Genomic DNA, 144,179 nt, shown 5'->3' on the forward strand with positions numbered 1-144,179 from the left:
CAAGTCGGCTCTGAGCTTTGGCAAATTGCTCTACCCAAACAATCCCCTCTTTCCTGACTGCTTTGCCCCCCTTTCTTTGGTTCATTCTCAGTTGTCTTTTTTTTTTTTTTTTTAAGTTTTCTCCCCCCTTAGTTATCTTTTAAGACACGGATCACATGTCATCTTCCACAGTCCCCTTCTCCCAGTGAATTAAGTATTTCCCTTCTGTGTCTAAATCTTCCCACAGCAGTGGTCCCTGCATTTTAGTTATACGTATTTGTGTTTGGAATAATAACTCCTTCAAGGCCTGGTTTGTTACTATAACCTAATGCCATGTTATTCAAAGTATAGTCCTTTCTGGCAACATCAGCATCCCCTGAGAGCTTGTTAGAAATCGAAATCCTGGGCTTGGTGTTAACCTCAGACTAGTCAATCAGAATCTCTGGGAGTGGGACCCAAGAATCTGTCTTACAGGAGTCTGTAATTCTTGTGCCTCCTGAAGTTTGAGAACCATTGCTCTTAGAGAGACTACAGTGCTTAGGTGCAAAAAAAAAAAAAAAAATCTCACTGGGCGCCTGGGTGGCTCAGATGGTTAAGCGTCTGCCTTCAGCTCAGGTCATGATCCCGGAGTCCTGGAATCGGGTCCCGCATCGGGCTCCCTTCTCCTTGGGAGCCTGCTTCTCCCTCTGCCTCTCTCTCTCTCTCTCTCTCTCTGTCTCTCATGAAGAAATAAATAAAATCTTTAAGGGGCAGCAGGGTGGTTCAGATGGTTAAGCATCTGCCTTCAGCTCAGGTCATGATCCCAGGGTCCTGGGATCGAGCCCCACATCGGGCTCCTGACTCAGCGGGGAGTCTGCTTCTCCCTCTCCCAATGCCTCTCCCACTGCTCATGCTCTCTCTCTCTCTCTCTGTATCTGTGTCTCAAATGAATAAATAAAATCTTTAAAAAAAATCTTTAAAAAAATCTCATACATATTTATTGAATTAATGAATTTGCTCTTATGTTTAAAACACTGATATTCAGGAAATTGGGGAATTACAAGAATTCTCAAAAAGAAAAAAATCCCCAAAGAACAACTTCCCTGTGATTCTGTGTTGTATTTGTCAAAGTTTAACTAAAGGCTTTTAGTATTTAAGAACTAAATTATTATGTGTAGCAAATTCTAAGGTCTCCCTGTGGAGACCTCCAAGGGTAAACTGAATTGTCAAAGAGCCCTTGACCCTGAGAAACACTACTGATATTAAGGCGTTACTGCCTCTTTCCCACCCTACCCTCAAGGGATCTTTGACCCAATGTAAAAAGGGATTCCTTTTCACCCCTATTTGGACAAGCCTCCAGGGAGGGGAGGAACACCTAGGAATGTCTACCAAAATTTAGCAAAGTATAAAATTGCCCTGGAACAGTGTGATATAATTGGCCCCGAAGAGAACGGGCTCCCTGGTTTCTCAGTAGGTGTGAGAGCAGGAGAAAGAACTTGGAAAAAGTAGGTGGTGGGAGGGGCTAAGGCAAGTGGAGGTGGTGGTTGGGGGGTTGGAAAAGGGAAAAATCTAGCACTTTAGTTGTTGCTCTAATTAGCTGGTAGTGGGATGAAATAAAGCTGTTAACCCTCAAAATACCACACCTAAATACTTTACTTCACATCAGAGTATTCTTTTTTTTTTTAAGATTTTATTTATTTATTTGACGGAGACACCGAAAGAGCACAAGCAGGGGGAGCAGCAGAAGGCGAGGAAGAAGTAGGCCCCTTTCTGAGCAAGGAGCCTGCTGCGGGACTCGATCCCAGGACCCTGGGATCATGACCTGAGCCGAAGGCAGATACTTAACCATCTGAGCCCCCCAGACGTCCAACATCAGAGTATTCTAATATTATAAAAGGAATAGAAGAGAGAACAAGAGGGTCCTGTGTTCCAGGACTAAATAATTTTTTTTTTTTAAGATTTTACTTATTTGTCAGAGAGATAGAGAGAGAGAGAGTGAGCCCAAGCAGAGGAGAATGGCAGGCAGAGGGAGAAGCAGACTCCCTGCTGAGCAAGGAGCCCGATGAGGGACTTGATCCCAGGGCCCTGGGACCATGACTTGAGCTGAAGGCAGATGCTTAACCGACTGAGCCACCCAGGCGCCCCCAGGAATAAATAAATTTAATTGTGTAAGAGTTCCATGCTGAGGTAAATAGTGTGATCTTGAAAAAGGAATTCTTTTTTTTTAAGATTTTTTTTTTTTTTAAGTAATGTCTATGCCCAACATGGGGCTCGAACTCACAACCCCAAGAGTTGCATGCCCTTCCGACTGAGCCAGTCAGGCGCCATAGGAATTCAAATTTAAGGAAGCATTTGTCGAATGTACTATTTTTTTTTTTTTAAAGATTTTATTTATTTATTTGACACACAAAGAGAGATAGCGAGAGCGAGAGAGAGAGAGAGAGAGAACAAGCAGGGGGAGCGGCAGGCAGAGGGAGGAGGCGGCTTCCTGCATGAGCAGGGAGGCCGATGTGGGGCTCGATCCCAGGACCCTGGGATCATGACCTGAGCTGAAGGCAGTGGTTTAACCAACTGAGCCACCCAGGCACCCCTGTCGAATGTACTATTGAGGGTTACAGCCAGAAGATGAGGCAAAGCTATATAATGAACAAATCTCAAGTTGTACAGCTTGACGAATTGTTTACTTATGTATACAAATCAACTGACAGCCACCCAAATGAAGAGATCAGCCACTTCCAGCACCCGAGGAGGCCAGCTTGCATTTTTGTTAAATGCTCAGAATCTCAAAATCCAATGTCCCTTAGTCCATTGTCAATTTCTTTTATGTTTCAGACATGAAGTTAAGATAGCCTGAATTTTTATTAAAAAAAATTTTTTTTTTAAAGCAGCTGGATGCCCAACATTGGGCTTGAACTCAGGACCCGGACAACAAGAGTTGCATGCTCTAGGGACTGAGCCAGCCAAGTGCTCCTGCCAGCCTGATTCTACCCAGTCGCTATGTGACAAGAGGTTTCCCATTTCTATGCCTCTGTTTCCTTCATATGAGTAACAAGAAGTGAGAATTATCATACATACAAACTGATCAGATGTGGACATGGCATATTGGAAACACTCCATAAATGTTTGCCACTTTATTTTCTCTATGCAAGTTATATTTTAGGGAATCCATTAATTCATTCACTCAACACATATCTCTTAAGCATGTCTGAAATGTCAAGTGCTAGGAGAAAGAAACGAATTATGCATGCTTCCTGTACCAAAGCATTTTATAATGTAGTATAGAAAAGAAGCCACGTGAACGGATGAGCTCCTTAAGATATTACCGAACTGTGGTGAGAGTGTGTGCAAGATACAGCAGGAGTAGAAAGGAGGGACTTCTATCTTGGAGGGAAATCAGTTAAGAGTATCAAATATCATCATACCCTGCAGCTGTCAGCTCCCTCAGGGTCTGGCCCAGAAGCGCTGAAGCTGAACCGCTATGGCTGCAGGCTGCCGCATGCCCTGGGCCCCATCCCCTTGCCGCCCCGGGCGCTCCTCCTCTGTCCTCACCGCCTCTGAAACCGCTGGTGGTGTTCGCGCTCCGCGGTCCCCATGCCGGCGTGGGGACCCAGTGTGCCCGCATCAGCGAGAAATATGGCCACACACACCCTTCTGCAGGAGAACTTTATGATGAAAAGGAAGAACCCAGATTCACAGGGCGGTGAACTCATTGAAAAGTACATTAAAGGGGCGCCTGGGTGGCTCAGAAGTTCAGCGTCTGCCTTTGGCTCAGGTCGTAATCCCGGGGTAATCTCTACACGCAGCATGGGGCTCAAGCTCCAGAACAAGAGTCCCATGATCTTCCCACTGAGCCAGCCAGGTGCCCCATAGGCGCGTCTTTTTTCTATTGTTTTCTTTGTTTTTTTAAGATTTTTATTTATTTGAGAGAGAGCACAAGCAGAGGGAGCAGCAGAGAGAGCGGGAGAAGCTGACTCCATGCTGAGCAGGGAGCCCGATGTGGGGCTCGATCCCAGAACCCTGGGATCAGGACCTGAACCGAAGGCAGATGCTCAACTGACAGAGCCACCCAGGCACCCCTTTATTCTATTTTCTTGTTTTTAAGATTTTATTTTTTAAGTAATCTCTACAAACAAGGTGGGACTCGAACTTACAGCTCTGAGATCAAGAGTTGCAGGCTCTGGGACACGTGGGTGGCTCAGTCCGTTCAACCTCTGCCTTCTGCTCAGGCCACAATCCCAGAGCCCTGGGATCGAGCCCCACACTGGGCTCCCTGCTTAGCATGGAGTCTGCCTCTTCCTCTGCTTGACTCTCTCAACTCTGACAAATAGATCAAATCTTAAAAAAAAAAAAAGTTGCGTGCTCTTCGTACTGAGTCAGGCGGACACTCCTTCTGATGAGGTTTTTGATGAAGTTGTGAAGATTTTTGTTTGACAAAAAAGGCTAGCTGTAAAGCTGAAAGCATCCTTGAAATCATGCTTGAATATTGCTTTGATGGCTGCTATTTCAACCCCCCCTTTGTAAAAAAATTTTTTTTAAGATTTTATTTGTATATTTGACAGAGAGCATGCGAGCACAAGCAGGGCGAGCAGCAGAGAGAGAGGGAGAAGTGGACTCCATGCTGAGCGGGGAGCCCAATGCGGGTCGCCCAATGCGGGGCTCGATCCCAGGACCTTGGGATCATGACCTGAGCCGAGGAAGTCGCTTCACCGACACAGCCACCCAGGCACCCCTTTTAACTCCCTTTCAAGGCACTTTTAATCTTTCATAATTACATCTCCATTAATGGCTGGAAAAATATGTAATAAGACAAATTAAGTTTTTTTTTATCTTCAATTTTTTTTGGTCACAAGAGTAGACAGCCAATTCAGGTCTTGCTTCATCTGAGCTATGGTGCTCACAAAACAAAGGATATCAGCTAGTTCTTTGTTTTTACTCAAACATATCCCTTTTATAGTTTGTACCTTGTGTAAGCAAAACTTGTTGGTATATTTGTATATCCCTTTAGTAATTACATGTTTGGATTAGGGATTCTCCACATCCTCCTTTACTTTAAGGTTTTAAATTTCCAACCTGTTAAGTGAAGTTGTGGACCAAATTCCAAAGGGACTTTTTGTGTAGTCAGTTCTTACAAAATGTGTTTGATAAACAAACTCGTAAAAATTCCTAGAAGTCCCAAGACTGGCCGTTTTCTATAAAAAGGTAAGAAAAGTTGGGCTTTGTTTTATTGCAACTTATAGAAAGTTGTGTGACAAGGCATCTCTTTTACTTCCAGGGATTCGGATGGGGTCACTTGGGTTTCAGAGCCCAGAGGAATTGTAAGATTTATTCTGACATATGTTGGAGGATAAGGGGCAAGGATCACATCTAAGGACATGTGTTCCTATGCTCTATTATAGTGTGCTATTTATGATTAAACTGATCTGAACAAAATTCCCGGCAGTGGAAACTTGAAATGCACGTACTAATTTTATGGTAGAATGATTCGGTTAGTGTTTTAGTAACACTTCATTCAAATTTTTTTGTTTGTTTCTAGATTAAATGGAGGGTTGGTATGAAGTAAAAAAAAAAATCTGATGGTTAAAAAAATATATGTCATCATAAAAAGATAGTACTTGAATTCAGCTTTGAAAAATGGCCAGGCAGTAAGGAAAAAAAGCAGCAAGCATGAAGAAGCCTGATGTCTGCTGGGGACTATGCATAGATTGGTGCAGGCATAGATAGAGATGATGCTACAAGGTAGGTTGGAGCAGGATTATACAGGTCTCCGTCCTGCTAAAGAGTTTGGGTTTTATACTAAAGGCAGTGGAGCCGCTCAGGAGTTTCAAAGTGGGGAATGACAGGCAGCAACCTCTGCGACCTGGGCCACAGCAACTTCTTGCTAGACGTGTCTCCAGAGGCAAGGGAGACAAGGGCAGAAGTGAACTAGTGGGACGTCATCAAAACAAAAAGCTTTTGCACAGCAAAGGAAACAGTGGACAAAACCAAAAGACGACCGACAGAATGGGAGAAGATATTTGCAAATGACATGTCAGATAAAGGGCTAGTATCCAAAATCTATAAAGAATTATCAAACTCAACACCCTAAAATAAATAATCCAGTGAAGAAATGGGCAGAAGAGGGGCACCTGGCTGGCTCAGTGGTTAAGCGTCTGCCTTCGGCTCGGGTCGTGATCCCAGGGTCCTGGGATCGAGCCCCGCGTGGGTCTCCCTGCTTGGCGGGAGGCCTGCTTCTCCCTCTCCCGCTCCTCCTGCTTGTGTTCCCTCTCTCGCTGTGTGTCTCTCTGTCAAACAAATAAATAAAATCTTAAAAAAAAAACAAAACTAACTCCCTTTCCCCTTAATTTTTATATAAGTGTGAAATAAACATTTCAATAGGAAAGATATTTGGCAGATAGAGTGCGGCAGGGAGTCCAGGAGACAAAGGGGCACAGTGAGGACTGAAAGGATGACAGGGATGGAGGTTAGGTATAGACTCAGCAACAGGAACTTTCACTCACTGGCCAATGATGAGTGCCTCGTCTGCCAGCATCCCCAACATGGCACCATTCCCCAGGGTGGGTCATCAGCTGTCTCCCTCGTGACAGGTGGATTACACTGGATCATTTCCATCTTGGAAGAGGGAACACTTTGTTCTTATTGAAATCGACACTTCCATGTATATGAATTTGCCTTTCCTGAATGCAGCGCTTCTGCCAAAACTACCATGTGTGGACCTACAGAGCACAGTATCCACACAGCGTTGCCTCGGATTGAGGAGCTCACTCCGCTGCAAAGGGAGTGTGGCAATGAGCTCACGCTTATGGAATTCACTAGTCTCACAATGTTTTCCATCATTCTAGAGTAGCTGGGTTGGGAGCGCCTGGGTGGCTCATTCGGTTAAGCATTTGCCTTTGGCTCAGGTCATGACCCTGGACTCCTGAGATCGAGCCCGGAGGTGGGCTCCCTGCCCAGTGGGGAATCAGCTTTTCTCCCTCTCCCTCTGATGCTCCTCCTACTTGTGCTCTCGCTCTTTCCCTCTCAAATAAATAAATAAAATCTTAAAAAATTAAAGTATTTGGGTTGACAAAATGAAGGAACAGACTTTGGAAGACTCAGGTGTAGTGCCAGCTAGGTAGCATACGTTTTGGGTCTAGGGCAGTGTCCTCCAGTAGGCTGTGTGTGCTCTAAGTCATCATCCAATCCATGACATTGTCTTCCCATAGCCAGAATTTACAAGTCGAGGAATCTGAAGTGTAGAAATAGGAGTGGTATCCCTACTATTATGTGTAGTGATCCACTAGCAAAATTTTTGCTTCCAGTCCCAATGATGTTATGCTCTGCTGGTCTAGAGATCATACTCTATCATTAAGGTCAATAGAAAAGTACAATAACCGGGACACCTGGGTGGCTCAGTCGGTTAAGCGTCTGCCTTTGGCTCAGGTCGTGATCCCGGGGTTCTGGGATCGAGTGCCACATTGGGCTCCTTGCTCAGCGGGGAGCCTGCTTCTCCCCCCTCTCTCTCTCTCTGACAAAGGAATAAATGAAAAATCTTAAAAAAAAAAATTACAATAACCCAATCTAGGAAGGACCACTAATGGCCTAAACCCCTGAAGAATATAGGTTTAAGTCACTACCAGGAAAAAAAATACTATCAGCTGAAGTGCTTGTTGAGGACAAAGGGAATATGTGCTAGTCTCTTAACAAGTTTGATGATTATAATACAACAGTGTTGTCCATGTTCACTATACTTGCATTAGATCTCCAGCGCTTACTTGCTACTCACTGGATTCAAAGGGAATATGGAATGAGTAGTGAAAGAAAGTAGATCCAGATACCACCTGTGACCAGTGACCAGTCGCAGAAACAAAGACTGATTGTTCTAAGTGTTTCTGCCCTTTTTTGTTACTGTGTAAGTCTACTCAGGCTGCCCTAACAGAATACCACAGACTTAGTCTGTTAAACAACAGAAGTTCATTTTCTTACACTTTTGGAGGCTGGAAGTCCTAGAGTACGGTGCTTGTATGGTTATGAAAGGGAGGAAGAAATGACCTTTGTCCACATTTCATTTAGCTGGACGAAGAATTAAAATTTACATAAGACAGACTAATAGGAGAAAAACCCCAAGTTTTATCATGTGCACAGAGTGTTGCTTCGGCAGCACATATACTAAACCTGGAGCAATATTACAGGCACAGAGAGGCCCGATGATAGGATTGAGACCTAAAGAAATAAATAAGACAGGCAGTTTTTATACTGTTTAGACAGACAATAAATCTGTGAGGAAATCATAGGACAAAGAAAACGTAACTTTGGGGGGCCCCTGGGTGCCTCAGATGGTTAAGCGCCTGCCTTCAGCTCAGGTCACGGTCCCAGGTTCTGGGATCGAGCCCCATGTCTGCCTCCCAGCCCAGTGGGAATCTGCTTCTCCCTCTGCCTCTCCCCTTCCTTGTGCTCTGTCTGTCTCTCCCGCAAATGAATAAATAAAATAAAATAAAAAAGAAAACTTAACTTTGGGAGCTTCAATCAGTAAGGAATTTTTTTTCTTTTAAAGATTTATATATTTATTTGACAGAGACCCAGCGAGAGAGGGAACACAAGCAGGGGGAGCGAGAGAGGGAGAAACAGGCTTCCCGCTGAGCAGGGAGCCCGATGTGGGGCTGGATCCCAGGACCCTGGGATCATGACCTGAGTCGAAGGTGGATGCCCAACGACTGAGCCACCCAGGTGTCCCTCTTAAGTAACTTTTGTTCAAAATAATCAATACGCCAAAGTGGCACTTTTTTTTAAAGATTTTTTATTTATTTATTTGACAGACAGATAGACAGAGGAGCACAAGCAGAGGGAATGACAGAGGGGGAGGGAGAAGCAGGCTCTGCACCGAGCAGGGAGCCCGATGCGGGACTCGATCCCAGGACCCTGGGATCATGACCTGAGCCGAAAGCAGACGCTCAACCATCTGAGCCACCCAGGCGCCCCAAAGTGGCACATTTTGAGGCAGCCTGCCTTTGGCCCCCGCAGTGGGGTTCTGGTGAGAATTCTTTTCTGGAATTGCAGATGGTGGCCTTCTTGTGTCCTCACAAGGCCGTTCCTCTGTGTGTGTGTGTGTGTGTGTGTGTGTGTGTGTGTGTGTGTGTGTGTGTGTATACTCCCGGTTTCTCTTCCTCCTCCTCTTCTTTTTTTAATAAGATTTTACTCATTTAATTATTTAGAGCATGAACAAGGGGAGGGGCAGAGGAGGAGGGAGAGAGAGAATCCCAAGCGGACTGCACTGAGCAGAGCCCAAGGTGGGGCTCGATCCCATGACCCTGAGATCATGATCTGAGCCAAAATCAAGTCCGTCGCTTAACTGACTCAGTCACCCAGGTGCCCCCTGTCTCTTACTCTTCTTACAAGGACATCAGTCCTGTTGGATTAGGGCTCTACCCTTATAATCTCATTTAACCTTACTTACCTCTTGAAAGGTCTTTTCTGCAAATATAGTACATTGGGAGTTAGGGCTTCAACATATTAATTTGAGGATGACACAGTTCAGTCCACACGAGTTATAAATGTGTGTGTGTATGGCAAATATTTCTATTTATTTCTCTTTTTTTAAAGATTTATTTATTTATTTGAGAGAGAGAGGGAGAAGCCGACTGCCTGCCGAGCGGAGAGCCGGAGGTGGGACTCAGTCCCAAGACCCTGAGATCATGACCTGAGCCGAAGGCAGATGCTTAACCAACTGAGCCACCCAGGCATCCAATAATCATTAACTTTCTAGCAGAGTATTTAAGTTACAGGGTATCAAGGAGAAGGGTGAACATCACCCAAAGACTTTGCATCATCTTATCAGGAAACAGCATGTTTTCGGTTGTATGCAGGATAGTTGTATTATGTTAGGCAGAAGTGTGACTTTGCCATTTTGCCTTATTTGGAGATTAAATGTGGTTTAAGATGTATTTGGGTGCCAAGGTGACAAGGGTTGTTTCCAGTTTAGGGCTATAGCTGACAGTGTTGTGACATTCGTGTATATTTTTCCTGGTGTAGATAAGTATATATAAGTATATACACACATGTATTTATAAGCATTTCTGGGTAGTGGAATTGATGATTTATAGCGTATGAATACTTTTAGCTTCAAAATATACTGTAAAACATTTTGTTTCAAAATGGTTTTTCAAATTTATATTCCTATTAACAGTTGATATGAAGTAGTTATTACATCCTTATCTATACTTGGCACCATCGCGGTTTTAAATTTAGCTATTCTTGGGAGTATATAAGTATATTTCATAGTGTTTGCAACTGGCATTTCTTTGTTGGTGTCAATAAAATTGGGCATTTGCATTTCTTTTGTGAAATGTCTGCTTAGCTCTTTTGCCCATTTTTCGTTTGACTTATTGATTTATATTAGTTCTTTATGTCTTCATGAACAGAAGATCTTAATGCAGTCCAATTTATCAATCTTTTCCTTTTCTTTCTTCTTTTTTTTTTCAGATTTTATTTATTTATTTGACAGAGAGAGACACAGTGAGAGAAGGAACACAAGCAGGGGGAGAGGGAGACGGAGAAGCAGGCTTCCCACCGAGCAGGGAGCCCGACGCCGGGCTCCATCCCAGGACCCTGGGATCATGACCTGAGCCGAAGGCAGACGCTTAATGACTGAGCCACCCAGGCACCCCACAATCCCATTTTTTAATTAAAAAAATTAATTGAAGTATAGTTAACACACAATGTTAATCCTTTGCCTATATTTTTAAAGATTTTTTTTCAGTAATCTCTACACCCAACATGGGGCTCGAACTTACGACCCTGTGATCAAAGGTCGTGCTCCACTGACTGAGCCAGCCAGACGCCCCTCCTTTGTCTGTTTTTGAATTGTTTATTTCCTTGTAGTTGAATTTTAGGAGTTCCCTATATTCTGAATCCCTTAGCTATGATTTGTAAGTATTTTCTCCCATTCTGTGGGTTGCCTTTTTACTCTGCTGATATTGTCTTCTGGTGTACAAATTTTTAAATTTTTACAATTTTAGAATTTTATTTTTTAAAGATTTTCTTTATTTGAGAGAGAGAGCGAGAGAGAGAGAGAGAGAGAGAGAGAGAGAGAGAGAGCATGCATGAGCAGGGGCGAGGGGTAGAGGAAGAGGGAGAAGCGGACTTCCCTCTGAGCAGGGAGCCGCATGTGAAACTTGATCCCAGGATCATGACCTAAACTGAAGGCGGACACTTAACTGACTGAGCCAACCAAGCTCCCCTCAATTTGAGAATTTTGAACTGAAGTCCAATTTGTTTATATATATATATTTACATTTTTTAATTTTAATTTTAATTTTAAATTTAATTTGAGAGAGAGAGTGCAGGGATACAGAGAGAGATCACAAGCAGGGAAGAGAGGAAGAAGCAGGCTCCCACCGAGCAGGGAGCCCGATGCGGGGCTCGGTCCCAGGACTCTGGTATCATGACCTGAGCTGAAGGCAGACGCTGAAACTACTGAGCCAACCAGATGCCCCTCAATTTGTTTATATTTTGTTGCTGTCGTCTGTGACTTTGGTGTCATAGCCAAGAAATCACTACCCAATTGCAATGTCATGAAAAATGTTTTCTTCTAGGAGTTTTATGTTTTTAGGTCTTGCATTTAGGTCTTTGATTCATTTTCAGTTAATTTTCATATGTGGCATTAGGTACGCTTCCAACTTCATGCAATTATATTGTTTTTTAAAAATTTTATAGTGTTGCTTTCTCCATTTAGATCTATGAAATACCTGGAATTGATTTTTGTGTATGGTGTGAGGTAGAAGTCTAATTTTATTATTTTTCATATGGGGATAAACAAATGTCCTATACTGGCTAATGAGATTATTTTCCCATTTTTCTTCAGTGCTACCTTTATTGAGTCTCCATATGCATGTAGTTTATTCAGTTTCACTGGTCTACTTACCTACTTGTGTGCAGGGCTACACTATATTAATTGTTATAACTATAATAAATATTGATATTTAATAGAGTAAGTTCACATATTTTATTCTTTTAAACCAGTATCTAGGCTAGTTTTTGGCTCGTGTTATTGACTCAAAGTCCATCACATAAATATGGAGTCAATTTGTCAAACTTTAAAAAATATTTTAAGTATATATTTGGAATTACAGAGAATGCGTAGAAATTTGGAGGATATTTACATATTTCAAATATTGAATTTTGTAATACAGCAAAGATTTACCTCTCTCGTCTTCTTAAATTTTTTAAATTAAAATATAGTTTTCTCTGTAGACATGTTATTTTTCTTTGTTACATCTACTTCTAGGTCCTTGAGATTCTTTTGATGCTATTGTACATCATATTCTTTTGCCACACTTTATTTTCTTCTCTTCTAAGTTGAAATATGATAGAATTTTATATATTGATTTTTGATCTAGCAACCTTGCTAATTTTTTAAAACTCTAGTAATTTCTCTGTAGACTTTTTTTATATATATTTTTTAAAGATTTTATTTATTTATTTGAGAGAGAGAATGAGAGAGAGAGAGAGAAAGCATGAGAGGGGGGAGGGTCAGAGGGAGAAGCAGACTCCCTGCGGAGCAGGGAGCCCGATGCGGGACTCGATCCCGGGATTCCAGGATCATGACCTGAGCCGAAGGCAGTCGCTTAACCAACTGAGCCACCCAGGCGCCCTATATTTTTATTTTTTAATGTTATGTTAATCACCATACATCATTAGTTTTTGATGTAGTGTTCCATGATTCATTGTTTGTGCATAACACCCAGTGCTCCACGCAGAACGTGCCCTCTTTAATACCCATCACCAGGCTAACCCATCCCCCCAACCCCCTCCCCTCTAGAAACCTGTTTGTTTTTCGGAATCCACCGTCTCTCATGGTTCGTCTCCCCCTCCAACTTACTCCCCTTCATTCTTCCCCTCCTGCTATCTTCTTTTTTTTTTCTTAACATATACTGCATTATATCTGTAGACTTTTTTAGGTACATAATTATCATGCAAATAATCATAGTTTTTTCCTTTTTCAAATTCGTATGCCTTGTAATTTTGTGTGCGTGTGTCATTATTGTACTTGCTAGGATTTCCAATACAATACTAAACAGGAGTGGGAATCATGGGCAGCTACAAATTATTCTCAGTCTAAAAGGGAAAGCTTTTAATGTTTTACCATTAAGTATTATATTTGCCATGGCTCAGACTTACACTTTGATTAAGAGGCATGCCTATTTGTAGCAGAAGAACGCCCTGTTCTCGGCCCACTCGGTCTAGAAATGCAGTGCAAGTAGGCCATGGAAATTCATGAAAATCCTTCAAATGCCCCACCCCTATTCTTGCGGTGGCCCCTGTGGCCTGTAGAGAGGGAGGGGAAGGGGGAGGGGAGGAATTCCCGCTAATGCTTTGTTTACAGATGGGTCTCATGGGGCAATCGGCCTTTGGGGACCGCAGTGGCTCTTCAGCCTCACACTGACACCATCTGGATGGAACAGGAATGAACCGTCGCAGCCAGTGGCTTGGACTTCGAGCAGTTGGGTTGGTGATTACGCAAAAGCCCTGGCCATTAACCCTTTGTGCGGACAACTGGACTGCTCTAAAGTGCTCTACCCTATGGCTCGGACAATGAGAACCCAAGGGGGTGGATATTTAGCAATAAGCCCTAGTGGGGTCGGAATATGTGGAAAGAGGGGTGCCTGGCTGACTCATTTGGTGGATCATGAGACTCTTGTCCTCAGGGTGGGGAGTTTGAGACCCATGTTGGGTGTAGTGGAGATTACTTAAAACGTATTTAAAAAAATTAAAAAATATATATGTGGAAAGACTTTTGGGTTCACTTGCAAGAGCCTGAAGCAGTCGTCACTGTCTTCCCATGTGTAAGGCACTGACACCCCCTGGCAATCAGGAAGCTACTGCCCCAGTTCTGGTACAAGTCCTAGCAGCTGACCCTGCAGTAGATATACCATATCGGGTGCACAGAAAGAGCGCCCCTGAGGTGTTTGAGTGGGATGGCATTTTGCCAAGGATGCTGGCTTGCTCTTGAAATACAGTCACTTGGTTCATGAAGTAACAGTATGCTCTGTGAGTTCGGAACAACACCCAAGGCAATTGCCAAAGGAGTGTGGGTCCATCCGCCACAGTTTCCAACCAGTGAGTGGTTGGCAAATTGATCATAGGGGCCCCCTCCCTCTGAGATTTCATTTATTTCTTTGACAGAGAGTGGAAGAAAGAGCAAAAGAAAGCACAAAGGGGAGAGCAGCAGAGGGAGCGGCAGAAGCATGCTCCCCACTGAGCAGGGAGCCTGAGGCAGGGCTAGATCCCAGGACCCCAGGATGGAGACCCAAACTGAAGGCAGACGCTCAATCAACTGAGCCACCCAGGCACTCCCTGAATGAAGGTTCTAAATCTGCCCTGGTTTGTGTAGACACTGCATCTGGTTGAACCCAAGCTTTTCCCGGTCACGGTGCAAACCAGGTTGCCACGATTAAGGAATTAGAGAAGCTGGGTACCGAGATCTCCCACTCAATAGACAGTATTTCGGAGGTCACGTTTCAAAGGTCGTGATAACACAAGACTGGGCAAAAGAACATGGCACTGAATGGAGGTTTCATCTCCCCTATACCCTGCAAGCAGCAGGATTGGTAGAAAGGAAAAATAGAAGATTAAAGCAGCACGTTGCATTATTAACAAGTAAAACCACTTTGGCTGGGTGGACTAAGGTACTGCCCCAGGTTTTAATACTTTTGAATACTTTGGAATGATCAACCAGTAGGGCTTCTTGCTCTATATGCCAGACTGGGGACTCCTGCTGAGACACTCAGTGTCATAAAAGTAAAAAAATCCTGGGAAACAGCCAATGCCCCAACACTTACTGTGGATCAGTGTGCTATGCTGCTGAGAACACCAAGCCCCATTGTCCCTGAAAAAGGAATTATCCACTAGGGTTTGCAATGGGATGTCCCACCAGGGTGGGTGAGTTACTTTTCACCCCTGGGTGAGGGGAACTACTTAATCTCACTGGGATCCTGTTGTATTGCTACAAGCTGCACCTGTTGAAATGCACTCTACCTAGAATGGAATATGCAGGGGATGAAGAGGGGAGGGGTGAGGGTAGGGGGGTCCTCATCTGGCATATCTCACCCCTACTCCATCTCCTCACACCTGACTGTGTTGTCTCCCCCCAGGTAACAAGTATTGTATGAACAACCAGGTCAAGCTCCTAAAGCTGCCAGCCTCCTTCTCCTCAAGGTCAGGCAGGCACATTCTGTTTTCACTGGTACAATTGACTTCCATCTTTGTCCCTCTCCATGGGCCTGGAGAAAAATGTAGCACACATAGAAGTCCTTAATATATTGACCCAACAAGTCTTAAATGGCAAAGCCTGTATTTACTGGATACTGAAATGTCTTGAATGAGATGAACTGTCCCCCAAAATAGGATGTCCTTGGACATTGCTAAGGCCTGGCAAGGATTATCCAAAGAGAATGTTGTGTGGTTGGACCTGATGCGTCTGCTAATGTATTATTTTTTATTAAATCACATGGGGGGGGGCACCTGGGTAGCTCAGTCAGGTAAGCATCTGCCTTTGGCTCAGCTCATGATCCCAGGGTCCTGGGATTGAGCCCCATGTCTGGACTCCCGGCAAGGGGGAGCCTGCTTCTCCCTCTCCCTCTGCCGGCCTCCCCCACTGCTTGTGCTCTCTCTCTCTCTCTCTGTCGAATAACTAAAATCTTTCTAAAAAAAAAAAAAATTAAGAGCCTGTCACACAAGAAGTAGTGTGTTAGAGGAAATCACGTGAGAGGATGTGATCGCTGGTTGACCTGTGACCCAGCCCTGGGCAATTGGAGGCTCCTCATCCCCTCCCATATCCTTGGAATGTAAATTCTGTCCACGGTTCCCACCGTGGGAGCCATTCCGAAGGACGCAGCCTTGAGAGAGCGAGGTTTCGTTGAGACCATCTGGACGGCCTTCAGGCCTCTCTGTAACTTTGGCCTGAATCCACTTAAGGCCTCTCGATTACTTTGAAGATTCTGGCAGGCAGATTCAGAGATCCATTCACCGTGTGGTTGCCCAAAGCCAGGCTCATTAATGAGTTCCCATGCTTATTAAATCTGCCATCTACTAATCTGGGGTTGTGGGCCTCTTCTGTCTTTCATTGGCCTCAGTGTGGGAGCCAATTTCAGATTTCACTGGGGAAAGTCATGAGGTTACAACCAACAGGGTAGAAGGCAAGGGAGGTTTTTTTGTACTTTTCCCCCATGAACGTCAAGTATTTATTTAAAAGGTCCTAGTTCATACCTGGAATATTTTTGGAGCTCTTATTTACTGCTGCTAAATAACAATAATGCCTTATTCAATAAAGTGCACAGCAGGATGCGAGGTACTTTCAGGAATAGTATCACATTTGATTTTTGCCATCACCTTTAACTTAGAATGTGGTAACCATTGCTTTCAGGATCAGAAAGACTTGAACATGTTCATAGTCTGAGAGGAAAGAATGAGTCGAAAGGGTTTAGTGGAGGGGTGCCTGGGTGGCTCAGTTGGTTGAGCGACTGCCTTCGGCTCAGGTCATGATCCTGGAGTCCCGGGATCGAGTCCCGCATCGGGCTCCCTGCTCGGCAGGGAGTCTGCTTCTCCCTCTGACCCTCCTCCCTCTCGTGCTCTCTATCTCTCATTCTCTCTCTCTCAAATAAATAAATAAAATCTTTAAAAAAAAAAAAAAAGAAAGGGTTTAGTGGATTTTGACGGATGAAATCTGAGTTGAAGGGGATGAGCTCCTAAAAGGAGGGAGGATGAGCTTAACAAAACAAGGGATAGAAGCATAATATATTTATAACCTCCATGTATCTTTTTTATGTCAAGTACAAGAAGCCAGACACAAAGAGTCACGTATTTATGTAAAATGTCCAGAATCAGTAAATCCAAGGAGACAGAAAGACTGGGTTGCCAGGGGCTGGCAAGGGGGAAGGGAGAATGTTGCCTAATGGGAACCTGGTATCCTTTAGGGGTGATGGAACTATTTTGGAACTAAATAGAGGTGGTGGTTGCACAGCATAACGAATATACTAAATGCCACTGAAATTTTATTTATCTTACAAATTGTATGATTTTTAATTTTTTTTAGATTTTATTTGTAAGTAATCTCTATACCCAACACGGGGCTTGAACTCACATCCCTGAGATCAAGAGTCACATGCTCTACTGACAGAGCCAGCCTGTGGGCCCCAGGGTAGGCCTGGGCCAGATCACAGGGTGCAGGCAGCTGCGGATCGGAGCCCTTAGGCTCGGTTCCTGAGCACAGAAGTAGGCAGCAGGCCCAGGCCGCATCCCTGGGGCGAAATCGGTCCGGGGCACGGAGGAGTGGTCAGTTCTCCTGAAGCACCCAGAGGCCAAGGGAGGGCTGGAAGGGGTGTTATATTCAATGGATGGATGAAGCTAGGCCATTGGGCTGGGGGGACGGGGCAGGCAAGGGGTGGAGCCATAGCCCACCCTGAAAGAGGCGTGGGGGCCGGGCTGCCTGCAGCCTTCCCCAGCCTGGAGGGGAGCGCCCAGAGCACTGCTGAGTGGCAGGGCCCATGACCTTCACTGTCTTTGGGGAACTACTGATCATGGCAGCGGTCAGTAGTGGAAATGGGTTTGCCGAGTTCTGAACACTGTTCTGAGCTAGTGCTCGTGCCCAGAGCAAGGGTCTGGGGATGAACGCCATCTAGTAGATATAACCTGGATAAAGGTTGTTTTTGTTTTGTTTTGTTTTAAGATTATATTTATTTGACAGAGAGAGACATAGCAAGAGAGGGAACACAAGCAGGGGGAGTGGGAGAGGGAGAAGCAGGCTTCCTGCTGAGCAGGGAGCCCGATGTGGGGCTCGATCCCAGGACCCTGGGATCATGACCTGGGCTGAAGGCGGACGCTTAATGACTGAGCCACCCAGGCGCGCCCCTGGATAAAGCTTTTAATAAAACAAAACTATTCTGAATTATATTATGTTCAAAAGGAGCCCTGTCCTCACCTGTGAACTCGAGCCCGCCCCTGAGGCCTTAATATTGACAACCAAAAAGCCCTATTTCGTGGGTGCCTGGGTGGCTCAGTCCGTTAACCCTCCGACTCTTGATTTCCACTCAGGTCATGATTTTAGGGTTGTGAGATCGAGCCCCACATCAGGCTCTGCCCTGGGCGTCGAACCTGCTTAAGATTTTCTCTGCCCCTCCCTCCCGCTCTCTCTCTCTCTCTCTAAAACAAACGAATAGCCCTATTTTGTTTTACTCTTCTGTGATTTCTTAAAAACCTTTTTTTGCCACTTGTATTCAACTACCGTGGTATAGGGCATTTTAAAACTCATTTTGAGGGCGCCTGGGTGGCTCAGCTGTTTAAGCCACTGCCTTCCGCTCAGGTCGTGATCCTGGAGTCCCGGGATCGAGTCCCGCATCGGGCTCCCTGCTCAGCAGGGAGTCTGCTTCTCCCTCCGACCCTATCCCCTCTCATTTGCTCGGTCTCTCTCTCAAATAAATAAATAAAATTAAAAAAAAAACCTCATTTTGAGATTTTGTCAGGCATGTGGAAAGACAGCACAAGACAACCGAGGTAGAATGGCGACCCGGTTGTTAACTACACAATCCAGACTGTAAAGAACGGAATGAGACCCGCCGAGTACTCCTAGATCAGAAGAAAATTGAGGTATCAAATCACAAGTTCCATATGAGGTTGTATTGAAGCTGGGGGAGGGCCCGTATGAAACAGCTAGAAGAACAGAAAAAGAGTAGAGACAGGGGTTTGCAGTTTGAGATTTCCACTGTGAAATACCCCATATAACAGGGTCAGATCTTGGCCATAGGTGGGTGAAGGCCAGTGAGTTTCAGAAAGTTCAGAATCTCTAAGGTTTAGGTGTTAGATGGTTCATCCACACGAGCGGTGAAAATCACACCAATGTCAAAATCTGATGAGATCTGGGTAGAGATCAGAGCAGGGGTAGATAAGGATCTATACTTTCTTTATTGATGACTTTCCACACTCCCACTCAGGCTCCATCTTCCTGTCTCTGGTCCTTATGTCCACTGGTGTCATCTTCTTCCCTTCCCTTCCTTCCTTACCCAGGGTTCACGTGTCTGTTCCCTCTGGCAAAAAACCTAAATAACCCTGCTTCTCTCAGTCACACCCACCAGACAAAAACCGCCCCTCCAGGAGCATGATCAGGTTTGTAGAGAAAAGTCCAAAGGGGCTGGTTAGAGATAGACTGACAGATTGCAGGATGCACCAAACCCATTAGATTCTACATTCTCTGGACATTTCCACAGAGGTTAGTCATTTCTTCATTGTTTTTTCTTAAAGTCAATGAACGTACATTATATATAAAGACTTCAAATCCATAGTAAGGTAAAAAGAAACTGTTTAGAAACTCCTTTACACTCCCCTCATCCAGTTTACTCCACAGAATTAACAATCGTTCACATTTTCTTGCTTAACCTTCCAAAACTCCTCTATACGTGAGAATGGTGTCATACAAAATATTTCACAAGACAGTCCATGTATTTAACATATATCAAAATATGTTAGGAATGCCTTGGTGGCTCAGTCAGTGAAGCATCTGCCTTCGGCTCAGGTCATGATCTCAGGGTCCTAGGATCTAGCCCCACATCGGGCTCCCTGCTCTGCGGGGAGTCTGCTTCTCCCTCTGTCTGCCGCTCCCCCTGCTTGTGTTCTCTCTCTCTTTCCGACAAACAAATAAAATCTTTAAAAAAATATGTTAAATCTGGAAAACAATTTCCACTGAAGAACAAGGGGAATCTTCCTAAACCACATTTAAAAATTTCGAAATGGTGAAGAGGTAAAGTTTTGGAGACGGAGAAGGCACAAGAAATTTGAAATACTCTCACATTGGAATTTCAATAGAGAGCATTAGGAGTATATAAACACTACATATAAAACACAAACTGATACAGCCTAGAATATTTCCCAGGTTATAACTGAAAAGACAGCATTTGCAGCTGAAGGTGCAAGCACAAATTGAGGCTTAGTGCGGCGCCTGCGTGGCTCAGTTGGTTAAAGGACTGCCTTCAGCTCAGGTCATGATCCTGGGGTCCTGGGACTGAGCCCCATCTCAGGCTCCCTGCTCAGTGATGAGTCTGCTGAGAAGACTCTTCCTCTGCCCCTTTCCCCGGCATATGCTCTCACTCTATCTCTTAAATAAATAAAATCTTTAAAAAAATTTTTTAAAGATTATTTATTTATTTATTTATTTGACAGAGACACAGCGAGAGAGGGAACACAAGCAAGGGGAGCGGGAGTGGGAGATGCAGCCTTCCCACTGAGCAGGGAGCCCGATGCGGGGCTCGATCCTAGGACCCTGGAATCACCACCTGAGCCGAAGGCAGATGCTTAACGATGGAGCCACCCAGGCTCCCCAGTAAGTAAAATCTTCAAAAAAATTAAGGCTTAGACATTTAGGAACTGGTACTTGTTATTAGTATTATTTTTTTTAAAGATTTTATTTATTTGAGAGAAAGAGAGAGAGAGCACATGAGAGGGGGGAGGGTCAGAGGGAGAAGCAGACTCCCTGCTAAGCAGGGAGCCCGATGCAGGACTCGATCCTGGGACTCCAGGATCATGACCTGAGCCAAAGGTAGTGGCTTAACCAACTGAGCCACCCAGGCGCCCTTGTTATTATAATTTTTGCAAAAACTAGGATTTATTGGCTGGCGTGAATAAGGAGGGGGCAGTGCCGAGGTTCGCATGAGGACAGAGCCCGCCATCTGTCCAGGGGGGCAATAATTAGGGACGTTTTTGACCCACAGCCATCTGGGATGAGCAGCTTTTCAGCCACTATGTCTTCAAATTCATCCGCATTAAACTTAGTAAAGCCCCACTTCTTGGAAATGTGGATCTTCTGGCGGCCAGGGAACTTGCCCTTGGCCCTGTGTAGGGCCTCAATCACATGCTCCTTGTTCGACAGCTTTCTACAAATGGAGTTGATGACTTGGCCAATGTGGACCCTGGCCACTGTGCCCTGGGGCTTTCCAAAGGCACCCTGCATACCTGTCTGGAGCCTGTCAGCCCCAGCACAGGACAACATCTTGTTGATATGGATGCCGTGGAAGGGGTAGAGCCACACTCGGATGTGAAAAATATCTTTGCCACAGCTGTTCACCACATACTTGCGGGCACAAACTCGGGCAGTTTCCGTGGCTTCAGAGGAAGGCTGCTTATATTCATCTCGCACCATGTGGCCACATGGTGGGAACTCATTCACTTTTGCCTTCTCCCGCCCCAGGTCAAAGATGTGGATCTTGGCGTCAGGGGCACCTCTGCAGAAGGGAGACTTTGGATACGACTTGTTCCTATTGGTACTATTCTTACAATAGTGGTAACAGCTGGTGGGGACATGGCCCATGGAGACACCAGGATCTTCAGTGGCAGGAAGGAAAAGAGAAGAACTGGTACCATTTGATAAAATCACATTATTTCTATATATGTTATTTATTTATTTGAGAGAGAGAGAGAGAGAGAGCACAAGAGAGCAGGGTGAGGGGAAGAGGGAGCAGATTCCCCGCTAAGCAGGGATCCAGACTTGGGGCTTCATCCAGGACCCTGGGGTCATGACCTGAGCTGAAGGCAGACGCTTAAATGACTGAGCCACCCAGGCACCCCCAAAATCACATTATTTCCCAGCAGTTCAGTTTCCTCACTTATGGTTTAGAGTGATGATCGGGTGAGGTAATACACAAAAAATTGTAAATAAACATACATAAATAATATATAAAAATTCTATATACAGTCTAGTACTTTTCAAAATGTTGATGTTATGCTTCATTTTTTCCATCAACATGAGGTTCTGCCAATAGGTAACACAGAAAAGACAAGCCTCACAAATATTCAGCATCTAAGAAAAAAAAAAACAAAATTATTAATTCCATACTGCAATCAATAAACATCTACGGGCTGTAGTAGTATATTTGGTAATATGAGTACATGGTGAATGGTGTCATATCTGTGTATGCACATGCATTTTTGTATGTCGAGCAGAATAACAAAGAGGGCAGTTAGCGGTTCTTTGTGTCACTGGCTGAAACGTGAAAAGTTGTGTGGTTTTTTGGTTGTTTTAACATGTATTCTCACTTTATTAAATCTTACTATCCGCCCCTAGAGCTACCACAAATGCAGCAAATCCCTATTTGCATCGTTTTAGTAACACATCAAAGGAAACACTGTTCGCAAAACCACCCATGTATCTCCAAGCTTCAAGCTTCATCCAAGTAGCATGGATCCCTTAGGCCTCAGGCAGGCAGCTTCTCCTGGACAGATTCTAATGGTTTTCTTTTTATCTTCCACTGTTCATAATCTGGAAGGTCAGGTTTAATAGGACCATGTTCACGTCCATGTCCATGGGCCATGTCTGAGAGCAATCTGACCTCTCAAGATGCTCCGTATACAACCCTCCAGCCAAAGCCAAATGGAAATGCTGGAATGTGAAGAGTTTATGGGATATCCAAGAACTATGGGACACAATCTGTCTCTAAAAGTCAATATGTTCCTTTTTTACTTCCTTACAACTTTGTGTTCTACATATAAAACATTCTTACAGACGAACCATGAGACGTGATGGACTCTGAAAAACAAACTGAGGGTTCTAGAGGGGAGGGGGGTGGGGAGATGGGTTAGCCTGGTGATGGGTATTAAAGAGGGCACGTTCTGTGTGGAGCACTGGGTATTATGCACAAACAATGAATCATGGAACACTACATCAAAAACTAATGATATAATGCATGATAATTAATATAACAATAAAAAAATTTAAAGATTAAAAAAAACATTCTTACCTCTTGGGTCTTTGCTTAGGTTTCCGCTTGTACATAGCTTTATTGTATTTCTTCCTCCTTTTACAAAACCATTGCTTTATCTGTAAAAAAAAAAACGAGGTGGGGTAGATGATGAATCGAGGAATAAGGTTATGGGGGGCGCCTGGGTGGCTCAGTCGTTAAGCGTCTGTCTTCGGCTCAGGTCATGATCCCAGGGTCCTGGGATCGAGCCCCGCATCGGGCTCCCTGCTTGGCTGGGAGCCTGCTTCTCTCTCTCCCACTCCCCCTGCTTGTGTTCCCTCTCTCGCTGTGTCTATCTCTGTCAAATAAATAAATAAAATCTTAAAAAAATAAGAATAAGGATATTGTTTTATATGGGTAATAGTACTACACAGGTTATTCCCGTTGGTAAAGAAATATGTTTCATACCTGTTTTACTGTCATGTTAAGTTCAAATGCAAGTGATTGGCTATCTTCCTTTGTGGGGCATCTGTTTTACTTAAAGGTTGCCCAGAGAGTGTCCATGAGGGGTTTGCTGACTAATCTTTTCTGGGGATATTGTTCTTCATTTTTCTCTTCCTTTTCCTGTTTCTCTTCCAGTCTCTTTTCTATTTCCAACTCTTTTTCTTCTCCTTCTCTTTCTTTCCATTTTTCCTTTCCTCTTCTTTCATCTTCACTATGGTTCCTCTTTGATTGCTCTGGATTTTGATCACAAAGCATAGCTGCTTCTTTCTGTAGAGCAAAACCTGTGGAATAAAATCAAACTGCAGCTAAATTTGACTTTTACATCATAGCCAACATTCTTCAGTGTGAGAACATATTTGATTTTCAGAAAATAGCAATGTTGTACATTGTTGGAAAAAAGAGAGGAAAGAAAAAGTAAGGTTATCAACATCAATGAAGATTTTCATAAAAAGATCAGTTTATTTATTTTTAAAGTTTTTATTTATTTATTTGAGAGAGTGAGTGAGAGAGAAAGAAAGAACAAGCAGGAGAGGTAGAGGCAGGCTCCCTGTGGAGCAGGGATCCCAACACAGGGCTCGGTCTCAGGACCCCAAGATCATGACCGGAGCTGAAGGCAGACTCCCAACCCACTGAGCCACCCAAGCACCCCAAAAGATCAGTTTAAAAATAATTTACTTCTGGATTTAAATATAGACTGAGTGATGAAAGGGGCTGTGTATTGAAATTAATATGCCTCCTTGTGATGTTAGTCAAAAATAAGTTACATTAGGGTGCCTGGTAGCTCAGTCAGTTAAAGTCCACCTCTTGATTTTGGCTCAGGTCATGATCACAGGGTTGTGAGATCAAGCCCATGTTGAGACCACATCGGGCTCCTCCAGCATAGAGTCTGCTTGAGGTTCTCTCCCTCTCTCTCTGCCCTTCCCCCCTCTTATACACTATAAATAAATTAATTAAATAAATAAAATCTTTTTTTTTGATATTTAATTTATTTGACAGAGAGAGACACAGTGAGAGAGGGAACATAAGCAGGGGGATTTGGAGAGGGAGAAGCAGGCTTCCCGCGGAGCCAGGAACCCGATGTGGGCTCGATCCCAGGACCCCGGGATCGTGACCTGAGCTGAAGGCAGATGCTTAACGACTGAGTCACCCAGGCGCCCCAAATGAAATCTTTAAAAATTAAGTTACCTTGAAAAAATTAAGTTATGAGTGACCTTACTTAAAGGACTATTCAGGCTTTTTATTTCCTCTCGAGAGAGTTTTGGTAAGATATATACTTTTTAGAAATTTGTTCATGTTTCAGTTTTCCCAGGATTGTTCCGGTATATGCCCATAAACTGACATTATTATTATTATTATTATTATTGTTATTCTTTTAAGCAAGCTTTACACTCAATGTGGGTCTTGAACTCATGACCCCAAGATCAAGAGTTGCATATTCTAGTGACTGAGACAGCCAGGCACCCCCATAATTTTTAGTATTAATAAACTACTTTTTACTCTGAAGTACTCTGGTTTAAACTACATATGATCCCTCTACTTATACTACTAAAGAAATCAAATCAGTAATTTAAAAATAACCAAGAGGGCACCTAGGTGGCTCAGTTGGTTAAGCGACTGCCTTCAGCTCAGGTCATGATCCTGGAGTCCCCAGGGAGTCTGCTCCCTCTCACCCTCCCCCCTCTCATGTGCTCTCTCTCTCAAATAAGTAAATAAAATCTTTAAAAAAGAAATAAAAATAACCAAGACAGGGCACTTGGGTGGCTCAGTCGGTGAGGCATCTGACACTTGGCTTCAGCTTAGGCCAAGATCTCAGGGTTGTGAGATCCAGCCCTGTGTGAGGCTGCATGCTCAGCACAGAAGTCTGCTCAAGATTCTCTCTTCCTCTTCCTCCCCCTCTGCCCCTCCCCCCTGTGCACTCTGTCTCTAAATAAATAAAATTTTTAGAAGCTCAAAAACCAAATAATATTATTGAAGAGTGCATAAATATGTGATAAAAACTATAAAACTAAGGCAATAATAAAATTGAGGAAGATGGTTGGAAAAACAGGAAAGGATAGAGGAGGCATACAGATAAGTAGATGAAATGTATGTAGTGCTAACTTATATTGGTAATGTTATATTACTGTTATTTAATGTATAGTGTATATTAATGTAGTTTTATATTTTTTAAAAGAAATACATTGTTTTTTGAGTTGGTTGGTTGGTCCTTGCATGTTCATGTGATTGATTTGCTTATAAATTAATTATGTATCAAATATGTTTTTGCATATCTCAAATATTACATATAATTTTTTTAAAAGTAATCTCTATACCCAACGTGCGGCTCCAACTTATAACCACAAGATCAAGAGTCACATGCTTTAGGGGCGCCTGGGTGGCTCAGTCATTAAGCATCTGCCTTCTGCTCGGGTCATGATCCCAGGGTCCTGGGATCGAGCCCCGCATCGGGCTCCCTGCTCCGCGGGAAGTCTGCTTCTCCCTCTCCCACTCCCCCTGCTTGTGTTCCCTCTCTTGCTGTCTCTCTCTCTGTGTCAAATGAATAAATAAAATCTAAAAAAAAAAGAGTCACATGCTTTACTGACTAAGCTAGCCAGGTGCCCTTTTTTAAAATAAAATTTTGATTTTTATGGCCAATATTTTAAAAAATTGAAAGACTTGGGGCACTTGGTTGGCTCACTTGATAGAGCGCATTGCTCTTGATCCCAGGGTTGTGAATTCGAGCCTCATGTCAGGGGTAGAGATTACCGGGGTGGCTCACTCAGTTAAATGGCTGCCTTCAGCTCAGGTCATGATCCCGGTGTTCTGGGATCGAGCCCAGAGTCGGGCTCCCTGCTCAGCAAAGAGCCTGCTTCTCTCTCTCCCTGCTGCTCCCCACTGCTTGTGCTCTCTCTCTCTGAAATAAATAAATAAAATCTTTTAAAAAATCAAGAGGCTTAACATCAAAATTCAATTTCCAGATTAAAAAAAAATCTGAAATTGGTGGTACTAAATTCTCATGGAATCAAAAATTGGCTGGATCTTGTCCTCTTTGGATGGAGTCAGCTTTCTCTAACTAGCTGGAGTCCACACAGCCAGCTTAATTTCACCTGCCAACCACTGGCAGGAAGAAAAAAATAACACGCATACACCCTCATTCTCCATTTCTGACTCACAAGATTATATATTCTTTATATTCTTTCTATAATAAAAGCTCAATTCCCATTTAATTGTTCAGCTCTGCTGTGGTCAAACTTATACTCTGTTATTATTAAAATCCGTAACTATTGGAAGGGCACCTGGGTGGCTCTGTGGGTTACTCGTCTGCCTTTGGCTCGGGTCATGATCCCAGGGTCCTGGGATCCAGCCCCACATGGGGCTCCCTGCTCAGCGGGGAGCCTGCTTCTCCCTCTCCCTCTGCCTGCCGCTCCCTCTGCTTGTGCTCTCTTTCTCTGTGTCTTTCAAAAAAAAAAAAAAAGAAAATCCATAAGTATTAGACAAAACTTACTTTTCACTGAGGATCCCTGACTACAAATTACTGCAATAGGGAATACTATGTTCAGGCCAATAAAATCATGGAGATTTGTGTTTTGTTTTCACTTGCTTTTCCTCAATAAACTTCTAAAATCAAGGTTTACCTTTGGGGAGACCGAACAGAGAAAACAAAATAAAAACAGAAGACTTGAGAACATGCAGCGGGATGTGGATCAGACAGATGTCGGAGAATAGGGAGCATCACTGAAAGAACACAAGCACATAAATCCCAGCTTTTTTCCAGAGTTCTATCCTAGGCCCTCAGATAGATAAGTAGATGGATGGATGGATAGATAGAGAGATAGCTAGAGAGAGGGAGAGAGATAGAGGAGCAGCCCGAACTTGCACTGTCAGTAAGATCTATACTCAGGATTTAAACTCAGGGGCGCTTGGGTGGCTCAGCCAGTTAAGCATCTGCCTTTGGCTCGGGTCATGATCCCAGGGTCCTGAGATCCAGCCCCACCTGGGGCACCCTGCTCACCGGGGTGCCTGCTTCTCCCTCTTCCTCTGCCATTCTCTCTGCATGTGCTCTCTGGCTCTCTCTGTCAAATAAATAAATAAAATCTTGAAAAAAAATAGTAAGTACATCAATGAATACTAACATGGAAAGATGGATGTCCCAGATTTTTTTGAAATAAAAGAACCACTTCAAATTAGCACATACAGTAGAACAAATTTCTTGGACAGAAAAACAAATCTTATCAATGTTCACATAGTCAGATGGCTTCACTGGGGAAATCTACCAACATTTAAATAATAATTAAACACTTCACAAACTCTTCCCAAAAAATGGAAGAGAAAAGAACACTTCCCAAGTCATTCTCTGAGGCCAGTATTAATTATCCCGTGTTACCAGTCAGGGTTCAACTAGACAAACAGAACCAGGAGGAGATAGGTACTAAGAGATTTATTGCAATTGGCTTACGTGGTTGTGGGAACGGTCCAGGCAAGTCCGAATCCTAGGGCAGCTGGGAGAAAAGGGAGGCTGGCGTTCTTGGGCACCCGGTGAAGCTGCTCTCCACAGGCCGAATTTGTTCTCTTCAGAGAAGCCTCAGCTCTACTCTTCAAGCCTTAATTGATTGAATTAGGCTTCCTGAGGCTATCTACGATAATCTCCCCTACTTCAAGTCAACTGATAAGGATTTTACTTGCATCTAAAAGATACCTTAAAAATATCAGCAATACCTCTATTAGTGGTTGAGTAACTGAGTCTCTAGCCTAGGCAAGCTGCACCTGAGACGGACCATCACACCCCGATGCCAAAACCAGACAGATAGTTCCAGAAAAGAAAACTATATTTTTTTAAGATTTATTTACTTATTTGAGAGAGAGAGAGAGACTGAGGAGCAGAGGCTCAACCGACTGAGCCACCCAGCTGCCCCCTAATAGGCTTCTTTTTAAGGGTGACAAAAATGTTCTGGAATGAAATAGTGGTGATGGTTGTACAACATTGTGAATGTTATCTTTAAAAATTGGGGATTTTACCTATTTTTAAATTTTATATTTTAAAAGAGTGAATTCTATGGTTTCTAGTTTATATCTCAATTTTGTAAAGCACTCACGTGATGTAGGATTTCACACCCCAGTACGGTGAAATTGCATAGATGTATTAAAAAATAATTGAAATTTAATTTCAAGTAGTTAACTCTATTTTAAAATTTTCAATTTCAAATTTGTGGAATTCAATTCATTAGTTACATCATTTACCCTCTATCATTTCTGCACATGATATAAACATACTGTAATTAGGATCAGGTTACAAAAACAAGAACACATCTCTCTTGAATCACACATCCCTCTACTGCTTCCACCCCACGTCTGTATTTTCTTTCACAGCAAAACTCTTTGAAAGATTTCTCTGTATTTGCCATTTGCATGCTGGTGATTTTTCCCTCCTCTTTCTCTCTTGAATACTCCAATCAGACTTTCACATCCAACCTCCACAGATACTCCTCTTGTCAAAGTCACAAGTTAATAATGCTAACATTGCAAAAATCTAATGATCAATTCCCTGTCCCTATCTTTTTTTTTTTTTAAAGATTATTCATTTGAGAGAGAGGGAGTGCATGGTCACGAGCAGGAGGGGCAGAGGGAGAGGGAGAGAATGCCAAGCAGACAACCTACTGAGCTCAGAGCTGGAAGCAAGGTTCCATCTCACAACCCTGAGACCACGACCTGAGCCTAAACCAAGAGTCAGACACCCAACCGACTGTGTCACTCTGGTGCCCCCGCCCCAATCCCTACCTTAACTTGAAGTATCAGGAGCTCTCCATCTTGAAAAGCTTTCTTCTCATTGCTTCCAGGATACCATCCATTCCTGACTTTCCGTCTACATCAATGGCTGCTCCTTCACAGTTTTCTCTGGGGCACCTGGCTGGCTCAGTCGGTAGAACATGCGAATCTTGGTCTCAGGATGGTGAGGTTGAGCTCTGCATTGAGTTAGAGATTGTAAATAAACAAACTTTAAAATAAAGGAACAAGGTTTTCTTTGTTTGTTCCTTCTCTTTCCTCCCACCTTTCCCCAGCCTTGGTCCTGCCCAGTTTCTCAAGGCAAAATCCCAGCATCTCTTCTCTACTATATACACATGGTCCTAGCCTTGGTAATCCAATCTGAAGGATTTAATACCACCCAAAGGGTGACTACTTGCAGATTTTTATCTCTAGGCTCATATATCCAACTCCTGATTCAGTATCTCTGCCTGGATGTCCTCTAGGTAACTTAAGTCAGGCTTAAAACTCCCAGACTCAGGGGTACCTGGGTGATGAAGTCAGTTAAGCATCTGACTCTTGGTTTCGGCTCAGGTTGTGATCTCAGTCATGAGATCAAGCCCCGCTCGGGCTCTGTGCTGAGCATGGAGTCGGCTTGGGTCTCTCTCTCATTCTGCCCCTCCCCTCTCTGGGTTCTTTCTCTGTCTCTCAAATAATTAATTAAATAAAAAAAAAATTCCCAGACTCAGTCATGATCCTTTTCACTGAACCCCCACTCTGTGACCCCACCTGAGCAATGCCAACTGCATTCATCCAGGTGATTGAGTTAAAAACCTTGGTAGCATCTTTGACTCTTCTCTTTTTCTCATAGTCCAAACTCAATCTGTCGGAAAATCTTGCTTTTCTTCCTTCAAAATTCTCAGAATACTACCACTTCTTAACCACCATTATCTCTAAACTAGATATATTTCATGGGGCACCTGGGTGGCTCAGTCAGTTAAGAAGTGGTAGATTCTCGGGGTGCTTGGGTGGCTCAGTCGTTAAGCGTCTGCCTTCCGCTCAGGTCATGGTCCCAAGGTCCTGGGATCGAGCCCCACATCGGGCTCTGTGCTCGGCGGGAAGCCTGCTTCTCTCTCTCCCACTCCCCCTGCTAGTGTTCCCTCTCTCGCTGTGTCTCTCTCTGTCAAATAAGTAAATAAAATCTTTAAAAAAAGAAAAAAGAAGGGGCGCCTGGGTGGCTCAGTCATTAAGCATCTGCCTTCAGCTCAGGTCATGATCCCAGGGTCCTGGGATCGAGCCCTGCATCGGGCTCCCTGCTCAGCGGGAAGCCTGCTTCTCCCTCTTCTACTCCCCCTGCTTGTGTTCCCTCTCTCGCTATGTCTCTGTCAAACAAATAAAATCATTAAAAAAAGAAAAAGAAGGGGTAGATTCTCTCCCTCTGCCCCGCCCCCTTCTCTCTCAGGCTCTCTGTCTCTTTAAAATCAATAAACAAATCTTTTAAAACAATGACTTCCATTCACATCTGCCCGAGAAAAACCTATTTTAACATTTTGGCACATATTTTAGATTGCCCATACATATGTTTGCCATCTACATGGTTGGTGGTCAATAAACATTTATATTAATATAAACTTTTTATAAAAATTGCATCAAACTGCTAATAATATTTTTCATATCTATATACATACATCCCATTATTTAAGATTTAGTTGCTTTGCATCTTGATTAAATTGAACGTTTTTCATAAACCTCCTGGAAATGCATTCAGTTTTTAACTTGTATATATACTTTACCCACTCTATCACTAGCTGCTCATTTTTGTGGCCCATTGACATCCAAGATACAGATGACACCTACCTTAATTCTGGTCACCATTATCACTGTAATCTCTACCACCAGGGAACAGTTAGTCTCTAATTGTCCTTAGTCCAATCTATTCTTTACTCCATAGTTTATCTCATCACTTAACAACCCTTCAGTGGTGTTCAGTTTTAAATATTTAGCACAAAATCCTTAGCCTGAGTTGGAAAAGCCTTCAGCCTCCTGACTGACATCCAGATTAGAACACCTCTAATTCATTTTCCAATTGAAATTTTACCTGATCACAACCCAGATTAAAACTCCCCGTAGTTTCCATTTACCCTTGGACCCTAATCCCAAAACCCTAATCTCATCAAATACTGACTCAAACCTCAGTGCTGGTCACTGCCTCACCAATAAATGTACTTGGAGACGTGGAGAGTAAACTGAAGGTAAGAGAACAAGTCATGCGTTTATCTGGAGAAATAACTTTCTAGACAGAGGAAGTAGCACAGGCAAAGTCCCTGAACTGGGACAGTGCTTGGCTTGTTTACTAAAAAGCCTGGCAACCAGAGGGAATGGAGCAAAGAGAGTGAAGAGAAGTGTTAGCAGAAATCCAAAAGGTAGCCAGAGATCAAATCCTATAGGATTTTGTAAGCCATTGTAAAGTCTTTGGCTTTTACTCTGAAAAGAAGAGATATTGTCCACTTTTGGGTAATGGAATGTTATTATCTAATTTATATTTCAAAGGGCTACTCTGCTATGTTAGAAGCAGACTATGGGGTGGGAAGGGCAAAGCCAAAAGGAGAGAGTTATGAAATATATCTAGCTTTTTTAAAAAAAGATTTTATTTATTTGGGGCGCCTGGGTGACTCAGATGGTTAAGCGACTGCCTTCAGCTCGGGTCATGATCCTGGAGTCCCGGGATCGAGTCTCGCATCGGGCTCCCTGCTCAGCGAGGAGCCTGCTTCTCCCTCTAACCCTCCCCCATCTCATGTACTCTCTCGCTCTCTCAAATAAATAAATGAATAAATCTTTAAAAAAATAAATAAAAGATTTTATTTATTTATTATACAGAGAGAGGGAGAGAGAGAGAGTACAAGCAGGGGGAACAGCAGAGGCAGAGGGAGAAGCAGGCTTCCCGCTGAGCAGAGAGCCCGACACGGGGCTTGATCCCAGGACCCATGAGATCACGACCTGAGCCAAAACCAAGAGTCAGATGCTTAACCAACTGAGCCACACAGGAGCCCCTGGAAGTGATTCTTTTAATTTTTTTTGTATTGCTTGTTTCTAGTTATTAAAATTTCTGTAATGTGCAGGACCACTGGTATAATAAAAATAAATAGAAAGAATATACTACATATGTAGGCTACCCAGTGTACCCACTTATCCAATTCTTGGAGAATTTTAAGGGAAGGAATGTAAATAATATCTAGAATTAGATTTCTTTTTAAGATTTTATTTGGTCATTTGACAGAGAGAGACACAGCGGGAGAGGGAACACAAGCAGGGGGAGTGGGGGAAGGAGAAGCAGGCTTCCCGCGGAGCAGGGAGCCCAATGTGGGGCTCGATCCCAGGATCCCGGGACCGTGACCTCAGCCGAAGGCAGATGCCTAATGACTGTGTCACCCAGGCGCCCCTAGATTTTTCTTTAGCTAAGTTAGGTTCCCAGCAAAGGATATAATTAAGTTGTTTTGTGTGGTATGGAAATCTCAGAAGCTTCTTAAAGTGTATTGATTGGAGATGCAGCCATTGTACAAATTATCCAGTGAACATTAGTGCAAATTATCTAGTGACTTTCTGGGTAATGCAAGCAACAGCCACTCCCTCATATCCACCCTAGACGCCCACCTATAGCAACAAACCATCTTTACACCAGTGGTTCTCAACCCCTGATGCACATTAGAATCACCTGGGAGAGCTTGGCTACACCTTAGAGCAATTTAATCAGAGCAGGGCTCAGGCATTAGTAGTTTATAAAGTACTTCAGGTGATCCCAAGGTGCAATCAAGAATGACCACAGCCTTCCACTCATCTATCCTCTTTCGATTAAATCACAGACAGGTGTTGAGAATGATGATTCTATCAGCACACAATTCTTGGCAGGTATAAATCTGGTTCTCATAAAGGATCTATGCCTGTTTGATATATTTAAAAAATAGTAAGTGTGAACTGTTTGGTACGCTCTGCCCAGGTTAAGTAAACGTTGGGAATTAATGTCATCCTCTCTTTTCTTGAGCAAATGAAAAGAAAAAATAGTGTTGGGAGTATAGTACTTTTGTAAGAACTTTCAGACAAGGAAGGAGAGTGAGTGTCTGATGTATAGATTATTTGACAGTGCAAAGAGAGTTGAAAGTTTTGCACTTTGGACAATGGGAAGATAAAGCTCGTGTGAAATCATGAGACATTTTTTGCTCTTGTTTATGTTATTTGCCGCTACAGAGCATTTAAAAAAAATGGTACATAATCTATGCTGATATATATTCTGGTGAATTCTTTTTTAAAAGTAATCGATCAATTAATTAATTTATTTTTAAGTAATCTCTACACTCAACCTGGGGCTCGAACTCATGATCCTGAGAGGAAGAGTCGCATGCTCTACTGACTGAGTCAGCCAGGCGCCCCTATTCTGGTGAATTCTTAAAATTCAAGAAAATGGGCAGAATTAGGAATACATCTTTGATGGGAAAAAGATATAAATTAAATTTAAATTAATTTTAAAAAGGCACTAAATTCATGATAATTCCAGACTTCTCCACAACATGAATTAATGTCAAAAGAAGAACATAGTGGTGTTGAGTGCCTAAATTTAGAGATCTCTAGATTTAGAGATTCTTACTCAGTAAATCTGGAGAATTGGAATTCTATTTTTAAACCTCCCTACAACAGAGCAAATCCTAAAACATCAAGAGAAAGTACCTGATGCAGATGCTGTGTTTAAATAATTAAGAAGATATTCTTAGGTCTATATTTCTGAGAAAATTTGAAACTCAAGATACAATAAAAGAAAAAAAATGTTTATTCTATGAAGAATAGGCATCGAGAATTGGAACTATCCAGAAGGCATTGGTTATAGGGATAGAATAGAGTTCACACAGGTCATTGGCTTGAAGAAACAATCCTCCAGAAGTCCACCCAATCTCACACTGTAAAGACTGTAGGAATTAAATGACTTTTATTGTTTCTGAGTTCTCTCAGAGAAATATGGAAACTCTAAACTTTCTGATCTCTGGGAAATGATTGAAAGGTAAGTTTGAAATAATTATCATATTAATAATATTATCATATGTAGTCATTAGTAGGCACCAGTATCATAGTTAAGAGTTTGGATTTAATATACCCCTTGGTGACATTATCCCCATTGTGCTGACATTATCCCCAGTGGGCTGACATTATACCCATTTTACACATGAGTAACCTAGGGTTTAGAAAAATTGAGTAACTTAACACAGATCTGTACCCCTGAAACAAATAATACATTATGTAATTAATTGAATTTAAATTAAAAAAAAAGAAAAATTGAGTAACTTGCTCAAATCACATAGAGAGCAAGTGATGGAGTTGGCCTCAGGACAAGCTGTCTACTTTCAGTGCCTATGCTTTTTTTTTTTTTTTAAGATTTTATTTATTTATTTGAGAGGGAGAGAGAATGAGAGATAGAAAGTATGAGAGGGGGGAGGGTCAGAGGGAGAAGTAGACCACCTGCTGAGCAGGGAGCCCGATGTAGGACTCGATCCCAGGACTCCAGGACTATGACCTGAGCCAAAGGCAGTCGCTTAACCAACTGAGCCACCCAGGCGCCCTCAGTGCCTATGCTTTTAAGATTACACTGTATTTTCTCTCACTAAAGGCAACGGTTATTTCCAGCTTTGGAAAAGGGCAGAAGTGGGACATTTGATACCCAGATGAGATTTCCAGGAAAAGGAAATTATTTATTGAGAGGAATAAAAATGTGAAGAGCACGATCACAATTTAGACATTAGAGAAATATTGATAAAAGAATAAAAAATAAAGAAATATATATATTTTAAAGATTTTATTTATTTATTTGACAGAGAGAGACACAGTAAGAGAGGGAACACAAGCAGGGGGAGTGGGAGAGGGAGAAGCAGGCTTCCCGCAGAGCAGGGAGCCCGATGCTGGGCTCGATCCCAGGACCCTGGGACCAAGACCTGAGCTGGAAGCAGACGCTTAACGACTGAGCCACCCAGGCACCCCAAAATAAAGAAATATTGATGTCAAGGGGCCTGGGTGGCTCAATTGGTTGAGAGTCTGCCCCATAGCATAGTTCACCTTAAAAAAACTGGGGGGGGGCACCTGGGTGACACAGTCAGTTGAGTGATCGACTCTTGATTTTGACTCAGATCATGATCTCAAGGTCCTGGGATTGAGCCCCGAGACTGGCTCCCCACTCAGCAGGGTGTCTGCTTGAGGGTTTCTCTCCCTCTCCCTCTGCCCCTCCCCACTATGTGTTCTCTCTCAAATAAATAAAGAAATCTTTAAAAAAGTAAAACTCAACTATGCTCAAATTAATATCATTTTTTAAAATGTATTTATTTGAGAGAGAGAGAGCGTGAGAAAGAGAGCACAAGAAGGGGTAGGGTTAGAGGGAGAAGCAGACTCCCTGCCAAGCAGGGAGCCCAATGTGGGACTCGATCCCGGGACTCCAGGATCATGACCTGAGCCGAAGGCAGTCGCTTACCCAACTGAGCCACCCAGACGCCCTCAAATTAAAACATTGTTAAAATTACTTTCAGCTTGTTATTTTAGATGGTAAGTATTTGGTTCAATTATCAATGACCAATGATTTAATCAATCATGCCTATGTGATGAGGCATCCATAAAAACCCTAAAAGACAGGTTTGGCGAGCTTCCAGGTTGGTGAACCAGAACATACCATGTGCCACTGTATTGGCCCCCAAACCCATTGGACAGAAGCTCCTTTGTCTGGGGCCTTGCCATCTGTATTTCCTCTTCTGGCTGTTGATTTGTATCCTTTAATATCCTTTGTAATAAACCAGTAATCTAATAAATAAAGCGGTTTTCTGAGTTTTATGAGCTACTCCAGCAAATTAATCGAACCCAAAAAGGAGGTCGTGGGAGCCTCTTTTTGTAGCCAGTTCCTCAGAAGCGTAAGTAACAACCTGGATTTGTGACTGACATTAGCAAGAGGGGCAGACTTATGGGACTGAGTCCTTAACTTGTGGAATCAGTTGCTACATCTGGGTAGATGGTGTCAGAATTAAGTTGAATTATAGGACAACCATCTGGTGTTCAGAGAATTGCTTGGTGTGGGGGGAAAATCCCATCCATCAGAACTGGTGTCAGAATTGTAATATGTATACATTTTTAGTGTGTAATGTTAATTCTACATTCTCATTTGCGCACATGAAATCAAAGGGAACCTAAACTCCTCTGGAATGTGTGAACGATTTTGTGAGAACATTTTCAGGTGGCAAGTTTAAGGGTATAATGCTAAATACATTGTAATCAGATGCAAATCTGATTTTTCTTTTCCTTTCTTTCTTTCTTTGGAGTTTTATTAGAGGCCCCAAAACTATGAACAGGATGCTCTGTGTAAAACATGCTAAGAGATTATGAAACATATTTTGCTATTAGTAGCTTATCACTCACTTGAAGTGTATCTGAGGCAAAGAGAATGATCAAGAAAGGTCATCAAATTTCTCTAAAGAGAGTGGGTGCTGGGCTGTGCTAGCCTTCCCCATCCCACACACCAGTCTCTCACTCTGCTGGAAGAAAGGTTTGCCCCTTTGTCAGTCCCAGTCAAGTGAAGAGATTATCTCATATAGTCCCTCATAGAGCTTGACTTGTGTTTGAAAATAGACAGGGACTGGCACCTGACTTAAGCTTGAGAATGTCTGAGAGGCACAATTGGGAGCTGTCCATGGTGGTGAGAAGGTCTTGCTGGTACTGGCTTGACTGACAAGCTGATGAGGAGTAGGGAAGCCATACATATAACCATATGAGAGGGTTTGGATTTGGCCCGTCATGACAGTGTTGCTTTCTAGGCCTCCCCAGGTCATGTATTCTAGCAGTCCCTCTTGAAAGGGACACTGCCTACCAGAAGACTGATGCTAAGGAGGGAGTCCCACAGGACAGGTGTAAGAGGTATAGCCCTCATATAGAAAATTCATGAAAAAGACACCTAGGGCAGAGATACCTTAAAAGACAACAGAAAGTGACTTAGGTATACAGTCCAGAAGCATGATCTCTGCCATGCCTGAAGGGCACACTTAGCAGAGTTACCATCACACCAGTAATGTTGGACTTTGTCCTTTTAATTTAATCTGCCTACCATCTAGCTGAGTCAGACTCTGTTAGGCTAGGGAGGTGCAAGGTCTCTCATAATTTTTTAAGAATTTCCAGGGATATATTTGAAATTGTTTTGGGGGCTGCCTGGATGGTTCAGTCAGTTAAGCGTCTGCCTTCAGCTCAGGTCATGATCTCAGGTTCCTGGGGTCAAACCCCGCATCTGGCTCCCTGCTCAGCGGGGAGTCTTTTTCTTCCTCTCCCTCTGCCCCTTCTCACTGCTCATGCTTTCTCTCTCTCAAATAAATAAATAAAATCTTAAAAAACAAAAAGAAATAGTTTTTAATTAGAAAAGATTAGTTTCAGGGGTGCCTGGGTAGCTCAGTCATTAAGCATTTGCCTTTGGCTTGAGTCATGATCCCAGGGTCCTGGGATTGAGCCCCACATCGGGCTCGAGCCCCACATCGGGCTCCCTGCTCCATGGGAAGCCTGCTTCTCTCTCTCCCACTCCCCTGCTTGTGTGCCCTCTCTCACCATCTCTCTCTCTGTCAAATAAATAAATCAAATCTTAAAAAAAAGAAAAGAAAAGGAGTTTCACCCCATGGCTGACCAGTCTATTATTTGAAGAACATGTGAAATCCTAGACAGAAAACTCTTTTCACAATCTTAAGCCACTGATTTAAATGACAGTTCCTTAAAAGTCCAAAGTTTGAGGTCCAAAATCTTTGGGAACACAGCTGGACAACATATTCAGCAGTGTTTCCCTCTCCGGTGCTGTCCATATGCTTGTGATCTTCCAACAGCCATCTATGCTACGTGGTAAGATTAATGAATCAACTAACTTCACATATTTTACCCTTTGTCAATTACGCTGAAACTTAATTGTGTACTGACAAACCTGTAAAAGCCAATAGAAATTCTGGATTTTCGGGAGTTACTTCATGGGGGGAAAAAGTAATGAATCATCCCCATCTCTACCTCAACTAGCCAATGGCAGTGGCTTCTTCTTCTTCTTCTTCTTCTTTCTTCTTGTTCTTCTTGTTCTTGTTCTTCTTGTTCTTCTTTTTCCTAGCTAGGCAGTTATTTTTTTCAAATTATATTTTCTTTTACTTTTTAACTAATTATTTAAAAAAATTTTTTTTTATTTATTTGTCAGACAGGAAGAGAGAACACAAGCAGGGGTAGCAGCAGGCAGAGGGAGAAGCAGATTCCCCACTGAGCAAGGAGCCCCACGTGGGACTTGATCCCAGGACCCTGGGATCATGACCTTAGCTGAAGGCAGATGCTTAATCAACTGAGGCACCCAGGCACTCCTCTTTATCATGTGTTTAATTTAAAATATCTATTATTACCTTCTAGGGAGCCTGTGGGGACTATCTTAGTGCTCTCAGGTACAGACACTGAATAAACCCAGTTCTACTTAATGGTTTGCCATATCGGAGAACTTACTTAGAACGTGGGACATGGCGTTGTCTCTACTCTCAGATCTCGTAAAAAGGGGTATTCTCTCCTATTACCAAGTCTTGGACTTTGTTTAAGGCAGAGTCTAGATGCAGGGTCTCCTTCACTCACACTATCCTCTCGATGTGGTTCAGGAGATGGTACTCCACAATATGGCACTTTGGTATATTGACTATTCTAAGCTGAAGGTGTTTGAGAAACCTGCAGGAGCAGGAATGTCACTCTGACCCCCCCACTCCCCTTGTTCCCAGAAATAGGCCATAAAACCCTCATGGGAAAGGTGCCCTCCCTATACCCAGAGGAAAAGAAAACATCCTTATCTCTGAAGACAAAGAGATGCCAAGAAGAATCCTAACAAACAGGCCTGGCTGGGTTTCTCCTAGTTTACTATAATTATCTCATACTCTGTGACATATTGTATTTCTTCTCAAAGTATTTCTTCTCAACCCTCTGCTCTTCATCACACCTAGCATAAAAATACTAAAGTTTAACCATTTCTTTGGTTCTTCTTTTCCTACGAAGTCTCCAGGGTCATGTCAAACTTATATTAAATAAATCTGTATCCTTTTTTTTTCCCGTTAATCTGACTTGTTACTTTAATTTTCAGACCGAGCCAGGGATCGTAAACGAGTTAAGGAAAACTTTTTCCTCCCCTATACTCTATAAATTTAGATCGCAAACTCCTTCTGATATGTGAAAGGGTCTTTGATCTACAAGTAGTAAAGAAGGAGAGGGGAGCAAATCTAGTTCCGTTTAATTTTTTTTCTCGAAAATCTTTTGTATCTTAAACCAGACGGTACATTGTAGACTTGAACCCAAGAACCTGGACACTTTTGTCGTCTCATTTTTGCCATGCATGAGTAGAAAGAAGCAAATGAATTGGTGCTGAAGGAATCCACAGAAGGGACCCATCTGTTAATTTTTTGCGGAATTATCCTACCTCAGTGGAGTTAAGGATTATCCTCCTATTTTCCTACCTCAGTGGAGTTAAGGATGGAATTCTTTGGTTTCTAGCTTGATGAGTAATGATAACAACAGCAGAAACAGAACATTTTGGATAGAAATAGGTGGGTGTGTGAGTTAGTTTCAGATGTTACTAGTTTGCAGATTCAGACGAACACATATACCCTTCCCCGCAGTTGAAGATATGACTTTAAAGACCCCAGAAAGGTCAAAGTTAGACAGTGGACTTGGGAGCCATCAGCATAGTGATGAAATGATTAATTTGGGATGAGACGCATCCAGAGATTGCTTAAAATGTCAAATGGTTTTTCAGAAGTTACTTCAGGGTAGAAAAAAGGGATGAATCACCACCGTCTCTGCCTCAACTAGCCAATGACTTCCTTTTTTTGTTTTTTCTTGTCTAGGCAGTTGTTTTCTTCAAATTATATTTTCAAGGCCAAAATTTGTCCCTCCAACCCCGTATGAAACCCTGATTGTTCAGAAGATGAATATTTTGGGAACAACAAAATTAAAGGGGAAAAATCAATCAGCTGTATGATGATAATCACTGACAATCTTTTTTTTTTAATTTATTTAAGTAACCTGTACACCCAACGTGGGGCTCGAACTCACAATCCCAAGATCAAGAGTCGTATGCTCTTCTTACTGAGGCAGCCAGGTGCCCCTCTGACAGTCTTAATGTAAACATTTTCTGTGGCATTGGGGGAAAATGGACAGGGAAATATGGATAACCCTTGTCAGAAGTTTGAATGGAAAAAGGAGAGAGATGCGTGAAGCTGTTGTTAGACCAAGTTTAAAGGACAGAGGAAAAGGCAGAAAATGTTTCTGACCCGGCAAAAGGGAAAGAGTTAAGTGTTCAGTTGAGTGGTTGGCCTGGAACAGAAGGAAGGAAAGGAGTCCCTCAGCGTTTATTCTTAGACCCCAGAAGTGACAGTGACAGATACCAGGTAACTTTGTGAGATGCTGGCGGCGGAGGGTTGGAAGAGCAGGGAGGAGACTGAAGAAAGTCACATTTAATGGCCTTAGATTTGTCAGTGAGTTAGGAGAGCGGATATCTGCCTATAGAAAGGGGGGCAGGGGGCGCCTGGGTGGCTCAGTTGGTTAAGCGACTGCCTTCGGCTCAGGTCATGGTCTTGGAGTCCCAGGATCGAGTCCCGCATCGGGCTCCCTGCTCGGCAGGGAGTCCGCTTCTCCCTCTGACCCTATCCCCTCTCATGTGCTCTCTCTCTCTCTCAATCTCTCTCTAAAATAAATAAATAAAATCTTAAAAAAAAAAAGAAAGGGGGGCAGGGTTCCATGGGTGATACGAAGATTCATAAATAACAACAATACGAACTGTTTAGTGAATGCTTTCTATTTAATAATATGCTATTAAGAATATTAAATAATTTTATTCACACTTAAAACAACCCTATGGGATAGAACCTACTCTAATCCTCATTTTATGAATGAGGAAGTTGCCGCTTAGAGCAGGTCAGTAGCTGGTCTTAAATCACAGTTTAATAAGCGGTGGGGCCTGGAGAGAAAGAAGGGCTGTCTGGCTCCAAATCGCCAAAGTCCGGATGCCAACCAGGAAATCTAAAGGGATCATCCCTAGGGGATCTGAGAATAATGACGTGAGGTATTTCTGTTCTGATCTACCTAGTTGCTTGAAATAATAACCGTCTGTACTTAAAACATGAACAGAAGGCTTGAGTTTCCAGTGTGAAAAAGAACAACAGTGAAGGTAAGTGATAAAAAGAGACATGTCAGAACCTTTGCAGCCAAAGTGCAGATCAGCAAATCTTCTGAAATCTCTGTAGGGCACATTTATCCAAAGGACGTATCTTCTTAACATGGTTAGACGGTGGTGTGGTGCAGAGGTTTTGTACAGAGGTTCTAGTGTATTTTCCTTCTTACAAATGCTCCCTGAAGCTATTCTACTGGAGAAGAACAGGCATATGAAATGAGATTAGCAAAACCCCTTTGGCAACATTCCCTAGCCGCCCTCCCCCTCCACCGCACCTTCCACCTCCACCCAGCCAGTGGTTCTCAAACTTTTGCCTGCGTAATAATCCCCAGGAGGTGTTGCTAAAACAGAGGCTCCTGGGATTCACCCCCAGAGCTCAAAAATGTGCATGTTTGACAAGCTCCCTGGTGATGCCAAGCTGTTCATCAGGGAGCACACTTTGACAATCACCACTCTGGCTTGCTTCACATCACATGCTTATCCAGAGTATTATGAAGGGTAGACCCTTGGGTTAGATTGGAAGTCCTAGCACACAAGCTAATGCCTGAAGGAGAGCGGCCCCTCCCGCTCACCACAAGGGACTACCTATAGTTTGCTTCAGGGGACAAAACGCAAAAAATTATAACTTTCGGAGTAATAGCAGCTAAAACATAATAGGGATTACACAGACAGCAGAGAATTGAGCTCATTTAAATTTTAACCAACTGAAAGCAGCACGTTTTTACTACGGTATTCTCTTGCACCAGGGCAATAATGTCTGTAAGAATCATAAAACCTGCTGTTTAGGTATTCTCTACAAAACAAGTTTTAGGAAAACTTGGTGCTTTATGCCATGAGACGATCAGAGTAAAACACTTCAGCACCACCCGATGCTTCTGATGGAAGTTTTTTTCAAGCATTCTGTCAGCAGCTCTAATTCCGGTAAAAGTATTGTTTTTTAAAAAAATTCAAATAACGGTGATAATATATTTTATCTGGACTTGAAAAAATGTCCTCGTGTTTTAGATGCTGGCAGTTTTAAAATATGAAGTATAAATTCCTAGAGATCCATTCGTAGAGAGGCACTCACAGTATCTTTATATCAGACTTTCAAAATATTTTTAAGAGGGCCTATAGTATTATTTATTTTCAAAGTATGATTAAAAACAAGAATAGGTTAAGACCTGAGACATATTTTTCACCTCTTTTCAGTAAAGTTAAACTTGGTTTGTGTATGAATCAGGTAGGGATCCTGTAACAAAGTATCACAACCTGAGTGTAGACAACATTTACGAATCATAGATCTGGAGGCTAGGAGAAGAAAATCAAGGAGTTGGAAAGGTTGGCTTTTCTGAGCACCATGAGGGAAAGAGCTATAATATTGTTTTTTAATGGAGATGTAAACTTTGCCATAGAGGATAATCTAATATCTGAGATTAATTAAAAAAAAAAAAAAGGAGAGGGGAGTGGATGGGGAAGAATGTTGTCAACTTGTTCCTTGGGAAAAATCCTCTGTTGTTAGGTAAAAGGCACTGGACTATCATCTGAATGCCAAATACACGGTTCTTTTCAAATCCGCAGGAACAAATATAATGCTCTTTTTCCACCTTGGGACCCACCTGCTGCAGAAGCTTCTAACTTCCTGTTTCTGTCTCAGGTACACGTGGATTGTCCAGCCTGGACTCTAGGCCTCTTGCCTGGGGCCAAGCTCATTTCTGACTGCATGCCTCCCTTGAAAGCTCTAAGAAGTATGAGATGCTATAAACATTACATTGTATATTTACGGATAATAAGACTGGGGAGGGCCCCCTTGGAGTCTGTGGAGGCCTGCTGGGAACAGGACTCCTATAATGGCAAATAATGTCTGGAAGGCTGTGGTCCAAGGCCATTTTTGCTGGCTATAAGCGGGGTCTCCGGAACCAGAGGGAGCACACAGGTTTTCTTAAAATCGAAGGTGTTTATGCTCGAGATGAAACGGAATTCTATCTAGGCAAGAGATGTGCTTATGTGTACAAAGCAAAGAACAACACAGTGACTCCTGGTGGCAAACCAGACAGAACCAGTGTAATCTGGGGAAAAGTAACTTGAGCTCATGGAAACAGTGGCATGGTTCGTGCCGAATTCCAAAGCAACCTTCCTGCTAAAGCCATTGGCTGCAGAATCCATGTGATGCTCTACCCCTCAAGGATTTAAATTTAATGAAAAGTAAATAAAGGTGTAGATTTGTTCTCTTGTAAAAAAAAAAAAAAAAAAAAGCCTGGGGAGAAACACAACAAAAATATTCAGGCTGGTTCATTCTGAGTAATTCAATTGCAGGTGATTTTTCTTTTTTCTTTTTACTTTATGTATTATTTAAATTCTCCGTGATGAAAATGTAATACTTTCAAAGTTAAGAGAAAATACTGTTTTGTTTTGTTTTAATTTTAAGGCTATGGCTTATTGATTGATATTAGTGCTACCGCTTCTGATAAATATGTATTGCAGTTTGGAAGGACCGTTTGGACAAAATATAAACATATCTCAGTGCAGTAAAACAGTCCATATAACTGCCACTTGATTGTTAAGTCATCCCCCCCGCACACAGACATGCACATGACCGTGCCCATGGACCGTGTCCTTGTACCGTACCTTATACTACGGCATGACTGCTCTGAACCCATAACCATCCAGATTTCAGTACTAGAAATAGCCTGAGAAATATCAAAACAACAGCAAACAAACAGCAAACTATTGACCACAAATAACAGTTATACAATTCAAGGGGCTTCCATTAAACAGCAGCCAAATGGGGCAGGTACTTTAGAGTAGTTGCTGAGTTTCTTTCTGCCTCCAGAGCGAGCTGTCGTGGAGGCAACCCCCATCCCCAGCAGCAGACGGGGCAACTGAGGCCGGAAGAGCTGCCAGAAGAGAAAGCAAAGCTGCCTCCACCCAGGCCCGTTAGAGATTTTCCAGGACAGATTAAAACTACGGAGAAATCTGACCCGATGTGACTTCTCACTCTGTGTACTTCCTCTGTACTGGTGAACTAGAAGTCTATCAGAAAACAGGGCCCAGGGGTGCCTGGCCGGCTCTGTCAGAAGAGCATGCGACTCTTGATCTTGGGGTTGTAAGTTCAAGCCCCCACATTGGTTGCAGAGATTACTTAAAAATAAAATCTTAAAAAAAAAAAAGTGGGGCCCAGAGAGGAAGGAAGTAATGAAGCCTACTGTTTGCTAACCCGCGTGATTGCAGGCTGCTTTTTATCCATTCACCAAAACAATAGGAACTTTTTTTAAGATTGTATTTTTAAGTAACCTCTACACCCAGTATGGGGCTTGAACCCACAATCCCGAGAGCAGAGATCAAGAGTCACACACTCTAGGGCGCCTGGGTGGCTCAGTTGGTTAAGCAACTGCCTTCGGCTCAGGTCATGATCCTGGAGTCCCGGGATCGAGTCCCACATCAGGCTCCCTGCTCAGCAAGGAGCCTGCTTCTCCCTCTGGCCCTCACCCCTCTCACGTACTCTCTCTCTCATTCTCACTCTCTCAAATAAATAAATAAATCTTTAAAAAAAAAAAAAAGAGTCACACGCTCTACAGACAGAGTCAGTGAGTCATCCTTCCCTTTTTTCTTAGTCTAGCTAAGGTTCTGTCAATTGTATTTATCTTTTTTTTTAAGTAGCTCTTAGTTTTGTTAATCATTTTTGTTTTTCTAATCTCTATTTTATTTATTTCTGCTCTTGCTTTTGTGATTTTTCATAGCCTTTTTATTTAAGAAATTCCGATGGGCTTATGATGTTGAGTTCTAATCTGGAGAAAAAGGAATCAGATGAGCACTCAAGATAAAAAGCTTGTGATGGATCACATTATGATCACTGTTGTACAGATGTAGAAACTGTGTTGCTAAAAGGTCACAGCCGGTGGAAGAGCCGAACCTTGATCTAACCACTACACGGTACTACCACCTCCTGGACCAATCTCCTGCTTCTCCCTCTTCCTGTGCCCCACCCCTACCCCCCTTGTGCTCTATCGCAAATAAATAAATGAAATCTTAAAAAAAAATACAGTATCTATAAATAAATATTTAAAAAATAAAGTATCTATGTCAATTTCATAATCCTGGAAAATGTTTCACACTTACTTACCACCTGGGTTAATCCAGCCATTAAATGAGAGGTAGATCTTCTTCCCAAACCTACCATTTTCCCCTTACCACCCTGAGGCCTTTAAAATTTGCAAGATTTCCCCTTAACCTACATTCCTAGAAAAAATTGAAAAGTTAGAAGGGATTAGTAAAAAAAGATGACCTCTACATCCAATGAATGGAAAATAAGTTGTTTCACCTACAATCTGAGAGTCAAGGGTAGGGAAGAACTTAACTATTTGAGAGTACTGAGAGATAATCAGCTATACCAGAAATTACAGAATCACTTGCTTTCCAGCAAGATTTCACCAATGCTTTAACATGGTCTAAAAACTGCTCTGAAATTGAGGAAACAGTGCAAAAACTTCCCAAAAGTGTTGTAACTATTCCCACTGCAGGACACTGCACGGGCTGTTGGTTAAGATTCAAGTACCTTTTATTCATCCAGAATGATTCCCCCTTTATAATTTTCTAGAATCTTCTAGGCCAGATAGTTTATGAGAGAGTATATCATACTGGCTCTTCAGTATAATTATGAGAATAGTTTGAAATAAGGGGAGGAGCAGGGGGCAGCTCTATTTGCAATAATAAAAGTATCATAGGAAAGTTATTTCTAAGCTACAAATAATTCTGCATAATAAGGTATACATTGCCGGGTGCCTGGGTGGCTCAGTCGGTTAAACGTCTGCCTTCGGCTCAGGTCACGATCCCGGGGTCCTGGGATCGAGCCCCGCATCCGGCTCCCTGCTCCGCGGGAAGCCTGCTTCTCCCTCTCCTACTCCCCCTGCTTGTGTTCCCTCTCTCACTGTGTCTCTCTCCGTCAAATAAATTAAAAAAGCTTAAAAAAAAAGATCAAAATAAACCACACACACACAAAAAAAGACTACTAAACTCACCCACCAGGGGAAGCTGCAGAAAGGGGAGGAAACAAGACTGTTGCTGAAACTGGCGAGTTCAAGAACACAGTGCCTTCCTCAAGATCCAGGTATCAGGAAGCTACTGTTGCTAACACTGCCTCAGCTGCCTTCAGTGGCCACGAAGCTTGTAAATGGTTGCTGGGACAAGGCTGCCGAAAACCCCGACATCCCATGGCCATGCTGGCCAGCAGCAGCTACCAAAGCAGCCAGGAGAGGGCCCCTGCCTCACTTCCATTTCTCAGGTCTCTTGGATGTGCACATTATTGATAAATCAAAACTCACAACTACAATCCTAGCTCCAAAAAAATTTAGGAAATTGAGGTTTTGGTTTTCCAGCCTCTCTAAGGAGAGGAAAGTATATAAAAAGGAGGGAGGGGCACCTGGGTGGCTCAGTGGGTTAGGTGGCTGCCTTTGGCTCAGTTCATGGCCCTGGGTCTTGGGATCGAGCACTGTGTCAGGCTCCCTGATCAGAGGGGAGCCTGCTTCTTCCTCTCCCTCTGCCCTTGCCCACCTCATGCTCTACCCACCCCTCACCCCCCACCTCCCATCCCCCCAGGGATCAGTCAGTGGAGCAGTGACTCTGGATCACAGAGTTGTGAGTTCAAACCCAACACTGGGTGTAGAGATTACTTAAAAATAAAATCTTCATTTTTATTTTTTTTAAGATTTTATTTATTTGAGAGAGAGAGAGCATGAGTGGGGGGAACAGCAGAGGGAGGGGGAGAAGCAGACCCCCCCGTTGGGCAGGGAGCCTGACCGGGGACTCGATCCCAGGACCCTAGGATCACAACCTGAGTGGAAGGCAGACGCTTAACCAACTGAGCCACCCAGGAGCTCCAAAAATAAAATCTTTAAAAATAATAAAAAGGGGCACCTGGGTGGCTCAGTTGGTTAAGCATCTGACTTCCGCTCATGTCATGAACTTGGGGTCCTGGGAGCAAGTCCTGCATTGGGCTCCACACTCATCAAGGAGTCTGCTTGTCTCTCTGCCCTTCTCCACGCTCATGTGTGTGCACTCTTTCTGTCTCAAATAAATTAAAAATCTTAAAAAGAAAAAATAGGGGCACCTGGGTGGCTCAGTCGTTAAGCGTCTGCCTTCAGCTCAGGTCATGATCCCAGGGTTCTGGGATAGAGCCCCACATCAGGCTCCCTGCTCCTCCCAAAGTCTGCTTCTCCCTCTCCCACTCCCCCCTGCTTGTGTTCCCTCTCTTGCTGTGTTTCTGTTAAATAAATAAATAAAATCTTAATAAAATAAAATAAAATAAAATGTCCTTGGTAATAAGTAGAATGAAAGGATTCTGAGCCAGAAGCAGCACAAGAATGGAAGAAAAAGTCTGTTTCACACTTTTTTATTTTATAAACCAATAGAGATATAATGTGGAGCAGAGAATTTTTTATATAGTCACATGAAGACATTACCAGCTACCATCTACTATAACCATCATTTTATTGGAGAATTAACATTTTTTAAAGGAATTTTATTTTTAAAGATTTTATCTATTTTTTTGACAGAGAGAGCTCGAGCAGGCAGAGCGGCAGGCAGAGAGAAGCAGGCTCCCAGCTGAGCGGAGAGCCGACGTAGGACTTGATCCCAGGACCCTGGGATCATGACCTAAGCCGAAGGCAGACGCTTAACTGACTGAGCCGCCCAAGTGCCCTGAGAATGAACATTTTTAATACCAAAACGATGGGAAGGTTATACTCTCAGAATTTAAGAGCTGGATACATTTCATTTCAAAAAAAAAAATACGACCTTGTTCTTTCCTTTCCCGAGGAAACACTGTTCCAGTGTGGCATCGCTCTGAAACCACGAAGTAGTATAAGGTCACAGCCATAGCAGGGAAGAAACTCAGCTTCTTGTCTAGTCTGTTTCAGACTTGCCAAATAGCCTTGAACAGGTCGCTTTACCACTGGGCCCTCATCTACTGCTAACTGAAATTAATATTAGAAACAAATGTTAACATTTAAGAAAGGAGAAGAGAAGGTGTGGAAGAAACAGTTTCTAAAAGGAACATAGACTAGAAAAAAAACTTATTTAAAAAGGCATTAGACTAAGAACTCTTAGTTCTCTTACAGTCCTAAAAGTCTAGTATTCATCTTTTTTGCTGGACTCCTAATAACCCTCGACCTGGACTTTGGCTTCTGGAGTCTACTTATGTCAACTCATCCCCTTCAGTGGCCCAGATTGAATAGAGCACAGATTTTTTTTTTCATGTCACTCTTTTTGTTCAAAAGAATTCCACGGCTACCAATTGTCAATAAAATATAATCCAAACTATTCAGTGTGGCATTCAAGGCCCTCCTCAGTCCTAATCCCTACCTGACCTGCAATTACCTGCCATTCACAAAATAACTGGTATCACCTGATAGGGTGCCTTTATTTACCATTTCCCTCCACTTTATTTCAACAAATATTCATTGAGCTTATTGAGCATCTTCTATGTGTCAGACTCTGTGTTAGAAACTTCAGGTTCAAAGATGAATCAGGGGGCGCCTGGGTGGTATAGTCAGTTAAGCTTTCAACTCTTGATTTTGGATCAGGTCATGATCTCAGGGTCGTGAAATCGAACGCTGGTGGGGCTCCAAGCTCAGTGGGGAGTTTTCTTGAAGATTCTCTCCCTCTCCTCCTGGTCCTCCTCCCTTCTCAAGAAACAAAACAAAATAGGGGCACCTGGGTGGTCAGTCCATTGAATGTCTGCCTTCAGCTCAGGTCATGATCCCGGGATCCTGAGATGGAGCCCTACATCGGGCTCCCTAGTCATCAGGGAGTCGGCTTCTCCCTCTCCCTCTGCCTGCCACTTACCGTGCTTGTGCTCTCTAAGAAATGGATAAAATCTTTAAAAAAAAAAAAAAAGAAGAAGAAGAAACAAAATAAAACATAAAAACAAAGATGAATCAGGCTCAGCCCCTGTTAGAGTGACTACCCATCCCAGGTTGCCCAGGACTGTCCCAGGGAAACCCCTTAGTCCTGGGATAACTGAGATAGTTGATCACGCTAGCACCTGTTGACAAGAAATTATAAGGATCTTAAGATCCCTTCTAACTCAGAAACTCTGCCTAGATGCATATACTTTTCCCCAACTTTCTTCCAGAGTAATTATTTTGGATTTCCCTAACAATTAGCATAGTATCAAAGACTATTCCCCAGCAATGACTTTTATGTGCTTATAAAATCCTGGAAGGCAGATATATCTTTCCCGGACCTCACAGTATCTACTAGAGCCTTATAATGATTGTCAAAGGGATGCAGGTTGAATTGAGCAGAGAAGTTGGACAAATTAATATGTCAGTGTTTGTTTTTTTTTAAAAGATTTTATTTATTTATTTGACAGACAGAGGGATAGCAAGAGAGGAAACACAAGCAGAGGGACTGGTAGAGGGAGAAGCAGGCCTCCCATGGAGCAGGGAGCCCAATGCGGGGCTCGACCCCAGGACCCTGGGATCACGACGCGAGCCGAAGGCAGACGCTTAACGACTGAGCCTCCCAGGCGCCCCAGTCTTTTTTGTTCTTAACTGAAAACTTTTTAAGGTAAAACACATCAGGAAAAATGTTTTATCGGATGGTTATTTTTATAAAGTTAACAGCACCCAGACCAAGTGACAGAACACACCCCAGAAGCCCTGCTGTCCCTTCCAGTCACAGTCCCCCAACGGGTAAGCACAATCTGGATTTATGACACCATAGATTAGTTTTGCTGTTTTTGACCTTTATGTAAATAAAATCTTTCAATACATTCTCTTTTGCACCCTGGTTTCTTTCACTAAAATTGAAATTCATCCATATGGTTGCATATCACCTTAATACATCTGCTCTCATTGCTGTATCCTATTTCGTTGAGTGAAAATACCACCATGTATTCATCCATTCTTCTTTCAATGAACATTGGATTATGTATTTCCAGTTTTGGAGCTATTATGAATGCTGCTGAGATGAACATGCTAGTACCTATGTTTTGGCGAACATGTATATGCATTTCTGTTGAAATAGCTTGGAATGAAATTGTTGGGTCACAGGGTAGGCCTAGGTTTTGTTTTAATAAAGATTGCTAGTTTTCCCAAGTGATGACACCAATTTATCAATGTATACCCCTAATTAACAGTGTATGAGAGTTCTGGGTGCCTCGTATGCCCTCCCACGTTTGGCATTCCTTCTTTCTCTCCTTTTCCTCCTCCTTCCTTTTAACCATTCTGGTGGGCCTGCTGTGGAATCTCCTGTAGTTTTAATTTGGAGTTCCCTGATGACCAATTCAATTGCATACCTTTTCATGTGTTTATTGTTCACTGGGAGGTTCTCTTTTGAGAAGTTCAGTGTAGATCTTTAAAAAACAAAAACAAAAACAAAAAACAACAACAAAAAACCGTCACTATGGCCTCGCCTCTTTACTAAAGGCCAAGCCATCATGGTGAGGCTCCAAATAATTCCAAGTTAGGTTCGGAGAAGAGCAATCTCTCCAAAACACTTTTCTGTTCTCTTGGGCCCTCCCCTCCCCTGGAGAGCACCAACAGGGCGGCAGGGGACGACTTTTAATAGAAACTCCAAAGAGTCCTTTCTGGGAGGTGGAAAGAAAGACAGTTGGGTTTTTCATCAGAAAACAGCCACAGGGGCCTAAAGAACTACCAGGAATTGCCCCCCCCCGCACCCCCGTCCGCCTTCCCGGCACCCACTCCGGCCCGCCCCGCGGGGCTATCTGGGGGCACCTTCTCGGGGGCGAGAGGGCTGTGAGGGGGACGGGTATCTCTTAAAGCAGAAATGTTAACACCCTCCTAACGGCGACTTGGAGGATGGTGGGGCCCAGCACTGTTTCCCCGTAAAGGGTTCCCAGCCGCCTGCGTCCGAAGACGCCGGAGGGGTCGTGCGGCGGCCGCCCGCGGGGGTCAGTCTGGTGTGTGGGTGAGAAGTGGGGCTGGGGTCGCCGTGGTCGGGGGTAGCGCGCGTCTCCCTTCCGAAGGGAGCCGGATAAACGAGTCACGTTTTACTACCACATCCGCGGATCCGTTCCAAAAGAATCCTTGGCATTTGGCAGCAGCGCGGGGCCCTAACGGCTGCGGAGCGCGCCCCGCGGAAGGCAGTGGCGCCGTTATTGCCACTCCCGGGCGCGGCGACCTGGGACAGCGGAGAAGCGTGGGGGGCCCCGGAGACGGACGGTTGAGCGGAGCCGCACGGCCCAACTGCAGTTGCCGGGTCCGGGTGGTGGACACGCTGAGCTGTCCCAGTGGCCGGCAGGTGGGAGGACCAGCCCGCGAGCTGGGATCGGGTCCAGGTGGGTGGAGACCCAGAGTTGGGCTGGGCTGAGGGAGAGCGGGTCCTGCGGCTCTGGAGAAACCGGCACGTCGCCTCTGAGTACTGGAGACAATATTGGTTATTTCCCGAGCACCTATTGTGCCTCAGTCCCTGCTCTAAATGCTGGGGATCCCACTGCGTACCAGACAGTGGCCCTGCCCTCCCGGAGCTTATACTCTAGCGAAGAGACAGACAAGGAAAACACACGGATAGATAATAAAATGCCAAACGGTGATAAATCTTATGAAGAGAATACACAGTAAGAGATGGGGAGGCGACTGGTGTATTAAGGTGGGCGAGGGAGAAGGAATGGTATATTAAATCGGGGGTGGGGGTGGGCGAGAGGGATGGGGTGGGTCTGAGAAGTCCTTTCCCAGGAAGTGTCTTGACCAGAGACCTGACAGAAGTGAGGAAGCCATGAAGAATGGTCCAGGCGGAGGGAACTTGAAGGATGTCTAGCAGGGGTTAACTGTTAAGCAGATGAGATTAGTTTTGTAGGTTTTTGCAAGATGAAAACTGGAATTTTCTTAGAAAGTTATGGATCATCCATGCATTTAATGCTTTATTCCTGAGTGTAAGAGAAGGGGAGTAAGGCCCGGTGTCCTTGGCAAAATACTGTTATTAATTTTGTCCCAGTTCAATACACAGACTAAATTGAGAATTTCCACTTGTTTTCAAGAAGAACTTATCTGAATTAATTTCATAAATAACCAAGTAGCATCTCCCTTTTTAACAAAAGTATATTTACTCGAGTTTAAAGAGTTATGGACTGTTTTTGTTTGTTTCTCGATTTGTCCCCTCCCCCCATCTCCTAAATGAGGATGACCTAGAAGACAAGGAGTTGCAGACAGGAAAGGAGGGAGATGAGACTGGGGTGAGAAGTTTGAAGAGAGAAATGGAAAGGAGGAGTAACAGAGTCTGTGCAATAGTCAGAGGAATGGTCTGTTCTAATTCTCTGCCTCCTCCTGATAAACTCAGGAAATAACACTGGTGCTTCAACATACAACATCTCAGCTGATCCCCACAACCGTGCATCCACTTCAGGAGAGGAGGGAACAGATTCAGGACTTGATAACTGGTTAAGCAGAATCATGATTTCGGACTCCACTACAGCTCACTGAAGCACTTTAGGCCAAAGGTGGCTTATTTCCAATATTTTAAATTTTATATGGCAAAATAAGCCACATTAAGGCCCAGAATTTTGTAACAGCAAGATTACCTAACCCCTGCTTATTTTGCTAATGGGGAAACCACTAGTTGATGACAGAGGAATGACTCAAAATATAGGGGTTCCATTTTCACCATATCCAGCTCTGTCCCTTTTCTCTCCCCAGAACCCTTAACTTGATAAAATTCTTCCCACTGGCTACTGAACAAGTGGAAAGAGCTTTGTTGACAACCCCAGAATTGAGTTAATCTAAGACATCATTAGAATTCTGTGAAGGTTTCACATTCTTCCACAAGTATTTATTAGTGTGCCCACCGGTGGGCTAAGTCATACTTAAGCTCTTGAAGAGTTTAAGTAGATAGAGCGAATAAATAACTAGCCAATTACAATTTACAGGAAGCAGTACCTTGAAGAGGAGTTGGAGGGAGAGTCAATTCTTAGTATAGCAGAGAGATGGAGCGCAACAAACAGGTTGTGAGTATTAAGAATTTATGTCAGATTGGTATCAAACTGTTTTGTCATGGTTGTGTTAATAATCATGATACCTGTCATCTTCCTAAACTTTTGTTATCTTGATCATGTATGCCATACATAAGTGGTGGTGGGAGAGACTATTGCAGCCAGTGGACTTGGTACATTCTCACGTTGTCTTTTCACAATTAACTAGTATTTGCCCCTTAGGGTGTTTTGTGCTTTCATATTATCAAGAGTAATAAGAATGATAAAATAGCCGTGTTCAGCATTGTAATTGCAAACGGGTCTTGGTAAAATTATACATAGCTGGTCTTGGGGGAACATCCTCGAAAAGAAGCATGGCTGTGTAGGTGTGAAGAGTAATACAGAGTAATAGATGAATTCCAATAGGAAGAAGTCTTCTTATAGAGCAGACTCTAGAGTGTAACTGAGTCCCTATTACCTTAGAAGCATTGTGATAAGAATCTCCCAAAAGGCGTTAACCCTTTGGAATGAGATGGGGTAGGGTAGACATCATTGGGTGGCTAAAATCACATATTGCCTGAAGTCAGTGGTTTCCCACATGTGATCACATCCAGAAAAACTTTAAATAAAGTTGTTTCTGGGAAATCACTGGTATCTTGAATGGCTGGCGTCTCAGACTGCCCGATTTTTTTCCTGAACTGTTTAATGGTCATACTAAGGGAAGAAAAGCTGGGGGAGCAATTGCTCTTCCTTAGCATATTTTCCAAAAGATGAACATTTTGGAAAAATTTAAAAGTCAGTATATTTTAAAAGATGATACATTTACATGACAATTGTTAAGACTATTTTGGAAAGATGTTAGAGGAAGCAGTATAAGAGCAAGATATGAAACACAAAGCCACCGTGCCCCTGCCATCCCAGACCCCTATCTAGTCCCCCCTGCTGTATATTTATTTAATAATTAGATTAGACCCTGTACTTTGTTTTCCATTTCAAAAATCACAGAATTGCCTACCTCTGTTATTTGTGAGCTTCTAATTATGCCGACCTATCGTTGTTAAGATACCAATATATCATTGTTGCTTTTATTTTAAAAGAAGTCCATATCTATGAAACATCCCAATAATACAAAGTCTCCTGAATCTTGGTAGTAATTAAGGATAAGTAAAGGTTTAAGATGGTTGTTGCTGTCGTTACTTTTGACAAGGTCATTTTGACATAGCCAAATACAAATGGCTATGAAAGTTTGTCCTATTTCATATCCATTAGCCACAGTATAATTAGCTTTCTGCATGATGTGTCTCTTTGCCTATTATTGTAACAATTAAATTAGATCATATATTCTAAGCACTTGGCCGAGTATTTGGCTATGTAGGGAAAAATCCAGTTCTTCCCTACTGTGATTCTTTCCTTTGGGTCTTGTTTCCTACTCACACAAAACACTTCAGTTCTAGTCACCAAATTTGTCGAGGTTTTTCCTCACACCAAGCAATCTTCTGTAACACCACTTACATGTCCTATAATTTTATTCAATTAGGACACTATCTACCTGGAGATAGTATCAGATTCCATAGGTTAGGGGCTCAGTCCTACTAGACTGACCCTCCCCCCAACACACTCACACACTTCAGATACCAGTTGCAAGCCCCGGTTTTACCCATACTTCTGACCAGCTGGCCCTAGATCGGGGATTCCAACAACCCCTCCTTTGGGTTTGACTACTTTGCTGGAGCGGCTCAGAGAACTCAGGAACACTTAGTTATATTTACCAGCTTATTAAAGACTACGATAAAGGGTGCAGATGAACAGTCAGATAAGAGATACGTAGGGTAAGTCTGGGGGCTTCCAAGTGCAGGAGCTTCTATCCTCCTGGACTTGGGGTGAGTCACCCTCCCAGTATGCATGTGTTCACCAGCCTGAAAGCTCTCTGAAAGCCCTACTATTGGGATTTTATGGAGCTTCCTCACGTAGGTATGATCAATTTCTTGCCCCTCTCCCTGCTCTGGAGGGTGAGGACGTGGGGCAGAATCGCCAAGCTTCTAACCATGGCTTGGTCTTTCTGGTGACCAGCCCCCATCCAGGAGTCCTCTCATTAATGTAATGAGTCACCTGATTAGAACAAAAGATGCTCCTAGCGCTCTCATCACTTAGGAATTTATAAGGGTCTTAGGATCTCTGTGTCAGGGACGGGGTCAAAGACAAATAATAGAACGAGAGATGCTCCTAGTGTTCTTATCCCTTAGAAAATCACAAGGGTTTTAGGAGCTTTGTGCCAGAAGCTAGGCATATAGAAAATATTAAATAATTGGGAACTTCCAGTTATTTACATACATTGATTTGTGAGGCGGACTGAATTCAAGGTTTAAGATCTTGAGATAAATTTTCAAGGTCACACAGCTAGAGCATGCTGGAGCTGGCCTGTGATCAATGTCTTTATACCAAAGCCCTCTTTCTTTTCTTTTGTTTTGCATGGTCCTTGTAGTAGACAGATCAAGAGGTTCAGAATTCAAAAACAATGGGGAGAAAGCAATCACAGTGTGAAAAAGATAACCTACATTAGTATTCACCTGTTAGATTGTAGTTTAGGTTCAAGAGGAGATCAGGAAGGAATATAGAGTTAGAAAATTAAGTCTAGGGGCACCTGGGTGGCTCAGTCTGGTGAGCTTCTGCCTTAGGCTCAGGTCATGATCCCAGGGTCTTGAGATGGAGCCCAGCATCGGGCTCCCTGCTCAGCGGGGAGCCTGCTTCTCCCTCTGTCTGCCGCTCCCCCTGCTCATGCTCTCTCTCTCTCTGACAAATAAATAAATAAAATCTTAAAAAAAAGAAAAAAAACTAAATCTAAAGACATCCAAAGATCCTTGCCCTCTAGCCCTCTGTAACTCCTTAGCTTGCTATGTTAGGGAATACCACAGAGGTAAAATGACACACAAACATCACTTATACAAATTATGATGGGAATCAGATACATAGTTCTTTTATTCAAGTATTGCTCCCCTAAGGAAATAATTTATGGAGTAACAGGATTGGTTTTCTCAAAAATGGGTAGTTCTCTGTGATTCAGTTATTCATTCAAATATTTCAAATAGTGCCTATGGTAGGTACTCTTGGTGCCAAGGACTTACCTCAAGTAGCTTATATTCTGGCAAAGGAAGTGATACATTCTATTAAGAAAAATAAAGCAAGGTAAAGGCATACATGTTGGGATGGGAAGGTAGGGTTGCATAAATAATGTGGTCAAAGAAGGCCTGTGTAACATGAATTTGAGCAGGAACCTGAGTGACAATAAAGAGCCAGCCATGAGAAGATCTGAAGAAAGTGTTTCCGATAGAGGGAAGAGTAGATGTAAAGGTGCTAGGGTAGAAAGGCTTAGCAGATTAGCGCAAGGAGTCCACAAAGTTTTCTGTAAGGAGCCAGGTAGTATTTTAGGCTTTGTAGGTCCTATGTCTCTGTTAACAACTATTCAACTCTCCTGTCATATGTTAAAGCAGCCACAGACATTATGTAAACAAATGAGCATGGGTGTGTTATAATGAAACTTTATTTATAAACACAGGAAGAGGCTTGACATCAAAAGCATAAAGCATAAAAAAAAAAAAGATAATTTCGGCCTGACCAAAATTAAAAGCTTCTGTTCTGCAAAACACCCAGTGAAGATGGTAAAGAGACAGGCTACAGAGAAAATATTTGCAAACCACGTATTGACAAAAAGCCCTCTCAAAACTCAACAGTAACTATAGTCAAAACAGGGTGGTATTAGCATAACATTAGACATAGCTGAATAAAATAGAATTGAGAGTCCTGAAGGAAACTCCCATATGCCTCTGTTCAACTTTCAACAAGGATGCCAGGAGCATTCAGTGAGGAAAGAATAGGCTTTTCAACAAATGGTGCAGGGACAACTGGATAGCCATGTGCCAAAGAGTGAAGTTAGACCCTTACCTCGCACCATTTATAAAAATTAACTCAAAATGGATCACACACCTAAATGTAAGATCTGAAACCATAAAACTTTTTTTTAAAGATTTATTTATTTATTTGAGAGAGAGAGAGAGAGAGGTGAGCAAGGAGCAGAGGGAGAGGGAGGGGGGGAGTCCTTAAGCAGATTCCCTACTGAGCACAGATCCCTGGACCCTGAGATCAAGAGTGACACCTGGACCTGAGCCGAAATCAAGAGTTGGCCGCTCCATGGACTGAGCCACCCAGGCACCCCTAAAACCATAAAATTTTTAGAAGAAAACATATATGTAAACCTTTGTGATCTTCCATTAGGCTACGGTTTCTTAGATAAGGTAGCAAAATCATGAATAACAAATGAAAAAATAGATATATTGGATGTAATCAAGGTTAAACACTTGTGCCTCAAAGGACACCATCAAGAAAGTGAAAAGACAACCCTCAGAATGGGAGATAATATTTGCAAATCATGTGTACGGTAAAGGGACTTGTATCTAGAATATACAAAAACTAATTACAATTCAATAATAAAAAGACAAATAATGCAATTAAAAAATGACCAATGATCTGTGTGTACATTTCTCAGAAGATAAAGAACTAATAAGCACATGAAAAGATGCTCAATATCACTAGCCCTTAGGGAAACGCAAATCACATCCACAGTGAGATATTATTTCACGCTCACCAGTTGTCTATAATTGAAAATACAGACACTGAAAAGTGTTGGCAAGGATGAAGAAATTGAAACCCTTTATACATTGCTGGTAGGAATATAAAATGGTATAGCTGCTTTGGAAAATAGGCTAGCAGTTCCTCAAAACATTAAACGTAGAATCACCATATGCCCCAGCAGTGCCGCTCCTAGCTATATACCCAAGAGAATTGAAAATGTATGTTTACACAAAAACTTAAACTTGAGTGTTCATAGTAGCATTATTCACGATAGTGGAAACAACCCAAATGTCCATCAATTGATGATTGGATAAATAAAATGTGGTATATCCATACAATGGAATATTATTTAATAATAAAAGGAAACAGAGTGCTGATACATGCTATAATATGGATGAACCTTGAAAACATTGTAGTGAGTTTATGAAGCCAGTGAAAAAGTCCACATATTGTATAATTCCATTTATATGAAACGTCTAGAATACACAAACCTATGAAGGCAAAAACAACTCTGAATATACTAGAAACCACTGAATTGTACACTTTGATGCTAAATTGTATAATATGTGAGTTTTATGTCAATAAAACTGTTATTTAAAAAGCCTCAACCGTTTTTTAAAGAATGAGCAAAAGGGGTACCTGGCTGGCTCCGTTGATAGAGCATGAAACTCTTGATCTCGGGATTGTGAGTTCGAGCCCCATGTTGGGTGCATAGAGATTACTTAAAAAAAAAAAAAAAGGAAAAGACTATTGCTATATACAACAACTTGGATGGATCTCAAGGGAATTATACTGAGTGAAAAGAGGCAATTTTAAAAGGTTATATATGATATTTTCTTGTTGTGGACTGAATGTTTGTATCCCCCCCCCAGATTCATTATGTTGAATTCTAATCCCCAGTGTGATGGCACTTGGAGGTGGGGCCTATGAGAGGCTATTAGGTTATAAGGGTGGAGCCCTCATGAACGGAATTTGTGCCTTTGTAAGAAGAGGCCAGAGAGCTACTTTGTGTGCTTTCTGTCTGCCATGTGAGGCTACACTGAGAAGGTGACTATCTGTAAACGAGGAAAAAGACCTTCACCAGAACCCAACCATGCTGGCACCCTAATCTTAGACTTCCAGCCTTCAGAACTGAGAAATAAATTGTTGTTTAAGGCACCCGGTCTATGGTACTCTGTTATAGCAGCCCAAACTAAAATAGGTCCCATTTATAGAACATTTTTTTAAATGATAAAAATATAGGGCGCCTGGGTGGCTCAGATGGTTAAGCGTCTGCCTTCGGCTCAGGTCATGATCCCAGGGTCCTGGGATCGAGTCCCGCATTGGGCTCCCTGCTCCTTGGGGAGCCTGTTTCTCCCTCTGCCTCTGTCTCTTTCTCTCTATGTCTCTCATGAATAAATAACTAAAATCCTTTAAAAAAATGATAAAAATATGGAGGTGGAGGACAGACTAATGGTTGCTACTGGTTGGGATCGGGAGAGTGATAACTGGCCGTAGGGTGAGTAGATTTATCAATATCATTTCCCTGGTCGTGATATTGCACTATGTTATGCAAGATGTTGCCATTAGGGGAAACGGGGTAAGGAATATATGGGATCTGAGTATTTTTTCTTTCAACTAAATGTGAATCTATAATTACCTCAAAAAGTTAAGAAAACAAACTACAAAAACAAAATACAAGAAACAGGTGGTAGGCCGCATTTGGCCCAAAGACCATTATAAGAACTGCAAGGAAGGAGGGTAGTGCATCAAGGAGAAGAGTAGGAAATAAGATTGGGGAGGCAGCCCAGGGCCGGATTACCTAGGGCCTAGTGGACCATGGTGAGATGTTTGATTTTTTTTTTTTTTAATATGATAAAAGGCCACTGGAAGGGTTTTGACCAGGGGAGAAATAAGTCAGATTTATGTTTTTAAGAGGCCACTAAAACCTGTTGGTTGGACAATAAACTGTATAGAAGCAGACAGATCTGTTACTGGCATTATTGGTAGAGATCATGTTGGCCTGAGTACAGATGGTAGTAACCGGTAGTAAAAGCAGTGAGTTCGGCAGGCAGGACTTGCTGATGAATTGGGCAGAGGGTGAGAATGTAATACAGAACTCAATCCTAGTTCCTTTGTTTTTAGCTTAAGTGATTGAGGTAGGAAAACTGGAGGAAGCACAAGTCAGTGGAGAAGTGAGCAAGAGCGTGGAGCACTCCCGGGTTTCAGATCCCATTAGCCCTCCTTGTCGAGACATCCAATTCTGTAGCTTAGAGACCGGGTCCCAACTGGAGATTGAAATTTGATATAAATGGTATTTAAAGCCACGGGTCTGGAGGTGACAAGCCAGGGCATGAGTGTATGTAGAAAAGGGTTTTAAGGACTGGACACTGGAGACAGTCCAGCATTTAGAAATGGTGAGAAAAGGCAGGAACTAGAAACCAGGACAGACAGATGTATCAAACGTCAAGGGAAGAAACTTATTTGAGTGATTAGTTTTGTCAGAGGTTTTTGAGTGGTTGGGAAGGAAAGAGAGAATTGGCCATTGGATTTGATAAGATTGAGTTTGTTGATGACCTTGACAGAAGTTGTTCAGATAGAGCAGGAGGGACAAAAGCCTACTGGAATAGGTTTAATAGAGATGACTTAAGGAATGGGAGGAATTTTACTTTAAAGGGAGCCCAGATATGGGGTGCTCATCTTGAGAGGGACTTCCTTCCTATAGAGAGAGAAGAATTCTTTCCTTTCTATAAGGGAATATATGTGTTTTAAGAATTTTTTATGGTAGGGGCGCCTGGATGGCTCAGTCGTTGAGCGTCGGCCTTCTGCTCAGGTCACGATCCCAGAGTCATGGGATTGAGCCCCGCGTCGGGCTCCCTCCTCTGCAGGAAGCCTGCTTCTCCCTCTCCCACTCCCCCTGCTTGTGTTCTCTCTCTCGCTTTGTCTCTCTCTGCCAAATAAATAAATGAAAATCTTAAGAAAAAAAAAGAATTTTTTATGGTTAAAAAACTATATTTAGAATTAGCCAGCTGGACTCAGTTTAGATGATCCCAGTTTCTTTGGTAACATCCAAAGCATCACAGTCAAGAGGCAGTTGAACACATACCTTCTCTCCATTAGGCCTGATCTGGGTATTGGCTTTGGCTGTGTCCGTGTCACAGAGCTTCCTCACAGCCCATTTGGTCTGCTGCTTGGTGGCTTTGACATCCACTCCACAGTGAATGCAAGAGTACTGTGGTCTTCTTTCTTCATGGCTGAGTCAGTGGTCGGGGGGAGTTGATGATGGCATAGTGGTCAAGCTTGTTTCTCCTGGGGATGCTCTTCTGAGGATGTTTGGGCTGCCTTTGGAGTCGTGGTGTGTGGCACCTTTTAGCACTGCTTTTTTGGCCTTTAAAACCTTTGCTTTTGGCTTCAGCTTTGGGAGGGTCAGGGGCTTCCTTCTTCACTTTCAGGAGCATCTTTGTAAAAAAGGCAAGAATTTTTTTTTGTTTTTTAATTTGACAGAGAGAGAGAGACACAACAGGAGAGGGAACACAAGCAGGGGGAGTAGGAGAGGGAGAGGCAGGCTTCCCGCGGAGCACAGAGCCTGATGTGGGGCTCGATCCCAGGACCCTGGGATCATGAGCTGAGCCGAAGGCGGACGCTTAACAACTGAGCCACCCAGGTGCCCCAACAGATTTGTATTTTAAAAAGCAGCTATAGAGGCACGTGGGTGGCTCAGGGGGTTAAGTGTCTGACTCTTGATTTTGGCTCAGGTCATGATCTCGGGATCATGGGATCAAGGCCCAAGTCGGGCTCTGCGCTCAGCTCAGTCCGCTTGTCCCTCTCCCTCTGCTCCTCGCCCCCCCTTCCGCCAAAGCTTTCTCTCTCAAATAAATAAATACATAAAATCTTTTTAAAAAGGCATCTATAGTGTTGTGACGTTTATGATTATACCTGGGGAAATTGAAGAAAATGAGACTAGTTAGTATTCGCCGCAAATTAAGGCAATGACTATGAGCATGGGGCATAGAATTCACCTAAAGCGTTACAATTCAAGGGTTTTTAATATACTCACAGGGATCTGCATCCGTTAATCAAATTTAGAACATTTTATCACCCCAGAAGAAGCCCCATAATCATTAGCAGTCTCTCTGCATTCCTCCTTAACCTCTCCCAGCCGTTGGCAACCGGTACTCTACTTTCTGTCCCTGTGGATTTGCCTATTCTGGACATTTCATGAAGGGAATCATAAAATATATGACCTTTTGTGATTGGCCTCTTTTACTTAGCATGATGCTTGAAGGTTCATCCATGTTGTAACATGTACTTCATCCCTTTCTATGAGTAAATAATATTTAATTATGTGATGATTATACTGCATTTATTTATCCATTGATCACTTAATGAACATTTGGGTTTCTTCCTTTTTTTTTTTTAGGTTCCTTTTTTTTTTCTTAAAGACTTTATTTATTTATTTGACACAGGGCGAGAGACTGCGAGAGAGGGTACACAAGAAGGGGGAGCGGGAGAGGGAGAAGCAGGCTCCTGGCGGAGCAGGGAGACTAATGTGGGGCTTGATCCCAGCCCCCTGGGATCATGACCTGAGCCGAAGGCAGACGCTTAACGATTGAGCCACCCAGGCGCCCCAAGGTTTCTTCCATTTTTGACTATAATGAATAATGCTGTTATGAACATTCTTGTGCATGTTTTTATGTGGACATAGGTTTTCAATTCCCTTGGGAATATACATTGGAGTGAAATTGCTAGGTCATAGAGTAACTCTGTATTTAACTGTTTTCCAAAGCACCACACCATTCTACATACCCACCAGTAATTGTGAAAGTTCTCATTTCTCCATACCCTTGGAATAACAATTGTTATTTTTTTTTCGTATGGCTATGCTGGTCCATGTAAATTGGCATCTCAGTATGTCAGTATGAGTTCAATTTGCATTTCCTCAAACACTAAAGATGTTTTTTGCGTATTGGCCATTTGTGTATCTTCTTTGGAGACATGTCTATTCAAGTCCTTTGCTCATTTTTAAATTGGATTATCTTTTTGTTAAGTTGCAAATTTTTTTTTTTTTTTTTTTTTTTTTTAGTGAGCTCTATCCCAATGTGGGGCTCAAACTCACAACCCCATGATCACGAGTCACATGCTCTACTGACTGAGCCAGCCAGGTGCCCCAAGTTGTACATTCTGTTTTTTGGGTTTTTTTTTAAAGTAGGCTCCATGCTGGGCATGGAGCAACATGGGGCTTGACCTCACAACCCTGAGTCAAGACCTGAGTGAGCTGAGGTCAAGAGTCAGGCGCTCAACCGACTAAGCCACCCAGGTGCCCCCCAACTTGTAAATTCTTATATATTCTAGATACGTTCTTTATCAGATACATGAATTGTATTTTCTCACACTATATAGATGGTTCTTTTACTTTATTGATGGTATCCTTTCAAACATAAATTTTTATGTTGATGAAGTCCAATTTATCTCATTTTTCTTTCCTTACTTCTACTTTTGATATTATAAAAAGCTTCATCTGACCCAGGTCAAAAAGGTTTACATTTGGATCTGTGAATCATTTTGAGTTAATTTTTATGTATAGTGTGAGGAAGGGGTCCAGCTTCATTCTTATGTTCATGGATATCCAGTTGTAAACATCACACTTTTCTTTCGTTCTTTTTTTTTAAGATTTTATTTATTTATTTGACAGCGAGACAGGGAACACAAGCAGGGGAGGGGCAGATGGAGAGGGAGAAGCAAGCTCCCCGATGAGCAGGGAGCCCAGCATGGGATTCTATCCCTGGACCCCGGGATCATGACCTGAACCAAAGGCAGATGCTTAACGAACTGAGCCATCCAGGCGCCCAAAACAGCACCATTTTCAAAATAAAATTTGATCTTGGGCACCTGGGTGGCTCAGTTGATTATGCATCTGCCTTCAGCTCAGGTCATGATCCCGGGGTCCTGGGATCGAACCCCGCATCAGGCTCCCTGTTCAGCGGGGAGCCTGCTTCTCCTTCTCCATCTCCCTCTGCCTGCTGCCCCCCTGCTTGTGCTCTCTCTCTCTCTCTGCCAAATAAATGAACAAAGTCTTTAAAAAAAAATAAAAAAATAAAATTTGATCTTGTTCAATAACTAGTCCAGTATTTTTTTTAAGATTTTATTTATTTATTTAACAGATAGAGAGAGAGCACAAATAGGGAGAGAGGTAGGCAGAGGGAGAGAGAGAAGCAGGCTCCCCGCTGAGCGGGGAACCCGACGCGGGGCTTGATCCCAGGACCCCGGGACCATGACCTGAGCCGAAGGCAGACACTGAACGACTGAGCCACCCAGGTGCCCCTACCTAGTCCGGTATTAAGGGATATTTTCTGAAAGCAGATTTGAAAGTACTTGATGGCTTGAAAGTGAGAGAGATAGAAGCATCAGAATTTTTAGTTTAGGAACTAGATAATTAGTAATGCCATTAATCCAAGTGGAGAAATCAATTAGGGGAGGTAAAGCACAAGCAGATTTGGAAGATCAGTTTTGAGCATGTTGAGCTTGAGGTACTTATAGGATATCCAGTTAGAGATTCATAGGAGGCAATTATAAATTTGGTCTGGAATTCAAAAGTTTGTTTAGGGTGCCTGAGTGGCTCAGTCTGTTAAACATCTGCCTTCGGCTCAGGTCATGATCCCAGAGTCCCAGGATCGAGCCCTATGTCGGGCTCCCTGCACAGTGGGATGGTGGAGAGTCTGCTTCTGTCTCTGACCCTCCCCTGTCTTGTGCTCTCTCTCTCTCTCTCAAATCAATCAATCAATAAAATCTTAAAAAAAAATGTTTGGAGTGAAAACGAAATTTAGAAGTCCCTTCTTCTGTGAGAGAGGTTGAGAACACGAGAAGCTGTTCAAAGATGAACCTGGTGTTTAAGAGTCATTGAAGAAGAAGAACCAAGGGGGAAAAAAATAGAACTAAGAATTAGAAGATTTGAAGACTACCTAGAAAATGGTGTGGGAACTGAGAGAGATTGGGGGGCTCATAACAGTTTAAATGATGAAAAAACTTTCCATTGGACAACAGCTAAGAAGGTCACTAGTTTTACAGTTAGGTCATTCATGTCTTTATTGAAACGGAAGCTTCAGCAGAGAGGTTGCAATGGAATGTGGAGAAGAATGCTTGCACCTTCAAGCAAAAACATTTTTTCTTCGGGAATTATTGCTAAAGACTGTACCTACCATCTTGGTAACCTCAAGGAAGGAGCACAAGGAGGGCAGCGTGCTTTTCTTTTCCTCTAATTCTGTCTCTGCCCTCCAATACTTAATACAACTGAGAGAAGCCTGGAATGTCGTAGCAAGACTTTCCAAAGACAAGGAGATAAAAGAAGAAAAAAGAACATTACAAAACTTAGGATTAATAGGTACTTCTCTTTCAGTGAACTGGTTCATGGAAGACCTATCTTGCTGAGAAGCTCTTGGCCTAGTTCCACTTATCAGAGGCCAACCTAGTACCTCTTGGGAGGGTCTTCAAACACATCAAAGTCTAAGGGAACAAGGTCCAGTTTCCTTATACATATCTGTAAGAGTTCTGGTTTCCTTTTTATGGACCTACCTCTTTTCTCCAGATGAAAGAAAGTCTACTTTTTTGGAGGGAAACCATACCTTCCCACAAGCATGTAGCCATAGGTATAGGTGATAGCCTTATTTCATAAAATAAATAAAATTCTAGTCATTTCAAAGATATTGCTAGTGACAGGTATGTAATTTCATATAGAGGTCTGCACTACTGTGCAGACCGCTAGCTATTCTGAAATATGTTGATGCTGAATAGGAGGGAAAGAAATAGAAACAGGGAGTATAAATCACTCTTTGGAGGAAGCCAACAGTGAAGAGTACCTTGACAGAGTACTTTAGAGAAGCTGAGGTATAGGAAGAATGAAAGTATTTCAGGATGGAGGTACTTTAGAATTTCATTGGCAGCAGGAAAAGACAAGCAGAAAGTGAGAAATTTAAGGCAGAGCTGGGAATAATAGATGGAACAGTGTCCTGGACCCTAGATAGGATAAGGTATGGAAGATAAAAATTTCTAAAATAAGCAGGATTTTAGAATGAATGGATTAAGGGTGAGGTGAGGGTAAGGAATGAAAGTTAACAAAACCCGTTTTCTAAAACAGCATGAGGTCCGGTCATCTGGGAAAATGGGGGAAACAGGGATGAGATTGGAGCTTGGAAAAGGCTGGCAAAGGTTTGTTTCTCTGATGAAGTATTTTCTCCATACCTTAGAATCTTGAGCAATACTCCTGTAGAGAGATGTCATTTCCTGTACATTAACCCTCTGAAGATAACTGGTTGGTTGTCTGAATCTTTTTTCTGTCCCTCTATTATATAAATTTCATTTCTGCCGCAGGCCCAGCCTGGAGATGCCTTCAAATGCCAGATTCCTGAGCCTCTTGTGCAGTAGGACTGTTTCACCCACCTGATGAAAAACTCCCAGGATTGGTTTAGGCTTCTCTGATACTCCACCCTGCATGCTGAAAAAAGTGAACAAACTAGAAAGAGGATTGATACTGTTATAAATGCACAGTCACTGGGGCACCTGGGTGGCTCAGTTGGTTACGTGTCCGACTCTTGATTTCTGCTCAGGTTGTAATGGAGTCGTGGGACTGAGCCCCATGTGAGGCTCCGAGCTCCGTGCAGAGCCTGCTTGAGTTCTCTCGCTCCCTCTCACTCCCCCATCACTCGTGTTCTCTCTCTCTCGAATAAATGAATAAATAGAATCTTTAAAAAAATTTTTTAAAAGGGGCGCCGGGGTGGCTCAGTCAGTTGGGCGTCTGCCTTTGGCTCAAGTAAGGGTCCCGGAGTCCAGGGATTGAGCCCCGCATCGGGCTCCCTGCTCAGCGGAGATCCTGCTCCTCCCCCTGCCCCTCACCCTGCTCATGCTCTCTCTCTCTCTCTCTCTCTCTCTGTCTCTCTCTCACTCTCACTCTCTCTCTTGCTGTCTCACTAAAATAAATAAAATCTTTTTTAAAAAAATGTAAAAATAATAAATAAATTCACAGTCATCAATCTTACTGAGTTATTAATAATGCTCAGCAATCTGTAATTATCCAGTGCAATTTTCTACCAAATACCTGAAATTAATTCAGTTCATCTATATTATTATTTGATTATCCATTTATTCAACAAATATTAATTGAGCATCCAGTATATATCAAGTTCCTTCTAGACATTAAGAGTATGGGTCAAATAATATTGATAGACAAGGTCCCTGTTGAAATGGGGAAAGACAAGAACCAAAGAAATAATTTCAGATAATGATAAGAGTATGAGAGAAATTAAAACAGGGAGGTATGGTAAATGATGGAGGGGGAGAAGGGCAACATAGACAGCCTGCTCGAAGGAAGCCTCTCTGAAGAACAGGCTTTGAGCTCAGACCTGAATGACAAGAAGGAATCTGGGATTTGAAGACATCTGCAGGTAGGCCCTGCAGCAGAAATAAAATTAATATAATAGAGGGACAGAAAAATGACCTAATATGGCTGGAACTTAGTGAATCAGGGGAATAGTGGTAGAAAGAAGGCAGGAAAGAGGGAGAGATAGGCGCCAGATATAGTTTTGATACCTGTGTGAAGAATGAATTGTACATTAAGAATGAATCAGTAAGACCGATTAAGAGACAATAAGCTGGGGTACCAGGCTGACTCAGTCAGTAAAGCATGTGACCCTTCATCTTGGCGTTGTGATTTCGAGCCCCATGTTGGGTGGAGAGATCACTTGAAAAAAGCAAATGAAATCTTTTTTTATTTTTTATTTATTTATTTTTTTAAAGATTTTGTTTATTATTGACAGAGAAAGACAGCGAGAGAAAGAACACAAGCAGGGGGAGTGGGAGGGGAAGAATCGGGCTCCCCACTCCAGAAGGAACACAAGCAGGGAAAGCAGGCTTCCCACTGAGCAGGGAGCCCAATTCGGGGCTCAATTCCAGTGCCCTGGGATCATGACCTGAGCCGAAGGCAGACGCATAACGACTGAGCCACCCAGGCGCCCTTAAGATCTTTTTCTTTTTAAGTTTTATTTGTGTATTTGAGGGAGACAGGGCATGAGAAGTGGGGAGGGTCAGAGGGAGAGGCAGGCTTCCCGCTGAGCAGGGAGCCGGACATGGGACTCGATCCCGGGACTCCAGGATCATGACCTGAGACAAAGGCAGTCGCTTAACCGAGTGAGCCACCCAGGCGCCCAAGTAAATAATTTAAAAAAAGAGAGAGACATACTGCAATAGATGAAGTGACAAATTATGATGGTTTTGACAAGGGTGAGGCCGTAGAGAGTGGAAGAAATCTGGGTATATTTTGGAGGTAAAACTGACCATACTTCCTGCTGTGTTAAATGTGGAAGGTAGGAGAAAGAGAAATCCTGAAGAGCTCCTAGCATTTTGGCTTTTGCAAAAGGGTGAATGGTGATAGTGTTTACAAAAATGGAGAAGACTAAGGAAGGAAGGAAGCGATCTGAGGATTTGGAAGAGGAATCAGTGCTTCTCTTTTGGCCATGCTTAGTTTGAGATGCCTTTTAGCCAGTGAAGTAGAGCGAGCAGACAGGCAATAGATGGATGACTCTGGCAATCAGATCAGCAGTGAGAAACTCATTACCTTACAAGGCAGCCCGTTTTTGGAGAGCTTTAATTACTAGGAACTTCTTTCTATGACATTGAGATGATTAAAAATGTAATATAAATGGGATACCTACTTCAATTTGGGATTACTGAAAAATGCGTATTTTGGGAAGCACAACAAATATGTGAAGAAAGTTATCATGTCGTCTGCCATACTCTGATTCTCTAAGCTAAATAACACTAGTTCCCTCAGCTGCTCTTCATTACCTTGTTTCAAGATACTTCATCATCCTAGTCATGTCATTTTTTTTTTAAGATTTTCTTCATTTATTTGACAGAAAGACACAGCGAGAGAGGGAGAGTCATGTCTTTTGTAAAGTAGGATGTCAAGGACTAAAGTGATCTGGAGAACATATCCCCTACACAGGACTAATACCCCTCTGATTTGTTATTCTTTCAAAAACATGTTTGTTCACTTTTTCTTAAAAAGATGCTATTTATTTATTTGAGAGAGAGATAGAAATCAAGAGTAAGGGGGAGGCGCAGAGGGAGAGGGTGAAGCAGACTCCCCACTGAGCAGGGAGCTCAATCCCAGGACCCTGCGATCTTGACCTGAGCCAAAGGCAGACACTTAACCAACTGAGCCACCCAGGCGCCCCGATGTTTGTTCACCTTTTATAATCTGTCAGTTTCCTTTCTTGCTGTCATTAGTGTGTTAGGGCCCCTGCATGTGGCATAAGACATCTCTTCTAATTTTCTTTTAATACGGTGTTGCTGATTTGGAAATCAGATAACGAACTTATGCTCTGTATCAGTTATTAACATTTTGTATTGTATGTTGGGAATATTTTATAGTCATTTAGAAAGAGAGAAAGGGTATGGTTTCTTAGAGGGGCCAACAGAGCCCTCCTATGAAGAAGGCTTTGCACTCTAGTGAAACAAACCTTTTTTCCTTTGTTTTTCATAGCTTACATTCAAAATAGGTTAGTTTGGGACGCCTGGGCGACTCAGAGGGTTAAGCGTCAGCCTCTGGCTCAGGTCATGATCCCAGGGTCCTGGGATGGAGTCCTGCGGAGGCTTCTCCCTCTGCCTGCTCCTCCCGCTGCGTGTGCACTCCTGGGCGTGCACTCCTGCGCGTGCACGTGCATGCGCACGCTCGCTCTCTCTGATCAATCAATCAATCAAACCTTTAAAAACGAAAACGAAATAAGTTCGTTTTCCAAATAGTTGAGTTCCAAATGGGTGAGGTCTTGCAGTCTTTTACACAAGGATCTCATGAGAGATTCCCTAAGGGAATGGTTCTCACTCAGCAGTGATTTTGCTCCCCAGGGACCCTTGGCATTTTTCTAGGGACATATTTGGTTGCTGTGACTGTGGCAAAGAAAATGCTACTGGCATCTAGTGAGTAGAGACCAGGAATGCTGCTAAAAAACGTCTCACAGGGCACAGGCTAACCCCAATAACAGAGAATTATCTGGCCCATAATAGTACCTAGATTTTTTTTTCCTATTTTTTAATTATTATGTTAATCACCATACATTGCATCATTAGTTTTTGATGCAGTGTTCCATGACTCATTATTTGCGTATAACACCCTAGATTTTATTTTATTTTATTTTTTTTAAAGATTTTATTTATTTATTTGACAGAGATAGAGAGAGAGCACAAGTAGGCAGAGAGGCAGGCAGAGGGAGAGGCAGAAGCAGGCTCTCCACCGAGCAGGGAGCCCGATGTGGGACTCGATCCTGGGACTCCAGGGTCATGACCTGAGGCGAAGGCAGTCACTTAACCAACTGAGCCACCCAGGCACCCATAACACCCTAGATTTTAAAACCTTGGTCTGTGGTATTTCTCTGATTTTTTTTTTCTTTTTTTGGCTAACCTTATTGGAGAAAAGGTTAGTAAGAGTTTATGTGAAAAATTGACACGATGTAAACTTAATGGATTAATTCTGCATCCAATTAATCACTCCTCTTTCCTTTTATTGCATGCCAACCATCTATTAGTAATCTTTCTAGAACTTAATGGGAAAAGAATGAAGCACTACTTTTTCTCACTTTGAAAAATTTTCGTACCTCCCAGGTTTTTCTTTGTTTTGTTTTGCTTTTTAAGTTTATTTATTTGTCTTTTTAGTCATCTCTACAGCCAACATGGAGCTCAAACTTATGACCCCAAGACCAAGAGTCACATGCTCTTCCAAGTGAGCTAGCCTGGTGCTCCTATAATCTTTTGTCTCCCAGGCTCCATAATTGTTTGAATATTAACAAGTGTAAAAAAAAAGAGAATATTAAGTAGTGTTCAGTGATCAAATTTGGGCATTTTTTATGCTTTTTATTTAAAGGAAAAATTTACTCTCACTTTTCTCATTGCCCTTCCTGGCCTTTAGTTTCTCTTCCCCATATCTCATTCATTTTTTCCTTTAGAGAGGTCATGTTTCTTGAGAAGAGGATAATCCTGCTTTTCTTCGGTCACCTCTCAATATTAGATAAATACAATACAAGGTAAACCGGAAGCTTTGTGGCCCTCATCTTTCAGGTGCCCCAGTGAGGCATGCAGCTATTTTGGGATGCGGCTATGCTCATCAAGCTCCCTAGTGTATTACTGGTGAGACAGGCGGGGCAGAAGTCACTGTCCCATCTCTATTTGTACTTCGAGGTAGAGGTGTGGGAGCCAAAAGAATGCTCTTCACTGCACGTCCTCTACGGTGGGAACGTGCTTGTCTTTTCCTGGGGATGTTTCGTTTCTTGGTATGGACCCCAGGTGTCAAGATCAAAGAGGAAATAATGAGACAGGAGTAAAGAGCTTCATTCTCCGAGTACCTGAAAGGGGTGAGGGCTGATGGAAACTAAAAAGTAAAAGGGAAGAAATAAATTCTTTTTTTTTTTCAGATTTTATTTATTTATTTGAGAGAGAGAATGAGAGAGAGATCATGAGAGGGGGAAGGTCAGAGGGAGAAGCAGACTCCCCGCTGAGCAGGGAGCCCGATGTGGGACTCGATCCCGGGACTCCAGGATCGTGACCTGAACTGAAGGCAGTCGCTTAACCAACTGAGCCACCCAGGCGCCCGGAAGAAATAAATTCTTTCCTCAGCCATGCCCCAAAAGAACAACCAGGTAGCACTCTTCAGATGCTTCTAATTTTTCAAATTACAACTGTGTCACTGCTCAGAATCTGGTGGTAAAAATAATCCTTCCCCTTATACCTTTATGTTCAGAGCTGGCAATTGATTCATTCATTCTTTCGTTCAGATATTTATTGAATGTATCTATATATACCAGGCACATAAATGAACCAGGGAAGCTTCTAAAAACCTGGAAATTTCAAGTGTATATTTGAAAGGGGAATGATAAGTGAATACCTAATAGTCAAAACATTTCTATAATTCGTCACCTTTCTTCCTTGGGGTAACAAATCACTAAGTATTTGTATGGGCGGTATATTTGTGGAACTCTTGAGATTGCAGAGAATACCACAGCTAGGTCTTTCTCCTTCCGCCTTAAGACCACCTTTTAGGGATGCCTGGGTGGCTCAGTCGGTTAAGTGTCTGCCTTGAGCTCAGGTCATGATCGCAGGGTCCTGGGATGGAGCCCGGCATCGGGCTCCCTGCTCAGCATGGAGTCTGCTTCTCCCTCTCCCCCTCTCCGTGTGTCCATCTCCCTGCTCGTGCTCTCTCTCTCTGTCTCTGACAAGTAAATAAATAAAATCTTTAAGGGCGCCTGGCTGGCTCAGTTGTTAAGCGTCTGCCTTCGGCTCAGATCATGAGCCCAGGGTCCTGGGATGGAGCCCCGCATCGGGCTCCCAGCTCGGCGGGAGGCCTGCTTCTCCCTCCCCCACTCCCCCTGCTTGTGTTCCCTCTCTCACTGTGTCTCTCTCTGTCAAATAAGTAAATAAATAAAATCTTAAAAAAATAAACAAAAATAAAATCTTTAAAAATAAATTTAAAAAAGACCACCTTTTAGAATGAGCGGACCGAGACACAGGTTGAACGATGTAACTAATCACTAGCTAGTTTGTAGCAGAGCAGGTCGGAGACCATAGTCTGAGGTGAGGTTACCTGGGTTTTCTAATTTTCAGCCTTGTCTTTGTTCTAAAAATAGAAGTGAGAGAAGATGGATTGCAGAAAGTGCTTTCCACCACCACCGCACCAGGTTCGTTTCTCACCAGAAAGCCTTCTGACAAACAGTGGATAGGATAGTGAAATGAAAGAACAGAGTTTGGGGTTCAGGGGTACGGTTGGGCGAAGCAACGGAAGGAGGGGATTAGAAAAAGCTCAGAACGAAGAGAGCATATTTTAGTTGGGACAAAGCATGTAAGCTAAAAGTGACACGTCTGGTATCTCTGGAGGACAAATAGTCCTGTAAAACAGGAAAAAATGCGTTAAGATTTTACTTCATTACCCACCTAAGGGCATAGAGTCAAAGTAGCATGTGTGGTATTTAAAGACTGCGGCAGCATCGCCTGAACTTGCTTTTCCAGGATTGTCTCTCCCTAGACTCCTATAGGCACCCTGCTCTTCAGCTAAATTGGTCAAAGCCCTATTTCCCGACCTTCTGCCCAAACTTCCTACCACCATACCTTTGCCGGGGCCATTCCATTTTCCTGAAATGCCCTTCTGTAATCTCTGCCTCTCTTCTCTCCTCTCTCAGTCACCTGTCCAGACCTAGTCCAAATTCTATCTTCATGAAGGCTCTGTGGATTCTTCCCACGTGAACAGAATCTCTTAACACTTTGGCTTCCTTCAGAACTTTTTTGTCTTGTCCCCTCAATGCCAGATTGTAACCAACTTGAGGGGAGGGACTTTGGGTCTTCTGCATTGTTTAGAAGAATGCTGTGCGTTTTGTAGGCTCTCTGAAAACGTATTTATGTATATATCTTCGTTTTTCTCAACATTGCCTTTTTAAAAACTCATTAAAATTTTTCTGTATTCAGGGGCACCTGGGTGGCTCAGTCGTTAAGCATCTGCCTTCGGCTCAGGACATGAACCCAGGGTCCTGGAATTGAGCCCCGCATTAGGCTCCCTGCTTGGCAGGAAGCCTGCTTCTCTCTCTTCCACTCTCCCTGCTTGTGTTGCCTCTCGCTGCCTCTCTCTGTCAAATAAATAAAATCTTAAAAAATTTTTTTCTGTATCCATGGGGCACCGGGGTGGCTCAGTTGGTTGAGCATTTGCCTTTGGTTCAGGTCATGATCCCAGGATCCTGGGATCAAGCCCCACATCGGGCTCCCTGCTCAGCAGGGAAACTCCTTCTCCCTCTCCCACTCCCCCTGCTTGTGCTCTCTCTCTCTCTCTGTGAAATAAATAAATGAAATCTTTAAAAAAAAATTTCTGTATTCAGAAAACCATCGTTTCTTATTGTTTTTATTAGATGTGATGTTATCTAAAGGTGAAGGGGTCCAGGTAAGCATGCAGCTCTAGGTGAAAACGAAAAATGGAATCGAAAGAAGCCAAGTTTCTGGCTAGGGTGTGGGGACAAACCTGACTTTAGGAAAAGGGAGATATTGGAAAAGAGAATGGGATAGACAAAAGGAGCATTAAGATGGTGGCTTGTGGGTGCCTGGGTGGCTCAGTTGGTTAAGCGACAGCCTTCGGCTCGGGTCATGATCCTGGAGTCCCGGAATCGAGTCCCGCATCGGGCTCCCTGCTGAGCAGGGAGTCTGCTTCTCCCTCTGACCCTCCCCCCTCTCATGTACTCTCTCTATCTCATTCTCTCTCTCAAATCAATAAATAAAATATTAAAAAAAAAAGATGGTGGCTTGTAACCTGGGAGTAATGGAAAGAAAAGAAGAAAGAGCAAGAAAGACAAAGAACTGTAGAAATTTTGAGATACAAAGATTGAAAAGAGGGAAGGAGGAACAGTCGAGAGACCAAAAGGGTTAGTTCTAAGGGAAAGGTCTGACTTAGCCTTTGTTGTCTTTGGGAGATGCCTCGCAGAAGACCACAAGCAAGAAAAGGAAGTGAAAAACAATACAGAAGTCAGGTTACCCTCTGTATAACCTCCCACTGGACCCTTCCTTGGAAGTAAGAATGACTCAGGAAGGCATAGGAGGATAAAGAAACACCCGTCCAACTGCCGCTCTTCTCGGTGACGTTCTGTGTGAGGCTGTTTTCACCGGGATCCGGTGTGATCTGGTTCGGCCCCTGTCTCTGTGTCTCCCCTCCTGCGTCTCCACATGTATTTCAGGTCCCTGGCTTTGCTTATGGCTGTGCACCTCTAACTGTGGGCAGTATGTCCCCATCCATCTCTGTAAGTAAGTGGTTGATGGCATCTTATTACCTATGCCTCAAGTCTCATCTGTGTCTGTCTTTTTCTTTTGTCTTAATCTTGTATTTTCCTCTCTGCCCTCTCTCCCATTCTGCTTCTGTCACAGTTTTTCTTACCAGCTGGCTTACTATGATTTCATCTCCACAGCAACCCCTCCCTGGGGAAGAATGAAGGGAAAGGGAAGGAAGAGAGAGCCTAGAATAGATGGACAAGGAGAAAGTGGATTGGAGTTGAGGACAAGTGTCTTGGAACAGAGTAGAAACAAACTATGTGGGTGGATTCCAGCAAAGTCACACAAAAACCTAAGGGAACACAAATTGGGGGACCAAACCCAGCCCTTGCTAGCATACTCATTCAGCAAATTCCTTCTATTTATGCTAAGCCGTCATCTGTTTATCCCTCCCCAGTGATTCAAATTAACTAGTCTTTCTTTCTTTGTTTCTAGGCTTCATAATTCTTACACATGTATAGTTTCTGATAATGTTAAACTTGAAATGTGATTTTCTTAAAGATTCATGAATATTCCTATTGGAACCACAAGGTCTTTATTTATTAATTTTTATTTTTTAAAGATTTTATTTAGGAGCACCTGTGTGGTTCAGTTAAGCACCTGCTTTCGGCTCAGATCATGATCACTTCAGGTTCTTGTGCTCTTTCTCTCTCTGTCAAATAAATAAATAAATAAAGTCAAGATTTTATTTATTTATCTGAGAGAGAGCACAGCAGTGGAGAGACAGGAAGAGAAAGAAGTAGACTTCCTGCTGAGCAGGGAGCCTGATACCACACTCGATTCCAGGACCTTGGGATCATGACCTGAGCTGAAGGCAGATGCTTAACCAACGGAGCCACCCAGGCGCCCACAAGGTCTTTCTTTAGATTTAATATAGTTTTTCCCTAGGATTCATTCTGGACATTAAGTCGTCATTAAGCAATAATGAAGAACACTTGGAATCGCCTTTTTAGAAAAGGACAAATAAAAAAGGTGGTTAAATCGATACCCTGCCCTTGGCTCAGGTCATGATCCCAAGGTCCTGGGATTGAGTCTGGCATCAGGCTCCCTGTTCAGCGGGAAGTCTGTTTCTCTCTCTCCCCCCACTCCACCCCCTGTTCCCGAGCACAGACGCTCTCTCTCTCTCTCAAATAAATAAATAAAATCTTTTTTAAAAAAGGACAAGAACGGGGTGCCTGGGTGACTCCATTGGTTAAGTGTCTGGCTTCGGATCAGGTCATGATCTCGTGGTCCTGGGATCGAGTCCCACATTGTGTTCCTTGCTCAGTGGAGAACCTCCTTCTCCCTCTGCCTGTCCCTCCCCTGCTTGTGCTTGCTCTCTCCCCCCCACCGTGTCAAATAATAAAATCTTAAAAAAAAAAGGACAACAAATATTTTAATGATATTGCGCACTCTCATGTAGGACCGGAATGTTAGATATGAGATTTAATAAGCAAGCAAGAAAGTGTTACAGGGGCGCCTGTGTGGCTCGGTCCGTTAAGCATCCTACTCTTGATTTCGGCTCAGGTCTTGGTCTCTTGGTCTTGGGGTCCTGGGATTGAGCCCCATGTCCAGCTCCACACTCAGTGGGGAGTCTTCTGGAGATTCTTTCTCTCTCCCATCTCCCTCTGCTCCTCCCCACTCTCTCAAGTGAATAAGTGGATCTTAAAAAAAAAACAAAACTTAAAGAAAGAAGGATTTACAAACAATGGAATTTGTTTTACTAACAATGTGAGGTAGTAGAATCATTCTGCCCAGAGATCTTTAAAACCAAATAGGTATCTGTATATCTTTAAAGGAAATTGCCTAGATCAGGGCTTCTCAAACTTTTAAGCTCCCTTTTCCTATAGCTTCCCTTGACCCTAACCTGGAGAGCTTGTTAAACACAAATTCCTGAGCCCTACCCATAGAGACTGGGATAGTCCTGGGGTTGCGGGGAGGGCTGGGGAAGGGGTATGAATCTGTATTTCCAGCAGGCTCCCTGGAGATGATGCTGCTGATCCATGGACCACATTTGAGTAGCACTAGTCTAGATGATTTCCAAAGTCAAGGAAAAGAGTTGACATACGTAGGACATAAATGTGTGGAAACTGCATTACTCTCATATTAAAAATATCTTTTCTCTGGGACTGGAAGAGGACAATTGAGCTGACTCAGACAGGTTTGTTTTTTCCTTTGCAAGCTGTGTGTGATATCCGTTTGACAACTTTCCTTGTTCTGTAGAGTGACCAACCGTTCCATTTGCCCAGGCCCTTTTGGAGCTAAAATTGGGACAGTCCAGGGCAGAGCGGGCATTTGGGTGACCTCTCCCTTCACATGAGGCCAGTGAAGTAAGAGGAATATAAAAAGAAAAATGAATTTGACTAGGAATCAGAAAATGTTGTTTCTTGTCCTAATTCAGAATGTGTTAATTTTATGACTTTAAACGGGACATTTAAATTGGTCTTGTTTCAGTTTCTACACCTGTAAAATGGAGATAATATGACCTATTCCACTTACTTCACAAAAATGTTTTGAAGATCAATTGAAACAATGTGTATAAAAATTGTTTATTAAAATACCATATACATATTAAGACACAGATGTAGCTCACTTGTTTTTATTTAGAATTGATTACTTATTGACCAAAAATACAACCCAGCAATCCTGTTCCTAAGTATATAACCAAGAGAACAGAATTCATACATATGGCTAATGCCAAGAATGTTTGTGATAGCTCAAAACTAGAAACAGTAATGTGTTCATCAAAAGGAGAATGGATAGGGGCGCCCGGATGGCTCAGTCGTTAAGCTTCCACCTTTGGCTCAGGGACCTGGGATCGAGCCCCACATCGGGCTCTCTGCTCAGCGGGAAACCTGCTTCTCCCTCTCCCACTCCCGCTACTTGTGTTCCCTCTCTTGCTGTGTCTCTGTCTGTCAAGTAAATTAAATAAATAAAAATAAATAAAAAGGCTTTAAAAAAAGGTCAGATACTATGAGTCCCTGGGTGGCTCAGTCAGTTAAGCATCTGCCTTTAGCTCAGGTCATGATCCCAGAGTCCTGGGATCGAGTCCTGCATCAGGCTCCTTGCTCAGCAGGGAGCCTGCTTCTCCCTCTGCCTGCTGCTCTCCTACTTGTGCACGCTAGCTCTCTCTCTCTGTCAAATAAATAAAATCTTTAAAACAAAACAAAAGGTCAGATACTAAATATTTTAGTCTTGCTAGGGCCCTGTACTCTCTTGATATAACTATTCAACTCTGACATTATAGTGCAAAAGCAGCCATTGACAATATATAAATGAATGCGTGTGGCTGTGTACCAGCAAAATTTTACTTGTGGACACTGAGATTTGAATTTCATACCCTTTTTTTGAAGTAATCTCTGTGCCCGACACGGGGCTCGAACTCTCGTCCCCAGGATCAGGAGTCGCATGCTCCACTGACTAAGCCAGCCAGGCGCCCCAGAATTTAATATAATTTTTACAAGTCACAAAATACTATTCTTGTACATTTGTTTGCAACCACTCAAAAATGTAAAAACTATTCCTACTTTACGGGTAGTACAAAAACAGGCTCTCCAATTCCATTATTCCTGAAGTAAGTGCGGCCTTTTTCCCGCTTTGGTATATTTGTAGGCAGAGACAGCACTGAGAAGAAGCAAGAGCTTTCTCTCCCTCACAGAGCCTCCTTCCCTGCTCTCCTCATCTCCCCTCCACCTATGAGGATCTTCTCGCCCAGGCCTCAAAATAAGGATCTTTACTGCAGCAGTAGGGGAGGTTGGCTCCCTTTCCCACAACTCTTGAACAGCCACGTATCATCAGCCTCCAGATTTACTGCACCCCAGCCATGCTTTCTGTTTATGACCGGTGGCTGCAGAAGGGAGCAAAAACAGGCTCCATTTCTAGGAGGAAAGAGGTGGGGGGTGCGGGTGGGGAAACACTGGCTTTCGCAGACACTTCTTTCTAAACCAAGATTGCCTATATCTTTCTCGGAATATACAGCAACAGATTGTAAAAGTACATTCGGACAACTAGTTCTGCCCCAAACCGTGGTCTGTAAGCTAATTACTTACAGATATGTCTTGGGAAATCAGAATGGTAATACTAAATTTAAAGTACTGTTGTGAATTGTAAATGAGGGAACATGATAAGAATCTGGCACTTAATAAATACAGCTTCAGTGACTAGAGAGAAGACTATTTATTCGAGTTTCTCACATGCAACTGGAGAATCTTTGGAAGTCGTCTTTAGGTCCTTAAAAAGAATGAGAATCTAGACTTTTTTTTTTTTTAAGTGATGACAGGGCGCCCCAGTGGCGCAGTTGGTTAAGCATCCAACTTTTATTTTCCAAGATTTTATTTATTTGACAGAGAGTGACACAGAGAGAGAGGGAACACAATCAGGGGGAGTGGGAGAGGGAGAAGAAGCCTCCCCACTGAGAAGGAACCCCAATGCGGGACTCAATCCCAGGACTCAGGGATCATGACATGAGCCCAAGGTGGACGCTTCATGACTGAGCTACCCAGGCGCCCAGAACCTAGACTTTTTCCAAAAAAAGATTTTATTGTTGGGCGCCTGGGTGGCTCAGCTGGTTAAGCGACTGCCTTCGGCTCAAGGTCATGATCCTGGAGTCCCGGGATCGAGTCCCACATCGGGCTCCCTGCTCACCAGGGAGTCAGCTTCTCCCTCTGACCCTCTTCCCTCTCGTGCTCTCTATTTCTCATTCTCTCTCTCTCAAATAAATAAATAAAATCTTTAAAAAAAAAAGATTTTGTTTATGTGAGAAAGAGTGTGTGCAAACACAGCTGGCTGGAAGCTGAAGGGGGAAAAGCAGACTCCCTGCTGAGTGGGGAGCTGGGGCTCAGTGTGGAGACTCAATTCCAGCACCCTGAGATCATAACCGTAGCTGAAGTCAGATACTTAACCCACTCAGCCACCCAGGTGCCCCAGGAATCTAGATTTTAACCCAAGACCTACAGTAATTTTCTCTGAGCATATATATTCAACTGTGAAATTAGGAAGATATGTCTGTTTCTTTTTTCTTTTTAGACAGACACTTATATGACAATACTGGGAACTGTTCTAAGTGCTTTACACATATTAACTGATTTAATTTAATCCTCATAACAAGTCTTATGAAGTAGACTCTATTATTACCTTCATATTACGTATAAGGAAATGGAAGCACAGTGACACTAAAAGACTTTCCCAAGATCACACAGCGTTAAGTAGCAAGCAGAGCGAGGACTCAAACCCAGGATGTCTGAGTCCAGAATCTGTGGTCTTAGCTATGCTTGCTTTAAAATAATTTTTTATGGATGCCTGGCTGACTCAGTCGGTGGAGCATGTGACCCTTGATCTTGGGGTTATGGGTTGGAGCCCTATGTTGGGTGTGGAGATTACTTAAGACTAAAATATTAAAAAAAAAATATATTTTAAGGCATAGACATAAAAAGTAAAAATATGTGCATCACTCCACTGCACTTGAATTTGAGCTCCTTGAAAGCAAAAAATGGAGTTCTCCTACCACCTTCACCACAGTATCCCCAATATCTAAAACTGGGCCTGGCAACATAGTAGATCTGTATGAATGAATAAATGAATTAATTCAGAGCCATATCCCATTGTCGATTTTCCAGGTATTTGTCTTTCTTCTTCAGTCTTTTGCTGTCAGTGTGTTTATCTGTTGTTGCTTATTCATATTATTAGGGGGGAGAAAGCCAGAGAATAGCAAGTTAAGGCCCAAAGCCCTTAAAGGGCCACAAGTCAAGAGGATGAGATTGAATGGACTACCTCTTTTCCTTTAATTTTGTAAAAAATGTGTGTAAAGTTGTTGATTTCCAATTATCTTAAAATAGCCATCTACATTTAATTGGAATCAAATTGGGTTAAAAAGCCCCCTGGAACCTAATATTTAAGAACTTTAGATTGTTGGGCGCCTGGGTGGCTCAGTTGGTTAAGTGACTGCCTTCGGCTCAGGTCATGATCCCAGGCTCCTGGGATCGAGTCCCGCATCGGGCTCCCTGCTCAACAGGGAGTCTGCTTCTCCCTCTGACCCTACCCCCTCACATGCTCTCTCTATCTCATTCTCTCTCTCAAATAAATAAATAAAATCTTTAAAAAAAAAAAAAACTTTAGATTGTGATTTTAGTCAGAGTACCTCTCCCACATTTGAACATAAAAACTTACAGTATTATAGGGACAGACTATCAAAGTCAACATTCCTTCCACACATTTTTTAAATAGGTACAAATTCGATCAGCAAATCTGCACCCACCCATTCAAGAAGAATTCAGGGTTTTACACACCCATGAGATTGTACAGATTCACGTCAAATAGAGGACAACCAAAAAGGAGGAAAAAACAGGACAGTAAGGGAGATACAGATACTGCCTGCGTCCCTGGGTAGCATCAGCATGAAAATAAATTACGCGGGAGGAGGGGAGAAGCAGAAGAGTACAAAAGAGGAACCTTTGGTCGGCCTGAGTGATATATAACAACATACGTAATTTAATCTTCATAACAAATCTACTTCATAAGATTGTTATGAGGATTAAATTATATCAGTTAATATGTGTAAAGCACTTAGAACACTTCCCAGTACTGTCATTTAAGTGTCTGTCTAAAAAGAAAAAAGAAACAGACATATCTACCAAATTTCACAGTTGACTATATATGCTCAGAGGTAAATTACAGACGGTCTACAAAGCACCTCCTCACTCGCTGACGTAGCCTCCTAAAAACGCAGGCAGGCGGGGCTTAAGCTAAGGGGTAGCACAGAGGAGAGGAGATTCTTGGGTTTCTCGGCCCGCCTCATCCAAATATTCCAGTGACTTCCTGATTCAATTTGAGGCTGAAAAGAAGGCCAATGGCCTCGACTATTTGTAAAAAAAAAAAAAAAAAAAAAAGCTGTAAGTTAGGGAAGCTGGTTTTTCACTACACAGAAAGATTACAATGCACTTGTAAATGAAGCATGTATAGGAGACATAAAATGATTATAAGTACAGTGGCTAGAAGACTGTATAGCACATAATAGACACAGGATAAAATGTGTTGAGTGCACATAGTACATGGACAGTTTTAATAAGGAGAAAACACGGTTCTATTTAGCTCCAGAGAGTTTTACCTGTGCTGCTTCACATCTCTTCCTTTTCGAGTTGCTAAAGGTAAAAAGCTAAAATATCACAGTGGCCATCTGGATGAGTTAGGGTGAAGAATTTTAGTCTCGGGGCGCCTGGGTGGCTCAGTTCGTTAAGCGTCTGCCTTCAGCTCGGGTCATGGTCCCAGGGTCCTGGGATCGAACCCCGCAGCGAGCTCCCTGCTCGGCGGGAAGCCTGCTTCTCCGTCTCCCACTCCCCCTGCTTGTGTTCCCTCTCTCGCTGTGTCTCTCTTTGTCAAATAAATAATAAAAAAAAAAGAATTTTAGTCTCCTCCAACTCTGTCCTGTGATGAAGTTGGCTGTACTTCTCACTAAAGTCCCCTACTAATAAATGGCTCTGTGAATGCTGCCTCTTAACCTCCCCCCTGCTGGGAGGGAATTAGAGACTCTGGCTTCAAAAGGGCTGGTTCTTTGTGATGCCACCTGGAGCTCAGACCCTCGATAAGAGTGGGTGGGGAACTAACTTGAAAGCCGACCACTCCTGCAGTTTCCATACTATAATTCCACTGATGACCCGGAGAGGTCAGATTCTTTCTCCTCCCCCTTCCTACCACACCCAAGCTTTGGCAGCCCCTTGGGCTGTTTTCTGGGTCCTGTGCTCCTTTCTGAGACTGTGACAAGAGCTTGTGGTCCTCCTGCCCCCGCAGAAGAGCACATGGAAGACAACATTTGCATTGACTCTCAGGGCATCTGTGTCCTGTCTAGTCCATCTTAGAACCCCATATTAATAAACACCACCCTAGAGCTTCAACAGCCTTTTCCTAGAGAATTTGATGGGTTTTTTTTTTTCTGAGGAGGTGGCTTGTTCTGGGCGGGAGGGTCGCCGAAGTTGGGGAAGTGCTCTACTAAAAGAACGCAAACCTCTAAATATGAAACATTGTATTGAACGGTAGTGGCATTGCCCACATCGTCATCCAGAGATTGGCACTTGCTTATGGTTTTTTTAAAGGGTGGATATGAGTCAGTTCAGTTATCAGTATTCCGTAGCTGTCTTCCTGTAAATGAGCCAGACAGGGGTATCCTGGTGATAGATAGTGTCAGACTAATAGCCACAAAAACACAACGAAGGACATTTATGGTCTTAGAGCACCGTCAGAGTAAACTTAAGGAACTTAAAGAAAGCTCTGTGCTTCTTGCAAACAAAAGTCTATGTTCTCTATCAACAATTGATTAGAAGTTGGCATGTAAAATACTTGTTTATGATCCAGCAGTCACACTCCTTGTTATTTACCCAGATGAACTGAAAGTTGACATCCACGACATACCTGTGCATGAATGTTTATAGCGGCTTTATTCACAATTGCCCAAACTTGGAAGCAACCAAGATGTCCTTCAGTAGGTTAATAGATAACAAGATGTGGTACGTCCAGTGGAATATTATACAGTGCTAAAAAGAAATGAGCTATTGCAGTGCCCGGGTGGCTCAGTCGTTAAGCGTCTGCCTTCGGCTCCGGTCATGATCCCAGGGTCCTGGGATCGAGCCCCACATCGGGCTCCTTGCTCAGCGGGAAGGCTGCTTCTCCCTCTTCCAGGCCCCCTGCTTGTGTTCCCTCTCTCACTGTGTATGTGTCTGTCTCTCTGTGAAATAAATAAAGAAAATCTTAAAAAAAAAAAGAAAGAAAGAAATGAGCTATTAAAAAGAAAAGGAAAGCAAAGAAAAGAAAAAGAAATGATGTATTGGCCACGAAAAGACATGGAGGAACTTTAAATGCATATTACTAAGTAAAAGTAGCCAATCTGAAAAGGCTGTATACTCTATGACTCCAACGGCAGGCATACTTTATTTTCTTGATCTTCCCTTCATTGCTCTTCACAGATACTGCATTATTCTTTTTACAAATTGTAGCAATCCTGGGTCAGTCAAGTCTATTGGCAACCATTCGCTCATTTGGTGTCTCTATGTCTCATTTCAGTAATTGTCACAGTATTTCAAACTTATTCATGGATGGTACCTTTGTTATGGTGATCTGTGATCGGTGATCTCTGCTGTTACTATTTTTCTTTTTCTTTTTTTTTTTTTAAGATTTTATTTATTTATTTGACAGAGAGAGAGCACAAGCAGGGGGAGCAGGAGAGGGAGAAGCAGACTCCCCGCTGAGCAGGGAGCCCAATGTGGGGCTCGATCCCAGGACCCTGGGATCATGACCTGAGCCGAAGGCAGACGTTTAACGACTGAGCCACACAGGCGCCCACTATTTCTCTTTTTCTTATTATCATTCTATTAGAGAGAGTGAGAGAGCACAAGTGTGAGTGGGGAGGGGCAGAGTGAGAGGGAGAGAGAGTCTTGAACAGGCTCCACACCTCCACGCCCAGCACAGAGCCCGAGGTGGGGCTTGATCTCATGACCCTGAGATCATGACCTGAGCTGAAATGAAGACTTGGACGTTTAACCAACTGAGGCACCCAACCGCCCGCCCCTGATTATTACTATCGTTAATTGTTTTCAGGTGCCACAAACCACACCTATGCCAGATGGCAAACTTGATAAATTTTGTGTGTGTTCTGATTGCTCTACCATCTGGCCATTCATTCTGCTTACCCTCTCCGCAGACCTCCCTTTTCCAGGGGACCACCAATATTGAAATTAGGCCACTTAATAACCTTGCAATGACCTGTAAGTGTTCAAGAGAAAAGAAGCGTCATATGTCCCTCACTTTAGATTGAAAGCTAGAAATGAATACATTTAGTGAAGAAGGCATGTTGAGAACCAAACTGGCCTGAAAGCCATGTCTCTTGCACCAGTTACCCAAATTATGAGTACAAAGGAAAAGTTCTTGAAGGAAATGCAAGTATTATTCCAGTGAACACAGAAATGATAAGAAAGTGAAATGGGGGGCACCTGGGTGGCTCAGTTGGTTAAGCGTCTGCCTTGGGCTCAGGTGATGGTCCCAGGGTCCTGGGATAGAATCCCACAGCAGGGAGCCTGGTTCTGCCTCTCCCTCTGCCACTACCCCAGCTTTTGCGCGTGCTCTCTCTCTGTCTCCAAATGAATAAAATCTTAAAAAAAAAAAAAAAGAAAGAAAGAAAGTGAAACAGCCTTATTACTGATACAGAAAACGTTTTGGTCATCTGGATAGAAGATCAAACCAGCTACAATATTCCCTTGCACCAAAGCCTAATCCAGAACGAGACCACAACTCTCCTTAATTCTATGGAGGCTGAGAGGCGAGAAAGCTGCAGAAGAAAAGTTTGAAGCTAAATGAATGTTGGTTCATGGGGTTAAAGAAAAGAAGCTGTCTCTAGAACATACAAGTGCAAGGTGAAGAGCAAGTGCTGATGTAGAAGCTGCAGCAAGACATGAAGATCAAAAAAAAAAAAAAGGAGAAGAAGCTGCATCAAGTTCTCCAGAAGATTGAGCTCAGATCATTAATGAAGGTGGCCACACTAAACAACCGATGTTCAATGTAGACAGACAGCTTTCTGTTGAAAGAAGGTGTCTTCTTTAAAAGCTAGGACTTTCATAGCTAGAAAGGAGAAGTCAGTGCCTGGCTTCAACGTTTCAGAGGACAGGCTGACTCTCTTGTAAGGGTAATGCAGCTGGTGAGTAAGCTGAAGCCAGTGCTCATTCACCATCTGAGCAAACAATGCTCAAGAATTTTGCTAAGTCTACTCTGCCTGTGCTCTCTAAATGGAACAGCAAAGCCTGGATGACAGCACATCTGTTTACAACATGGTTTACTGAGTATTTTAAGCCCACTGTTGAGACCTACTGCCCAGAAGAAAAGATTCCTTTCATATATGACTGCTCATTGACAATGCATCTGATCACCCAAGAGCTCTGATGGAGATGTTCGGTGAGATTCACACTGTTTTCATTACTGCTAATACACCATCCATTCTGTAGCCTGTGGATCAAAGAAGAAGTCTACTTCAAGTTTTATGATTTAAAAATATATTTTGTGAGGCTATAGCTAACATAGATAGTGATTTCTCTGATGCATCTGGGCAAAGTAAATCAAAAACCTTCTGGAAGGGATTCACCATTTTAGATGCCATTAAGAACATTCGTGATTCATGGGAAGAGGTCACAGTATTGCCATGAACAGGGGTTTGGAAGGTGATTCCAGCTCTCATTGATGACTTTGAGAAGTTCCTGATCTCAGTGGAGAAGGAACTGCAGATGGGATGGAAACAGCAAGAGAATTGCAGTCGGAATTGGAGCCTGAAGATGTGACTGAATTGCTCCAATCACATGATCAAACTTGAACAGATGAGGACTTGTTTCTTATGGAGGAGCAAAGAAAGTGGTTTCTTGAGATGGAATCTACTCCTGTTGAAGATGCTGTGAAGAGTGTAGAAATGACATCAAAGGATGTAGAATATTACATAATCTTAGCTGATAAATACAGCAGGGTTTGAGAGGATTGACTCCAATTATTTTTTTAAAGATTTTATTTATTTATTTGACAGAGAGATAGAAAGAGAGAACAAGTAGGCAGAGAGGCAGGCAGAGGGAGAGGGAGAAGCAGGCTCCCCACCGAGCAGGGACCCCGATGCAGAGCGCGATCCCAGGACCCCGGGATCATGACCCGAGCTGAAGGCCGACACTTAAGCGACTGAGCCACCCGGGCACCTCGACTAACTCCAATTTTGAAAGAAGTTCTACTGTGAGTGAAATGCTATCGAAGAGCATTGCACACTGCAGAGAAATCATTTGTGAAAGGAAGAGTCGATCAACGGGGGGCAAACTTCACTGTTTTCTTATTTTAAGAAATTGTCCTGCGGTGCCTGGCTGGCACAGTTGGTAGAGCATGGGACTCTTGATCTGGGGTCTTGGGTTCAAGCCCCATGTAGGGCCTGGAGCTTACTGAAGAAAGAAAGAGAGAGAGAGAGAGAAAGACAGAAAGAAGTTGCCACAACCACCCCAGTCTTTAGCAACCACCACCCTTATCAGTGATCAGCCATCAACATCACGGCAAGACCCTCTACCAGCAAAAAGACTGCCACTCACTGAAAGCTCAGATAATGGTTAGCATTTTTAGGCAATACATATTTTTTAAATATTCTATTTATTTATTTGAGAGAGAGAAATAGAGCACATGAGGGGGGGAGGGGCAGAGGGAGAAGCAGACTCCCTGCTGAGCAGGGAGCCCAATGCGGGACTCGATCCTGGGACTCCAGGATCATGACCTGAGCCGAAGGCAGTCACTTAACCAACTGAGCCACCCAGGCGCCCCAAAATATTTTTTTCATTAAGGGATGTACATTGTTTTTTAGACATAGTCTTATTGCACATTTAAAGATTTATTTATTCATTTTAGAGAGAGAGTGTGAGCCGGAGGAGGGGCAGTGAGGGAGAAAGGAGAGGGAGAGAATCTCAAGTAGACAGACACCATGCTGAGTGTGGAACTGGACAGGGGACTTGATCCCAGGACCCTGAAACCATGACCTGAGCCAAAATCAAGAGTCCAGTGCTTAACGGACTGATCCACCCAAGGCACCCCTATTGAACATTTAATAGACTACAGTATAGTGTATACATAACTTTATGAGTACCAGGAAACCAAAAAAAAAATTCATTTGAGTAGATTTATTATGATAATTGCTTTATTGCAGTGGTCTGGAACCAAAACTGTAGTATCACTGAGGTATGCCTATATATGGCATTCTGCAAAAGGCAAAACTATGGAAATAGTAAAAACACTGGTTGCCAGGGATTTGGGGTGTTGCAGGGAGGATGGATGAAGAGGCAAAGCACAGAGGTTTTTTTAGGACAGTGAAATTATTCATTATGCTAGTGCAATGGTGGACACATGTCATTATACCTTTGTCCAAACCCATAAAATTTACAATACCACGAGTGAACCTTAATGTAAAGTGTGGACTCTGGGTAACTCTGAGGTGTTAGTGTAGGTTTATCAGTTGTACAAATATTACTACACTCGTGCAAGATGTTAATAATAGTAAAGGTCCCATATCCCTATGGTATATGGGAACTCTATGTAGTTTTTTCCCCCCAAAGATTTTATTTATTTATTTATTTATTTGAGAGAGAGAGAGAGAGAGAGACAGAGACAGAGACAGAGAGCATGGGCAGGGTGGAGGGGCAGAGGGAGAAGCAGGCTTCCCACTGAGCAGGGAGCCCTATGTAGGGCTCCATCCCAGAGAACCTGGGATCATGACCTGAGCTGAAGGCAGATGCTTAACCGGCTGAGCCACCAGGTGCCACTGTATGTACTTTCTTCTCTGTTTATCTGTAAATTTAAAATTGCTCTCCCTATAATAAAGTCTATTAATAATAACATTAATAATAAAGCCCCCCAATACTGGTTTATAGGTTTCTCTCCACCCCCTCCCATGGGACCTTAAAGACAGAAACCCTATCTTTTGTGTCCTCATAACCCCAGCATCTTAGGCTGGGAGGAGAGTGCCCTATTGTTAGATATTTTTAACAATATCTCAGACTTCAGGGATGCCTGGGTGGGTCAGTAGGTTAGGTGTCTGCCTTCGGCTCGGGTCGTGATGTGGGGTTCTGGGATCGAGCCCCACGTTGGGCTCCTTGCTCAGCGGGGAGCCTGCTTCTCCCTCTGCCAGCCACTCCCCCGGCATGTGTGCCCTCTCTCTCTGACAAATAAATAAAATCTTTAAGGAAAAAAATATCTCGGACTTCACATGTCTAAAACAAACTCTTGATTTGACTCCTCAAACCTGCTCCTCTCTGTGCCTTCCTAATTGAGTAATTGGCAACCCCAATTCCCCAGTTGATCAGGCCAAAACCCTGAAGATCATTTTTTACTCCTTTTTTTCCTCTCTCATACCCAACACGTAGACTATCAGTTAACCCTGTTGGATCTAGATTTTTTTTTTTTAAGATTTTATTTATTTATTTGACGGAGAGAGACACAGCAAGAGAGGGAATACAAGCAGGCGGAGCGGGAGAGGGAGAAGCAGGTTCCCGTTGAGCAGGGAGCCCAACGCGGGGCTCGATCCCAGGACCCTGGGATCATGACCTGAGCCGAAGGCAGATGCTTAACAACTGAGCCACCCAGGTGCGCCTAGATTTTTTGTTTTTAAGATTTTTATTTATTTATTTCAGTGAGGGAGAGAGAGAAAGAGAGAGGGCATGAGTGGGGTGGGGGCAGAAAGGCACGCACTCTCCCCGCTGAGCCCAGAGCCCACTGCTGGGCTTTGAAACCAGGCTCGATTCTAGGACCCTGAGATCATGACCTGAGCCGATGTCCTATGCTTAACCAACTGAGCCACCCAGGCGCCCCCTGGTTGGCCCTATCTGGAAAATACCTTTCAAATCCAACAACTTACTGCTTCCACTACTACTACCCTCCTTCACGTCCTACCAACTTCAAGTCCTCATCATTTCTCACCTGGCCCAGTAGCTTCCTAATGGGTTTCCCCTCTTGCTCTCCGCCGACATCTCCTCTATTCAACAGCAAACACTTTTTTGAAAACACAAATACATTCATCCTAAGGCAGAATTTCTCTCCAGATATGAACCTGTGAAACCAAACAAGTTATGTGCTTCCAAACTACGATAGTGGGACAGGTGTCAGACATTCTCTTTCCTAGGGAGAAATTGGAAAGAAGAAAGGGATGACAAGTACCAAACAAGTCTGAAACATAGCAAGGTAAATCCCATTCGTTTTTTTCATTCTTTCTTATTGTGGTTTAAAGCACATAATATAAAATTTACCATCTTAACCATTTAAAAAAATATTTTATTTATTTATTTGAGAGAGAGCATGAGAGGTGGGGAGGATAGAGGGAGAAGCAGACTGCCTGCCGAGCAGGGAGCCCGGTGCGGGACTGGATGCCGGGACTCTGGGATCATGACCTGAGCCGAAGGCAGTTGCTTAACGACTGAGCCACTCAGGTGCCCCGTCTTAACTATTTGTAAATGTACAGTTCAGTCGTGTTAGGTATATTCATATTGTTATGAAACAAATATCCAGAATTTTTTCATCTTGCAAAACTGAAGCTTTATACCCATTAAAGTGCTACTCCCCTTTTCTCCTTCCCTCGAGCTCCAGGTTACTAATCTAGTGTCTGTTTCTATGAATAAGGCTACTTTAGATACCTCCTGTAAGTGGAATCATATAGTATTTATCTCTTTATGATGAGCTTATTTCACTTAGCATGATGGCTTGAAGGTCAATCCATGTTGTAAGATGTCACAGGATTTCCTTCCCTTTTTAAGCCTGAATAATATTCCCGTGGATATTTATCTATTCATCTCTTTATGGCCCCCTGGATTGCATCCACCTTTGGCTATTGTGAAGAGTACGAGGTGTGCTACAAGAGTGTGCATATATTTCTGTTTAAGACCTTGCTTTCAGGGTACCTGAGTGGCTTAGTCATTAAGCGTCTGCCTTGGGCTCAGGTCATGATCCTGGAGTCCTGGATTGAGTCCCGCATCGGGCTGCCTGCTCCTCGGGGAGTCTGCTTCTCCCTCTGCCCCTCCCCCACATTGTTCTCTCTCTGTCTCTCCAATGAATAAATAAAATCCTTAATAATAATAAAAAAAAAGACCTTGCTTTCAGTTCTTTTGGATATATACCTAGAAGGGAGATTGCTGGACATAGGGTAGTTCTCTTTTTAATTTTTGAGGAACTACCTTACTGTTCTCCATGGCGATTGCACTACTTCACAATCCCACCAACACTATCAAGAGTATCAATTTCTCCACATCCTCACCAACACTTCTTATTTTCTGTTGTTTTTGGTAGTGGCCATTATAATGGGTGTGAAGAGATTTCTCATTTTAGTTTTGATTTGAATTTCTTTTTTTTTTTAATTTTATTTATTTATATGATAGAGAGAGACACAGCGAGAGAGGAAACACAAGCAGGGGGAGTGGGAGAGGGAGAAGCAGGCTTCCCGCCGAGCAGGGAACCCGATGCGGGGCTCGATCCCAGGACCCTGGGATCATGACCTGAGCCGAAAGCAGACGCTTAACGACTGAGCCACCCAGGCTCCCCTTGATTTGAATTTCTTAGTGATCACTGTTGTTGAGTGTCTTTTCATATGCTCATATGCTGTTGTCCATTTGTGTATCATATTTGGAGAAATGTCTGTTCAAATCTTTTGCCCGTTTTTAATCAGGTTATTTGAGTTATTTTGTTGTTGAGCTCTTTATAAACTCCGGATATTAACCCCTCATGAGATGTATGATTTGCAAAATTTTCTTCCATTTCATAGGTGGCCTTTTCACCTTGTTGATTGTATCCTTTGAAGAACAAAAGTTTGTAAGGTTAATGTAGTCTCATTTGTCTATTTTTGCTTTTGTTGCCTGTACTTTTGGTGTCAAATCCAAGAAATCCATGTTTCATTAGACTGAAGTCTCAAGATAACCCTCAGTGGCTCACTGCTCTGCCCTCGAGCCCCACTGAGGTGACAGGGTTGTCCCTTCAGTTGTGGGGGCCAGCCCGGCCCACTGAAATGGAGGAGGAGATGGCCTCCTTGAGGGCCCTTGGGCTCTGGGCCTGTGGTGGGAGTAGCAACTCTGCTGATCTCGGAATCAGCTTCAGTGACATTCTTACCTTTTATTGAAAGATAGGAAATGTTGATAGCTCTATGGTCCCATCCTGTAGAATCCTAGCGGAGTTAGCCTTCCTTCATTTTGGCTTCTCTCTGTGCCCTTAGTCCAAGCTGGCCGTGTGTCAGCTGGCATAACGCCATCTCCATCCCCAGATTCCGCTAAGATGTCTGATGAAAGCCATGAGTTGTGTTCATGATCTCTTTATCAAATGATTTTCCAGTCACATCCTTGGTGTCTTCTCCAGAGAAAGCATTCTTGTTTTTGTAATATACATAGGCTAAGAATTTGCCAAATCTTCAGCTTCTGGTTCCTTTTTGCTTGACAATTCCTCTTTCAATCTATCTCACTCAGTAATGTATTACTATACGCAGCAAGGAGAAACCAAGTCATACCTTTAACACTGTGCTTTGAAGTGTCTTCAGCTATATAGCCTATTTCATAGCAAACAAGTTCTAATTTCCACAGAACACTGGAACACCATCCCACCAAGTTCTTTTTCACTTTATAAGAAGATCAGCTTTCCTCCAGTTTCCAATTGAGACCTCGCCAGAATCTCCTTTTTTTTTTTTTTTTAAGATTTTTATTTATTTGAGAGAAAGAGAGAGCACAAGCAGGGGGAGGGATAGAGGGAGAGGGAGAAGCAGACCCCCTGTCGAGCAAAGAGCCCAATGTGGGGCTCCATTCCAGGAGTCCGGGATCATGACCTGAGCCGAAGGCAGACGCTTAACCGACAGAGCCACCCAGGTGCCCCCAGAATCACCTTTCATATTCCTATTCCTAACAACAATTTCTTCACGGCTATCTAGGCTTTTTCTAGGATGTACCTCAAAATTCTCCCAGCCTCTGCCCATTACTCGGTTCCAAAGGCACTTCCACAGTTCTGGGTATCTGTTAGGGCAGCACCTGATTTTTGGTACCAAAATTTGCCAGGGTTCTCCAGAGAAACAGAACGAATAGGATGTGTGTATATGGAGAAAGATTTTTGTTTTAAGGAATTTGCTTACATAATTAGTGAGGCTGGCAAATCCACGCAGGGTGGGCCAGCAGGCTAGAAACTCTGTAAAGGCCATCTCTTGCAGAATTCTTTCTTGCTTGAAGGTGGTGGGGCAGTGGAGGTTAGTGTTTGTTTTATTCAGGCCTTCAACAGATTGAATGAGGTCCACCAACATGATGGAGGGCAATCTGCTTTATTCAAATTCCCTCAGTTTAAATGTAAATCTCACTTGAAAACACCCCCCACAGAAACATCTAGAATAATATTTGACCAACTATCTAGACACTGTGGCTCAGCCATGTTGACATATAAAATTAATCAACACAGGGCACCTGGCTGACTCAGTCGGTAGAGCATAAAATTCTTGATCTCAGGGTTGTGAGTTTGAGCCCCATGTTGGGTGTAGAGATTTCTTGAAAATAAAATCTTAAAAAAATAACAAAACCATCACATATCCTTTCCATATTAAAATTTAAGGTTAGGGGGATGCCTGGGTGTCTCAGTCGTTAAGTATCTGCCTTCGGCTCAGGTCATGATCCCAGGGTCCTGGGATGGAGCCACACATCGGGCTCCCTGCTCTGTGGGAAGCCTGCTTCTCCCTCTCCCGCTCCCCCTGCTTGTGTTCCCTCTCTCGCTGTGTCTCTCTCTGTCAAATAAATAAATAAAATCTTAAAAAAAAAATAAAAACATAATAAAATTTAAGGTTAGGGTAGGGACCATGAGCATCACTTGTTTTTAGTGACATTTGTATTACCTGCCTAGAGCTGCACCTAGCGTATAATGGGTAACAAATTGACTGACTAAATGAACAAATGTATGTATTTGCCAGGCCTTTAGAGTTTATCAGTTTTTTTCTTTTTTTCCTTTTCTTTCTTTCTTTTTTTTACATTATCTCATTTCTCCCAATAATTCCATGAACTGAGTATTATAGCCTCCAACTAAAATACTGAAGTTGAGACCTAGAAAAGTTAAGTGACCTGTTCAAATGTCTAAATTCTAGTTCATGTTCCAGAGCTGGAACTCAGATTCTGTTCTTTTGACTTCCAATCCTCTGCTTAGTCAATTACACTAAACTGTAGTTATGCTCTCTCTCCTACCTGTTCTTCCCAGGGTTGATAATAGGAAGTAGAAAATGTAATAACTGCCAAGTCTCTGCTGGGTGTTGAGAAGGGTGTATAATGAGTGAGGAGACTATTTATGCCCCACCCAAGGCAGCTGTAATCAGCAAGGGGAGGTGTCAGAGAAGTAGCTTCAGCTTTAGTGGTAAATGATCATTTCGGGGGGGCGCCTGGGTGGCTCAGTTGTTACGCAGCTGCCTTAGGCTCAGGTCAGGATCCCAGGGTCCTGGGATCGAGTCCCGCATCGGGCTCCCTGCTCAGCGGGAAGCCTGCTTCTCCCTCTCCCACTCCCCCTTCTTGTGATCCCTCTCTCGCTGTCTCTCTCTGTCACATGAATAAAATCTTTTAAGAAGATCATTTCAGGGAAGCGCTAAGATGCTCTGCAAGGAAAGAGTATCACTTGCTTCTCTAATCCGGAAAGACCAGGTAAGAAAACACTAGAGAGTGTCTGTAAATAGAAACCCAGATATTTTTATTCTGTGTTGCTTATCTTTCAGAATTTGGTTGGCATATGGGGGAGGGCAGAGTATGGGGCTACTTGTGGGCAGCTATTGTATAAGGTAGTGGTGTTTTTTAGTTTGAATTGTGACATAGATACTCACTTCCTTCTCTTAGTTACCTGGTTCTTCCTTTTTCTTCAGATCTTCCTTTGTCAATTATAGTGACCTTCTTATCTATCTAGTTATTGTTTTGAGCATATTCTATCAATATTATTACTGATTACTAACAATAAGCATAATATACATAATGTTTTGGCATGGTAAAATCAATTTAATCTCTGCCGAGTATTAAAAAATACTTGATTCAAAAAAATAATAATTAGGGGCGCCTGGGTGGCTTAGTCGTTAAGCGTCTGTCTTCGGCTCAGGTCATGATCCTGGGGTCCCCGGATCGAGCCCCGCATTGGGCTCCCTGCTCAGCGGGAGGCCTGCTTCTCCCTCTCCCACTCCCCCTGCTCGTGTTTCAACTCTCGCTATCTCTCTCTGTCAAATAAGTAAAATCCTAGAAAAAAAATAATAGTAATAATTACTTGGTATTGGCAAGCCGACTTAAAAGCATGAAGTGAAGTTTTTAAGGAAATGAGTACCAAATAAAAGTTTATATTCAAAGAAGTTTAGAGGTATTGGTGTTCACTGTTTTTTCATGGGACATTCTTATCAACTGATTAATTGTTCAATAGAAAATAATCATTTGAGGGACGCCTGGGTAGCAGGTCAGTTGAGCCTCTGCCTCTTGGTTTCAGTTCCGGTCGTGATCTCAGGGTGGTGAGATCGAGCCCGGAGTCATGCTCCACGCTCAGCATGCAGCCTGCTTAAGACTCTTTCCCCCTTCCCCCCACCCCCACCCTACCGCGACCTCTCTAAAATAAATAAATAAATTTTTTTTTAATCTTGAAAAAAAATTAATCACTTAATCATTAAAGAGGTAAGAAGGAACAAGCCTAGTTGACTGATTAGGCAGGGCTTAAAGGCAAGTTGTGCTAGTGAAACTGAAAAGAGATAGATTATAAAATTTTAATTGTCATTCTGGTTTACCAATAAGAGTGAAGAGTTTATGTTCAGTCAACATATTCTCTCCCATAGAGAACTGTCTGCCTCCAAAATGAAACTATTTAATTCCCCCCCAATATTTATCAAATATCTACTGTACCAAGTATTGATAGGATGATGGAAATGATGTTGGAGGAAGAGACACAGAAATGAAATGAGCACAGCCTCTGCTTTGAAGATTGGATAAGATTGGGGGCACCTGGGAGGCTCAGTCGTTAGGCGGCTGCCTTTGGCTTGGGTCATGATCCCAGAGTCCTGGGATCGAGCCCCGCGTTAGGCTCCCTGCTCCAAGGGAAGCCTGCTTCTCCCACTCCCCCTGCTTGTCCTCCCTATCTCACTGTGTCCCTCTCTGTGAAATAAATAAATAAGTCTTTTAAAAATAAGTAAATAAATAAATAAAACATAAAGACTTTAAAAAAAAAGATTGGATAAGATTGTGTAGGAAATTGTTCATCTTTTCTTTCTTTTTTATTTTTATATATATATTTTTTTAGATTTTATTTATTTATTTATTTGAGAGAGAGAGAGAGAGAAACAGAATGAGAGGGGAGAAGGTCGGAGGGAGAAGCTGACTTCCTGCTGAGCCAGAAGCCCGATGTGGGACTCTATCCCCGGACTCCAGATCATGACCTGAGCTGAAGGCAGTCGCTTAACCAACTGAGCCACCCTAGCACCCGATTTTATTTTTTTTATTTATTTTTATTTATTTTTATTTTTTTAAAGATTTTATTTATTTGACAGAGAGAGAGAATGAGAGAGAGAGAAAGCACATGAGATGGGGAGGGTCAGAGGGAGAAGCAGACTCCCTGCTGAGCAGGGAGACTGATGCGGGACTCGATCCAGGGACTCCAGGATCATGACCTGAGCCGAAGGCAGTCGCTTAACCAACTGAGCCACCCAGGCGCCCCCATTTTATTTTTTTTAGAATAGTTTTGGTTCACAGCAAAATTAGGAGGAAGGTACAGAGATTTCCCATATACCTGTTGCCCCCACACATGCATAGCATTCCCCATTATAAACATCTCCCACTAGAGTGGCACACTTGTTACAATTGATGAAGGTACATTGACACATCATAATCACCCAAAGTCCGTACTTTTACAGTAGGATTCACTCTTGGCTTTGTACATTTAATGGATTTGGACACATGTATAAGGACATGTATCCATCATTTCAGCATCATATGGAATAGTTGCATTGCCCTAATAATCCTGTGTGCTCTACCTATTAATCTCTCCTCCCTCCCCACCCCAAGTCCCTGGCAACCAGTGATCTTTGTACTATCTCCATAGTTTTGCCTTTTGCAGAATGTGACATAGTTGGAACCATACAGTATGTAGTCTTTTCAGATTGGTTTCTGTCACATAGTAAGATGCATTTAAGGGTGCTCCATGTCTTTTCATAGCTCAATAGCTCATTTCTTTTTAACACTGAATACTATTGCATTGTTTGATTGTACCACAGTTTGTGTATACATTCCCTTATTCAAAGGTATCTTGGTTACTTCCAAGTTTTGGAAATTACGAATAAACCTATAAATATCTGTATGCAAGTTTTTGTGTGGACATACATTTTCAACTCGTTTGAGAAAATACCAAGGACCGGGATTGCTGGATTCTATGGTAAGTGTATGTTTATTTTCATAAGAAACCGCCAAACTGTCTTCCAAAGTGGCTGTACCATTTTTGCAATCCCACTAGCAATGTATGAGATTTCTTGTGGCACCACATCCTCATCAGCATTTAGTATTGTCAGTGTTCCAGATGTTGGCCATTCTAATAGGTGTGAAGTGGTATCTCGTTCTTTTTTGTTTTTTAACGATTTTGAGAGAGAGCCAGAGTGAGTGCACAAGAGGGGGAGGAACAGAGAGGGAAGGAGAAGCAGACGCGCTGCTGAGCAGGGAGCCAGATGCGGGGCTCAAAATCAGCACCCCAAGATCATCATCTGAGCCGAAGGTAGGTCCTCAACCAACTGAGCCACCCAGGTGCCCCATGTTGTTGTTTTAATTTTCATTTCTCTTTTGACATTTGATGTGGAGCAACTTTTCCTATGCTTATTTCTCACCTGTATATCTTATTTGGGGCAGTGTTTCTGCTGAGGTCCTTGGCCTATTTTTTAATCAGGTTCTTTTTTTTCTTATTGTTCAATTTTACCAGCTCTTTGTATATTTTGGATAATGGTCCTTTATCCAATATTTTCTTCCAGGCTGTGGTTTCTCCTTTTATTCTCTTGAAAGTGTCTTTTGCAGAGCAGAAATTTTAATTTAACATTTTTTTAAAGATTTTATTTATGTGACAGAGAGAGTACAAGCAGGGGGAGGGTCAGAGGGAGAAGCAGACTCCCCACGGAACAGGGAGCCCGATGTGGGACTCTATCCCAGGACACCAGGATCATGACCTGAGCTGAAGGCAGTCCCTTAACCAACTGAGCCACCGAGGCGCCCTTATTCCGCTAATTTAACCAACATTTTTTGTTCACCCATTTGTTGGGCGCTGTGGATATCATAAAATCTCTGCCCTCAGAGTACTCAGAATTTAGAAAGGTAGGCAAGTATGTTAACAAATAATTGCTATTGGGGCACCTGGGTGGCTCAGTCATTAGGCGTCTGCCTTCGGCTCAGGTCATGATACCAGAGTCCTCGAATCGAGCCCCGCATCGGGCTCCCTGCTCAGCGGGAAGCCTGCTTCTCCCTCTCCCTCTGCCCTCTGCTCTGCCTACTTGTCCTCTCTCTCTCTCTGTTTGTGTGTCAAATAAATAAATAATCTTAAAAACAAAACAAATAATTGCGATGGGATTTAGTAAGTACCTATAATATAGGTATGTTTGAGACAGATTGTGGCCCAAAGGAAACCATACCTTCTTAGGTTTATCTGGGAATGTTTCACAAACGGGAAGAGATACTGGTTATTGTATGTATGACTAGGAGTTAGTCGTTGGGAAGGATATTCACGATGAAAGAGTACAAAAGTGAGTCTTTAATAACATGGTATTATGGGCTGACTTGTGTTCCCCCAAATTCCTATGGGAGGCTTAATCGCCCGTTCCTCAGAATGTGATTGTATTAGGAGACAGGGCCTTTAAAGAAGTGATGAAGTTAAAATGAGGCCTTTAGGTGGGCCCTAATCCAATCCTACTGGTGTCCTTATTCAAGAGACACCAGGGATTCAGGCACACAGAGAAAAAGACCATCTCTAAGTCAAGGAGAAAATCCTTAGGAGAAACCAAACCTGCCAACACCTTGATCTTGGATGCCCAGACTCCAGCATTGTTAAGAAAATAAATTTCTGTTGTTTAAGCCATCCACTCTGTGGTGTATTGTTATGGCAGCCTTCAGTGTGTCTTTTTTCACACCACCAAGCAATTTTTCAATTCTCAGCTGGTGATAACCGAATACCCTCTCAATTCAACTCAATTCTATCTACCCTGAGATAGCGTCAGGTGTCTCAGGTTAAGGGCCCAGCCCCACAAGACTGCCTCCCTCTCCCACCACTTCAGCGGCCAGTGGCAAGCCCAGGTTATCAACCACTGGAGATTAGAGGTTCCAACAACCCCGTCCTGGGGTTTGATTAATTTGCTAGAGCAGCTGACAGAACTCAAAGAAACACTACTCACATTTCTGAGTTTATTATAAAGGATATAATAAAGGGTACAGATGTAGAGGTACATAGGGCTGTTTGAGCACAGTGTTTGAACACTGACAATTGCTTTAGTTCGGCTTGGACAAAGGAGAGAGATATACCTAAAATGTGACTAGTGTGACTGAGGAGTTTAATTATAAATTGCATCCCATTTTAATTCATTTAGTTTATTTTAATCCATTTACTTTAAAAATTGAAGCAGTGTTGGGGCACCTGGCTGGCTCCGTCGGTAGAGCATGCGACTGTTGATCGTGGGGTGTTAAATTCGAGTCCCGTGTTGGGCATAGAGCTTACATAAAGAAGAAGAAAGAAGGACAGAAGGAGGGGAGGGAGAGAGAGAGAGAGAGGAAGGAAGGGAAAGAGGGAGGGAGGGAGGACGTGGGGGAAGGAGGAAAGGAAAGAAAGAAAAGGAAGGAGGAAAGAGAAGGAAAATGACAGAGGTGATTTAAAAAAAATTGAAGCAGTGTAAAAAAATTAGAAGTACTATAAAGTGTTTGTGTTAAACACAACTTCATTGTTTTAATCAGACTACATTTCACCTTAATTATTGAAAATTTAGTGTCCCAGTTAAGAGGTGCTGTAAGTATAAAATACAGATTGAATTTTTAAGATCTAGTACCAAAAAAAAAAAAAGAGAGAGAGAGAGAGAGAAATCTGTCATTAATAACTTTTATATTGTGTACAGGTTGAAAGGACAATATTTGGTATATATTAGTTTAAATAAAATATAATATTGAAATGAACTCCTTTCTTTTCACTCTTTTAAAATGTGACTACTGGAAAATTTTAAATTTCTGATGTGGCTCACATTGTTTCTGTTGGACGGCACTGAGGTAGACTTTATTCAATAACCATTGAAGGGGCGCCTGGGTGGCTCAGTCGTTAAGCATCTGGCTTCGGCTCAGGTCATGATCCCAGGGTCCTGGGATCGAGGCCTGCATCGGGCTCCCTGCTCAGTGGGGAGTCTGCTTCTCCCTCTCCCTCTGTCTCTGCTTGTGTTCCCTCTCTCACTGTGTCTCTCTTTGCCAAATAATTAAATAAAATATTTTAAAAACATAACCATTGAAGATATATGAGTAGGAGAATGATATGATAGTGATTTTGATGTAGTGTAATTCATCTAGCACTGGTACGTGATAGATTGATTTTTGAAGGAAATTGGAGGAGGGAGAGCCCCTTAGAAAGTGATACGGGTCTGAGAGCTTCAGGATCAACTGGAGTGATGAACGGTTGAAACCCAATTTAGACAGGAAAATCAACATTTCTCAAAATTTTTTCTTTCTTTACCCTGCTGTTTTCACATTCAAGATGAATTTTGACTACACCAAACCCAGTAGAGGAAGATTAGTAAATAACATGCAACAAAAGTTGTTCTTTATGAGAAAAATTACAAATGCGAGCAAAGAGTAGAATTAACTCTGGCAGTTTTTAAAGTAGGCATGAGCTTTTTTGTGTGTGCCTTGAAATGCCATTACAATGTTCTATGAAAGAGGCAGTTTTCTCTGTCTTTAACTCTCCGTGTTTAAAGTCCTGTATTCCTTGATTTGGGGATTTTTTGGTTTGTTTGTTTTCCTACTCAATTATCACAGTAGCAAACATCCTCCCACAGAGTAGCAAGAAGCTAGGATTGAGATGTATGGTCTGCAGATACCTGTGTTTGGACCTAAGAGATTTCAGACCATTATTCATTCATGACTTTTCTTCTTAGCAAACCTACATTAAACTATTAGGTGGGAATTTCATAACATTTCTTCCCAATCTATTCCATTTTTGAATGTATCCACCACATTTCTTCTTTTGTTTTCAGTAAAGATGGAAGAACACCTCACCGGACTCAAATGATACAGGACCCCCATGTTGTAGGACCTTTACCTTGCTGGCCTTCCCGTAGCATAATCACCAGATTAATCAGCAGAGTTGTAATCCCAGGCTGACTGGAGCCGGGATTCTAGTGAGACCTGCTCTCAAAGTGCCTCGAAGACCCCAATCAACCAACTGATCTCCCTAAAACATCAGTTGTATTGCACAACTCTTATGTATTACCCAGGGTGAGGATTGCTTAACTTGGGCGTCTCTTACTCTGGGGATAAAGCCCAACACTGACTGGTTTCTGGTCAGCACTTTATCAGATCCCTCTTACTCAGGAAGGATTTATCGCACCACATTCAGCATGCTTTTAGATGCTTGAGATTCAAAGTTGAATTCCAGTTGTAACCTTTAAAAGTACATATATTGCTAGAAGTAGACTGCTGTCCCTATTAACTTGCTTAACTTTTTGAAAGGTAATTTTCTCAGGCTGAGTTGGCCAGACAAAATATATTTCATATCTGTCTCCCTTTCGCCCTCCCTCCTTTTTCACCAGGAAGAAAATATCCGAGGGCGCCTGGGTGGTTCAGTTGGTTGAGCAACTGTCTTCGGCTCAGGTCATGATCCTGGAGTCCCAGGATCGAGTCCCGCATCGGGCTCCCTGCTCGGGGGGAGTCGGCTTCCCCCTCTGACCCTCTTCCCTCTCGTGCTCTCTATCTCTCATTCTCTCTCCTTCAGATAAATAAATAAAATCTTTAAAAAAAAAATTTTTTTTAAAGAAGAAAATATTCGACAGAATTCACACATCTAAACCTTTACCTTTAGTGTTGTCTTTCTCCATAGCTGTTTTACACAAATTAATTTGGGACACATAAATTCTGCGTCTTCACAATTACATGTATTCTTTCATTAACCATTGGGCAAATAATTCCTGGGGCAGATACTGTGTTCTCGAATTACATTGGAGCCTGCTCCGAGCAAATGAAGGGGGTAATACAGACCAACTTTGTACTTTTACTCGTGTAATTTGCTCTTGCAAACCATAAAGACTAATTCTACTAAACCTAGGAAGAGGGAGGAAGAAAAGATAAAGTGATTTAGAGCCAAGAGTGACACTGTGAGACAAGTCATAAATAAAAGCAAAGATAAGAAAGGACCTAGAAAAGACCGGAGGAAAACAGAGCATCATGGTCTTCTTACTCTAAGCAAGGTCCAGCCACGAGTTTCATGTGGCTGCTGAGTACTTACATGTGGTTAGTACCACTGAGAAACTGAATTGTTGGCTTTTATGAATTTAAAATCAGAGCAATTTAAAATATTTTCCCATCAAACACAACTTTGTTGTTTTGATAGATGGCATATTGAACTGTAGAAAACTTAGAGTCTAAAAATGGAGATGTGTTAATAAATGTGAAATATACACTGAATTTCAAAGACTTAGTGGGGGGGAATAAACTACCTTAGTAATAATTGTTATATTGATGTCATACTGAAATGATATTATTTGGGCTTTAGTGGGTCAAATAAAATAATTATTTAAACTAACCTCTCTTGTTTCTTTTAAAATTTTTAATGTGGCTACTAGCACATTTTATATTACATAAATAGCTTGGATTATATTTCTGTTGGACCTCACAGCCATACAGGATATTCTTTGTCCTTTGGCCGCTAAATTCAGTTGCTGTGGTAACTAAGGGGCCTCTAGGCTCAGTGTGTCCTGGAAGGACAGGAATGAGGTGGGGGAGGGGAGGTGTGACCTCAGGGAAGGTTTTCTTGGATGTCACGTTTCACTCATACTTGGTTCTCTCAACTAACAGATTTAGAAAATATCCTCATTTATTTTTTTAAGTGAGAGAGACAGCATAATCTGGTTCGTTTCAGGTCCAGTAGCATCAGTTTGAATTTTAGGCCCGCAACCAAAACCCAAAAGAAAGATGCACTTCTTCCACCAGTTTATCGACTAGGAAAATTCGGTCCCATTTCTGTGCTGGGTCGCTGCTCATCCTCTTGCCACATAGTGAAGTTGTTGCTAGGCTACAAATTAATGGCGTTAGGAAATTGACCATTGAAATTCCCTCCCCCTGCCTCCACTCCCCCAACCCTCCCCACCTCCCGCGCCCCCCCAGCAAAGCCTTGATACTATCTCTCACTTTCAAATCTTTAATCAGAACTAAATTGTTTTCTTCATTTACTCTCACCCTGGGGCCTTCTCCCTCTCTCTCCTTTCATTATCCTTCATCTTCCTCAGTTCACATTTTTCTTACCTGTTTTTCCTACTTATTTTGCTCAATCTTCTTGTAAGGCTGAGTAATCAAATACTTATCTCACACTTCTTTCAAGAAATTCACAGTCCGTAATTAATAGGCTATTGATCATTCTCTCCAGTTGTGTTAAGAATCAGCTGGGCTTGTCCGTTTTTGATTTTGTAAGTAGAAGTGTTACAGGATTTTTGTCCCCAGTGCCTGAGGTCCTTGGTCATGCAGCTTCGAAGATGAAGACTGGTGGGCAGCAAAGAAACGTTTATTGAGTAAGAGTATAGACCTCCCGGGGAGGGAGGGGGATGGGCCCTAAATGGGTTGCCCCCAGAGTGTCTAAGTTTAGGGGGTTTTGTAAGCTCTTTTGCGGAATTATCTTAGGCAATTAGGGTGTGCTGAGTCATGCCAGGTAGGGCTATGGTCAGGAAATCTGTCTACCTATTAGGTTAAGGTCTCTATGCTGATAGTCTTTTTTGATGTCTGGGGGCTTATGTCTTAACTGTCCCTTGCCCGTGATAGGGACAAGTGCTTTGTGGTTAATTGTCTTATTTTAGAACATTTTGCAGAAGTCATTTCTGCAAAGGCTGCAAAGCAAAATAGTGTTAGTCCTGTCTAAGTTGCAGAATGGGATGTCAGTGCAATTTTATTTTAGCTGCCCTGACCCCGTATTTTCTTGTTGGGGACCCTGACCACCTAACTGTCCAACTAACTCCTAACAGAATAAGAAGGGAAATGCTATACATTCCCTAAAAGCCAGGATATTTTTTGTCCTACCTACTGATGAATCCCCAACTTCATGGAGAGTAACTGACATGTAGTGTGCACGCAGCAAACACCTGTTTAACTGAATTTGGTCATGGTGCCATCTCTAGATGCTATAAACCTGAGACTAGAGGCAAAATATTGCAGAATGGGTAGGGTCAGAAGAGGTGGTAGGGTGAATGCCATATTAAGGAGTTTGGATTGTATCCCATAAGCAGTTGATTCTCTCCTTCCTGCAGCCCAGGAGAGTTGGTCTGGCTCCCAGATACTGAGGTTTTCTTCCTCCCAGGAGAGACTGTGCTCATCAGAGGACAAGTAGAGCCAAAAACTGGCCCAATTCTTCCCTTGCTAGCTTTTCTTCTCCAGACTGCCCTTCCTTTCCCTTCAAGATTGTAGACCCAGCCTATAATCAAAAAGCAGCTGATAAATTCATAGCATTGTGAATCTTTCTGCTTACACTCCTTCAAACAATCTTAACTCTCAGAGAGTAGCACCCAGTCAACTTTATCTTATATAAACAGCATTTAGTCTCATCTCTTTATAGATTGCCTTAATTCCCAGCTGATGTGAGAACAAAACTTGAAGTGAATTTGCCCTCCCTCCAGGCTTTTCTGGTAGCATTGTGTCTGTGAAACTAAGAGGCTATCGCGGCTATCACAAGAGAGAAGGAGGAGGAGCTTAAAAAAAACCCAAAAACCCAGAGTGGACAGGGTATAGGCTGTGGTTTTATAAAGGGGCGGGGGTCGGGGAGGGAGTTGTTGCCTAGGGCGGGGGCCGAGTTGAGGTCACAAAATTCCGAGAGGTCAAGGGATCCTTCAAGCGGGTGGTTGGGGGGGCGGAGGCTTGTCTCCCTTGCAGGCTCCACCCTTTACAGAGATTATAAATGCTTGGCTGGAGCGCACTAAAGGTGACTGAGGGTGAGATGTGCATCGGTGCTGGGCCCTGGGAATAAAACTTGCTGCCGAGAAGGACATTTGGGGGCTTTGTTGACTGGAAGAGGTGTCTCTGGGATTCCCACTCCTAGATCTTTGTTGAAGATGAAAAGAATTGAATTAGGGCCATGGGGACACAGAATGCAAGGTTGATAGAATTCCAGTTACTTTTGCTTGTTTGGGGTACACTCAGAAAGGCCGACCTTAATGGAGATTGCTGCGCTCTGTTTTATTCTAAGTTATCTAGCCACCTTCAGGCCTTCTCATTTCTTCTCCAGCCTGTGATGCCATGGTTCCTCCAGTTTTCTTTGGATGTCACAGCCTATAAAGGACTTCTCCCAGTCCCACTCACCTTCCTGTCACAGGGAGAGTCACCTGGAGAAGTTTGGTGTGTTTCTCAGGGTTGTTGGTGGTTTCGTTTTGTTTTGTTTTTTAGCATAATCACATGCTACTGAGGATCTGGGGGTGAGATGGTTGAGTGTTCCAGGCTGCTTGGCTGTGTTGATTACAAGTGTGGGTCTCGTGAGCCTGCAGGAAGATTCCTCTGCAAGCATTAAACCTTGAAAGGACCTGGGATTTGTTTGAGGGAATGGGCCAGTGTCCAGCCATCTATTCTATAACGTATACAAGTCTGTGGAGCCTAAGAGAGAATCCCAGTTGTACCAATTGTGGTTGTGATTGTGAGTGCACGATACATTAATGTGTTCCTGTGTGTTACATATGCAGTGTATTTGCTGGGAGAAAGTCATTTGTCACCAAGGTCAACTTACTTGAAAATGAAGGAAGGTAAGAGAAGGGATGAAAAAACAGGGAGGAGAAAAAGGCCCTCAAGAATAGTAAAGGATGAGGCGAGGCAGAAGGAAGAGGTCATTACTGATGAGAAAGGGATTAAACAGAAAGAGCTGTGTGCAGGCGGGGGCCACTCGGGTACTTAAGGCCAAGTTGTCTGGGGTGGGAGGTCAACATGGAGAACTGAAACTTCTGGCTGGCCAGTCCGTCTAACCTAAAAGGGGGAGGGAGTTTAAGGTAAGGAAGGATGTCCTCAGCCATAAAATTTGAGCTTACCTTGAGCTGGAAATCTAAGATAAACACACACTTGAATTACTCCCAGCAAGGTGAGAAATGACTCCCTTCTCCCCACATCTCCGGTCTGTTAGGTTGGGAGTGACCTTGTGCTCTCCCCCTGGTGGGTGAGGGTAGTGGTACAAAACGAAGTAAACAGGAAGAATTTCAAATGGGACCAGGATACCCTGGGTAGGTTTTGTAGATTACATTATCCAGAGTGCTACAACAGCCCAGTGGTGCAGAGACCACCACGACCACTCTGGGCTTCAGTGGGATCTGGGGTACAGGAGGAGACAGCACTGGATCTAGCTGTATCCAAAAGAATCCATTTTTAGGAATCCCAAGGCTCCCTTTCCCTGCAGTTCTAAGCTTGCTTTTACATGGGGCAACTTTTTTTTAAGTTTGAAACGACTTACCCCAGTTCCTCTTAACTTTCTTCCCAAATTTTCGTGCCGCTTTTCCCAAGTTTACGTGGTTGTCTGTATATCTCCGGAGAAGTTCTTCAGTATAACCTGTTCTTTTGTGTTCCCCCATTCGTTACCTAAATTTCGTTAAGTTTTTGTTCTTTTCATACCACTCATAGGCCGAGTGCTCCTAATATCTCTCCTTAATTAATAAGAGACAATCATCAGCCGAGAGCTTTAAGGACTGTTTCTTCCCTTCTCCCCCCCAACCCCAGGTCACAGCGCCTCTGATCTTTGCCATCTCCATTGCTACAATAGGCTCTTTCCAGTTTGGCTACAACACCGGAGTCATCAATGCTCCTGAGATGGTGAGTGCCAGGTGACCAGAGTTAGAATTTGGAATAGGTAAATTATTCCTTTAAGTAGGGTTTCGAGAACGAAGAATTTCAGACAAACTTGGTATCTCGCTTGGTGAAGGCTGAGGAGGCAGAATAACATTGGTGGGGAAGTCCAAGTGAATCATTAAAGCAAAAAGCTCACTTGCTCCCCATACCCTTGACTGGACTGTATCCATGCTTCCCCTCACGCTATCCTGATACACTTCCTTTATTATGCCTCAGGGGTTAGTTACAAGGAGGGTGGGAGGGTCTTAGGGGAGGACTGGGGTAGTCACTGAACATCAGTGCTAACCACCTACTGGGATTTTCAGGACAAATCAAAATTGTTCTTTTCAGAGCTACCATGAACCTCCAGAGGTTCTCTATCTCTTCCATCCCCACCCATTCATTTAGTTGATTCTCTACCAGTCATTGTAATGCTGTTTTCTTAGGGAGGGGAAGATCCCCGATATTTGCCCCTTCTCATTCAGCTGTAACAGTCTGCCCACCAGTCATTTTAATTGGCAGATCATAAAGGACTTTCTCAATTACACCCTGGAGGAGACGTTGAGCGACCGTCCCACTGAGGTGTTACTCACTTCCCTCTGGTCCTTGTCTGTGGCCATCTTCTCCGTTGGTGGTATGATTGGCTCCTTCTCCGTTGGACTCTTTGTCAACCGCTTTGGCAGGTATCGACCAGAAACTGGGCAAGGAGGGGGGCTATGCTGGTTGCATTGAGAACAGGTATTGAGAATTAGGATGGAGAGGTGATGATGCATTTGAATGAGAGCGTCCCAAATTCCCATGGAGGCAAATTTGGGCCAACTGGTACTGAAAAGGGCTGCTTGGAGCTCGGCTGCCCATCAAGAGATTACCTTTGAGTGCAGCTGAAGCTAATTCAGTTCTCTCTGCAATAAAGTGCACTATGGAATTTCCCAGAAGCCTACTTGATTTACAAGGTCAGAAGTTGTTTGCCTTTCTTGAAAAATTTGGGATTTCATGCTTGTGTTTACAAGCCAGGATTGGGAGGAAACATTTTATAATCCTTGGCCTGTGGCAAATGTGGATAATGGCCAAATACCTGACGTTTTTCCCCCCCAAAAGAAAATTGAATCTTCTCATTCTTGCTGACTTAATAAAATGTCTTAGCAGAATACTTTCAGTAATGGCTGGTGAAGAAACCATTTCATTTGCTAATTTAGACGTTCTGGAAACACAAATAGAATTCACCGTCTAAAAAAATTTAAAAGCAACCCATTTTATTTGATAATGTTTGGTGTTTGTTCTGTTTGCATTTTTTTTTAAAGATTTTATTTATTTATTTGAGAGAGAGAGAGAATGAGAGACAGAGAGCATGAGAGTGAAGAGGGCCAGAGGGAGAAGCAGACTCCCTGCTGAGCAGGGAGCCCGATGCGGGACTCGATCCCGGGACTCCAGGATCATGACCTGAGCCTAAGGCAGTCGCTTAACCGAGGCACCCAGGCGCCCAATTGTGTTTGCATTTTTGAGGCACCTTGTGTCTACTAAAGTCATTGACATTTTAAGGTGGCCCTCCCATAATTCAGTGACTTTCTTCCTATCTTTATTTTATTAGCAAAAGAACCTGATAGAGGAAGTAGGGAAACCAGGAAAGGAATGCAGAGAAAGGTAAAAGTGAGCATGAGGGATGAAATTTTTCTCTTAACAGCAGGTTCTCTCCTTTGGCTGCACGTTTAGGATCTCCCAGGGAGCTTTTAAAAGTACCAGCGTTTCACAAATAATACACTCTATGTTAAAAAAGAAGAAAATAAAAGGAGGAAAAGAATGAAGGGGGGAAATCGGAGGGGGAGATGAACCATGAGAGACGATGGACTCTGAAAAACATACTGAGGGTTCTAGAGGAGAGGGGGGGTGGGAGGATTGGTTAGCCTGGTGATGGGTATTAAGGAGGGCACGTTCTGCGTGGAGCTCTGGGTGTTATACGCAAATAATGAATCATGCAACACTGCATCAAAAACTAATGATGTAATTATGGTGATTAACATAACATAATTTAAAAAAAATGTACCAGCGTTTCAGAACTCCCCAGTTACTTCCAGCAGGCCACCCAAGGGCAGAGTCCCAGAAGTATCTTCCAAACATCTGCAGTGATTTTTCACTGTTAATCTCTTCCGTCTTCCTCTAGTTGTTTCCGTGGCTTTGCCTCCCACGTTTAACACATAGATTCAGTAATTTATTATTTTCTACTGGCTATCAATACTTACTGTAAGTGGCCGTCACCACAGGGTAGCCGAGAGCCGGAGAGCTGAAGCTGTCTAACTTTCTGCGTATAGAAAGCTTTTGTCTGAAATCCGTTCTCATTAGCATGTTGGTGCCATCTAAGCAACTATATTGCAACAAAATGCAGTAAGAAGCATCAAAATTTCAGCACGGGTCCGGAAATTTCTCTTGAGTGTGTTCGTGGACGAGCTGTATGAGAATTGCCCAGGGCAGTGGTTCTCGGACCTTAGCTAGAATCAGATCACCAGGACGGCTTTTGGGAACAGATTGCTCCGTCCCAGAGTCAAACCTAATGATTTACTAAATTGGGGTGGGGTGGGACAGTTTTAATTTCTCGCCCATTTCTAGCTGATGCTCTTAGTTTGTGGACAACTTTGAGAACTACTGGCCTTTGTGCTTGCTACCACCCTGGCTACCGCTGGGAATTAAAAGAATCTTAAGTTTTCTAGGTGAGTTTTATGCCTACAGAGGTGTAAGAACCATTGATCTTAGCCCAACTGGAAATGTTCTGATAACAGAAAGAGGAGAACTTCAAACCGGAAGAGCAGATAACATGAGCCTGGAGAAGGGTAGAGAGATCAGGAAAGAGAGAAGTTTCGGCCTGGCCTATGTTGCTAACTTCTCTTGTTTTTTAACCTTTTCAGGCGCAATTCAATGCTCATTGTCAACCTCTTGGCTGTCGCTGGTGGCTGCCTTATGGGGTTCTGCAAAATAGCCCGGTCGGTTGAAATGCTGATCCTGGGCCGCTTGGTTATTGGCCTCTTCTGCGGCCTCTGCACAGGTTTTGTGCCCATGTACATCGGCGAGGTCTCTCCCACTGGCCTCCGGGGGGCCTTTGGCACTCTCAACCAGCTGGGCATCGTCATCGGGATCCTGGTGGCTCAGGTACTCTAGACCTCATACTGAATGCGTGTCAGTTTCTGGGCAGGAATATCTGACCTATATTCAACTATATGTCAGTTTCAGGTATTATTACTATAGCTCACAGGTGGCTAAAGAAGCAGGCAGGGTAGAGAAAGGAGAAGAAACAGAATTTATCTTTTCCTGTGGTAAAAGAAGGGATGATTTTCTGAAAATTTTTTCTGATTTATTTTTGAGAGAGACAGCACACATAAGGGGAGGAGGGCTAGGGGCGGAGGGAGAAGCAGACGCCCTGCTGAGCAGAGAGCCCAGTGCAGACTGGATCCCAGGACCCTGGGATCCTGACCTGAGCCAACGGCAGATGCATAACCGACTGAGCCCCCCAGTTTTTTTAAAGTGACTTGTGGCTTATATAAAGTATGAGCTTTATAAAGTATCGTCTTTATCTGGTTTCTAGATCTTTGGTCTGAAAGTCATCATGGGGACTGAAGAGCTTTGGCCCCTGCTTTTGGGCTTCACCATCATTCCAGCTGTCCTGCAAAGCGCAGCCCTTCCGTTTTGCCCCGAGAGTCCTAGATTTTTGCTCATCAACAGAAAGGAAGAGGAGAGTGCTAGGGACAGTGAGTATCCTTCACACCTTCGCTGTAGGAATTTGGGGGTTGTGGTTTGTTTCAGGATGAGGGCATTGGATCTGGTTTTGTCTGCTCCTTTCCTGGCCCCTCTGGATCCAAGCTGGAGACTCTCCTGATTGCTCTGGAGTGAGAAACTTTCCACCCCTAAAGAGTGGAGTGAGAAGCAGGTTAAGGCACAGATGCTAATGGATGAGCCATATCCGGGGCTCATCTAAGTGTGGCTTCTTCCCAGCTGTGTTATAGGGAAAATGAAGTTGGGACAGCACCTTATCTTTCTCCTTTGTTTGTCTGTCTGTTTGACCAGTCCTCCAGCGATTGTGGGGCACCCAGGACGTGACTCAGGACATCCAGGAGATGAAAGATGAGAGCACCAGGATGGCACAAGAGAAGCAAGCCACGGTGCTGGAGCTCTTCAGGTCACGGAGCTACCAGCAGCCCATTATGATTTCCATCATGCTCCAGCTGTCCCAGCAGCTGTCTGGAATCAATGCTGTGAGTAGCTACTCTGTGTCCCAGGGGGTCCCGCACACAGTTCACGCACCTGCCCGAGGGGCCTGCTCACCTCCTTACACCTGCAGAGTCCCCACGATGCTCGCCCCGCAGCAGCCACTCCAGAAATACTGATTATCCAGGTTTTGACTTGGTTTCGTATTTTAAGTTTATTTACTTAATCTCTACACGCAACCTGGGGCTCGGACTCACAACCCCGAGATCAAGAGTCGCATGCTCTTCCTACTGAGCCAGACGGGTACCCCTGTTTTTATTTCTTTAAAATTCTATCTGCAGTACATGTTTTCCATGTGGGAAAATAAGAAAATAAATGATAAAACGAAAAATTCATCACCTTTTGTCTTGGACCTTATGGTCAACATTGTCCTCTTTCAAACTTTTTTCAGTATTTAGGACACAACACATTTATCTGCTTTTCATTATTCCTCCTTCTGACCACTCATTTTTTATTTCCAGTTGTCTTTTACAAATCTGATCAGTCTTTTCTGATGTCATCAGTGATAAGGCAGGCCATACAACTAAAGTAGATCCAAGAGTTTACATGCTGTGGCTTTTTTCCAGGACTTCACAGTCTAAAAACTATCATTATAAAGCCCTGGGGAATAAACAGGCAATGAATTCAAGAGGTCTGATGATACACTGGGAACCTCAGATAGAGCGGGCCTTCCTAGTCTGTCTGTGTTGTTACAACCAGAATAGGGACTCTGATAGGTGAAAGTGGGGAGCAAAATGGAAGGTGACATTTGGCAGGTAGCTTGAATTCTCTGCAGATATTACCTTCCAGCTTTTGGATCCTAGTGGTGGTAAGAGAGGATATTCCTATACCTTCTGTCCATTTGCAGATAAAATTTTTGGATATGAAGCATACTTTTGTTCCGATTCATGCCCAGAGGGTTTCTCATCAGTCTTTTTTTTTTAATTTTTATTGTTATGTTAATCACCATATATCACATCATTAGTTTTGGATGTAGTGTTCCATGATTCATTGTTTGTGTATAACACCCAGTGCTCCACGCAGAACGTGCCCTCTTTAATACCCATCACCAGGCTAACCCATCCCCGCACCCCCCTCCCCTCTAGAACCCTCCGTTTGTTTCTCAGAGACCATAGTCTCTCAAGGGTCATCTCCCCCTCCGATTTCCCCCCCTTCATTCTTCCCCTCCTGCTATCTTCTTTTTTTTTTCTTAACAGATTGCATCGTTTGTTTCAGAGGTACAGATCTGTGATTCAACAGTCTTGCACAATTCACAGCACTCGCCATAGCACATACCCTCCCCAATGTCTATCACCCAGGCACCCCATCCCTCCCACCCCCTCACCATTCAAGCAACCCTCAGTTTGTTTCCTGAGGTTAAGAATTCCTCATATCAGTGAGGTCATATGATACATGTCTTTCTCTGATTGACTTATTTCACTCAGCATAACCCCCTCCAGTTCCATCCACGTCGTTGCAAATGGCAAGATCTCATTCCTTTGATGGCTACATAATATTATTCCATCAGCAGTCTTGATCAATATGATTAGGCCATTTTGTAGCAAAGCATTTGCCAAACACACTTGATGTTCAAAATAGTAAGTTGGTCCTTGGCCATTTCTCCCTAACACACAAGAAGGTTATTTGTATTTGAAAAAGCAGTGCTTTTCATAAAGGGTTAGAGGCTGTGATATCAGAAACTGGGAGGAAAAATATTTTTAAAAAACCTCTGAGATGATTTTGATGGATCCCAGTTTCCAATTTTGTCATTTTAAGAATCACTGTGGGGTGCCTAGCTGGCTTATTCAATAGAGCATGCGACTCTTGATCTTGGAGTTGTGAGATCGATCCCCACATTGGGTATAGGGATTACTTAAAAATAAAAAATCTCATTTATTCATTTGAGACAGAACACGAGCGGGGGTGGGGGCAGAAGGAGAGGGAGAAGCAGACTCCTCATTGAGCAGGGAGCCCAATGTGGGGCTCTATACCAGGACCCCGGGATCATGACCTGAGCCAAAGGCAGATGCTTAACCAAATGAGCAGCCTAGGCACCCCAAAAATAATTTTAAACAAAAAAAAGCACAGCCTTATTAGTCTTATTTTAGAAAACAGAAGTATCCATCGTTTCTATCCGAGGTTGTAGGTATCTGAAGAGTTGTTTCTTGAGAACATAACCCAGAGTCGACGCATATATTGATCAAAAAGTCTGATGAATACGGCTATAGAGGCAAACACTCTGGATGAAATAATAAACTCTTGACCCAAACCTGAGGAACTGAACCTAGATGATCTAGATCCTGTTCCCTTATTACCTTGAGGTCTGAGTTCAATATTTTGACATCCCTTTGACTGTGGTAGCTGTAGCAACCCTACATTTCAGCATGCTGACCAGCAAATAATAAAAAATAGTATAAACAGTAGCTTACTTAATAGTACATAATAAATTAAAATGATAGCTGCTGTCATTTCCTAGAACACTTGGAAAGACCTGGGGCTAGGGATTCCAGCCCAAGTTCTGTTTCTAATAACATGAGCAGGCTGAGGTTCCTCCTCAGTTGGCTTCGCTGTCGAAGTAGGATATCCGTGTGTGCCTATCACTCTTTTAATGTTAGAGGAATTGTCCATTGAAGAAGCTTAATTGAGGAACTTGCTGCTGGCTGGCTTTGTTGGAAGATCATGTGACTCTTGATCTTGGGGTGTCTTGAGTTCCAACCCCATGTTGGGTGTAGAGATTACTTTAAAAAAAACAAAAAACAAAAAAACCACCACCGAACTTTACAACAAACCGAAAAAAATCTTTATATCTAAGTTAATAGAATAGATGTAAGGAGGAGACTTCAATGAACAGGAGGAATAAACATTGAAGAAGAAGCGGAAACAGTAGGTAGAATTGAGAACTAAGAAGAGAATAGAGATGAGATAGAGAAGGTTTCTTTGCAGAAAAGACACTGATTGAATCAAAAACCCAGAAAGGACTCCTTAAGCTCCTGGGACTTAGTGTATTTTTCCAAGGGTTCTCTTTAACTGCGGTGCCCAGCTGCTGTTTCAGAGTTGCATCATCTTTTGTTTCCTATTAGGTGTTCTATTATTCAACTGGAATCTTCAGAGATGCAGGTATTGAGGAGCCAATCTATGCCACCATCGGCACGGGTGTAGTGAATACCATCTTCACTGTTGTCTCTGTAAGTTGGATGCTGTGATAGTTTGGGGGCAGGGGAGGGGCGTTCTTCCTACACATGTTCAAAGATGGGGTTTGTGTCCTTCCATCTCCCTCCCTACCATCATTTAAACAGTTGTGGTTGTTTCGTTCTTCTTTGGGAAAGAAGAGCGATTGAATGATGGGTATGAGTAGTCTTCACTCTCTCAAGCAAATATGAAGTGGGTGGGAAAGAGAGAGGTATAAAAGGGATTTGTAGGATGCTTGAAACTCAACTAAAAGGGGACGTATGACTCTACCAAGTATCCTGCCATTGGTACGGCACATTCCGGTAGTTCATACAGTTTTCAGGAAAGGGAAAGCAGAAATTTTATGTTATATTATTCTTCTTTTAGCTGTTTCTGGTGGAAAGGGCAGGGAGGAGGACTCTCCATATGACTGGCCTTGGAGGGATGGCTGTTTGTTCCATCTTTATGACCATCTCATTGTTACTAAAGGTGCGTGCTCTTTGAGTGAAGGAAACGGAGGGGAAGGAGGGAGAATAGGTCACAGGTGACTCTGACGTGGGTGGGAGAGGTGAGTGGGAGACCCGTAAAGTCCCATGCCCAGAGATTTAAGACAAATGAATCCTCAGAGATCGGTAACTAAACTGCTGTAATTCTTAACATCTGTATAACATAGAGCGTGTAAAATACCTCATGTAATTTAATTCTTCAAGTATTCTTGAGGTAATTATTCCCATTTTACAGGTGATGAAATGATCTTGGTGCAAAATGACAGATGGTGTGAGCACAAGGCTACGATTCAAAAACCCAGGCCTTTTGACTCTTAAGTCAAAGAACTCCATTGTACCCCAGACAGAGGGAGCTTCCGTTATCAGTCAGTCCTCATTGCTGGGAGGCTAGATCTATCCAGGTCAAGCTGTCTTGACTACTGACTTTCCTTGGTTCCTCCTCATTTAGGATGAGTATAATTGGATGAGCTTTGTTTGCATCGGGGCTACCCTGGTCTTTGTGGCCTTCTTTGAAGTTGGCCCAGGCCCCATTCCCTGGTTTATCGTGGCCGAACTCTTCAGCCAAGGACCCCGCCCGGCCGCGATGGCAGTGGCTGGTTGTTCCAACTGGACCTCCAACTTCCTGGTCGGGCTCCTGTTCCCTTCAGCTGCAGTAAGTAAATTCAAACAAAACTCACCGAGTCCATCTCAAAAGCAGCTCACTTAAGCCGACAGGTTTAAAATTTGGTAACTGACACCACAGAGAGTTAGATATCAAGTGGAGATTGTTTTTGTGGGTTTTTTTTTTTTTTAAACATTTTACTTATTTTAGAGAGAGAGAGATTGAATGTGACAGGGGGAGGAGCAGAGGGAGAGGGAGAGAGAGAATCTCAAGCAGAGACTGCACTAAGCGCGAAACCTGACCCACGGCTTGATCTCCTCTGACGAAACCAAGAGTCGGACGCTCAACCAACAGCCACCCAGGCGCCCCAGATATCAAGTGTTTTTTTTTTTTTTTAAGATTTTATTTATTTATTTGGCAGAAAGACAGAGACCGAGAGAGTGTAACCACAAGTAGGCAGAGCAGCAGGCAGGAGATGGAGAAGCAAGCTCCCCGTTGAGCAGAGAGCTGGATGAGGGGCTCGATCCCAGGACCCTGGGATCATTACCAAAGCCGAAGGCAGACGCTCAAGCAACTGAAGCACCCAGGCGCCCCCCCAGATATCTAGTGTTTTAAACCAGATTTTTTTTTTATTTTCAGTGGCATATAGAAAAAGAAGGAATGGTAGCAAAAAAAAGATTGAAGCAGGAGGGCAAAACTGGGAACTTTTATTTTTTTAAAGTAAACTCTACCCCCAACATGGGGCTCAAACTCAAGACCTGGAGGAGATGAGAGGTCGCATGTTCTACTGACTGAGGCAGCCGGGTACCCCAAAACTGGGAACTTTTAAAAGACCACTGGTCTGGGCGCCTGGGTGGCTCAGTTGGTTAAGCGACTGCCTTCGGCTCAGAACATGATCCTGGAGTCCCGGGATCGAGTCCCACATCGGGCTCCCTGCTCAGCAGGGAGTCTGCTTCTCCCTCTGACCCTCTTCCCTCTCGTGCTCTCTATCTCTCATTCTCTCTCTCTCAAATAAATAAATAAAATCTTAAAAAAAAAAAAAAGACCACTGGTCTGAGGTGATTACAGGCATAGTTCTGCCTAGATACAATGATCGTGATGAATGCCAAAGGATTCCAGACCAACATGTAAAATCCACAATTTGAATGAGCTGGCATTAGTGACTTTGTGACCTTAAAGGCTCCCTAATAATCATAGGATGTTAATGAATGAGTGAGGTAAGTCCTATTATATAAAATGACCCGGAGCTGGTTCCTTAAATAAAGGCACTTGCAGTGGACTTCTAGAATGCATTTCCTATTTCTGTGAGTCTTTCAGAAACCTGGATTTTAAAAATAATCATCAAAAGTCCTAGGGGCGCCTGGGTAGCTCAGTCGGTTAAGCGTCTGCCTTCAGCTCAGGTCTTGATCCCAAGGTCCTGGGATTGCGCCCCACATGTGGTTCCTTGTTCAGTGGGGAGCCTGTTTCTCCCCCTGCTTGTGCTCTATCTCTGACAAATAAATAAAATAAAGGAAAAAAAAAAAGTCCTAAAATACTCAATAGGTATTTGGAATCAGGGATCTTTAACGAATAGGAAAAGGAATGATGCAGAATTGCAGGGAAATACAGTAAGTGAGCAATGGCATAATAAACATCCAAGGTAGGGGCGCCTGGGTGGTTCAGTCTTTAGGTGTCTGCCCTCGGCTCAGGTCATGATCCCAGGGTCCTGGGATCGAGCCCCGCTCAGGATTCCTGCCCAGAGGGAAGCCTGCCACTCCCTCTCCCGCTCCCCCTGCTTGTGTTCCCTCTCTCACTGTGTCTCTCTCTGTCAAATAAATAAATGAAATCTTTTTTAAAAAAATACCGGGGAAGACTACATGTTGTTGTTAAATGTGGAAGGGTTGTGTCCCGAAGCCTACTAGAAATGGATGGGAAGGGAAGGGGTTTGGCAATGACCAGAATTTACACTGACACTCCTTTTTCTTTATCTTTTCACTAGTTCTATTTAGGAGCCTATGTTTTTATCATCTTCACTGGCTTCCTCATTGTCTTCTTGGTCTTGACCTTCTTCAAAGTCCCTGAGACTCGTGGCAGGACTTTTGAGGAAATCACACGAGCCTTCGAGGGGCAGGCTCGGGAGGCTAACAGAGCTGAGAATGTCCCCACCGTGGAGATGAACAGGATCCAGCCCATGAAGTAAACCCCACCGTCTAAGCCATGCCTCCTTCCCGCCTCCCTCCCAACATGGAAAAGCAACCTCTCCCCAGATGAGGGAGAGACCTCATCAGCTTGTAACCCAGGACTGTTTTTGAATGCTGCTACTTGATTCCTTTCGCATCCCACAGAGGAACCCAGTGCAGGAGTTAGTTGTATCTTCAATGGCTTTCAAAACTTTTCATTTCTTGGACATTCTCTTCTGTTTAGGAGAGACCAAGCAAACCTACCCTCATTTCAGGAGGCATTGGCCACTTGCCATCTGACAGCATTGTCGTCTCTTCCTGCCTTGGGTTCTAATAGGGCCTCACCAGGGCCAGTAGTGGAGGGGAGTAAGAGTGAGGTGCAGTTTCCCCGACCCCCGACTTCCCAGGAAGCAGATCTATGAGTGTGGAGGGCAGAGAGGGATTACATAAGAGCACCTCCCTCGCTTCCATACAGCTCTGCAGAGCAAATTAACTTGAGTTTTATTTATTTTATCTTCTGGTTTTATTGCATAAATATTTATTTTTTTAAGTGTAAAATAATTTTATGAAATAAAACAGAAGGAAATTGAGGATGGAGGGAGGCGCTTGAAGAGAGGTTCTAGGGTAGAAGATTTGATACTGGAGCAGTCGAGGTGCAATAAGGGGAAGATTCAGGGAGAAGTATAACGTGTTCTCAGAGGGTACATGATGGGGTGTGTGAAGTTTGCACATTGCCTCTTAACCTTCAGGTGGAAACTCTCAAGTTTAATTTCTGAGAAAAGTGATGTGCCTGTTTTAAGAAGCTACTGGTTACCTTTAGAACTTTTTTCTTTGTTTAAAATAATACGTAGTGTTACTTGAAATCTAGGGTTATTAAGATGGGCATTATAGCTAATGGTGGTGGATGGGTTCTAATTTTGGTTGGAGTCCAGAGAAGGCAAGGTTATTTCTAGATATCCTTTCTCCCCTCACTGGACAAAACAACTTCTTCCCCTTATAGTGGACTCACTGTGGGGGGTGCGGGTTAAAGTATTCCTAATACCCGCCTGGTGGGAGAACCTTCCAAATAAGGAACCCAAAATAGTGGTTCTTGGTAGAGGTTCTGTATTTCTCCATTTTGTTCTTTAGGAGATTTTAGTTGTTATTTTGTTTTAAGCCATAGCTTTAAAAGAATTCAGAGGAGAATGTTCATCAACTAACTTGGAATTTGTAACCTCAGCTCTGGGAGAGGATTTTTCCTGAACGATTATTATCTAGTTGAAATATGTTGTCGCTAAGGGTCATCGCATGCTTGTTCTGTTGCCATATTCGCATAGTATGACGTCAAGCGCCCTTAGGGGACCATACATTTGGGACAATACGAGTAAATGTACGGTGTATCCCACACTTGAGAGAGTATGAATGTATGTGCACTGTCACTTTGCTCTGGTGGAAGTAGATGACTGGTAACTTGTGTCCTTTATGTACCTACAGCCCCCTTTTGAATAGAATGTGTTCAAAGTCCTCTCTCTCTATATAAAGAACACTGCCTCTGCTGGGTGGAATTTGCATCTACGGTTTGGTTCCAGACTTCAGAGTTCAGTGGCACCTGGCTACCTTTCCTTGTTGGACAACTGGGGGGAGAACTCCTTAAATCTTCAGATTGAGGGTGGAGGACTCTGCCTCCCCCTAGACCCAGACAATGGTGAAAGGAGAATGTGAGATCAGAACATGTGGCCTCCTGGAGGGGAGTCATAGGGGAGAAGGAGCCTTTCTTTTAAGGGGTGAGAAACAAACTGAAGACTTCTAACTCGGGAGCATTTTAGGGAGCCAGATGAGGTGGAGGGATGTACACTTGGCCCAGGTCATGGACACCAGTACAATCATCTAGTTTCCCAGTATTTTGATAAATGGAGATTGGGCCCCATGACACCTACTCTGTCTTCCTTCTTTCATATGTTGCTTGACCACCCTTTCTCTCCTTGGTGCTTACATACTTCAGACCCTTTAGCCAAACCCTTGCCTATGACAGTATTTTAGTCACCAGTTCTCACTGTTGCCCCTGGTCATTGAGCGTTTTGGGGAAAAAAACAGCTTATATGGAATGGGGCTTGGTTCAACAGATGACTTTAACTGCACCTCTACTTCCGGCTCCTCAAAACCAGTGGGTTGGCAGTAATGCTGTGGGGAAGTTTTCCCCCTTTCTCAGAGACCAGATTGTGAATATTTCCAAATGGGTTTTCTATTATTAATGTTACTGTGGTTCTTTGTTTTGAAATAAAAATTCTGAATGTACATATGACATCATGGGCTTGCTGATTTTGGTTTTTTTTTTTTTTTTTGTCCTTCCTGTAACAACAAAATTAGCTTTAAATCCCGGTTTGACCACTCAGTACCTGTTACCTGGAGTAAGCTTCCTAAAAGTCTAATACATATGAAAATAGTGGTACTTGTTCATGATGCAGATGAGATGAACAGCCTTAGTGTGTTGCTTTCTTTCCCCAGTGAGAATTCTTTTCTCTCACTTCCTTACCCCTCTGGTCTTTGCTCTCTGAAACTCATCCTATGCTGATGTCAGGATATCCATATTACATGTATTTAAGATTTTATTTTTGAGTAATCTCTACACCCGACGTAGGGCTGGAACCTACAACCCCAAGATCAAGAGCTGCACGTCCCTCCAACTGAGCCAGCCAGGTGCCCCCATCATACACTTCTATCACCATCCTACTTAAGATCCTTCAGTAGCTTCCAGTCAACTACAGAAAATAAAACTTAAGCCCCCTACCGATCTCACACCCACACCCCACCCGAGGACAAGGTCCCTGTTACCTGTTTAGGTTATCATTTCTTAGCTCCCATTTAGACAAGAAAACACCCACACCCACTTCATCACTCTTTACCACCTTCATGCCTTCATTTATGGACTTTACATTTATGGACTTCTGATATTCCCTCCCCTACGTTTCCCTATCCTTACTACAGCTATTTGAATGGCTACTTTTTTAATTTTATTTTTTGGTTATCAAATGATCCTTTATTGAAACATTTTCCTTTGTAGTTGACTAGCTGGGCATTCCACCGCACCACTGTTGATGTCATCTGTGATGTCATGAGGGTGGTGGCCATCAACATTGCAGCCCACAGACTGGGCAGTCCCCAGGATTTCTTTAATGGTTCCAGAGAGTTCTCTGTCTAAGGATCGGTGTCGCATCTGTCGGGCAATACTGACGATCTCATCAAAAGTGATAGTTTCACTGTGCTTAATGTTTTTCTGCTTCTTTCTGTCTCTTGGTGGTTCCTCGAGGGCTTTGATAATCAGGGCAGAGGCAGAAGGTCCCACTTCAATCTGGGCCTGTCTGTTCTGAGGGGTCAGTTTCACTGTAATCCTTAGACCCTTCCAATCACTGGTTGCCGTGGCGATGTCATCACCAACCTTTTTTGGAGACAGACCCAGCCGGCCGATCTTCGGGGCCAGGGCAGACGTGGCATCGACTTCGCCACGGGGGCACCTCAGGTACACGACTTTGATCTCATTGGGGTCAAACTTAGGCAGCATGGCAGATGTGGCTAGTGTCGGATGAACCCGGATTCGGGACGACCGAAGGAAGTTGCACCTTTGCCTCCCCGAGCTGAAAGCCAAAAGCGGCTACTTATTTCTATTTAGCACAGGCATGAGCTCCATAAAGCCTTCCATATCGGCAAACATAATCCTCACACTGGTACTCTTATGTTAGGAATGACAATGAAACCCGAATGTCCTGAAAGATCTTGGTGACTGAACCATATTCTCCTTAACTCTGGGGATATTAGATCCCTTTTTCCATCTTTGTTTCTTTTAATCCATTCTCCAATAACCAGAGTAGTCAAAAAGATCATGTCACTCCCCTGCTTAAAGCCTTCTGATTACATCTTCTCACACTTAAAATAGCATCCAGACTCCTTTACTGGGACCTGTAAATTCGGTAACCATACATCCCAGATGACTCCTATTACCCTGGTGTAACATTGCTTTCATTATCAAAACCCCTCTAAAAATATCTTCTGGTTACTCTACCTAAAAGGTTTGCTTCTTCAACTTCATCTCTCATTACTCTTTGCTCACAGAAGTCTAGCCCCACTGGGCCTTCTGTTTCTCAAATATATCAAATTCATTTTCAATAGGTTCTTTGCACTTGTCGCCTTGTGTTTAGAATATTCTGCCTCAAAATTTTGTATGGCTTAGTCTGTCTTGTGAGTTAGGTCTTAGTTACCAACCCCTGTAGACTATAAGCTCAAAAGCAAGTACCTTGTCTGACTCACTCCTGCCTCGAACACTGCAGGACATACAATTGATTAAGTGTCATCAGTCTGGCTGGTTCCTATCAGAAGACAGAAACTATGGGCGCCTGGGTGACTCAGTCGTTAAGCATCTGCCTTCGGCTCGGGTCATGATCCTAGGGACCTGGGATCGAGCCCCAGGTTGGGCTCACTGCTCGCTGGGAGGCCTGCTTCTCCCTCTCCCACTCACACTGCTTGTGTTCCCTCTCTCACCGTGTCTCTCTCTCTCAAATAAATAAAATCTTAAAAAAAAAAAAAGACAGAAACTACACAATGCTTTAAACAGAGAAAGTGAAACAAAGAATGTCAAGCTGGGGCGCCTGGCTGACTCAGTCAGAAGAGCTTGTGACTCTTGATCTTGGGGTTATAATTTCGAGCCCTACTTTGGGCATGGAGGCTACTTTAAAAAAAATTGTGTTTAAATAAAAAAAAAGAATAGAAATCATAGATAGGCGAACTCAATATGATATCCTAAAGCTGAGGGAGAGTATCCAAGGAGAGACACACTTGGGAGAGAGGCCATCTCCCCAAAGCTGAGGCTCAGTTCTTTTTTTTAAGATTTTATTTATTTGAGAGGGAGAGATAAGAGTGCAAGCAGCAGAAGGAGACGGCGAGGCAGGCTCCTCCTGAGCAGGTGGCCCAATGCAGAACTCAGTCCCCGGACCCCCGAAGGCAGACGCTTTACCGACTGAGCCACGCAGGTGCCCCTGAGGTTCAGATCTTATTGGAAAAGACATAGTTGCAGTCTACCGGATAGCAGAGAAATTTGCTGGATTGCACAAGCCAGAGCTGCTGTGGTCTGGGGAGCAGGAGACAAGTGCAGGTGAGCTACAGCTGGTGGCCAGCTATGTGAGTGTACAGAGGGAGTCAGGGCACCAATATGGGGGGGAAAGGGGCGCCGTACTTGGGGCCTTGTGGGAGGTGATTGCCAGACATGGGCTGGGGCTGTGAGGTGACTGATGGAGCTAGCCTTCTGGGTGCATGCCTGTGGCAGGGTGCCACCAGATGCTTTGTCATCTATGGTGTGGCCATTGGAAAGAGCAGGACACGCCCCCTTCTTCCTACAGCACCATCTACTGAGAAAACTTCACTGTGCTTAACACTCAAGAAGAAATGATTTAAAGGAATGCCATCCATTATCAAAAGGTACTGAAGGATGAATTTGGAGCCGAGAGGCAAAAAATCAGTAACTGACACAATAAATGTTAGGTGGCTGGCTGGCTGAAGTGGTCCCGGGTTGGGAGAATTTACTCTTTCCACACCTCCCAAAGCCTACCTGCGCTTTCGATAAAATTCAAGTTGAAACGTCCCACTTTTTTTCTTTTCTTTTGAGCGTAATGCCGAACCTTTCGCCAAGGTTCCACCTGGATGGCTGCGGCTTAAGTTGGGCTAGTGGCCGCCGGCCAGGAAAGGGAAAGGGAGGAGGGGAGAAGTAGAAGGAGTGCCCCTGGGCCTGGAGCCTGGCGCTGCGAGATGCTGAGGACCAGGCCGCAGGTGGGGACCAGGCCGCAGACGAGCCCCAGTCCCCCAGCTCTGGCTCTCCGTTCCGGGGCTTCCTTACGCCATCCTATCACCAGGGAGAACTCCTTGAGTGTCGACTCCCAGAGTGACCCCAACGAATCCCCTCGTATCACCTCTGTGTCCTGGATCCGGGCCCTGGTTGCGGCGGCACAGGGGCGACCACGGTCGCGCCAAGCGCCCACCTTCCTCCCTCGTGTCGCCGCCCCGCTCCCTCCGTGACAGCAGCCCGCAGCGAGCACCCAGCACGCAGGTTTCCGGCCTGAGCCTCTCCAGCCCCAGGCGTGGCCCTGCGGCCCCCACCGCCCACTTCCTCCGCCCTTCCCCCAGCCCTCCCCTGCGGCGTGGCTGGAGGCCCGCCTGGCGCCCGGGAAACCGCAGACCCCGCGGGAGGCGGGGCTTCGGCCGCGCGTTCACTGCGCAGGCGCGGACGGCCGCAAACCCGTCGTCTGTACTGCGTTTTGTTCAAGATCCTCGCAACGATTTCTGGTTCTAGTGCGGATCATAACCCAGCCAACCTTCCAGTGCAGGTGTTTCTCACCTGTCTTATTATGAAGTGGATCTAACTACCTTTCCTGGATTTCTCTCGGCTTAGTGACTTAATTGATAAAACTGAATCATGTGAGTTGCATGAGATATATTTCAGAAATTAAATCCAAATCTCATTTTTTTAAATGAGGAAGTTGAGACCAATGAATGAATTGGCAAAACTGGAGCTGGCATGGTACCTCTGTGTCTTTATACTCAAGAACTGGAATAAAGGAGCCAATAAGGTGTAAGGTGCCAGTTTCTAGTATATTTACCAAAATATTTTATTAAAAGGTGTTTGATCTTTTTTTTAAAGATTTTATTGGTTTAATTGACAGAGAGAGAGAGAGAGAGGGAACACAAGCGGGGGGAGTGGGAGAGGGAGAAGCCGACTTTCCGCCGAGCAGGGAGCCCAATGCGGGGCTCGATCCCAGGACCCTGGGATCATGACCTGAGCCGAAGGCAGTCCCTTAACCAACTGAGCCACCCAGGCGCCCCTGTGTTTAATCTTTTTTTAAAAAAAAGATTTTATGTAGTTATTAAGGAGAGAGAGAGAAAGCACAAGCAGGGGGAGTGGCAGGCAGAGGGAGAAGCAGGCTTCACGCTGAGCGGGGAGCCGGATGTGGGACTGGATCCCAGGACCCTGGAATCATGACCTCAGCCTAAGGCAGCCGCTTAACCGACTGAGCCACTCAGGCGTCCCAAAGGTGTTTAATTTTTTTTTCAAGATTTTATTTATTTATTTGAGAAGAGAGAGCATGGGCGGGGAGAGGGGCAGAGGGAGAGGGAGAAGCAGGCTCCTGCTGGTGGGTGGGCGACGGCGGGGCCATGGCTGGTCCACCCCAGGACCCTGGGATCATGACCTGGGCTGAAGGGAGACCCCTGACTCACTTAGCCACTCAGGCATCCCGACAAGTATTTAATCTTTATCAATCTGAAGTGAGAAAGGGATCCTATACTTCTAAGTTTACATTGTATTATGACATTGAGCATTTTTTTGCTTGTTAGCTCTTTGCATTTCCTTATCTGTAAATCGTTTGTATGTATCAGAGGAAAACTATTTTGAAAAGAACATGTTTTCTGACGAAGAAACAAGACAAAATAAATAAACGTAGAGTTTATAAGTAAGATAGTTACCGCATGGGGCGCCTGGGTAGCTCAGTTGTTAAGGCCTGCCTTAGGCTCAGGTCATGATCCCAGGGTCCTGGGATAGAGCCCCATCTGTCTCCCTGCTCGGCAGAAGACTGCTTCTCCCTCTTCCACTCCCCCTGCTTGTGTTCCCTCTCTCACTGTGTCTCTCTCCGTCAAATAAATAAAGTTAAAGAAAAGAAAAGAGTCAGATGCTTAACCCACTGAGCCACCCAGGCGCCCTGTATTCTACTTTAGATACCTCATACAAGTAGAATCATACAGTATTTGTCTTTTTGTGCCTGGCTTATGTCACTTAGCATAATGTCCTCACAGTTCATCCATGATGTAGGCTATGATAGGATTCCCTTCCTTTTTAAGGCTGAATAATATTCCCTCGGATATATATACCACATTCTGTTTATCTATTGAGACATTGATGGATATTTGGGTTCCTTCCGCTTATTGGCTTTTGTGAATAGTGCTGCTAATGAACATGGGTGTGCAAAAATCTCTTCAAGAACCTGTTTTCAGTTCTTTTGGATATATATCATAACTGGGATTGCTGGATCATATACTGTTGTATTTTAAAATTTTGGGGGAACCTCCATACTATTTTTCCATAGTGGTTGTACTATTTTACAAGCCCACAAACAAAATTAAAAACTTTTGTGCTTCAAAGCACATTATCAAGAAAGTGAAAAAACAACGTACAGAATGGGAATTGCAAATCATAAATCTGGTAAGAGATTCCTATCTGGACTCTTTAAAGAACTCTTATAATGCAATAAAAGTGCTAAAAAATTAAAACTCAAGTGATCCAATTAAAACACAGGCAAAGACTTCAATAAACATTTCACTAAAGAAGATACGCAAATGGCCAATAAGCACAGGGCGCCTGGGTGGCTCGGTTGGTTGAGAAACTGCCTTCGGCTCAGGTCATGATCCTGGAGTACCGGGATCGAGTCCCGCATCGGGCTCCCTGCTCAAGGGCGAGTCGGCTTCTCCCTCTGACCCTCCCCGCTCTCGTGCTCTCTCTTTCTGATTCTCTCTCTCAAATAAATCAATAAAATCTTAAAAAAAAAAAAAACAAATGGCCAGTAAGCACATAAAAAGAAATTCAGCGTCATTAATCCTTAGGGAAATACAAATCAAATATCTGCCTGTTGAATTATGTTGGATATCTGCCTAATAATCCATTAAGGATGTTTCAAATTTATTTAACTTTTTTTTTAAAGATTTTATTTATTTGAGAGAGAATGAGAGAGAGCATGAGAGGGAAGAGGGTCAGAGGGAGAAGCAGACTCCCTGCTGAGCAGGGAGCCCGATGTGGGACTCCATCCCAGGACTCCAGAATCATGACGTGACCCGAAGGCAGTTGTTTAACCAACTGAGCCACCCAGGCGCCCTTATTTAACTTTTTCAAAAGATTTATTTATTTTAGAGAGATAGAATGTGCCTCGAGGGTGGGGTGGGGTGGGGAGAGGCAAAGGGAGAGGGAGAGAAGCAGACACCCTACTGAGTGAAGAGCCCAACTTGGGGTTAGATCTCATGACCCTGAGATCATGACCTGAGCCAAAGTCAAGAGTCTGATTGAGCCACCCAGGTGCCCCTCATTTTCTTTTTATTAAACCGTTTTTTTAAGCCAGTCTCTTAAACCATAATTCATATATTACAAAGTTCACTCATTGAAAGGGTACAATTCAATGATTTTCACAGATTTGTTCAACTACTACTGAAATCACCCTAGAAAGAAACTTGTACCCATTAGAAGTCATTCCCTATTCCTCTGTCCCTACCCTCTTTGATTTTCCTCCTCTTGGTTCTAGGCAACCACTTATCTACTTTCTTCTTCTCTACAGATTTGCCTATGTTTAAAATTTCATCTAAATTGAATCATGTAATATGTGATCTTTTGAGACTGGCTTCATACAAATTCGAATGTTTTCAAGGTTCATCTATATTATAGTATTTATTTAGTACTTGACTCCTTTTTTATGGCCAAATATTGCCTGGTGTGGACATACCACATTTTCATTATCCGTTCAGCTGTCTATGGCTATATGGGTTGTTGCCAATTTGGGATTATTGTGAATAATGCTGCTTATGAACATTTGTGAACAAATGTTTTGGTGTGAACGTATGTTTTCATTTTTCTTGGGTAATGTATCTAGGAGAGGACGTGCTGGGTCATATAACTTTTTTTTTTAAGATTTTATTTATTTATTTTACAGAGAGAGACACGGTGAGAGAGGGAACACAAGCAGGGGGAGTGGGAGAGGGAGAAGCAGGCTTCCCGTAGAGTGGGGAGCCCGATGCAGGGCTCGATCCCAGGACCCTAGGATCATGACCTCGGTCAAAGGCAGACGCTTAATCACTGAGCCACCCAGGCCCCCGTTGGACTCCTTTTCTAAGAGCATTAATCTCATTCATGAGGGCTCTGTCCTCAAGACCTTATCATCTCCCAAAGACCACACAACTAATACCGTCACGTTCGGTGTTAGGATTTTAACATATAAATTTAGGGGGACACAAACACTCACAGTATAGCAGTTAAGATGCTTTTAATTTGACTCAGTTTAAGTCATCTATTTTTTGTTGTTCATGCCTACTAGACTGGCAAAACTTTCTATATCTGTAAACACAAAATGTGCGTGGAAATGCAGAAATGGGAACTGTCTTAACTGCTAGGAAGAGTATAAAACTGTACCACCACTTTAGATAGCAATGGCTTTCTAGGAAATTTGAATGTGCATAGCCCCAGTTCTTCATCTACCCCACCCCGCCCCCAATTCCATGTTGTCTGCCAAGTGGTTTTGTAGTTTTGTTATGGTCTGAATGTTTGTATCCCCCCACCCCAAATTCCTATGTTGAACTCCTAACCCCCACGGTGATGGCATCAGGAGCTGTGGCCTTTGGGAAATGATTCGATCATGAGGGTGGAGCTCTCATGAATGGGATTAGTGCCCTTAGAGAGGCTCCCCACCCCCTGAGCTTTCTTGCTCCTTCCCTTATGTGAGATTACAGCAAAAAGGTGGCAGTCCATGCACCAGGAAGCTGGCTCTCATCAGATATTGAAGCTGCTGATGGCTTGATCTTGGACCTACCAGCCTCCAGAATGGTAAGAAATAAATTCCTATTCTTTATAAGTCACCTAGTATGGTATTTTTGTTATAGCAACCCAAACAGACTAAGATGAGTTCCTTGTACTGAAAGAGAAGGGTCTGCTTCCATTTATTTGTTTGTTTGTTTATATTCTCTACATCCAACTTTGGGTCTGAACTCGAGATCAAGAGTTGCAGGTAATTCCACTGAGCCAGCCAGGCACCCATTTTTTCTTTTCTTTTCTTTTCTTTTCTTTTCTTTTCTTTTCTTTTCTTTTCTTTTCTTTTCTTTTCTTTTCTTTTCTTTTCTTCTCTTCTCTTCTCTTCTCCTTTCTTTCTTTCTCTCTCTCTCTCTTTCTTTCCTTCCTCCCTCCCTCCCTTCCTTTCTTTTATAAAAGATTTTTATTTATTTATTTGACACAGAGAGACGCAGTGAGATAGGGAACACAAGCAGGGGAAGTGGGAGACGGAGAAGCATGCTTCCCGCCAAGTAGGGAGCCCGACATGGGGCTCGATCCCAGGACCCTGGGATCATGACCTGAGGCGAAGGCAGTCGCTTAACGACTGAGCCACCCAGATGCCCCTATTTATTTCTTTTTTATTTATTTATGCTTCCCTTTAACTTTAGATTCAGCCGTATGATATGACTTGGCCAATAAAATAAGGCAGAAGAAGTACTGTGTCAGTTCTGAGCCCAGGCCTTAAGAGATCATGCCAATTACCATTTGCCCTCTGGCATATTTGCCATTGTCAGGAAAGAACTTCCCTGGGTAATGGCTGCAACCTCAGACAGGCCTCGGAAATAAACAGGCAGTGATATCTTAGTCCAAACCTCAGAGAGAAGCCTCACTCAGCTTGATCTGTAGCTTGAGGCTTAGCCAAACCCAGCCTGGATCTGCTGACCTCTCCTAGCCTATTCACAGATACAGGAGTGATAATAAATAATTGTTACTTTCGGGGCACCTGGGTGGCTCAGTCGTTAAGCGTCTGCCTTCAGCTGGGGTCATGATCCCAGGGTCCTGGGATCGAGCCCCACATCAGGCTCCCTCCTCCATGGGAAGCCTGCTTCTCCCTCTCCCACTCCCCTGCTTGTGTTCCCTCTCTCGCTGTGTCTCTCTCTGTCAAATAAATAAATAAAATCTATAATAATAATAATAATAATGATAATTGTTATTTTAAGCTAGTGAAGTTGGGGGCTGTATAAGTAAAAAGGTAACTGGTAAAATACAACTACTTAATGTTCTGATAATTCCATCCTTAGTCATATACCTGAAAGAAATTTAGGCAAGGATAGATGTAGAGGGACAGTTAGAAGCTACTGCAATTATCCAGATAAGAGGTGACTATGGCTTGGCACCAGTGGAGCTGGAAGAATTTGCAAACAGCTAATTTTTTATGGGGGCTTTAATGGGAGATGTACCTCAAGTCTAAAATCTGGAAACCCACAAGAAAAAGAATCAAAAAATATATGCCAGGCAAACTTTAATTAAAGAGAGTTATTTAGGGGCGCCAGGCTGGCCCAGTCCGTGGAACATGGGACTCTTGATCTTGGGATTGTGAGTTTAAGCTCCACATTGGGTACAGAGATACTTAAAAATAAAATCTTAAAAAAGAAAAAAAAGAGGGAATTATTCAACCTATCTTGATAACCAAAATAGACCTTAAGACCAAAATCATAATGAAGATTCGAGGAAGATCACTTCATTAAGACAAAAGACCCAATTCACCATGAACATATAAGTTTTAAATATGTATAAAACAAATAAAATGGTATCAAAATATATAAAGCAGGGACACCTGGGTGGCTCACTCAGTTAAGCATCTGCTCAGGAGGCTCAGGTCATGATCCCAGGGTCCTGGGATCGAGTCCCACATCGGGCTCCTTGCTCAGGCGAGGAGCCTGCTTCTCCCTCTCCCTCTGCCTGCTGCTCCCCCTGCTTGTGCCCTTTCTCTCTCTGACAAATAAATAAACTCTTAAAAAAGTATATATATATATATATATATATATATATATATATAAAGCAAAACTGATAAAATTAGCGAATGAACCGTAACAGTTGGAGAATTCAAGATGTCAATTTCAATTAACCATAGATTAAGCAGATACAAAACCTGCATACTCAAATTCTTTACCATGGACTCTCCTTCTTCTCTGTATATGAAAGAAGGTAACATTTTGTTTGTCATATATATATATATTTTTTAAAGATTTTATTTATTTATTTGACAGAGAGAGACACAGCGAGAGAGGGAACACAAGCAGGGGGAGTGGGGGAGGGAGAAGCAGACTCCCTACTGAGCAGGGAGCCCGATGCGGGGCTCAATCCCAGGACCCTGGGATCCTGACCTGAGCTGAAGGCAGACACCTAACTGACTGAGCCACCCCGGCGCCCCTGTTTGTCATATATTTTTAAATATATATATTTTAAAAAATTATTAATCAAATTTAACAATCTTTTCCTTTATAAACTTTGTGTATTAATTCCTTCTTTAAAAAAGACTTTTTCATCCCAGTATTATAGGTATTAAATATTAAAAATATTTATCAATGTTTCTTCTAGTTTGATAGCTTTCATTTATGTTCAAATCTTTGATTTCTATGGATTTATTTGTGGGTATGCTGTGAAATAAGGATTCATCTTTGTGGTTTTTTCCACAATACCTAGCCAATATCATTTATTCAACAACCCACCTTTTCTTCTTTGATTTGAAATACCAATTTTACTGTATATTAAATTTTCATATGTATTTGTGCTATTTTTGGCCATCTTTGTCCCATTGATCTATTTTTTCTGCAGCACCAAATTGCTTACATATTTCAAAAATATCTGCTGGGCTACTCCCTTCTCATTTTCTCTTTTTGGAATTTTCCAGATTAATTTTTTCAACTTCCAAAAAGAAACCCGGGGCGCCTGGGTGGCTCAGTGTGATGAGTGTCTGGCTTTGGCTAGGGTCCTGATCCCAGGGTCCTGGGATCAAGCCCCATATAAGGCACCCTGCACCCCAATATAGCAGCAATGTCTACAATAGCCAAACTATGGAGAGAGCCTAGATGTCCATCAACAGATGAATGGATAAAGAAGATGTGATACATACACACATGCGCACGCGTGCGCGCGTGCGCGCACACACACACACATGCAGAAGAATATTATGTAGCCATCAAAAATGAAATCTTGCCATTTGCAATGACATGGATGGAACTAGAGGGTATTATGCTAAGTGAAATAAGTCAATGAGAGAAAGACAATTATCATATTATCTCACTGATATGAGGAATTTGAGAAACAACACAGAGTATCATAGGGAAGGGAGGGAAAATGAAACAAGACAAAACCAGAGAGGGGGAGAAACCATGACGGACTCTTCATCTCAGAAAACAAACTGAGGGTTGCTGGAGTGGTGGGGGGGTGGGAGGGATGGGGTGGCTGGGTGATGGACATTGGGGAGGGTATGTGCTGTGGTGAGCGCTGTGAATTGTGTAAGACTGACGAATCACAGACCTGTACCCCTGAGACAAATAGTACATTATATGTTAACAAATAAAAATAAGTAAATAAGTAAAATACTATTTTAGGGGCACCTGGGTAGCTCAGCTGGTTAAGCATCTGCCTTCAGCTAAGGTCATGACCTTGGTCCTGGGATTGAGCCCCACATTGGACTCTCTGCTTAGTGGGGAGTCTGCTCCCTATGACTCTCCCTCTGTGCTCTCATTCTCTCTCTCTCAAAAAATAAATTAAAAATCTTAAAAAAAAACAAACCTAAAATACTATTTTAGGAGTGCCAGGGTAGCACAGTAAGTTGAGCATTGGACTCTTGCTTTACGCCCAGGTCCTGAGATTGGGGTCATGAGATCAAGTCCTGAGATGGGCTCCATGCTCAGCACAGAGTCGGCTTGAGATTCTCTTTTTTCCTCTTACTCTGCCCCTTCCACTCGTGCTCCTCTCTATATCTCTCTCAAAAATCAATCAATCATTCAATCTTTATTTAAAAAGTACATTTTAGGGGCACCTGGGTGGCTCAGTCGTTAAGCGTCTGCCTTCATTCAGTTCAGGTCATGATCTCAGTATGCTGGGATCGAGCCCCGCTGTCAGGCTCCCCGCTCGGCTCCCTCTCCCGCTCCCCCTGCTTGTGTTCCTGCTTCTGCTGTGTCTCTCTCTGTCAAATAAATAAAAAATAAAATCTTTAAAAACCACTATTTTAGTCCACCGGTGTATCCAATCAATATGGGTGGAAGGGTGGATTTGTATGCCTTCTGTTTTTCAATGCTAAGTCGGGGAAGCATTTCCCAGGCAGATGCAATATCCATCCATTCCTATCAATATATTCAGGTAAAGGAGACACAACCATTGCACATAACGCCTCTTCAAACGCACCAATTTCTTTCCAAATTTTCACCTTAATGTCATCCCTTGAATTCTTATATCCTCCCAACCGAACTGTAGCCCCCATTAGGACTTCAGCAGCAGATTTTAGAACCACAGTGCATGGGGCTGCCACGTCAAGGATCCTAGAAATGTTACTTCTCCACTCAATGACTATTTTACCTATTTATGTACATATGCCTTTTGGTCCCCAACTGGGGTCATGTCAAAGAACCTAGGCCCCCTCATCATTTCTTATTTTGATTAATTGTAGGAACATCACCCCAGGTAATTGGAGGTCAAGTTTCTTGAATTCCTCCAAACTAGGACAAAAAGCAAGTTTGTTTAAGACCCCTCAATTTTGAAGGACCAATACTGGTCTTATATACTGGTCTTACCATCCAGATCCTTGCAGTAATATGCCAGTTTTCTGTAGAAAAAGACCACAGAAACAAATTAGAAATAAAACATTGTAATTTATGAGAATTATAGTGTAGAAAGTAAGCAAAATACTTATTAAACAGGACCAAGGTACCAAAACTCCAGTCTTTAAAATTAGAATTATAGGGTCTCCTTTATATATATTAATATACCAAAGACCCACTTCAAGATTTGCCTGGGGTTAAGTAGAGAAGGAAGGGCTTCATGACACCTGTATGGAAGATTAGACTTTGGATACTTAGTAGGTAAGGAAAATGTGGACCTTACCGTAAATTAGCAATCTCCAAAAAGGTTACTGAAAAGGTTTACTGATAACATACATGTGAAAGAGGTACTGATATCATATGTTTGAAAACACTATTTAGAATAACAAAAAAGTATAATATTTAATATCTATAAGTGTACTATGATGTTTGTCCAATGGAGTTAAACATTAACCATCTTTTCTGTTAATTGAAGGCTTATCTCTTTTCTTTTTTTTTAAAGATTTTATTTATTTGACAGCGAGAGCGAGAGAGAGAGAGAGAGAGCAAGCACAAGCAGGGGAACAGCAGGCAGCGGAGGAGCAGGCTCCCTGCTGAGCGAGGAGCCTGATGCAGGACTCGATTCCAGGACCCTGGGAGTGCAACCCGAGCCGAAGGCAGCCACTTAACCGACTGAGCCACCCAGGCGCCCCAGAATGCTTATCTTAGTATGTGACTTAGACTTATTTTTTATTATGGAAAGGCTGATTTCCTCCCTATAGTTCAGTAAGACAAGGGCTGAGAATTGATATTGTGTTTAGCAATATAGAGATCATTAGTATCTTGAGAGGAACAATTTTGATGGAGTGATGGTGTTGAAAATTTGATTGTGGTGTGTTCAAAATAGAATGGGAGGATTTCAGACGAAATATACTTCATGAAAACAGAGTATTAAAAGAGAATAATAGAGGGGCGCCTGGGTGGCTCAGTCGGTTGAGAGGCTGGTTGCCTTTGGCTGAGGTCATGATATCTGGGTCTTGCCATCCAGCCCTGTGTCAGGTTTCCTCCTCAGCACAGAGTCTGCTTCTCTCTTTCTCTCCCTCTGTCCCTCACCACTGTTCCTTCTCTCTCTCTCAAATAAATAAATACAATCTTTAAAAATAGATAGATTTTATTTGACAAAGCGAGAGCACAAGGAGGCAGAGCAGCGGGCAGAGGGAGAGGGAGAAGCAGACTCTGCGCTGAGCAGGGAGCCCAAGGTGGGGCTCTAACCCAGGACCCCGGGATCATGACCCGAGCCAAAGGCAGACGTGCTCCAAATAAAATCTTTAAAAGAAAATGAATAATAGAATGATAAAAGTGATTTTTAAGAATCGACAAAATAAATCACCATATCAGGAAGGCCTAATGCCTTAGTCTTGGACCAAATGAACTTGGATCAAAAATTTAAGAATACATGAAGTAGGGCGCCTAGTGGCTCAGTTGTTAAGCATCTGCCTTTGGCACAGGTCATGATCCCAGGGTCCTGGGATCGAGCCCCACATCGGGCTCCCTGCTCCATGGGGAATCTGCTTCACCCTTTCCCTCTATGCTCTCTCTTGCTCTTTCTCAAATAAATAAATAAAATCTAAAAAAAAAAGTCTCTATCTAGGATATATTTTTGACTCTTCTTTGCAGTTTTAGTTTGAGACGGGGATGCGAAGGATCCTGAATATAAAACTTACTCTTTGGGCGCCTGGGTGGTTCAGTCTGTTGAACGTCTGCCTTCAGCTTCAAATTTTTTGAAAAGTTTTATGTATGTATCTGTGTATTTGAAAGAGAACGCTGCGTACACATGCTCGGATGAACAGGGGGAAGGGCAGAGGGAGAGGGAGAGAATTTCATGCGAACTCCCAACTGAGCAGGGAGCCTGAAATGGGACTTGGTCTCATGTCCCAGAGATCATGCCCTGAACCAGAATCCCGAATGGGATGGTCCTAGAATCGAGTACTCTGTCGGGCTCCTGGCTCAGCTGAGAGTTGGCTTGTCCCTCTCCCTCTGCCCTGCTTGTGCTCTCTCTCTCCCTCTCTCTGAGAGTCTCAAATAAATAAATAAATAAAATCTTTTTTTTTTTAAGATTTTATTTATTTCTTTGACAGAGAGAGAGATAGCCAGAGCAGGAACAGAAACGGGGAGTGGGAGAGGGAGAGGGAGAAGCAGGCTTCCCACCGAGTAGGGAGCCCCATGCGGGGCTTGATCCCAGAACCCTAGGACCACAACCAGAGTCGAAGGCAGAAGCTTAGTGAATGAGCCACCCAGGAGCCCCAGTAAATAAAATCTTAAAAAAAAATTGTGGGATGTAGCTAAATCCGTGCTTTGAGGGAAATTTACGGCTATAAATGGTTATAATAAAAAATATATAAAAGCAAAATATCATTTTCTCCTTATGAAGCTAAAAAACAGACAAGCAAGTTAAACCCAAAGTTAGTAGAAGAAATAAAATAATAATGAAAACAGTGGAAATCCATATAATAGAAACAGATGGGCTAGAGAAAGAGATTAACAAAGTCAAAAATTAGTTCTTTGAAGATCAATATAATTGGTAAATCAATAACAAAAGGACACTAAGAAATAAAGGGGGAAAATACAATTTACCAACTTCAGAAAGGTTTTTTAAAGCTTTATTTAAGTAATCTCTTTTTTTTTTTAAAGAATTTATTTGAGAGAGAGAGAATAAGAGAGAGAGAGCACGAGAGGGAAGAGGGTCACAGGGAGAAGCAGACTCCCCGCTGAGCAGGGAGGGAGCCTGATGCGGGACTCGATCCCGGGACACCCAACATGGGGCAAGACCCCGAGATCAAGAGTTGCATGGTCTTCCGACTGAGCCAGCCAGGTGCCCCTTTTTGCTTTTCATGGCTGCATAAATACTCCAACATATGGATGTATCAGGGCATATTTAAGCAAAGTCCTATTGATGGACATTTAGACTTTTTTTTTTTTTTGGCTATTTCCAAGAGTGCTGCAATGAGTATCATTGTGTAGTTGTCTGAATAATGACTTAGCATAAAGTCCTAGGAGTGGATCAAAGGGTTTTCATATTTTATATTTCCATGCCTATAACTGACATTATTTATTGCATACATTTTATGAGCTAAAAAAAAATCACATTAGATGATATTCTCATTAAATCCTCACAGGACCCTTTTCAAATAGCTTCAAGTATTACATAAAAGAAAATTGAAACCCAAAAGATGGCAAAGTAACCTGTCCAAGGTCACAAATGGTAGGGCTAGGATTTTAATTTTGGTGTTTTCTAACTCAGAGAACCTGGTTTGGGCCCTTTTATCTGACAGCATTTCAGAAGGCCATACCAAATTACTCTCCCTTCAGTCATTTTTTTTTTTTTTAAAGATTTTATTTATTTATTTCTCAGAGAGAGAAAGAGATACACAGCAGAAGCAGGGGGAGGGGCAGGCAGAGAGAGAGAGAAGCAGACCCTCTGCTGAGCAGGAAGCCTGATCCGGGACTTGATCCCAAGACCCTGGGATCATGACCTGAGCTGAAGGCAGACACTTAACTGACTGAGGCACCCACCCGTCCTACACCCCTTACTTTTTTAATCACACCAATTTTTTGAAAAGATTTATGCATGTATGTATGTATTTGAAAGAGAACGCTGCGTACACATGCACGCATGAACAGGAGGAAGGGCAGAGGGAGAGGGAGAGAATTTCATGTGGACTCCCAACTGAGCAGGGAGCCTAAAATGGGACTTGATCTCATCCCCCAGAGATCATGACCTGAACCAGAATCCCGAATCCGGTGCTCCACCGACAGAGACACCCACGCACCCCTAGTACTAAACATTTTTCAGTCTTTGCTATTATTTTGAGACTGAGGTGCTCGCTTTGGCAGCACATAGGCTATTATTTTGAGAGTCAGAATATGTGCCTTCTGAGTTACAGGTTTCCTGGCTGCACAGAACATCCAAATTTGAACTAATTGTTCATTATATTCTTCTAGTTTCTTGATGATTAAGTTTTTATTTTGCATTTTTATTTGTATTTGTATTTTATTTATTTATTTATTTATTTGAAGATTTTATTTATTTATTTGTCAGAGAGAGAGGGAACACAAGCAGGGGGAGTGGGAGAGGGAGAAGCAGGCTCCCCGCTGAGCAGGGAGCCCGATGCGGGGCTTGATCCCAGGACCCGGGGATCATGACCTGAGCCGAAGGCAGATGCTTAATGACTGAACCACCCAGGTGCCCCTATTAATACATTTTAAATTTATTTTGGTTTCACATGTAGTTTATCAGGGGTTTAGTGTGCTCTAGTTCCAAAAATCTCAGCATTATTTACAAAGGAATCCGTTTATGATAAAGAAAGGCAGTATATGGAGAATATAATCTGAAGACTTGTAGGAGTCTTGATATCAAATACTTACTGTCCCTGCAAATTGCTCTGTCCCTCTTTGGGAATCAGGCTTGCTCACCCAGGATATGCAAGTTGATAAAGTTAAACTTTTTCACATATACAATAAAAGCTGACGTTACAAGTTTTCTTTTTCTTTGCAAAATGGTTTCATAATTTGAATAACATAATCAAAGCTTCAACAACTGAGACAGAATTACTAATACACATGTGAGGGCGAACACACACACACAAACACGTATTTGTGAAGAGGGATCTGTGAATACAGTACACATAAATTCTAAAGTGACTTGTGGCTGAGGGTTAGAGAGGGATGGTGGATAGCAGTGATGAAGAAATGTTCTTTTATTCATTTATTTTTTAAGTAATCTCCACACCCAATGTGGAGCCGGAACTCACGACTCCAAGATCAAGCCTTGCATGCTCCACCCACTGACCCAGCCAGGTGTCCCAAAGAAATGGCCTTTTGAAAAACACTATACAGGGGGGGACAACTGCATGGCTCAGTTGGTTAAGTGTCTGCCTTCCACTTGGGTCATGATCCCAGGGTCCTGGGATCCAGTCCCTCATCAGGCTCTCCCTGCTCGGCGGGGAGCCTTTCGCTCCCTCTGCTTGTGCGCTTTCTCTCTGACAAATAAAATCTTTTTTTAAAAAATAAAAATGCATATTTTTGGGTCCTGAACCCGGAGATTCTGATTCTGTACATTTGTGATGATTTCCCGGAATCTGCATTTTTAAAAAACTCCAAAGATCCTTTCAATTAGGACGGTACACTAACAAAACACAACAGAATAAGCAAATGTGAGCCATTAAAAGGTTTTCAGGAGTAACACGTTCACATTTTAGATTATTCTCCCTGTATTATGGGGAAAGAATTGGAGGTGGGCAAGACCAGAAATAGAGATTTTAATGATTAGCTCTACCAATATGGGCCTAGATCAGGATCCACTGGAAAACAGCAGAGCAGAACATCCGGGGCTTTGGAGTCAGGCAGTTCAGGGGTTGAATATAGATTTTTCTGCATACAGTCAGAATCACCCTGGACATTAAGCCTGTGACTTCTTTTTCCTTATATAAAAATAGTGATGGAGTGCCTAGCTGGCTCAGTCGGTAGAGCACGCAACTTTTGATCTCAGGGGTGTGTGTTTAAGCCCCATGTTGGGTGTAGAGATTAGTTAAAAATAAAACTTTTGAAAAATAATTAATTAAAACTTATTATTAAAATAAAATAAAACGGGGCGCCTGGGTGGCTCAGATGGTTAAGCGTCTGCCTTCGGCTCAGGTTATGATCCCAGGGTCCTGGGATCGAGCCCCACATCGGGCTCGCTGCTTGGTGGGAAGCCTGCTTCTTCTCCCACTCCCCCTGCTGTGTTCCCTCTCTCGCTGTGTCTCTCTATCAAATAAATAAATAAAATCTTAAATAAGATAAAATAAAATGGTTATAATAACATTATCTCCTTTAAATGAATATTCAAGAGAGTATTTAAAAATCTTATTACACACTTGTTGCTCAATACTAGTAGCTAATCTGGGAACCTGTTGGTTGGTTTGGAATATATTACAAAGGTAGACTTGACTAGTAACTATTTGGATATGGTAGGTATAGGAAAGTAAATATCTTAGGATAACTGCCAGGCTTCTGGCTCTGATAGGGTGGATTATATTGCCGGGAACCAGCACAGAAAATCCTGAAAAAGGAGTGTGGGAAGAAGATAATGGGTTTGATTTGGGACATATTAGATTTGTAGAATTTCCCTGAGAAGTGTGATTCCTGAGTGCCTATCTGGGAGGTTTCGCATACATTAGCACCAGTCCTCACCGCAAAGTAAGAAAATGATGACTTCAATTTATGTATTTTACAGAGAAGGAAACTGAGTGTCTGAATCAGGTTAGTCTAAACGGAGATACCAAGTAGGCAGATATGTCTGAGACCTGATGCTGTAGACTCTTAAACTGAAGATCCAGATTTGAGCACAGTTAGCCTAGAGGTGTAAAGGTGCTAAGGGAAAGAAACGGGTAAAGCATGAGGACTGATAGTAGAGCAGGTCTGACTTCTAGACTCAGCTCTTCTTCCATGTGTGTCCATTGGGAAGTTATTACCCTCATCATCTGTAATAAGATAATAATGCCTCTTCTTGGTATATGAACATGAGAGATACATTTAGAGTAGTTATCACACACGCAAAATAAAACATTTATCACAGTACTGGGCACATAGTTGCTACAAACATAAGTTTAGAAAGAGTCAGGTAGGGCACCTGGGTGGCTCAGATGCCTGTGGCTCAGGTCATGATTCCAGGATCCTGGGATCGAGTCCTGCATCGGGCTCCCTGCTCAGTGGGGAGCCTGGTTCTCCCTCTGCTTCTCTCTCTCTCTCATGAATAAATAAATAAAATCTTAAAAAAAAGAAAGAGTCAGGTAAGCTAATATCTAAGGTCAAAGCACTTAACCATCTATGTTACTTCTAAGAAGACAGGCACCATGTCTGTTTGCTCACCTGCAACATCTTGCACATACCTGATACCTAGGAAGTATTAACAAATATTCCTTGAGAGGCACCTGGGTGACTCAGTCGGTTGAGTGTCTACCTTTGGCCCAGGTCCTGATCCCAGAGTCTTCGGATGGAGTCAAGCTCCCTGCTCAGTGGGGAGGCAGCTTCTCGCCACCCCCCTCGTGCTCTCTCTCTCAAATAAATAAAATCTTAAAACACACACACACACAAAACCCCACAAATATTCCTGGAATGAGTTAATGAAGAATGAATTTTGAGGTGCTTTTTACATTTTAGCTTGATCTATTACAATGGCTCATGAAGGACAGAAAATTACAGTGGATTGGTTTTTTTGTTTTAAAGATTTTATGTATGTATGTATTTATTTATTTGAGAGAGAGAGAGAGCACAAGCTGGGGGAGGGGTAGAGGAAGAGGGAGGAGCCGGCTCCCCACGGAGCAGGGAGCCCAAAGAGGGACTGGATCCCAGGACCCCGGGATCATGACCTGAGCTGAAGGCAGATGCTTAACCTACTGAGCCACCCAGGTGCCCCTAATTACAGTGGATTGAAGAGGGATGCGGGGCAGTTTCTCAGTGGAGATGGGTTATAATCAACTCCAACTGTGAAGAGAAGGCAATACACCTTTGGATGGGTAATTTAAACTTCCAGAATTTTAGTTTCTTTACATATAAATGATAGTTAACCTCAGAGTGCAGCTTAAGGATCACATGAAATAATATTTATAAATATTTTCCCATGTAAAAGGAATGCTATACAAATGTACTCATAGTTATTTTCCTCCAAGTTGAAACTGGCTTGTTTTTCTTTTTTAAGATTTTATTTATTTATTTGACAGCTAGAGAGAGAGCACAAGCAGGAGGAAGGGCAGAGGGAAGGGGAGAAGCAGACTCCCCGCTGAGCAGGGAGCCCGATGCCCGGGCTGGATCCTGGCACCCTGGGACCATGACCTGAGCCGAAGGCAGATGCTTAACTGACTGAGCCACCCAGGTGCACCCAAACTGGCTTATTTTTCACTATTCTTTTGGAAAATGCAAGTGGCATAAGGAAAGATACAGTAAAGAGCCATTGATGGAGTTAAGAATAATAATCATATTTCTTATCCTGACCAAGACTGCCGAGTCTCAATAGATAAAAAGAACCCTTTTTCTTGACCTAATGAATAAGAATCAGGGAACCTGTGGAAATTAGCGTATTTGTGCTGAACGGTTCATCGGGCAGCACCCGAGGGACAGGCAAAGCCTACACAGTTTGGGGAATGTTAAGTATGATGGTAGGATTAAGTGGCTGAGGAAGGATTTGAGATTTAGGAAATGAGATCTGGCATCTAGGGGAGGCTGAGAATCAGGGAAGATCTAGGGTTGCAAAACGGACAGGAACCGTGCGGCTAATCCGGTTTAATGTGCACTTACTATTTTGTCTGAGAATGTTCACTTCAACTGTGGAAAACAATTGGAATTTATGTAACACAGGAGGCACATTAATTATAGGTAAGTCAGGGGCTCCTCCCTGGCTCAGTCGGTGAAGCATGTGACTCTTGATCTCGTGGTTGTGAGTGATGCCTACACTGGTTGTGAAGATGACTTAAAAAAAAATCTTTTAAAAAAATTATAGATAATTTAGTAACCAGTAAGACATATTAGATTTAGATAGAGTACACATGCAGAGAGGAATGGAAGGGGGCACCAGATACTCTTCTTTAGCCTAACGCTAAATATCCTTACTTAGCTGAGGCACTCAGTCAACTCTGAACAGGGCCGCCCATCGCTGACACCCATTCCACCCCACATGTATTCTGCTCAGGTAGTGAAAATAAATTCCAGGGGCGCCTGGGTGGCTCAGTCGTTAAACATCTGCCTTCGGCTCTGGTCATGATCCCAGGGTCCTGGGATCCAGACCCACATCGGGCTCCCTGCTTGGCGGGAAGCCTGCTTCTCCCTCTCCCACTCCCCCTGCTTGTGTTCCCTCTCTCGCTGTGTCTCTCTCTGTCAAATAAATAAATAAAACATTTTTTAAAAAATAAGAAAAGAAATTCCATAGCTGCTCATCAAGCCAAGGAGAGCTGCTTCTGCGGCTAGAAGTAGTTACCCCGGCATCTGGGAAAGAAGAAGCCCGTGGGATTGTGTTCAGGTACCTTCCTTCTGCAGAACCCTGGCCCTTCAGTCTCAAGTTCTCGTCCCCCGTCCTTGCACCCGCATCATGCACCAGAGACCTATCATAGGAGCATCACTTGCACCCTGTCCTAAGTACAAGAGCATGCCCATCTCATTCCCCATACTTTGTGCCATCAGAGTTTAGTGAGATGGATTTAATACGAGTCTAGTGTCTTTATTTGACCCACGATCTTTTCTGATAGCTTGCTTGGTAGTATGTGTGGAGGTAGCACTACCGTGGCATTCAAGTCATTTCTTAGCTTAACCTTTTAAGATCCTCAAGAACACTTTATTCTTGTCCGTCAACCACCCAGAAACCAAGAATCTTTTTTTTTTTTTAAGATTTTATTTATTTGTTTGACAGACACAGCGAGAGAGGGAACACAAGCAGGGGGAGTAGAAGAGGGAGAAGCAGGCTTCCCGCCGAGCAGGGAGCCCGATGCGGGGCCCGATTCCAGGACCCTGGGATCACGACCTGAGCCGAAGGCAGACGCTTAACCACTGAGCCACCCAGGCGCCCCCCAAGAATCTTTTAAGGAGAGACTGGCCACCAGCCGCTTCGTCTTTTTCAATCGGGTTTCACTTCAGCCTCACACAGAGGAAACTATTCAAATGCCTACCTTTCAGCATCCTTAGTCGAACTAACTTCCTGTGCCTGAAGCTTTTGTCTGCCCCACCTGGCTTCTTTATTTAACAAATTCCCTTTATCTGCCGCTTGAGGCAAAGCTCACTTGGCCCAAGGAGGCTTCCAATATTTACTAAAGTTCCTCTCCCAGTTTCCTGCCCCCGTCTGGTGGTTGTCTGCCTTTACCTTTAGGTTTGCAGTCATGGCCTGTTTTTTTCCCTGTAGACACCGGCTTTTGTGAATAGTAGGATTATTCAGAAACGAATGAAAGGTGTCCTTTACCCTGAGAACCGGGTGCTTGAAATTCAGTAAGCAAGGCTTCTAATCCTCCCACTTTAGAGCTTTGGATCCAGACTGTGAAATTCAGAAGAGCTTGGCAAATCAACCCTGTGTGCTTCTTCCTTTCAGGTACAAACTGGGAGGGAAATGCAAGGGGAACATGAAGAAAACGTGAGCTTTAAAAACTAAAATATGATAAACTAAAATAGGACACCGGAGGTAACAACCGCCTCCTTTTGGAAGATGGAGAGAGAAAGATTTTCAAAAGAAAGGGATGTGAAAAGATGGAGGGGCTGGCTGGCAGGTGAATTTATCATTAATTCCCTTTCTGCCTTATCTCTATTTTACCAGGATATCGTCTTGGTGAGTCTGTGACCAAAAGCATAAGTGAACGGCTTGAAATTGAGTTTGCACCTCTCCTAATGCGCCTTGGCAACTTTTTCAAGCTTTTATGTGGCTTACTTAGGAAGATAGTGAATTTTGCTTTTATTATTTTTTAAAGATTTTATTTATTTATTCGACAGAGAGAGCGAGAGAGCGCAAGCAGGGGTAGCAGTAGAGGGAGAAGAAGAAGCAGGCTTCCTGACGAGCGGGGAGCCCGACATGGGGCTCGGTCCCAGGACCCCGAGATCACGACCCGAGCCGAAGGCAGACGCTCAACAATCAGAGCCACCCAGGCGCCCCCAATTTTGCGTTTACTGACTTTATTCTCAAACAGCAATCTTATACCTTCCTAGGTACTTATTTATATATACATCCATATATATGTTTTACATATATATTTCTGTTTATATATTTAAATATATGTTATATATGTTTATATATATTGTTATATATAAATGTTTATATATATTGTTATGTTTATATATGTGTTATATATATGTTATATGTAAACATATATATAACATATGTATGTATATATGTTAATAGCAACATAATTTATAGTGGCAAATAACCAAAACAGAAGCAATTTTAAATAAGTTGTAGTGCATCTGTAATATGTAATATTATATAACATTTGAGGCAGATCTTAATTTCCTCGTGTGGGAAGATCTCTATGATATATTCTTTTTTTTATTAAAGATTTTATTTATTTATCCATAAGAGATAGAGAGAGAGAGAGAGAGAGAGAGGCAGAGGGAGAAGCAGGCTCCCCACTGAGCAGGGAGCCCGATGTGGGACTCGATCCCAGGACCCTGGGATCATGACCCGAGCCGAAGGCAGAAGCTCAACCATCTGAGCCACCCAGGCGCCTTATGATATATTTTTTAAAAGAAGAAAACAAACAAAAAACACCTGGCTGGCTCAGTCGGAAGAGTGTGCTAGTCTTTATCTCTGGGTCAGTGGGTTCGAGCCCCATGTTGGGTGTAAAGATTACTAAAAACAACAACACAACAACAAAAAAAACCCATAAAACAAAAAACAAAACCCACTCGTGTTTCTGTGTTCATGTGCACCATCCATTTGATCTCATTTACTTATTTTTAAGTAAGCTCTTTGCCCAACATGGGGCTCAAACTCACAACCCTGGAGATCAAGAGTCACTTGCTCTCCTGACTGAGCCAGCTGGGCACTCCCTCTATGACATATAGTTTTTTTCTGATATATTCTTAAGTAGAAAAAGCAGGTTGCAGAACAAAATGCGTGATGAAATTCCATATTTGGATTGGAAAAATGTGGTATAATTCTGTTGTGTGTTGTGTGTACACATAGAAATGTCTGCAAAGATAATTTCAAAGTTAACAGTGATGTTAAAAAAGTTAACTTTAGGGGCGCCTGGGTGGCTCAGTGGGTTAAACGTCTGCCTTTCGCTCAGGTCATGATCCCATGGTCCTGGGATCTGAGCTCCATGTTGGCCCCCTTGCTCAGCAGGGAGCCTGCTTCTCCCTCTCCTCCGCACTTGTGCTCTCTCTCCACATCTCTGTGTCTCTCTCTCTCAAATAAATAAATAAATAAAATCTTTAAGGAAAAACTTAACTTTATGTAATAGTCTTGTTTTAATATTCTACAAGTAGTTTTCTTTTTTTTTTAAAGGGAATGACAAGGTCACACTGAGATCTTAGGAAGAGTCCCAAGACCTAATCCTTCCCTTAGTTCAACTACCTCAACTTCACCTTTATGTTCTTCATATCAGAAATGTTTTGATAGAGAATATTCGAGAAAGAAATCATCTCAACCTTGGCTGATACATTTAGGAAAATAAGAAGTCCTTTTTAAAAACATAATTATTAGGGTGG

The 144,179-nt window shown here is 43.0% G+C and overlaps 2 protein-coding genes and 2 pseudogenes across 2 annotated transcripts; 2 read left to right on the forward strand and 2 right to left on the reverse strand.

Moving 5' to 3' along the window:
• Positions 1-20,581: 20,581 nt before the first annotated feature.
• Positions 20,582-21,283, reverse strand: LOC114203522 (large ribosomal subunit protein uL16-like). Its single transcript, XM_028096885.2, has one exon. It carries the CDS (start codon positions 21,281-21,283, stop codon positions 20,582-20,584), a length of 702 nt encoding a protein of 233 aa, XP_027952686.2.
• A 21,615-nt stretch (positions 21,284-42,898) lies between these two features.
• On the forward strand, positions 42,899-43,304 carry LOC148163697 (large ribosomal subunit protein eL33 pseudogene; annotated as a pseudogene).
• Positions 43,305-52,984: 9,680 nt separating this feature from the next.
• LOC114204131 (solute carrier family 2, facilitated glucose transporter member 3-like) lies at positions 52,985-116,924 on the forward strand. Its single transcript, XM_088025901.1, has 10 exons — positions 52,985-53,035; positions 105,847-105,939; positions 106,477-106,637; positions 108,852-109,092; positions 109,526-109,688; positions 110,005-110,192; positions 113,265-113,369; positions 113,740-113,841; positions 114,307-114,510; positions 116,438-116,924. Exons 1-10 carry the CDS (start codon positions 53,015-53,017, stop codon positions 116,636-116,638), a joined length of 1,479 nt encoding a protein of 492 aa, XP_087882027.1. The 5' UTR covers positions 52,985-53,014; the 3' UTR covers positions 116,639-116,924.
• Positions 116,925-119,634: 2,710 nt separating this feature from the next.
• Positions 119,635-120,156, reverse strand: LOC148163698 (large ribosomal subunit protein uL11 pseudogene; annotated as a pseudogene).
• Between the last annotated feature and the right edge of the window lie 24,023 nt (positions 120,157-144,179).

The sequence above is a fragment of the Eumetopias jubatus genome, unplaced genomic scaffold, assembly GCF_037043125.1.
Source record: "Eumetopias jubatus isolate StellerSeaLion01/CBP00866 unplaced genomic scaffold, mEumJub1_p1.0 scaffold_8, whole genome shotgun sequence".
In the NCBI taxonomy this organism is placed as follows: Eukaryota; Metazoa; Chordata; class Mammalia; order Carnivora; family Otariidae; genus Eumetopias; species Eumetopias jubatus.

What these genes read in the sequence shown, in the direction of transcription:
- LOC114203522 (XM_028096885.2), bottom strand. Translation starts at nt 21,283, where the DNA reads ATGGGCCATGTCCCCACCAGCTGTTACCACTATTGTAAGAATAGTACC.
- LOC114204131 (XM_088025901.1), top strand. Translation starts at nt 53,015, where the DNA reads ATGGAGCGCAACAAACAGGTT. An exon ending in TTTGTCAACCGCTTTGGCAG is followed by an intron (nt 106,638 to 108,851) that starts GTATCGACCAGA and finishes TAACCTTTTCAG; the next exon opens with GCGCAATTCAATGCTCATTG. An exon ending in TCCTGTTCCCTTCAGCTGCA is followed by an intron (nt 114,511 to 116,437) that starts GTAAGTAAATTC and finishes TCTTTTCACTAG; the next exon opens with TTCTATTTAGGAGCCTATGT.